This window comes from Oratosquilla oratoria, chromosome 30 (genome assembly GCF_046742065.1).
Source record: "Oratosquilla oratoria isolate Oo_2021 chromosome 30, ASM4674206v1, whole genome shotgun sequence".
Lineage (NCBI taxonomy): Eukaryota > Metazoa > Arthropoda > Malacostraca > Stomatopoda > Squillidae > Oratosquilla > Oratosquilla oratoria.
In genome coordinates this window covers 38,936,436-39,080,614 of record NC_134806.1, presented here as the reverse complement: position 1 = coordinate 39,080,614, position 144,179 = coordinate 38,936,436, and the positions used below count along the sequence as shown (strand labels likewise).

The 144,179-nt window shown below is 39.2% G+C and overlaps 2 protein-coding genes across 3 annotated transcripts; one reads left to right on the top strand and one right to left on the bottom strand.

Moving 5' to 3' along the window:
- Nucleotides 1–42,035: 42,035 nt before the first annotated feature.
- On the bottom strand, nucleotides 42,036–127,560 carry LOC143041087 (cation-dependent mannose-6-phosphate receptor-like). The gene is made up of 6 exons (XM_076212778.1): nucleotides 127,295–127,560; nucleotides 78,753–78,892; nucleotides 74,533–74,649; nucleotides 70,943–71,063; nucleotides 57,941–58,067; nucleotides 42,036–52,708 (listed from the first exon to the last, which is right to left on the bottom strand). Exons 1-6 carry the CDS (start codon nucleotides 127,426–127,428, stop codon nucleotides 52,559–52,561), a joined length of 789 nt encoding a protein of 262 aa, XP_076068893.1. The 5' UTR covers nucleotides 127,429–127,560; the 3' UTR covers nucleotides 42,036–52,558.
- Nucleotides 87,416–103,847, top strand: LOC143041084 (uncharacterized). Of its 2 annotated transcripts, none has more exons than XM_076212767.1 (3): nucleotides 87,416–88,133; nucleotides 96,160–96,413; nucleotides 101,258–103,847. In XM_076212767.1, the coding sequence occupies exons 2-3, from the start codon at nucleotides 96,161–96,163 to the stop codon at nucleotides 103,552–103,554; spliced, it is 2,550 nt and encodes an 849-aa protein (XP_076068882.1). In that variant the 5' UTR covers nucleotides 87,416–88,133; nucleotide 96,160; the 3' UTR covers nucleotides 103,555–103,847. The 2 variants fall into 2 exon arrangements, with proteins under 2 accessions (XP_076068882.1, XP_076068883.1); XM_076212768.1 differs by lacking the exon at nucleotides 87,416–88,133 and adding an exon at nucleotides 100,899–101,033 and having other exon boundaries at nucleotides 96,398–96,413.
- Nucleotides 127,561–144,179: the final 16,619 nt, after the last annotated feature.

The following is a 144,179-nucleotide window of genomic DNA, read 5'->3' as shown; positions in this document are numbered from 1 at the left end:
TTTACCGAGGCCAAAATGTTACTTTGGCGAACGGCAAACGATTTTATTCCTCTGAGTGGAGCCCCAAACAATGACTCCTTCAACTCATATCTTACCTCGAAACCTTCGAGGTTGCATATGATTGATCGAGTCATCCTCAGGGCTCCCCTCAGTTGAATAAAATCCTCGACTGCCCTCCTTTTCTATGACGGGCCTCCATGAAGGACATGTTCGGACTTCGGCGATGGAGCTCGTCTTCCTGATATCTTTTCGGCATCGTCTACCTCAAATGAGTCCTCAAGAGCTCTGTAAGTTCTCGTTGGAGCTATTCAGGGTTCGGAATCCACTAGATCTAACTCTTTGTTTATCTATTGCCTTTTCTCTCTTCTAATTCTTCTTCTAGCTTTTCTCGTCTTCCCCTGTAATATTCTTGTTAGTTCTCCATCAGTCGTATTTACCAACCATTTGGCTTTTGCTAGTTTTCTTTCTTCAACTATTTTTTCACATCCATTATCAAAGAACGTATTTTGTTTTGTCTTTCTTTAAATCCAATTATTTGCTCTGGTGCTCCTTTGACCACTTCTTCCATTTTTCTTCATTCATTTTCAACATTGGTCTTGTCCTCTTCTGTCTCCTCAATTGCAGAAAATCTATTTTGTATATTCACTTGGTATTCAGTTAACTTTTGTTCCGTCTTCAATTGTTCAATATCATAAAGCTTCTTTTTTTTCTACTCTAAGGTTCTTATTAATCTTTGACTTGATTCTAAGTTTGGATATGACAAGAAAGTGGTCACTATCACTCTGAGCTCCTCTGAAGGCCCTTACGTCCTGCAGAGCACTTCTAAATTTCTTATTTACTAAAATATGATCTATTTGGTTCTTTGTCCTTCCATCCGGTGATATTCATGTAGTTTTAGTGTATGTCTTTATGTTGGAAAATCGTGCCACCGATTACTAGATTATTTTGGTTTGCATACGATGCCAGCCTGATCCCATTTTCATTACTTTCCTGTTGTAAACTTTCTTTACCTATTGATGGTGCGAAAGCTTCTGTTTCCTTTCCTTTTTTCGCATTCATATCTCCAAGGTTGGTGGCAATATCATGTTTTGGTATTTCATCCGTTACTTCTTGTAGTTTTTCATAGAAGTCGTTCTTATCTTGTTCATCGCTATCATTTGTCGGTGCATATGTCACAACCACGCTCAAATCAAACCATCTATAATTGAATCTAACTTTAAGTAGTCTTTCATTGGTTGGCTGAAACTTTATTAAGGATTTCCTCGCTTTATCGCTCATACATATTCCCACTCTTTGGCTGTGCCTTTCATCTTCTCTTTCACAATATAAGATTTAGTATTTACCCATAGTACATTCTCCACTCTCTGTCCATCTTACTTCCTGCAAAGACAATATGTCCAGGTTGTACTTCTCCATTTCGTTAAGAACCGTCCTTGCATGGCCCTCTCTAAAGAGGCTTCTAATATCCCATGTTCCAAATCTTAAATTGTTTTTCCCGTCTGAGGTATTGGATGCACCCCGTCTGGGGTATTGGCTGCATGTTATTGTGGTAAAGTAGCATGCAGTTGTTGTTGTTGTTGTTGTCGTTCCCTAGACTGTCTGTCCGAGCAGTCCCGTCTCCCCAAGGAATGCCATAGCCGAAACTGGGTTTTCCCACAAATCCTTTATAGAGCGTATGTTGTGTTGTTTGCGTGCATGATTGTGTATAATGCAGTCTTCCATTATGTGTTGTATGGTATGGGGTGAAGTGTTACATCCTGGGCAGCTGTTCACAACGCGGTCATCCAGCCTCTTCTGGTAGCTTAGAAGTGCTGGGTGGTGACCGCACCGCAGTCTGGCCAAGTGGACTCTGTCCTTTCGTGGGAGAGAGGATTCAGAAGGGTGGATATCAGGGGGTCTGGCATGCAGCAGTGTGTTGTCTTTCAGTGTGTTAATGGAGCGGTGAGTGATATGATTATGAATATGTTTCCGGAGGCTGGTATTTGGTGGTTGTGGAGGAAGAGAAGAGAGTATCTGTGCGTGATAAAGGTCTTTGGGTGTTGTTTTAATGTTTCTTGGTGTGTGTGGGTGTTCTGCTATGTAGTGTAGCGGGTGTAATGTGTTTGTGGTGGCTGCGGCAAGTGTTTGTGTGCCTCTCATGTCGAGGTGGTCCTTGACTTTGAGGACTTTTGTTTCATGGTGTAAATGGTCTGTAGGTGTTGTATTTGTGCAGCCTGTAATTGTTTTTAGTGCTTTGTTTTGTATGATTTGAAGGGTGTTGTGGTGTGTCTCACTGAGATTAGGTGTCCATGCAGGACTCGCATAATTCAACACTGAGCGTATGCATTGTTTGTATATTGTTATATTAGTTTCTTTGTTTTGTCCAAATGTTGTTCCAGTGTTTGACCTAAGTGCGTTAAGTCTGGGTGTGCATTTGTTTTTTATGTTTGTGATGTGTTGTTTGAAAGACATGGATATATCGTATGTTACACCAAGAATTTTCGGTGTGTTTGTGTGTGGTATTAGAGTGTTGTTGATGTAGAGATGAGGTATGTATTTGTGTTCTTTTGTCCAGTTGGTGAGAAGTGTTGCATGCAGTTGATACTTTAGGGTCTATATGGGGTGCCCCTAGGGACCAGAGCCACACATCATTTTGCCTGTCATAGAGGAGGACTCTTCGGTGACCATGCAGAAACGGCATATTCCAAATGAAGACGATCTAACGATTTATGTTTAAGACATTGACAGATTGGAAAAAAGTACAACGGCGAGCCACAAAACTGATTCCAAATATCGAAAATAAATCATACGAAAATCGACTGAAACATATGAATCTGTTTTCCCTAATAAAGTGTAGACTCAGAGGTGACTTGATACAGGTATTTAAGGTTCTAAAGGGGATTGACATCAAAAGTGACAAAATTCTTACACTGAATGAGAATCCGACAAGAAATAATCGTCTGAAACTGTCAGGAAATAGATTTAATTTGGAAGTGGGTAGAAACAACTTCGCCAACCGTGTAGTTAATGAACGGAATAAAACTTCCTGTAGAGGCAGTGGAATGTCACCTCTGAGTCTACGCTTTTTTAGAGAAAGCATTCGTATATTTTAGTCGATTTTCGTATGATTTATTTTTTATATTTTGAATCAGTTTTGTGGCTCGCCGTTGTACTTTTTCCAATCTGTCAATGTCTTTAATGAGATTCGGTGACCATGCGGAAACAGCATGTTCCAAATGTAGACGAACTAACGATCCATATGGTTTGTTTATGAGAGATGAACTTTTGAAGTCAAAAGATCGCGCAATCAGTCCTAGAATATAATTTTCTCTCTCAGAGGTTGAAATACACTGCTTAGATGATTTGAGATCGTTACTGATAATTACCCCGAGATCCTTATCACTATCCACTTGTGTTAACGAATTTCCAAATAACTTGTAATCGTACTATTCTTTTTACCTATGTGCATAACATTGCATTTACTTGTGTTAATTTTCATTAGTCACTTTTCAGACCATTGCTGTAATTGATCTAAATCTTCTTGAATATCTAATTGATTGAAATGATTATTTGCCATTCCGCACAATTTTGATGTTGAAGGTTCTTCTCCCGTCTCTTCACTGACCCTCTTCCCCTTCGCAAGGAAACGTTCTAACAACGTCTGTTTCGTACTCATTTTTTGCTGATTTCTGGGTTACATTTCAGCCCTCAAGTACCGAGATGTGACCTGGAAAATAAAAGACACATAAGAAATCGTTAGACTCGCATAGGAAATAAAATGGACCGGTACTAATTGATCGACGGACCGGTACTAATTGATCGACGGACCGGTACTAATTGATCGACGGACCGGTACTAATTGATCGACGGACTGGTACTAATTGATCGACGGACCTGTACTAATTGATCGACGACAGGTACTAATTGATCGACGGACCTGTACTAATTGATCCACGGACTGGTATTAATTGATCCACTGACTAGTGGTGGGCAGCTACCGGTAAAGTTACCGGCAAAAATTCTGCTACCGTTAAAACTCCGTTAACCGATAACTCGATAAGCTATACCATAACACTCAGAGAGCGTTAAGCACGTCTCGGCTTGGTGGTACTGAGTGACGGTGCTGACGGTAGTGGTGGGCAGCTACCGGTAAAGTTACGGGTCTTATCGGTAACAACCTTGACGGTAGCTTACCGGCAAAAATTCTGCTACCGTTAAGGCTCCGTTAACCGATAACTCGATAAGCTATACCATAACACTCAGAGAGCGGTAAACACGTCTCGGGTTGGTGGTACTGAGTGACGGTACTGACGGGCCCAGTGTCCCGCTAATTTTCCGAATAATTTATTTTTATCTTGAAGGGAGGTCAACCACAAGGCTTCCGAGATACATGGTGTTATTGTGACGAAAAACATTACACCAAATGTAAAATACGAGCTTTCGATTGAATCATACATTATTGCAGACTCAACAACATTTAGTTAAACGTCACAAGGCTTAATGGCCCCTTTAAAAAAAAAAAAAAAAAATTATCTAGATGTTTCATACTTTTTTTCCACATCAATGGAAATCGATGACTTAATTTATTCGTGAAATATATCACTATAGGTCTGTGTGAACAGTAATGGCACGATATACTCCCTGATATTATATATCAGTCAACGATGGGGTCTTTGCTCATCGCTGATGGTCAAACGATTATCTAAAACACTAATTATTTTATTTTAGCGACTCTAACAGTAGTTGTTTGGGGCAAAATCACCTCACCATAAAAAAAAAAAAAAAAAAAAAAAAAATTGTTCTACACCAGTGGTTCTAACGTTTTTGCATTCGCGACCCCTTATCCAAGAGTTTGAAACCCACGCGATCCCCACCCCCACCATCAGCAGCTTGATTTGCACTTTATTTCTGTTAAGAAGAAAAAAAGAAATCATAAAAAAAGATAATTCAATAAATCCAAATTCGAAGAGATGCCAATTGCCAAGCTCGAGCCAACACCAATAACGGTAGGAAGCGAAACCATAGAATACTCAAAGGCTGGCAAGTTACTGAGACTACAACTGATCCAACGGGGCGTAACGACACACGTCAGCAACAGGTTAAAACAAACAAAAGTCATCGCAGCAAAACTAAGAAGATTGAAAGCAATGAGAAGAAAACCATAGGTGCACCTTTACAAAGCCTTAGTGAGGCCTGTGGCAAGTCCTTTCTTACTTATTATATTTATTTATTATATATGTATCTCCTTTATTGTATATGTAATACTTCTTTATTATACACGAGTACTTAGGTATTAGGGTCACTTGGGCACGAGTCACTCCAGGGTCACCAGTGTGGTTAAGTGCAAACATACTGTTTTTCTGTTGGGAGTTTATTACGCAGGTCTACACACAAGTATAGCAGGAAGTGATCTGCTTCCAAGCGGATGCTAGGGGCCCGGCCTTGGGCATCAGCACGCTCTCCCGACCCTCTTTTCTGATACATTGTTGCCAGGCGGAGAAAAGACCAGGCAAAACAATACAGACAACACATCTAGGTATATACATAAGAATATACAGAAACAAGAGAACAATTACATATAATGAGGAATATGCATGCAAAATGGTTAAGGGCAACGTTTTACTAAGTACCTTAATGTTATGGCACGTAAAATTGGCATAGCGCATACGCTTGTAAGGTACGCCTAATGACGTATATATAATCGGTTATATAATTGTGTATAGGGCACTTATATAATGTAATTGTTGAGGATGACAAACTTTCATCACTTGTATCAGTGTTCAGTTATAAAAGAAGTGTGTTCGTATTTTGTTTATGGAGTTTGTAATTATTTTGTTATGGTGCAGAAAATATTATGTACATTTTGGATGTGTAACTGTACGCATCATAGACTTCATTTTTTTTTAATACCCAATAATGCCGTGTGTGGCGCTGTTCATTCGGAGAGTGAGAAATATATAAACATCATCCAGCAGCCGGTTGTGTTCATCACCCCTCGATTGGATGCCTGTATTACCCCATCAGGATGACTTCAGCCGCAACAGTAATGACTACATAGGCTTACTTATACAAAACATTCACAATAAATATATGTTGATATTAAGTACTCATGTATAATAAAGAAGTATTACATATACAATAAAGGAGATACATATACAATAACTAAGTAAGAAAGGACTTGCCACAGGCCCATGATACAATATCCAGACGTACCCCTCAACACCATATCCAAAACCTAGCTTCAGAAATTACAAAGCCTTCAAAAGAAACTCCAGATTCGCCAGTGGGCAGATCCCACCACATCAAGAAACTGTAAAAATTCTAGCCCTTGGCAAGTTGAATCTGGGAGAAGCTCTGTGAAGACCCCATAACCCCCAGAGAATTTGGAAGCAAGCAAACTACAAGATAAAACACAACGTGTACCAGAAGCCCAAAACCCTCACTACCAAAATATACAACCTCAACAATTAGACAATTAGAATTCAGCGTAAAGGCGAACTTACTTAGCTCAACATATATGACTATACGAGGAGTGTCGTCCCCTTTTTATCAACGCAATGTGGTTCCTTAGTAAGTAATACTCGTATATATATTCAGAAATATGACCATCTTAGCAAACGACACGTCGTCATTGGTGCTGAAGGAGTCTCTTAAAGTTACTCCTTAAATTTTGCTTAAGCATATTTACTTTACAAAGGTAGAATATTTTTTAATTTAAAACATAATTTTATAGCATATAGTTATTATTTTAATTTTTTTATAATAATGATACTAATGTATACATTATGATACATAAAAGTGTTTATTTACATAGTATTTTTGAGTAATAATATTAAAAAATAAAATTTCTATTATATATTTAGCTCCAACATATTAGTGCGCGATGTTTGGAAATTGTTGCCTCAATTCCAATTATATTTTTATGTCGATATTCATCGACCTCATAAAGTCTTTTGTGAATTAAAGGAATCCTTAATACACGTGAATTGGTATGGTCTGCTTACATAACGACTCTTTCAACGATGATCGGTAATAGCTCATCATTGCTCATGAAACGATTAACTAGATCAGTGGTCCCTAAACCCCAGTCCTTGGATAAATTAGTACCGGTCCGTGGTAGTGCTGGGCAAATACCGCTAATTTCAATACCGGTGAATAGTGGTGGGCAGCTACCGGTAAAGTTACCGGTTTTATCGGTAACAACCTTAACGGTAGCTTACCGGCAAAAATTCTGCTACCGTTAAGGTTCCGTTAACCGATAAGCTATACCATAACACTCGGAGAGCGGTAAGCACGTCTCGGCTTGGTGGTACTGAGTGACGGTACTGACGGTAGTGGTGGGCAGCTACCGATAGTTACGGGTTTTATCGGTAACAACCTTAACGGTAGCTTACCAACAAAAATTCTGCTACCGTTAAGGCTCCATTAACCGATAAGCTATACCATAACACTCAGAGAGCGGTAAGCACGTCTCGGCTTGATGGTACTGAGTGACAATACTGACGGCCCACTGTACCGCTAATTTTACTGGTTAAACTTTTACCATTAAGCAAGTATGTACCGCTAAGGTCTCGGTAATTATTTTACCATTAAAACAGGGTTTTTTGGGGCATTTTTGTCAATTTCTCAATAGAATTAATGTTATTTCTGTGATCAGCATACGAAATTATATTAATTGTGAAAGTTTCATCGAAAAATTCCGCGTGTCGCCAAATGAAGACTAATATATCTATATATATATATATATATATATATATATATATATATATATATATATGCTAGTGATGAAAATGCCAATATGCTTCTGTTTCTAAATAAGAATATGAACTAATTTGTATGCAAAGATAATTCAGGAAATAAATAAAAAATATGCTAACAATGAAATATAATATATCCTTGAGTAACCTTGGTCTTTGGATCACGTGCTGGGCTAATTTGTATGAAATAAGTATTAAAACAAGGGAACATTAAAAGCAGTTTTTAGGAAAACATCTATTACAAATTAGTCAGTTTAGGTTAGTTTTTAAGAAAACATTTATTACAATTTAGTCAAAGCTTTATATGTGTATGTGTGTGTATTAACAAAACTCCCACTCCCACATGCACCCTCCAAACATAGACCCATGCATGCAGAGGCGGACAAGTTTATACACCACACCCACCCTCCTTTCACTCACTTGCGCGGTAGAGAGCATACTAAAGTAGCACCAATTAAAGTATGACTTTTTCCCTTTACAATGACATAACAATCAAAATAATATGTAAAATAGAACCAGACATATAGCTTATTAAAGGACAAAAACATTGATTTTTCAGGAGAGACAGTTAAACTGGGAGGCTGGATACTGTAGATAGGCGGCATGCTTCTACCTCTAACTTTGATAACGCACTTATATCTATAAAATTCAAAATCATGTGTTTACTGTTGAGAATCATAGCTTGCTTCCGATTGGTGGGAGGAGTTGCCAGATATCTCCATAAACACAATATCGTAAACAAAATAGAACTGGCTATCGAAAATTTTACTTTATTTCAATATACAGAATATGCAATGGGGTTGTGACTACACACCATAGTAGGATGAAATTTGTTTAAAGATTTAAGTCATAAAGGCGACTACTACCTCACGAGTCTTTTACCGGTAAAATACCGGTAATTCCGGTAACGGCATTGTTGTTTACCGGTAATTTCGGTACTGAGATTAGCGGTATTTGCCCAGCACTACCGGTGAACAACAATACCGGTACCGCAATTACCGGCATTTTACCGGTAAAAGATTCGTGAGGTGGTTGTGACGTCCCAAGTTCGAGTCGAGTTCGAAAAATCAATGTTTTTGTCCTTTAATGAGCTAGATCTCTGGTTCTATTTTACATATTATTTTTATTGTTATGTCATTGTAAAGGGAAAAAGTCATACTTTGATTGGTGCTACTATAGTATGCTATATACCGCGCGAGTGAGTGAATGGAGGGTGTCTGAGGGTGGGTGTGGTGTGTAAATTTTCATCCGCGTGTGTCTGCATGCATGGGTTCATGTTTGGAGGGTGCATGTGGGAGTGGGAGTTTTGTTAATACACACACACATACACATATAATGAGCTTTGACTAATTGTAATAAATATTTTCCTAAAAACTAACCTAACCTAACCAGACTAATTTGTAATAAATGTTTTCCTAAAAAATGTTTTATGCTCCCTTGTTTTAATACTTATTTCATACAAATTAGCCCAGAAAGTGATCCAAAGACCAAGGTGAATACTCAAGGATATATTAGATTTCATTGTCAGCATGTTCGTTATTTATTTCCTCAATTATTTTTTCATACAAATTAGTTCGTATTCTTATTTAGAAACGGAAGCATATTGGCATTTTCATCACTTAAGCATATATATATATATATATATATATATATATATATATGTATATATATACATATATGTACATATATATATACATATATATATATGGGTCTTTCACAATTAATAAAGTTTCGTATGCTGATCACATAAATAACAGTAATTCTATTGAGAAATTAACAAAAATTACGAAATAAAAAACAGTTTTAATGGTAAAAAATATCACCGAGACCTTAGCGGTACATACTTGCTTAATGGTAAAAGTTTAACCGTTAAAATTAGCGGGACACTGGGCCCGTCAGTACCGTCACTCAGTACCACCAAGCCAAGACGTGCTTACCGCTCTCTGAGTGTTATGGTATAGCTCATCGAGTTATCGGTTAACGGAGCTTTAACGGTAACAGAATTTTTGCCGGTAAGCTACCGTCAAGGTTGTTATCGATAAAACCTGTAACTTTACCGGCAGTTGCCCACCACTACCGTCACTCAGTACCACCAAGCCGAGACGTGCTTACCGCTCTCTGAGTGTTATGGTATAGCTTATCGAGTTATCGGTTAACGGAGTTTAACGGTAGCAGAATTTTTGCCGGTAAGCTACCGTTAAGGTTGTTACCGATAAAACCGGTAACTTTACCGGTAGCTGCCCACCACTAGTATTAAGTATGTATGATTAATAGTGATGCACAACGCTTGCTACTATTGTACCTCGATGCTTATTAAACGATTACCTGGTACACCAATTTTTTAGATATAGCGAGTCTGACAGTATTTGTTTGGGGCAAAATCACCCCACCATGAAAAAAAAAAAAAAAAACTCTAGACGGTTCTAACGTTTTATACACTCGCGACCCCTCATCCAAAAGCTTGAAACCCACGTGACCCCCCTACTATCAGCAGCTTGATTTGCACTTTATTTTTGTTAAGGAGAGAGAAAAGGCCTTTTGAAACAATAATTCAATAATCATGTAATTATTTATTGGCAAATAAATTGATCAAATTTCAACTCCCAAAAAGAGGATGATTAATCTTGAAACATTATCTATACAATTTTCCACACCTATCAAACCAAAAAACTCTTTCAATAATTCTGTAATTATTTAATGGCAAACTAAACCACAGTATTGGTCAAACCTTAACTCCTAAAAAGAGGATATTTATTCTTGCAATATTATCAACATACATGGTTCTAAACAACTACCAAACCCACCAAGTGTGTTCCTTGCCAGGTTCTCCTGTTCCTCTGTTAGCTCAGGGAAGTATCGCTCCAACTCCTTCTCTCGAGACTCTTGGAGACGCCGCAAAGTGTGCAGAGCGAGGGTGGTTGGTGTCACGTGGGAATCACCTGTCGCGTTAAATCCATATATCAAGTAGGACTTATGGTATTGTCTGTGAAAAGCTCTCTGTTTCTTACAAAGGATTGCAGAGGCGGATAATATATATATATATATATATATATATATATATATATATATATATATATATATATATATAAACGAAGTAAAATGAAAATTGTAATACTATAAATACATACACACATATATATACCAAGGCTTTTTCCCCCTTTCAAGGGAGGTAGCCAAAAAGAAAATTGCATAAAATCATTCCCACCTCTTCCACCAAGTATTTCCACTTGGATCGTAAGAGGCGAGAAAAAAGGGACGGGGATTGGGGCCAGGCATCCTTCTCCCTGTAGCCCCACAGAGGACATTCCTAAACAAAGTAAAGGCAATAATATAAATAATAATAGATCAAATAAATAAATGCATTGGTATAGTTAAATAATAAACAAACAGATAATCAGTGGATAATAATAAATTGACACATATATAATAATGAATGAAAGTCAAGCAAATAATAAACAAATAATCAAATAATCTAAAATAAATGGCAGTCATTACAGCATCTTGCTTACATGTATATCTAAACGAATCTTAAAGCTTCGAACTGAACTCCATTGCACTGCCTGTGCAGGAGGTCTATTCCATTCATTAACTACACGGTTGGTGAAGTTGTTTCTACCCACTTCCAAATTAAATCTATTTCCTGATAGTTTGAGACCATTATTTCTTGTCGGATTCTCATTCACTGTAAAAACTTAAGACACTTTTGATGTTATCAATCCCCTTTGGAATCTTAAATACCTGTATCAAGTCACCTCTGAGTCTACGCTTTTTTTAGGGAAAATAGATTCATATGTTTTAGTCGATTTTCGTATAATTTATTTTTGATATTTGGTATCAGTTTTGTGGCTCGCCGTTGTATTTTTTCCAATCTGTCAATGTCTTTAATGAGATTCGGTGACCATACGGAAACAGAATATTCCAAATGTGGACGAACTAATGATTTATATAGTTTGTTAATGAGAGATGAACTTCTGAAGTCAAAAGATCGCGCAATCAGTCCTAGAATCTTATTTGCTTTCTCAGAGGCTGAAATACACTGCTTAGATGATTTGAGATCGTTTCTGATAATTACCCAGAGATCATTCTCACTATCCACTTTTGTTAACATATGTTTCAAATAACTTGTAAACGTACTTACTGTTATTTTCATTAGCCACTTTTCAGACCATTGCTGTAATTGATCTAAATCTTCTTGAATATCTAATTGATTGAAGTGATCATTTGCCATTCCGCACAATTTTGATGTTGAAGGTTCTTCTCCCGTCTCTTCACTGACCCTCTTCCCCTTCGCAAGGAAACGTTCTAACGACGTCTGTTTCGTACTCATTTCTTGCTAATTTGTGGGTTACATTTCAGCCCTCAAGTACCGAGATGTGACCTGGAAAATAAAAGAACAATAAAAATCGTTACACTCAGATAGTAAATAAGATGGAAATAAATAAATGTTTCTCATGCGGCCCGGTACCAATTGATCCACGGACCGGTACTAACTGATCCACGGATCGAGGTTTGTACTTACATGGGTCATCCTGAACATACAGTACACACACGCACACACACATTTCTATATAAATATGTACACACACACACACACACACATATATATAAAAATATATATATATATATAATATATATATATATATATATATATATATATATATATATACTGTATAAAACGCCACATTCCGCCACAACACAAACCCGGAGGCTCCCTAGCGCACGTGACATTTCGTCCCTGCCCGTAATACCAGGTGACATCCCCCAGTGATTAGCAAGTATAGGAACTCTAGTATAAAACTTAGATCTTTACTAGAATCTTCGGATTAATTCTTATCCCTATAGCTACTGAAGAAGGGTCTTGAGCCCGAAATCGCGATCTAGCTAATATGACTACATACAGCCAAGTCATAAATTTCCTTCCTAAGGAAAACAAAGGTATATGGAAAATACCATTAAGAAAATTATTAATGCACAACTAGCCATCACTTTTAATGAAACATATATATATATATATATATATATATATACATATATATATATATATATATATGTACATATTTATGTATGTATATATGTATAAGAGATATCAACTACTCCATTGATTAGGACCATGCCCAAGAAATTGTTTCTTGTCGTTCCTCGTTAATAAGAAACATTATTGAATGTAGTCCTTATTATAAAAAAGATGATGAATGATCAATCTTAACTTAAGTGTGGACTGCAAATCATAAAAGCAGTTCTAGATTCTTGGACCGGGAAATCAACCTCATCAAAAGGCAACTTTTGAATTTGGCATACCCGTCCTGGTTCTTGGATCAAGCCCTCAGCAAGGCTAGAGCCAGCCACTTTAAAAATTCAGTTCCCACCACACAACCCTCTTTCAAAGATATTTTAAAAATTCCATATTGTAATTCCATCAGTTCTTCTTTTAAATTAATTCCCAACAAGCGTCTCACAGCTGCCTATCATTATCCTAACACGGTTCACAAACAAATTGTTAATGTTCATCAAAAGTTGAAGGGAAATGAGTCCCCAGGAGTGTATAGCCTTGCTTGTAAAGATTGTGATTTAATGTACCTTGGTCAAACCGGAAGGGATCTTAACACCAGGTTAATGGAGCACAAAAGATCCATTAGGTATGCCCAAGAAAATTCCGCGGTGTTCCAATACGTCAGTACCAAAAATCACAGTCTTGACTGGGACAAGGCCAAAATTTTGTTCAAGTCCAACTGTAGTTTTAGAAGAAAAATTGTTGAATCAGCCTTAATCGAAGAATTTCCGAACTTGAACATCTTCAAAGGTCAATGGTCCCCGGACATTATCTCACGGCTAGCTGTGAGCCGCTTGGATAAGAATTATCACCCTCCTGACCCTTCTTCCCGCCCTTTCTCATGACCTCACACCTCCACCCACACATCCCCTCACCTCTGACTCCGCCCTGCGTGAGGGGTCGTCCTGTTTTAACTCTGCGTGTTCCCCTTCTACTCATGTCTCATTGTACTTATGTCTCTGCAAATTCTTGTAATCTGCACTTTCCTGAAGAGGGCCAAAGCTATTAGCCGAAATATAGAAGTTACACATTCTTCTAAAGTTTCCTTATTATTCCGACTGTGGGTTCTTCGTGATTATTTTCTACATATGTGCCACAACATTTTGTCAGTGATATATATATATATATATATATATATATATATATATATATATGTATATATATATATATGTATGTATATATATATATATATGTATGTATATATGTACATATATGTACGTATATATATATATATATATATATATATATATATATACATACATACATATGGGAATGGTGCTAAGAGGAGGCTATATGAAGGAGTGATTGTGCCGACAGGACTGTACGGGGCAGAAGCATAGAACATAAGAGAGGGAGGGAGGAGTTTGAATGTGTTTGAAATGAAATGTCTGAGAAGTATGGTAGGGGTTACTAGGATAGATAGAGAAATGAGGAGGTGAGGAGGAGAACAGGGGTGGAAAGGGAGTTGGGAGATAGGGTTGATGAAAGAGTATTAGGATGGTTTGGACACAGAATGAATGAGTGAAGAAAGATTAGTAAAAGAGGTGTGGAAGGCAGAGATGGAAGGACTGAATATGAGGGGGCGTCCTAGGATGAGATGGATGGATGGGGTAAAAGGGGCATTACAAAAGAGAGGAATGCCTGTTGAGGAAGAACGGGAGAGGACAGAAGATAGGGGTGAATGGAGAAGGATTGTATATACTGTAGATGATGCTGTGATGCATGAGGGGGAGTGGGTGATGGATGGGGAGTGAAGAAGTATGTATGAGAAATTTGACGCAGCCCGGGAGGATTTCTCCCCGTCTTCACCTTTTCTGCATGAGGAGACGGAGAGGGAGGGTCACCGAATTAATTAAGCGGCCTTGCTGTGGATGTGCTGTGTCTTGCGACATTGCTTCGGTGATGATATCACTGGTTACCGGTACTTCCGGTATTGAAATTAACGGCATTAGAACAGTGTTACTTAATGCAGTTCATGTTTAATGTGTGCTCGATGATCATCGACTTAAAAATAACAATTAGAACTTTTATGAGATTAACTTATCAAATGTAGATGACATATATACATATATAAGATTTTATTTTTAAATACTATTACTATGAAACACTATATACATAAAGACTGTATGCATTATATTATATAGATATTTATGTTTAACAATAATGTATTTGTTAAAAATAAATTATTTTTAATAAAAAATATGCCTTTAATTTATGTAAATGTTTAAAAAAAAAATTGCATAGGCAATGATAAGGGGGTAACTTTAAGAGATTTGTGCAGCGACAAATGGAACGATTGTTGTTTGTCAACAATATAATAGCATGGCACCACGGAGGGAGAGGGGGGAAAGGGGAAGAACAGATAGAAACAACGGAAGGAAGAGAAAGATAGGCTGCCGGGCTTCCGGCACGCAGACGCCATTTTTAAATGACCCAAAGTGTTGCGTCATAGAAATATAATTAAAATAAGATTTCTTTATATACGTTTCGACAAACGGCATACCTCCCCACGCCTATTATAACTCTAACTTCCTTCCATTTCATTCTTTCCTTACATTAAACCCCCAAATCCCCCCTCCCTCCCTCCCTCTCCCCCATCTTATCTATCCTGCCCTCTAACTAAAGAATGTGGTCTTCCTAGCTAGGCGTATGTAGACATCAGAGAGGTTGTTACGCTGCGCTCCTGCAACATTTCTCTTATATTCGTCTTGCAAGATGACCTGCAAACGTAAGCTTGCAATAGTGAAGATATCCAACCACAAGAAGGGTAAAGGGAGAAAGAAAAGGCATCAGGACTCTTCAAAGCAAGGAGAAACGAGCAGCAGCGATGAAGGGGAGAGTGTGTTATTGCTGCCCGGCTTATCACCTCCCCCGCCACCATCGGCTTTAGAAAGGGGGATCAAATGCCTCGTCATTCTCCAGTAAGTCAACAATGTATACGCAATCATATATAAAAATTTCGTGCCAATCATATGAATACACATGGTAGGGCTAGGGAAAAAAATATTTTTTTAATAATCTCACAAAATCGGTAAAAACTCTGATCAACTTATGTTAGGCATCATTTTATACATCAACAGAAATAGAATTTTTTAGAATTAAATTTTTTAATTGGCAAAGAAAAAAAATGGGATTCAAAAAAATCCTTCGGGAAAAAAAATAGTTCCTATAAAAGCAGATAGACGAAGAAAGTTTCTATGATGAAAAATTCAAAGCAATTTAGTGAAAATTTTATTTTATGAGGTAAAAAAAAAAAAAATTGTAGCTGCTACCATTCACCAATTTAATGAAATTTAAGAAACAACATTCCTTTCCGCCAACGAACAATATATTAAAAATTCAAAACAATTGGGTGAACCCGAAGCGAGATATGAGCCCAATGAATTTTGGGGTGTGGCTCCCCTTAATGTTACCCACTTGACAATGCTCATGCAATTTTTTTTAAGAAGATAAAATATTTCCATTAATTAAAAGTATTATTGTTTATAATATGGTTAAATATTTAAATTTTCATTATTTTAATATATATATATATATATATATATATATATATACACACACACATACATATATATATATATATATACATATATATACACATATATATACACACATATATATATATACATATATATATATATATATATATATATATATATATATATACTGAGTTAAACACCACAGCATTGTCACAATTATTTATCTTCTTCCTAATACTTGCAATTCTCCTCACTATAGTTCTGACTTTGGGAAGGTGATCGAAAACCAACTGTCCAAGATTATCCGTTTTAATAACACAATTTGACGTTTCGACTTCAAGGAGTCCTTCTCAAAATAATTACATTCAACACAGCACAATTAAACAGGCACAGAACAACTACATTTTCACGGACTGAACAAGGCAACGTCTTTCCATATACATGGAAAGGTTTACAATAGTGTGTGGGCCGTTGATCTGACCCTAGCTGATTGTCTCAGAGGAGGGGGAGAGGGAGAGGGAGGGGAAGGGGAGAGGGAGGGGGAGGGGAAGGGGGGTCGGGGCAGTAGACAACGTGAGAGGGGTGGACATAATCCCACTATTGGTGGGATTAGTTCTCACATGTCTTGATGAGCTATTGAATAAGAGAATGGCCGTTACCATATTAGATTGTATATAAATGCTAGGAGCCCATTACCTGAAATACATAGCCTCTAGCATCCTTAATTCTCTAACATCATTACATTGTGTAACTACTCCAGTGTTGTTAACAATGGTTGCTCTATCAAGGAAAGATTGATGCTCGTGCTGAAAGTGATTTTTAATCGCTTCTTGCTGGAGATGGAGCGTTAGGCGACGGCTATAACTACAGGTCGTAAACCCAATGTATGCACATTCGTAGAGCGCGCAGTCTCCATAATTACAGTTGAATCTATGCACCACATTGGTTTTTGACAGAGTCCCAGACTTGCCAGACAAATCATTTTTCAGCACTAAGGAACAAGTGCGGGGGTTCTTATAAAAAATAAAAAAAATCACCATTCGTAATACATTGCTGTCTTTCACCGGTTCCACAAAAAGTAATTATATATATAGTTGTTCATAGCGATATTAATAAAAATGAAAATATTTTATATATTTGACCCATTTCCTATAAAATATTAGTTCAGTTTGTTCCAGATTATTTTACCACGTCGATGTAAATCGACGACATCAAATTTAGTGTATTACTTCAAGTGTCTGTGACCAATAATGGAATGATACGCTTGCTGCGATTATATCTCATCCAACGATGATCGGCCATTGCTCATCGATGCTCATCAAACGATTATCTAGAGCACTAATTCTTTGACTTTAGCGACTCTAACAGTAGTTGTTTGGGGCAAAATCACCCCCCCCCCCTAAAAAGAATTGCTCTAGAGCAGTGTTTCTAAAGTTTTTGCACTCGCGACCCCTTATCAAAAAGCTTGAAATCCATGCGACCTCCCAACTATCACCAGCTTGATTTGCACCTTATTTTTGTTAAGGAGAGAGGAAGAAAAGGTCCTTTAAAAATTATTCAATGTTTATGTAATTATCTATTGGCAAACAAAATTGATCAAATCTTAACTCACAAAAAGAGGATAGTTATTCTTGCAATATTATCTCCATAGTCTTCCCACAGCTATCAAACTTAAAAAATCATTCAATAACTAATTATCTACTGGCAAACTTGATCACAATATTGAATATCACAAAAAGAGGATATTTATTATCGACATACAACTACAGCTATCAAAGCCACAGAGTGGGATACCTGATGTTGCATTTGATCAGCAAGCCTTGAAATTGGTGGTCGAGCGTCTTTGCATAATTCTTTAAATAGCCCAGTGTTGTGTGTTATTGTCCTTACATCATTCGTAATTTTGATTACAAATCAAGCACTTTCTTTGCATAATTCTTTAAATTCCCCAGTGTTGTGTGTTATTGTCCTTACATCATTCGTAATTTTGATTACAGATCAAGCACTTCCTGCAGAGAGGCAGGAAGAGTCTTAATGGCGAGAGAATATCAATAGATCATGCAGTGGATGCCCTTGGCTCGAGGTGCCAACCTCTTCAATCTCGACAGGAATCCTGACCTTGATCCCAGCATAGCCAGTCCGTACAAACCCCATATACGTATTAAAGGCCTTTCTCATAGGGGAAAAAAAATCATCTCATCATCAACTTTTATGTTTAAATTTCATTACAGAACAAGAATTCATTTTCAATGTCACCTGAATGAATGCATCTCACGAAGACAAGCAATTGAGGACATGAACCACCAATTTACACGTCGAATGAAAGAGAAACAACGAAGAGCCTTTGATTTCGGTCAGAACCTACTCCTTCCCATCCATGGACATTTTGGAAATGTGCCTCTTTATATTATCATTTGATAGTGCTACTTGCTTCATCTTCTTAGCACTGGCTTCTCCGAGGATAAGATTTACTACTCTCAACATAAATGGTTTGATAAGTGTTTCTCAAATGAGGCCTCCACTACTTCTACGCTCTGCCGCTGAAATGACCCACCGGCATCGAGTCTTTGACTTTTGAGGCTCTGTTCATGCCGTTTAAAGAAATCTAAATCTTTGCATGTTCTGGATGTTTCATCTCGAGATGACGTTTGAAATTTGATTGACTCTGCACTCAGGACAGCATGGCACAAAACACACTGTGGTTTCTCGCTGCCGTCGTTGGCGAGTACTGTGGTGAAGCCAATGTTGAGGTAGCATTCTGAGTGTCTGCGCCGTTTAGCCATGAACATAATGGATCACACTAAGAATACAAAATACAGGATACCGATATAAGGATGCCTTCAAACAAAATCTCATATACCACCATAACATTCCTGCTAAACACAACTCACCTGTGCTGCACTAGTAACAGGTGAGACACACAACGCAATCAGCACAACTTGTCGCTGCCTTATCCCGCGCATTTCCTCTGGCCTCGCATCCCCGTCACGCGATTCTTCACCGGCCAATCGCACCGAGAAAAAAACTAACTTAATCGGTTTAAATCGTTTGATTTGGATATTTTTTCATCACACACACTAATTTTACAATAGTGATTCTACAAAAATGTGTCCAATATGATAGACAAGGTTCATAATTGTACGTCGCAAAGCAGAGTGCTTAACGAATGGAATAGGGACTTTACCGACGTACAATTATGACACTTAAGCACATAGTAATGAAAGAGACTGCAATAGACCATAAGGTACATGGCAGTTCCATGTCCATTGACACGTATAATTCTTATCCATAGATTGATCCAATTTTCCTTAACAGAGCCGATATTTTCTAGCTAATGAGTATGGTGGAAAGTGATCCAAGTGACTCAAATAATACATGGGACTGCTTCTGGGAGAAGCTCTTTGAAGACCCCACGACCTCCAGGAAATTTGGAAACAAGCGAACTACAAGATAAAACACAACGTACCAGAAGTCCCAAAGCTTACCCTCACTACCAAAATACCTCGGAACAACTAGAATTCAGCGTAAAAGCTAACTGACTTAGCTCAACATATATGACTAACAAAGGAGTGTCGTCCCCCTTTTTATCAACCCAATGTGCTTCCTTAGTAAGGAATACTCGTATATATACAAAAATATAACCGTCTTAGCAAACGACACTTGTTTTCGTTGTTGCTGCACAAATTTCTTAAAGTTACCCCCATAATTTTTCTTATGCATATTTCTTTTACAAAGATAAAATGTTTTATTTTTATCAAAAACATATTTTTATAGTTGATAGTTAATTGAAAAAACTATTTTAACATTAAATTTGCTGTATATATCCTAATAAAAAAGTGTTTATTTATATATATTTTTTAAGTAAAAGTAATAGATAAAAATAAACTGTTTATTCTATATATATATATAACCTCAATCAATTTAAATTAATGTTTACAATCAACTTAACTTGTTTCAAACGAGTTTTTCTCGTCGATATTTATTGACGACATAATCTACATTAAAAGCGAAGAGGTATAGGGATGCGTGGCAAGTAAATGAGGTACTTCCTGCGATTATGTCTTATTCAGCGATGATCGGTCGTTGCTCATCAAACTATTCACTAGAGCAGTGGTCCCCAACACCCGGGCCGTGCATCAATTAGAACCGGACCGTGGATCAATTAGTACCGGGCCGTGGATCAATTAGTACCGGGCCGCACAAGAAACGTTTAATTATTCCCATTTTATTTATCATCCCATTCTAACGATTTTTTTAATGTTCCTTGTATTTTCCAGGTCACATCTCGGCGCTTGAGGGCTGAAATCTAACCCACAAATGAGCAAAAAATGAGGACGAAGCAGACGTCGTTAGAACGCTTCCTTGCGAAGGGGAAGAGGGCCAGTGAAGAGACGGGAGAAGAACCTTCAACATCAAAATTGTGCGGAATGGCAAATGATCACTTCAATCAATTAGATATTCAAGAAGATTTAGATCAATTACAGCAATGGTCTGAAAAGTGGCTGATGAAATTTAACACAAGTAAATGCAAGGTTATGCACATAGGTAAAAATAACAATAAGTACGATTACAAGTTATTTAGAAATTCGTTAACGCAAGTGGAGAGCAAGGTCTAAGTAAACAGGTCTAATCGCTGGAGTAGTTCTGCGCAGCTTCTGACGTCATTTAGATGCGTCCATTTTCTCTTTGTGATACATTGAAGAAAACTGTGAAACGCCAAGGAAGACAGGAACTATAATATTTTATATATTATATATATATTATATATCATATATATTATATATTCATATATATAGACAGGAACTATAATATTTTATATATATTATATATATATATTTTATATAATATTTGTCAGAATATAAATAATTGAGTGGAGCGGTGCGAGCGAAGGCGACGTCATTTTCGAACGACGGACCAACTTCAACTGACAGCTATAGGACCCGCTAACCCCACTTTGAACAGCCAAGTGACGTTCACGGGCTCGCTGCGCCAACTCCCTCGAAATTCGGTCGGAAGTGGTTAGACCTTATATTCTTAGATCTTGGTGGAGAGTGATAAGGAGCTCGGGTAATTATCAGTAACGATCTCAAATCATCTAAGCAGTGTATTTCAGCCTCTGAGAAAGCAATTAAGATTCTAGGACTGCTTGCGCGATCTTTTGACTTCAAAAGTTCATCTCTCATTAACAAACTATATAGATCATTAGTTCGTCTACATTTGGAATATGCTGTTTCCGTATGGTCACCGAATCTCATTAAAGACATTAACAGATTGAGAAAAGTACAACGGCGAGCCACAAAACTGATTCCAAATATAGAAAATAAATCATACGAAAATTGATTAAAACATATGAATCGGTTTTCCCTAAGGAACCGTAGACTTAGAGGTGACCAAATTTTTACACTGAATGAGAATTCGACAAGAAATAATGGTCTCAAACTGTCAGGAAATAGATTTGATTTGGAAGTGGGCAGGAACAACTTCGCCATCCGTGTAGTTAATGAATGGAATAAACTCCCTGCAGAGGCAGTGCAATGCAGTTCAGTTCGAAGCTTAAGATTTGTTTAGATAAACATGTAAGCAAGATGCTGTAATGACTGCCATTTTTTTATATTATTTGATTATTTGTTTGTTATCATTTGTCTGTTTATTATTTGCTTGATTTCTCATTTATTATTATATATGTGTCAATTTATTATTATTTACTATTTACCTGTTTGTTTATTATTTAATTATACCTATACATTTATTTATTTTATTTATTATTATTTACATTATTACAATTTTTATTTTACTTTATTTTTTATCATTATATATATATATATATATATATATATATATATATATATATATATATATATATATATGTAGTTGGCATCCGATCCATTTCTGGACCAAAAGGTCTCCTGTCGCCATGCTCCGCCTTTGTCATACAGAGGAAGCTTTTAGCAGACAATACCATAAGTCCTACTTGATATATGGATTCATCGCCAGGTGATTCCCACGTGACACCAACCACCCTCGCTCTGCATAGTATGCGGCGTCTCCAAGAGTCTCGAGAGAAGGAGCTGGAGCGATACTTCCCTGAGCTAAAAGAGGAACAGGAGACCCTGGCAAGGAACCCGTTTTGTGCTGCACTTAATGCATCCAGCATACCAGAGGAGATCCAAGATGACTTTCTAGATCCAAGGAATGACTCTTCAGCTCGTAATCTCTTCAAAGGAGAGGTCGGTGACTCAGTTCTGGTGCGTTGTGTACCAGTCATGCTCCAAAACGAAGAACAGGAACTGATTGGATGTCGGGGATGATGACATGAGACTGCCAATAAATGATTACGGAATTATTGAAAGAGTTTTTAGGTTTGATAGCTGTGGAAAACTACATATGCCGATAATAAATATCCTCTTTTTGTGATATTCAATTCTGTGATTTAGTTTGCCAATAAATGATTACAGAATTATTGAAAGAGTTTTTAGGTTTGATAGCTGGGGAAAACTACATAGATAATATTCCAAGATTAATTATCCTCTTTTTTGAAGTTAAGATTTGATCAATTTAGTTTGCCAATAAATAATTACATAATTATTGAATAATTTGTAAAGGACCTTTTCTTTCTCTCTCCTTAACAAAATTAAGGTGCAAATCAATCTGGTGATAGTTGGGAGGTCGCGTGTGTTTCAAGCTTTTGGATAAGGGGTCGTGAGTGCAAAAACGTTACAACCACTGGTCTGGATATATATATATATATATATATATATATATATATATATATATATATATATATATATATATATATGTGTGTGTGTGTGTGTGTGTGTGTGTGTGTGTGTGTGTGTGTGTGTGTGTGTGTGTGTGTGTGTGTGTGTGTGTGTGTGTGTGTGTGTGTGTGTAAAATCAAATCAAATCAGCCATCCTGAGTCCACTGCTGAACAAAAGCCTCCTTCATAGCACTCCACGAATCATACGACCATGCCATCCTCTACCACATCACTCCTGCAAACTTTTCGATCTCGTCTCTCCACCTTCTGTCTGGTCTCTCTCTTCCACACTCCCTATCTCGCGGCGTCCACTCCGTCACACTTGCTCCATCGCTTATCAGTCGTTCGCACCAACTTACCTGTCCAATTCCCCTTCCTCTCTTTTACTGCTTCCATAATATCTTTGACTCCTGTCTACTCTCTCACCCAATTTGCTCTCTTTCGATCTCTCAGTGTTATTTCCATCACTGATCTCTACATTCTCCTCTGTGCTGTCCTTAGCTTTGTTTCCATCGCCCTCGTCAGCTTCCAAGTCTCACACCCGTAAATTATTGCTGGTAGAATGCAATGATTGTATATTTTACGTTTCAAACATAAAGGTAGAGAGCCTCTCAGGACTTTATTATACTTATCACTTTCCAAATAATTGTAATGCGTCTTTTTATTTCATCATCATGATCTTTCGTCACTCTCACCATCTGGCCTAAATAATTATACTCTTCAACTTCCTCAAGACTCTCACAATCAGTTACAATCTCTTTGCTTTGAACTTTCGTGTTCAACATTACTTTGGTAATTCATTTTTAAACCTACTTTGAGACTTTCCTTGTTTAGATCGCTCAGCATATCTTGCAAGTCTTCTGCTCTTTCTGAAATAAGAATGATGTTATCCGCAAATCTTAGGTGGTTCAAATATTTGCCATTAATCTTCAAAATTTCCTTTTCCCAACTCAACCTTCTGAAAATATCTTCTAAACAAGATGTAAATGGTTTGGGTGAAATTGTGTCGCCCTGTATTCTGTCGTTTTCTCGATTAGTTGGTTTATCGTCTGCAAATGGTCTAGAGTTGAATGTCCGTTTCTAAAGCCCGCCTGTTCTCTCGGTTGATTTCCATCTAAAACTTGACTTAGTCTATTTGTAAGGATCTTGGAGAATATATACGTTTGATAGCAAGCTAACCGGTCGATAGTTACTAAAGTCCTTCTGGTCTCCTTTTTTATGAAACAAAATCACTATAGCATTGCACCACGCATCAGGAATGCTTTGACGTAACCACTGGGTGTACAACTCAGCTAATTTAATATGAACTATTTCACCTGTGTCTTTCAACAGATCTATTGATATACTATCTTCCCCTGGTGCCTTTCCACGTTTTATAGTTTTTAGAACAAATTCTACTTCTTCCTTTGTAATCTCTGGCACACTAACGTCTACACATGAATTTACTGACTCAACTACGGTCTTCGACGAGTAAAGCTCTTGGTAAAATTCTTCTACTCTTTTTACCATTTTGTCTCTACATTTAATTGTTTCTCCATTTCTATCTTTCAAACATATCATTTGCTGTCTTCCTAAAGCATGTCTGCGCTCGGTCACTTTAATACTTTTACCTTTCCGAATAGTTTCCTCTATTTCATCCATGTTTCTCTTTCTTTTCTCTAATCTCTGCCTTTTGTTGATAAGCTTGTTTAGTTCTACTTTTTCTATTTCGTCTCTCCTGCTTTTAATCTGCATGGTCCTTCTTCTTTTAATTAGGTCATTTGTAGCTTTGGAGTATTTTTTTCTCTAATGTTTTCTTATACCTTCTACTTTTTCTGCTGATTGCTTAATGATATTCACTAAATTCAAATTGATATCTTCCACGCTGTCCTCGTTAGTTCTTAGAGCTTCGAATCTATTTTCAATTTTTACTGAAATTTCTTATTATTATCCTTAACCTTTGCAAGGCTTATTTTCTTTTTTTAAACTAGTTTATTTCTCTCGGCTCTGAAATTGAATTTAGCTGTGCAACCTACCATTCTGTGGTAACTACCTATGTCGAATTTATTTATTACCGTAACATTGCTAACGCTTTTGCTCTCATCTCCTAATATGAAATCCATTTCGTTCTTTGTTGTTCCATTTGGACTTCTCCACGTCCATTTACGACCTACACGCTTTTGAAAGAAATTGTTCATTATCCTCATATTGTAGTTCTCTGCAAAATTGACTAACATCTTGCCTCTGTGATTTCTTTCACCTACTCCAAACTTCCCAATGCACGTCTCATCTCCCTACTTTAGCATTAAAGTCTCCTATTGATAGTGTACTTACTTTTTTCTTGATCCATTACTTGACTTAAATCATCATAGAAGGACTCAATTTCCTCGTCTAAACTCTGTGAAGCTGGTGCATAAGCCTGAACTATTCTTAGAGTGTACCTTTTACTCAGTCTAATCACAATCCACGCTACAATTTCCAATAAACTACTGAATTTGACTACGTTACCAGCAACCTCTCGGTTGATCAAGAATCCTACTCCACTAGATCTTTCTTTGTCCTTACCTCTATAGTATAAAAGGTAGTGACCATATTGTAATTGTATCAGCTTTTCTTCCGTTCTTCGGACCTCGCTCAGTCCTACGATGTCCCACTTGATGTTGTCTAGTTCTTCCAATAAACTCTCCAGTTTGTGGTCTTCTGAAAGACTTCTTACGTTGTAAGTATAGATCTTCATTTTCTTCATGTTGTTTAATGTCCAAGACTTGGATCTGCTTGGACAGTGCTTACTCACATTCGGTGGCACACTGCCCGTAAGCACACGAGGCAATGCGGTTGGACCATTAGGAGACGATGATCCAACAGGAACGCCCGGTTTTGATTGTGCTATTCATGTTCATGTTGGCTGTGAAGGGGAGTTGGCAGTAATCTCACCTCCTTGCCAGTTGGTTTCTGGTGAGATATTTCTCTGGTGTCACCTTATTCATTATACTCGGTGAAGCCCTATATCTATTGGGTGCCCAATGGTCCACGCCCAATATATCTGAGGAATTTCCCTGTTTGCCATTAGGGACGTGTCAGCAGTGGGTCCTGCGACTGTGTGGTTGAACTGCTCTTTGTCTGATCTTTCCTACAAAACCTGTGTGTGTATATATATATATATTTATGATGGGGTGATTGTGCCCCACAGAACTCCTGTTTGTGTCACTAAAATAAAAGAATGCTCTAGACAATTTCTTGACGACCATCGATGATCGAGATATATTCGCAGGATGTATATGATTCTAAAGCTGATCAGGAGCCTGTAAGTATTGCTTTCTTGTACATTAAATTTCGTCGTTAATAACCGACGAGAATAACATGGATTAAACCAAATAACGAAATACAAATGTTAAAGGTCGTACACTAATATTTACATAAAGTTTTAATTTTAACTACTATTGCTATAAAGTATTATGTAAATAAATATTTTTTATACTATACTATACAAAAGTAATAATAAAATAATAATAAATATTAAAATATAAAAATATTTATTTTATAAACGATAATATATTTTATTAATATAAATATTTTATCTTCTTAAAAAAGTATTGACAAACTTAAGGGGGTAACTTTAAAAGATTTGTGCAGTGACAAATTGAACGAATGTCGTTTGCCAACACGGTCATATTTCTGTATACATACGAGTATTCCTTATTAAGGAAGCACATTGGGTTGAAAAAAAGGGGGGACAACACTGTTTGTATAGTCATATATGTTGTGCTAAGCTAGCTAGCATTTAAGTTGAATTCTATTTGTCTAATTGGTCTGAGTGTGTATATTTTGGTAGTGGGGGTAAAGTTTGGGCTTCGGGTAAGTTGTGTTTTGTGTTGTAGTTCGCTTGCTTACAAATTATCTTGGGTCCCAGATTCATCTCATCAAGCAGTAGAATCTGATGGGTTTTTTTTCTATTTATTTGTTTATTTATTTCATTATTAAGTTTCTTGATATGGTGGGATGTGCTCAGTGGCGAATCTTTGTAATTTCTGAAACTGGGTGTTGAGGGCTACGTCTGGATATTCTATCATAGGACTTACCAAGGCTTTGTATAGGTGCATTTTGGTTTTCTATGTCATTGCTTTCAATCTTCTTAGTTTTGCCGCGATGACTGGTGCTACTTAAGCATGTCATCTACATTTTGAAAATGATCTACAAAATGACACATCAGTTGAGTGAGTGATCCACATTTCCGAACAAGCTTATATTAAAACATAATGCTTAAATACCAAGGAATAAAAAAAAATGAATAATTGTTTAATTTATTTTCACTGTCTGGGAAAGTGATCTATATTTTCGGTCTGTAAACAGTTCGGACATCTTGCAAATATGCAACATATAAATTTTGACTATTGGAGCTCATTATTCCCCAACACAAAAATTCTAGATGCGATTGCAAAGTATGAATAGGTTCACCTCTTAATTTTTTTAGAATTCGAATTTTAGCTTTAAGCCACGATCTTTCAATAGATTGGGTATTAGTTCCATCTAGCTCTCATGTTTACTTGTCGCAGTGAGGGTGATATTGAATAATTTAAAAAGTAGTACATCTCTTAAAACCTGTCTGTAGATCACATACTTTAGCAGAAACCTGTCTGTAGATCACATATTTAAGCAGAAACCTGTCTGTAGATCACATACTTAAGTAACACCCGATGACTTTTGCTTGTTTTAACCTGTTGCTGACGTGTGTCCTTACGCCCCCGTTTGATCAGTTGTAGTCCTAGGAACTAAACTTGCCACTTTTTGAGTATTCAATCGTTTCGCTTCCTACTGTTATTGGTGTTGGCTCGAGCTTGGCAATTAGTATCACTTCGAATTTGGATCTATTGAATTATTTTTTTAGCGACTTTTTTTTTCTCCTTAACAAAAATAAAGTACATATCAAGTTGCTGGTGGTAGGCGTATACAGGGGTTCGCGCTGGTTTCAAGCTTTTGGATAAGGGGTCGCGAGTGCAAAAAACGTTAGAACCACTGGTCTAGAGCACTATTTTATTTATTTATTTGTGTATGTGTGTGTGTGTGTGTGTGTTGGGGGCGATTTTGCCCCAAGCAACTACTGTTAAAGTCGGTAAAAAAAATGGTGTTCTAGATAATTGTTTGACAAGCAGCGATGAGCAAAGACCGATCATCGTTGGTTGATATATAATATCAAGGAGCATATCGTACTTACTGGTCACACAGATATGTAGCGATATACGTCACGAATGAATTAAGTCATCGATCTTCATTGATGTGGAAAAATAGTATGGAACAACTAGATAATTTTTTTTTTTTTTTTAATCTTGGCGAGCAGTGTGAGACGTTTCACCAGGACATTCTCAACATGGAAAACCGTTATCAAGGGCAATGGAGCTCTTCAATAGTGGCTGATTACTGTTGAACACTTAAAAGGGATGTCCCAGATGCAAAATTCACATCAGTATTTGTTGTGCTGTGGTAGTGATCGGACGTGTCGAGGCGAGCTCCGTCGACCCGATAAGTGCAACGCGGTCTCAACTATTTTACTCGAGTTTTGGCCATTTCCTGTGCAATAGATATTCGTGTGTAGAAAAGGTCAGTGTTCGTATATATTAATGGACAATTATCGGGGATACCCAGTTGTTATATTCAAGTAATAACTGGTTGTCGAAAGACTTCGAGTGGACGTTGGAGACGGATGTGTGTGTGGGGGGGGGGGAGGGGGGTCTCGTGATACGGTGCCGTAACGGTGGCCGCGGCAGTTGGTGACAGTGAAACAGATTGTTACGTATGTAATGATGCGGTTCCGAAAGCGAAATGGATTGGTTGTTTAACTTGTAATGCATGGGCTCATAGAAAATGTGTTAATATGCATGGGTTGAAGGATGAACTTATTGGAAAAGTGAACTGGACTTGTGACCCCTGTATACAGGACCATAGATCGTTGAAATTAATGAGGCAAGATCTGAAGTCTATTAAGGAAGCAATGTATGAAGAATTCAAGGGAATGAGGGATTATATTGACTCTGAAATAGCAGTTGTGAAGGATAAGTTAAGCGAGGTTAGTGCAGTGGTAGGAGGAAATACTGACGGTATGTCTGGCAAATCGAATGATGTAGCGGTAAGCGGCGATACTTGGGTAGAGGTTGTAAAGAAGAAAAAGAAGAAAAACTTATTGGCTATAAAAGCTACTGATCAAAATGAGAAAGCAACAGAGAAAAAAGACGTTGTTTCACAAGCTCTGACTGGTGTTCAAGTGCATGATGCAAAATTCACGAGTGGTGGCAAAATAATTCTGAACTTTAGGGATGAACAATTAAGGAACGAGGTTGCCCAGAGGATGGGGAATGTGAAAGAGATAACCACAACAAATGTAAGGAAGTTGCACCCAAAGATCATGATTTGCAATGTTCACAAGGAGGAAAATGAGAATAACATAATATGGAATTTGATACACAGAAATGATTACTTACAGACTATTGACGGCATTGAGAATAAGATGAAGTTAGTTTTTTACAAAGAAGGCTGCTGGCGAAACACTGCACTATGTTCTGAAGTGTGAACCACAGGTTAGAGAGATGATTTATATAAACATCATGACAAGGTTAAGCTAGAATGGGGAGTATATTCTCTGCGTGACAGGTATTATACCCTGGTATGTTATCACTGTTATAGATATGGACACATGTCTTCATCTTGCAATGCTGAGAAGAATGGTGAGGCCCAAAACTGTCAAAAATGTGCAGATCATTCAAAGAAGGATTGTGCAATGGCTGAGAAAAAGTGCATTACTGATCATGGCTATTGATGGATATCGTTCAGAGATAAAATGTGGATTATTGAATATACAGTCAGTAGGAAATAAAACTTTTGATATTCGGAATCTAATTACTGATGAAAGCTGTGACATTCTAGCACTAACTGAAACTTGGCTAAATGAATACGATAACGCTAAAATTAAATAAATGACTCCGGTGACGCATACTTTCCTACATAATCCTAGAACAGAAAAACGGGGTGGAGGAGAAGGGATTTTTCTCTCTAATGTATTTAAAAAACTGAAGGTTTACTCCACAAATAACTTTGAAAGTTTTGAACACGTGCAAGTTGGTTGTGAAATGGATGGAGTTGAGTGTACTTTTATTATTGTTTATAGACCCCCAAGTGCGAGTAAAAGTTTATTCACGGATCAATTTAGTACACACTTAGAAACACTTGATATGGTTTGTGTAAATACATTTATTTGTGGTGACTTTAATCTATGCGCGAAGTAATATGGATTTTATTGAAGTGATGGATTCTTTTAATTTAATGAACATGGTTAATGACATAACATCAATTGGTGGCCACATATTAGATTTGGTAATTGTAGATAAAAATAATGACCTAGTTAATGGTCTCCATGTAGACGAAGTTTGTCATTTGTCGCCTGTTCATTATCTAGTGACGTTTTTCATACCCCATAGACAAAGTAAACAGCAATCAAAATTGATAAAGTGTAGATCAATGAAAATTTTTACGCCGGATCTATTTATAACTTCTGTTGTAAACACCCTAAATGTGGAGAAACTTGAGTCATGTAATCATATTCATAGAAAATATGAAGTGTGTGTGATGTGTCTCTCGATATTATTTAATGACATTGCTAAAGGAAAATATGAAGATATGTGCCCGTTAATAGAGAAAGAAATTGTTATTGTAGATAGTGCGCCATGGTTCAATTATGAAGTGGGACGTGTGAAGAAAGAGAAAAAGAAAAAAAAAGAGGCTTTGGAGGAGACAGAAAACTGAGGAAGCCAGGAGAGATTATCAAAAAGCGAGGAATTATGAAAATCGCCTTATAATAAAGAGAAAGAAGGAGTATTACAGAAAAAAGACGCTAGACGCGGGTACTAATACTAACAAGTTGTATGGAATATTAGATAATTTGACAGGAAATAAAAAGAAAAACAAGTTACCAGAAGGGTTTTCTGACAGAGAGCTAGCGAATAAATTCTTAGACTTTTTTGACAACAAGATTAGAAATATTGTGTCTGGTTTTGATATGGACATGAACCATGAAGTAATCCTTACTGCTCATGTACCGGGAATGAAATTACTGTCGTTTACTTCAGTAAACAGAACTACTGTTAGTTTAATAGTACAGAGAGTGAAACTTACGAATTGTGACAATGATCCTGTTCCAATAAGAGACATTATTCATAGTGAGAACTTTGATCAATTTCTGGATATTTATGTGGACATAGTGAATAAAAGTATTGAAAGTAATATATTCCCAATGTCTGAGAAGAGAGCGATCGTGAAGCCAATAATAAAGGAAATCTTGATGCACAGTGTTTCAATTATTTTAGACCAGTCTCTAATTTGACATTTTTATCTAAAGTGATGGAAAATGTTATTTTGAATCAACTGCTCGAGCATATTCAACGAGTGAATGTGTTACCTGATAACCAGTCTGTCTATAGGAGACTTTACTGAAACGACAATGTGCTCAGTGATCAACGATTTACTTGTGGTAATGGATGAGGGAAAGTGTGGTATTCTGATTTTATTAGATTTGAGTGCTGCGTTTGACACTTGTGCATAAATTGCTATTGAGAGACTGCAGATCGATTGGTGTAGATGGGGATGCATTGGAATACTTAAGGAGTTACCTGAGTGATAGGACATACTGTGTTCAAATAGGTAAATCTTACTCAGAGGATAAAACCTTAGAAAGAGGTGTCCCCCAGAGAAGTGTGCTGGGTCCTGTTTTGTTCTGCATATATACAATTGATCTCATATACTTGAGAAACATAGCGCGAGTTTCAAGTTGTTTGCAGACGACACTCAATTTTACATGACAGTGACAAATATTGATAATATTGAAGAAAAGTTGAGTGTAATTATGGTAGATATAAATAGATGGATGAAGTCCAAACAACTGAAACTAAATGAAAATAAGACTGATTGTGTAATTGTTGGAAAACAACAAAATATCATGAGACTGAACATTCCCCACTTGACAATTAATGATACTATATTGGAAGTAAAAGATGTTGTGAAGGACCTAGGAGTGATGGTGGATTGTAACTTGTGTCAGATAAATCAGATGGTGAGAGCAGCGGGCTATCACTTACGAAATATAGCCTTTGTAAGAAAGTATCTTGACGAGAATATTACCAAAATGCTCGTTCATAATTATGTAATCAGTAAACTCGACTATTGTAATTGTTTGTACTATGGCCTCCCTAACTATTTACTGAGAAAGCTGCAACTTGTCATGAATAGAGCCGCAAGGTTAATTAATGGGTTATCTTCACGTGAGAGAATAACACCAACTTTAATTGACCTGCATTGGTTACCAATTAAGGCAAGACTTGTGTATAAAATATGTGTGATGGCCTATCAGGCATTAAATTCTGGTAGATCCAAATATATACGTGATCTCCTTGAGGACTTTCATATAGACTCAGATATGTTGTTAAGACACAGTGTGATGCCACATAGATTACATGAGCCACGGTATAATTTGGAAATTGAATTTAGAGCCTTTGAAAATTGTGCTCCAAGACTCTATAACAAATTACCTTTGAACCTTAAGATGGCCGAAAATGTTGAAATATTCAAGAAAAGACTGAAGACATACTTGTTTACCGAGTGTTATGATCTGGATGATATGACTATGAACCAAGAATACAAGTGTTAGTTTGTATGAGGGCGGCTGTGATGAGCGCCATGTAAGCGGCGGAATACGGCCGAGAAACTCCAACTACGTAAGAACGTAAAAATCATACATTTCTACATTTTAAAGGTAAGTTTCATTGATATATTACCCTCATTTATTAGTTATATATTAATTATGATTCAATATGCTATTACAGAAAAACTAGACCCGATAGAAAAATCCGAAAACATGTTTGAATGCGAGAGGAAAATTCTATCAGTTTCACCTACCTTGTGGGACAGGTATTTTGATACATTTTGTTGACAAATGCTGACTACTCACACGTTTCTCTCAACACTGTCGAAAGACCAGCTACAAAAACTAAAGAGCTATCAAAACAAGTTTGCCAGTGATCAAATCCCACCTCGTCACGAAACAATCGAAGAATTCCACAAAAGAACCCAATACAGATCCTCTCAATATCAGACCCCACCGTATGGCGAATCCTACTTGGGAGAGATTACTCGAAGATCCCACTAACCTAGAGCGTCTGGACGAACGACAACAAAGAGCACAGCCAGCCCCATGCATGGCGGCCAAAGACTCTACCAAGAGCACAGACACTAACACCACAACCAGTACACATTGCATCAGACCAACCTAATAGCATCGTAAACTACGTTGGAACTAAACAAGAAAAAGAAAAGAGGCTAGCTAGCTTAACTACTCCCAACGAAAACACGAGGGGTGTCGTTCCTCTCTTTCTATCATTCGCTGTCCTTCCTTTCCAACTTTAAACACGACCATCAGGCATGGCCCTCTTCCTGATTTACTCTCTTACCTAGAAAGCTCTTTGAAGACCCCACCACCTTAGATAATATGAAAGCAAGCGAACTACAACACAAAACACAACCTACTCGAGACCCCACTACCAAAATATACAACCTCAGACAAATTAGACAATTAGAATTCAGCGTAAAGTCTAACTTAGATCAACACATATGACTATACAAGGAGTGTCATCTCCCCTTTTTCAAACCAATGTGCTTCCTTACTAAGGAATACTCGTATATGTACAGAAATATAACGGTATTGTCAAACGACATTGGTTTACTTTGTCGCTGCACAAATATCTTAAAGTTACCCCTTTATTACTGCTTATACAATTTTTTATTAAGAAAATAAAATATTTATATTTATTAAAGGCATTATTTTTTATTAAATATAATTACATATTTTTAAATTTATATTCATTTTTAGTATAAATACAAATAATGATAAAAAAAGAAATTATTTATATAGTTTGTTATAACAATAATATTTGAAAATAAAATTTCTTACATATATGCCTACGACCTAATATGGTTGTCCTAAACAAAAATTCGTTTAGTTTGTTCCAGATTATTTTTCTACGTCGATGAAAATCGACCACACAAATTTCAATATACAACTCCTCACGCGTTGAAGACTACCATCACTGAATGTAAGAGATGACTTCCTTACAGCGGCTAACGGTCAATGGTCATCGATGCTCAACAAACGTTTATCTACAGTACTACTTCTTTGATAATAGCGACACAAACAATAGTTTCATTGAGGCAAAATCACACCATAATAGAAATGTGCTCTGGACCAGTGGTTGTAACGTTTTAGCACTCGCGACCTCTTATCCACAAGGTTGAAATCCACGCGACCCCCTTACTATCAGCAGCTTGATTTGCATCTTGTTTTTGTTAAGGAGAAAGAAAAGGCCCTTTAAAAATCATTCAATAATCATGTAATCATTTATTAGTAAACTAAAGTGATTAAATCTTAACTCCCAAAACGAGGATAATTATTCTTTTACTATTATCTACATAGCTATCAAACCTACACAGCTATCAAACCTAAAAACCATTAAATAATTCTGTAATTATTTACTGGCAAACTAGATCACAGTACTGAATATCACAAAAAGAGAATATTTATTATCGACATACATAGTTTTAAACAGCTATCAAACCCACCGAGCGGGATACTTTATGTTGCATTTGATCAGCAAGCCTTAAAATTGGTGGTCGAGCGTTTGTTAGAGTCAGTCTCATGTCATCCCCGACAGCCTATCTGTTCCTACTCTTCGTTTTTATATTGACAAGAGTTGGAAACCCTGCTTCACACAGGCAGGCAGAAGCAAATGGGACCAGGACGCGTGAGGAGCATGATTGGTACATAGCGCACCAGAACTGAGTCACCGATTTCTCCTTGAAGAGATTACGAGTTGAGGAGTCGTTCCTTAGATCCAGAAAGTCATCTTGGATCTCATCTGGGATGCTGGATATATTAAGTGCAGTACAAAATGGGGCATTATGATACACGTCAGAACAGGTTTAAGCAAGCAAGAGCAAAAGTCATGGCGGCAAAACTAAGATCGAAAGTAATGACAGAGAAAACCAAGGGGCATCTATACAAAGCCTTAGTCAGGACCACGATAGATCAAGACGTATCCCTCAACACCCTATTCAAAACCCAGATTCAGAAATTACAAATTTTTCAAAACAAACTCTCTAGATTCGCCAGTTACCCCAACTAGTACCTCCGGAGCAACTTTCTATGCTTAGGCAGTTAAGAATTGTTATAAATGCGACCAAAGGGGGGGTTGGGAGGTAAGATTATTTATGAATTAAAATTATTTGTTTTTATTTATCTTAACCCAATCCAACCCATGCCCCCACTCGTATCCAGGTTCGGAAAAGAGGGATTCGTTTTAAACTTTTATTTACACAAACCAACAATAACAACGAAAACCGTTTAGTTATAGAAATTTTATAATTTAATTATCAAATGTATGACCAAAAAAATCAGAAGATAAACAGTACAAAATTCACGTGATGATTTATTTTAAATTATCTAACACTAAGAACACTTGTGTACAAACAACAAACAGGTAATTAAATGAGCACTTGTGGAAAAAGAAGCAAATAGGTAAATGAAAAGATCACACACGGGCAAGTGAAGGACAAAGCCAGAATGACACTCCTAAATTCACAAAACCAAAAAGGTGGACTAACAAACAGACCCCCCACCACCACCACCGTAATGAAATACACGTAAGTAATGGGTGGAGAAACAGAGTTGACAAAGCCTAATCGATACGTCGAACTCAAAACTATCTCCGCAAGGAATTACCACGGGAATAGAAGAATTAAAAGTAGGTCACCCACGAGAACAGAATTGACTCATCAATTCTAAAACCTAACCCCCAAAGGACTAACCACGGGGCTAGGAAAGAACTCTGGCGAAAAGCCAGATTCAAATTTTAATCTCAAAAAGGGGATCCTAAACTTCGCACCTAAATTTAGGATATATTTCCTAAGAAAAAAAAAAAACGTGTTAAAAACCTAGGTGCCTTACATACCTTAGGTGATGGGGGAACGTTTCCCTTAAGGAGACAACGGCCGTTCTGGACCCGTCGGAACAAGGAGATGAAAGAGCAAGCAAGTAGTAAGTAAAGGGCAGGATAGATAAGATGGGGGAGGGACGGGGAGGGGAATTTGGAGGGCTAGTGGAAGGAAAGAATGAAATGGAAGGAAGTAAGAGCCACTTGTTCGGTTATTCGAGAGAGCAAACAAACAAGAGGGTCCCTATCTTTTAAAGGATTGGCAAGTGACCTGATAGGACACCGAATGTCAAAAGGCCGAAAGGACAAATTGGGAGTGTTTTTCCTTATCCCACTTGGAAACGGCATATAAGCCTAACCCTCTTACAGCCTTACATACACAAAAATAATATGCACGTACTTAAAACCTTTATACCAACAAAAATGAGTAAAAAGGATTAAAAAAAAAAATACAAAGGTGGCAACTGACATGCGCGCACACACGTCCAGCCAGTCGGCAGGCGATTGATAATCGTTGCTATCATATGAGAAAGACACTCAATTAAAAATATCTTTTAAAATACAAGAAATTGTACGGCGTAGCGTACCATCATATGTTAGTTGGTTACACACAAGTTGATGGAATGTTGGCTACATTCAAGCCAAATCTTAAAACGTACACAGACAAAAGAAACATACCACAATAAAATAATGAAATCATACAACTTGGCAATATTACGCCCCCTAATGCTAACGGCCACGGCTACTTGACCTGACGCCCTTGATCTGACCATTGCTTGACCTACTGGGTGTGTCAAACTTGGTCCACAGCTGGGCGATAGAGAGGAGGGGTTGGGGGTGAAAACTGCGTGCTAGCCGACAATCTACAGCCACCGTACAAAGAAAGGCCTACACTAGGCAGCTCCGTATCCATCACCACCTGTCATCCCCTTCCATAAAATTGTCTAATCTGTCGAGATACGTGTCAGAATACGTACAGAACCATTGAAACACAAACTGTTAGCAAGCACTCTGATAAAGACAAAGATCTCTGCCCACCTACCAAACAAACCACGCACTCGCACCTTCCTTCCCCGACTATCCCAAAGCTTCCACTACGTTGCCTATACAAATGGAAGAGGATGTTCCCATGGAGATCGCCGGCTCTTGCAAACGATTATCAAGTCCAATATCCAGCTCAAGCAGAAATCGATCTTCAATTACTTGGAAATCCCATTCCAGTACAAATTTCAAACCTTTTCCTTGGCCTGAAACTGGACTCCAGGCTAAACTGGAAGGCCCATGTAAAGTATCGTTGATGCGTGCAACAAGAAACTTAATTTGCTACGGAAACTAACGGGCACAAATTGGGGAGCAGATAGGAAATCTTTGCTAATGGTTTCCGAGTCCCTAATTAGATCAGATTTATGGGTGTCAGATTTATGGTTCGGCAACAACAACCACGTTACATCCCCTGAACATCATCCAAAACAAAGGCCTACGCCTTGCACTTGGAGCATTACGCTGCACAAAGAATCGAGAGGCTGGAAGTTGAAGCCAATGTTCCCCCCCCCACCCTCCACTACAGGCGCGAACTCCTTACACTCCGCTACGCCGCCAAAGTGCTCCGTATCCCACGACATCCCTGCAAGCGGGCGGCGCGGCGTCCCATTACGAGCACTTTACCAACTCCAGCCTTAATCCCTTTTCCATCAGGATCCGATCCTTGTGCGAGCAGTATTCAGTGCCACTGTGGTCTATTGAAAAAATGAAGACATTCCACATATCACTATGGGAAAATGTCACCCTGAAGGTCAACATCAACGAAGATCTCCACAAGAAATCGTGCTCGGTAGAAGAACTCCGACATAAGACCCAACAAGTCATCAATAGGTACACTGGCCACAGGGCACTGTATACAGACGGTTCCAAGTGTAGCCGTAAGACAGGGACAGGGTTACATAGCTCCACAACCCGGATGATGTTCCGATTGCCAGACCATACGAGCATTTATATTGCTGAACTCTAGTGGTGGGCAGCTACCGGTGAAATTACCGGTTTTATCAGCAACAAACTTAATGATAGCTTACCGACAAAAATTCTGCTACCGGTAAAGCTTCGTTAACCGATAACTCGATAAGCTATACCATAACTAGTGGTGGGCAGCTACTAGTGCTGGGCAAATACCGCTAATTTCAATATCGAAATTATTGGTGAACAACAATATAGTTACCGACAGTTTACCGGTAAAAGACTCGTGAGGTAGTAGTGACGTCACAAGTTCGAGTCGAGTTCGAAAAATCAATGTTTTTGTCCTTTAATAAGCTATATCTCTGGTTCTATTTTACATATTGTTTTTATTGTTATGTCATTGTAAAGGGAAAAGGTCATACTTTAAGTTGTGCTACTATAGTCTGCTATCTACCGCGCGAGTGAGTGAATGGAGGGTGTCTGAGGGTGGGTGTGGTGTATACATTTTCGTTCGCGTCTGTTTGCATGCATGGGTTCATCCAACAACCTTAACGATAGCTTACCGGTAAACATTCTGCTACCGTTAAAGCTTCGTTAACCGATAACTCGATAAGCTATACCATAACATTCAGAGAGCGGTAAGCACGTCTCGGCTTGGTGGTACTGAGTGACGTTAGTGACGGGCCCAGTGACCCGGTAATTTTACCGGTTAAATTTTTACCATTAAGCAAGTATGTACCGCTAAGGTCTCGGTCATTTTTTACCATTAAACCGTTTTTTCGGCACTTTTTTAATTTCCCAATAGAATTAATGCTATTTCTGTGATGAGCATACGAAACTGTATTAATTGTGAAAGTTTCATTAAAAAAAAAAAAAAAATCCGCGTGTCGCCAAACGAAGACCCATATGGTTCTTCGTTTGGCGACACGCGGAATTTTTTTTATGAAACTTTCACAATTAATACAGTTTCGTATGCTGATCACAGAAATAACATTAATTCTATTGAGAAATTAAAAAGAGTGCCGAAAAAAACGGTTTTAATGATAAAAACTTACCGAGACCTTAGCGGTACATACTTGCTTAATGATAAAAGTTTAACCGGAAAAATTAGCGGGGCACTGGGCCTGTCACCACCGTCACTCAGTACCAAGCCGAGACGTGTTTACCGCTCTCTGAATGTTATGGTATAGCTTATCGAGTTATCGGTTAACGAAGCTTTAGCGGTAGCAGAATTTTTTCGGTAAGCTATCATTAAGTTTGTTGCCGATAAAACCGGTAATTTCACCGGTAGCTGCCCACCACTGGTTGTTGATGTAATATCCCTAATCATTTCCATTTCTTGTTCTTGGCATAACTTCCATAAGGTGTTGTGTTCTTGGCATCCAAAGAGAGACACATCTAAACTTGTCTACAGCTCTATACATATTATTCTAACTTCAAATATTCCTTCTAGGCTCTTTCCTGCTGCCTCATGACCTCTTGAAAGGTTACTCTATCTCTCCTATCCTCATTTGTTTTTGGCCTATGCTTTTTTTTTCTCAATGTTGTTTAGAAGATCTTTTTCTCTTATTTGTCAAAGTTTCATTTTCATTCCTCAATTTATCTATCTCTGTTTTATGAGCCAGGCTTGTTTCCTTTTCATGCTCAAGTTTTTGCTCCAGATTGTGCAATCTAGCCTCATGAAAGGAAATTCTCTGAATCTTTTCAAATCTGTTAGGATTGGAGGAGTTGGTGTGAAAATGAATTATAGAGTAAGGGGAAGTATATATGTGTGCAAATGAAGTGTTATGAGTTATCTGGGGATAAATGCAAAAAAAGGCTGTATGAATAGGTGGTTAGACCCATGACAGAGTAACACAAACTTAGAATTTAAAGGAGGCAGGAAGGAAAAGCCTAGAAAAGTTTGAGATCATTAAACAAATCCAAGATAGATAACTAAACTCAACACTCCAACAACCCCAGACATAAGCCCCACAGGGAGGGAGGAAAAAAAAAAAAAATAAAAAAAAATAAGGAGCATACTGGCATGATTGTGCTAAAGACACCATCCAGATCCACCATTAAAACAGTACAAACACAGAATAGGCTGGCTACAGATTCAAACTGCCCCAAATGCAGTTTTGACTTAGCCACCCCTCTTGTAATGCAGAGAGGGCCCTTTGGTGTGGGCCTATGTATGTTTGTATGTATGAATTTTCTCCCTGTTCTGTTAGATATATCTCCTCATTTATCTTACTTTTCTTTTCTACTTGAGAGGTCTCTTCTGAGAGGAAAAAAATGTACATTTCTTAGTTCAGCATCTAAAAAGGATAAACACACAAATTTATCCATCATTTTTATTACTTAATACCATTACAACTTCTTCCCTACAAGTTGTTTTGAATAATTGTTCATATAACCAAAATTTCATAAGCAACACTTTATGTAATATGCAGAGAAGAAATAAATTTCAACATTTGCCATTTTTGAAACTTCAGAAAAAATATACAACAGCAATCTATATCTTATATCACAACACCCAAGGCCACTAAATAAGAATCACAGAATATAAAATATCCAAAGATTTTCAAAATAAGGCACCATGACCAATCACAACCACTTAACATCTTTTACATTTGCACAGTTTCATAGGTATTACTAAGTTAAAATTGTCTGACAAATCCATACTCCAACCATATTTTTTGTCATCTGTCTTTCACATAAATGAAATATTTTCCTATATTTTCCTAACATAATCTATCTCAAACATTAAACAGTCACTCGTTTTTCATAAAATTCTTCAAGCACTAACACCCAGAAAAGGAGCATACAAATATAAAATTCATAACATATTTCTATTCATACCTATTCATAATTACACTAATTTTAAACACAAAATTAGAATACCATAGTCAAAAGAAATAGTACACAGTACATGTGTTGGAGAGCCTGAACAAGTATTCATAGTTAACTTTTGCCTAATTATATTTAATTTACAATGGCATAAGGCTACTTTCAGATAAAGTGCTGGTTACCAGCAATGAAATCCAAACGCAAAACACTGCTTTCGTTTCGTAAACATTGTTACATATACATGATTCTCCCAGTTTTATAATATGGCTATATGACATAAAACATTAAATCATAACACCATTCTATTTTGATGATGAATAATTCATTAACTGGAAACCCAGAGTACCAGTTTCCAGTGATGGTCCTCAGGCCAATCCCCTTCTTCAGGAGCAAATTCTATTGATAATAAATGGTGTAGCCAGAAGGGATTTCTTCTTGTCTGCTCTGTAAATGCTCTAGTGGATGTAATGAGGCAGTGGGAGTAAACCAGTTTTAGCTGTTGAGCCCTGTTGTGGTGCTGTGTCTTCCTGCATTACCTCTGACCCGAACAGAGGGCGGAGGACAGGGATTATCCTTCATCCACACGAAGCTAAGATAGAAGGTACAACAAATGTGTTTGGATGGGTGTAGGATGCGTGAAGGGTGTGGATATACTCGTATGCTTTGACTCAGCCACCCCTTTTATATGGGGGTGAGAGCTTTTTAATATAACAATAATAAGTGTTACTTTTCAGGTCATCCAGTCTAAAGTATATGTATTTTTTCTCTAAGTGAAATACTCCTGTGGTTAGGAATAAGAATGCCACCAATATGCTCCTATGTATTTTAAAGAAAGTGAATAAATTGGATGGAGGGAGGAAACTAGGAATCCTATTCTGTCACATAAACAGTTAGCTTATAAAAGAAGATCTGTGGAGAAGACTCCAACCAGATCCCAAGTAATTGGTTCTTGAATGTGTGTGGATATGGCATCAATCAATCATTCCACTGCCCCTGGTCACTCAGGGAAGATATATTGTGTTGTTGTGTAAGGATTCTTAGTGTAGGGTATTGTAGTTTGAAGTGTTCTGTATCCTCTGTGTGATGCTTGTATCTGGGGAAGTTTGAATCTGTAGCCAGACCTATTCTGTGTTTGAAATGTTTTAATACTGGATGTGCCCTAAATGCAGGTGAGCTAGTATTGTTCTTATCAGGTATGGATTTACTTATTATTATTATTATTATTATTATTATTATTTTTTTTTTTTTATTTTTTTTTTTTTGTTAAAGTCCTATGACAGGGTAGACAGGAAGGCACTGTGGGAGGTATTGCAGATATATAGATAGGAAGGAAGATATTAAGAGCAGTCAAGAGTTTTTACGAGAGTAGTAGAGCTTGTGTTAGAATCAGAAATGGAGAGAGTGAGTGGTTTGAGGTAAAGGTGGGACTTTACCAGGAATGTGTTGTCACCTTGGCTGTTCAATTTATACATGGATGGGGTGGTGTGAGAGGTAAATGCAAGGGTAATGGGTCGGAGATTGGAGATGGTTAAAGGAAATTCAGAAAAGTGGGAGGTAAGCCAGTTATTGTTTGCTGATGACACTGCACTTCTGGCAGGATCAGAGGAAGGATTGAGGAAGTTAGTGACAGTTTGGAAAGGTGTGTGCCAGAAGGAAGTTGAAGATAATTGTGGGTAAAAGTAAGGTGATGAGATGTATGAGGGGAGAAAGCAGCAGCAGACTGGAAGTGAGTATTATGGGAGAGACACTGGAGAAAGTGAATAGTTTTAGATACTTGGGTGCAAATGTGGCTGGAATGGGAGTGGAGGTGGAGGAAGAATGTAGATTGAGAGAAGCAAGTAAATGCCATGGGGGATTAAAAAGTATAATGAGAAAAAGCATTTGGGAACAGATACTAAGAGGAGATTGTATCTATCTAGTTGTACCTAGTTGTATCTTACAGGAAAGGGAGCTATGATTGAGGTGTCCCGTCTCTGTGTCTCGCAGTGTCAAAATTGTTCTTAAATTTGTGTATGGTTTTTGCACACACTATCATTTTGTCCAGCTTGTTCCATACATCCACCACTCTGTGGAGAAAGCTGTTCTTGTTCAGATCTCTTCTATAATTGTCCTTTTTGAGTTTCTTTCCATGTCCTCTTGTATTTCCCATATCCCATGTAAATCTTCTCTATTAAGGACTTCTGTACTTCCCATGATTCTATAGATAGGGCAGAAACATGGAACATAAGAGAGAAAGAGAGGAGTTTGAATGTGTTTGAGATGTGGTGCCTGAGAGGTATGATAGGGGTTACTAGCCCAGATAGAGTGAGAAACGAGGTGAGGAAAACAGAGGTGGAAAGGAAGTTGGGCGATAGGGTTGATGAAAGAGAATTGGGATGGTTTAGACACATAGAAAGAATGAGTGAAGAAAGATTATTAAAAGAGGTGTGGAAGGCAGAGGTAGGAGTGATCATGAGGAGACGACCTAGGATGAGATGGATGGATGAGGTAAAAGGGGCATTGGGAAAGAGGGAAATATCTGTTGAGGAAGGACAGGAGAAGACAGAAGATAGGGGTGAAGAATGGTTGTGTATGGATGCTGCTGCAATGCATGGAAGGGAGTGGGTGGGAGATGGGTGTATTTACCTAGTTGTATTTTACAGGATGAGAGCTATGTTTGTACTGACACATTTTCGTATCTCTCCACATCCAGTTTTTTCTTAAAATCGTGTATAGTTTTGGCACACTGTTTCTCCATTTAGTTTGTTCCAGACATCAATCACTCTATGTGGGGAGCTATTTTATTTTTCAGGTCTGTTCTGTAACTGTCCTTCTTTAGTTTCTTTTCATGTCCTTTTGTTTCTCTTCTGTCCCACTTTTATAAATCATCTCTATCGAGAATTTCCATCCTTTTCATAATTCTGTAAATGGTCAACAAATTACCTCTTTCTCTTCTCTGTTCCAGTGATGACAGATGTAATTTCTCCAATCTTTGTTTGTATGTCAGATTTGACAGTGTAGGTGGCATTTTTTTTTTTTTTTTTTGCTGCTCTTTGGATTCTTTCTAATTTTCTTATGTTCTTCTTTGCACTAAGAGCCCAAAGTGTTGCAGCATATTCTAGTTTAGGTCTTATCAGTGTAACGACTTTTTCTTACCATCTCAACTATGTAGTCAAAGGTCAATTTCACTGATCTCAATAAGTAATATGTCTCTCTGAATAATTTACTGACATGTTTATCAGGTGTCAAGTCACTTGAGATAATTACTCCTAGGTCCCTTTCTGAATCAACTTTTTTGACTTCTTTGTTTCCAATTTTATACTGTCTTGATACTCTGTTTTTACTTTTTCCAAATTCCATTATGCTACATTTTTAATGTTGAAGTTCATCTCACATCTTGCAACTCCATTCCCATATTTTGTCTAGGTCATCTTGCAGCGATCTGCAATCTTTTTCTGCTCTTACTCTCGAGTAATTTGGCATCGTCAGCAAAGAAGTTCATGTAACAATTTACTCCCTCATCCATATCATTTATATATATGGCAAACATTAAAGGAGCCAGTTCGAATTTTTGTCTCTAAATACCACTCTCATTTTTCTCCTAGTTAAGAAATCCTTCATCCATTCAAACAGTTTACCTTGTATTCCTCCTATTATTTCAATTTTTCTTATTAATTTTTTATGTGGCACTATGTCGAATACCTTCTGCAAATCCAAGAAGGCACAATTTGCCCAGCCATCTATTTCTTGTATTATCTATATCAATCTCGAGTAAAAGCAGATTAGGTTTGTGGTGCATGATCTGCCACTTTTAAAGCCAAATTGTTTGGGGTTTATTATTTTATTTTCTTCCAAGTGTTTGGTCCATTTGTTTCTGATGACCTTTTCGCATATTTTTGCTACTGTGCTTGTAAAGGTTACCAGTCTGAAGTTTGTAGGATCTTCCCTATTTCCTCCTTTACATATGGGTACTACTGTATGTTTGCATCTTTCCAATCTTGTGACACCTTTCCCTCTTGAGTGAAAAGTCAATTATCTTGTATAGTTTATGTCAGTTCATCTATACACTCTTTCAGCATCCAATTTGCGACTCCATCTGGTCCATGCGATTTCCTGACATCTTTGCAAGATTGTGAGCTCTCAAATGTAAAAACAGACCTGAAATGTCTGATCATAACTTCTGCCATCTCTGTATAGACCATGTCCCACTATGCTTGTTGATAGAGATCCTTTCAATTTTGTCTCCACTATTCCCATGATATCAGGTTTTTCTGTTTCTAGATAGTCATTTACTTTATTGATTCCAGAGATTATGCCATCGATATTTGTGTATGCCACTTTTTGTTTCATATTTTCCTTTCTTTTTTGGTTTAAGTTTCCATTTTTTTGATGTATCATTTTTTCAGTCTTTGTTCTCTTCTCATTTCTTGGCTTCAATTCTGAGAGCTTTATCTTTCTCTTTTTCCTCATCACTTATTTCCTTTTGTATCTATATATGTTTGAATTTCTCGCTGTTTGCCAGTTTAACCATTTTCGTGTGATGGAGTATCTATGAAAAAATAATTTGATGCAGCCCAAAGGGATTTCTTTCCATCTCCTTTTTTTTCTGCATGAGGGGAAGGAGAGGGGGGATCACCTATTTAATGAAGCGGCCTTGCTGTGGATGTGCTGTCTTGTGACGCTACTTCTGACCCAGGGCAGTGGGTGAGATACAGGGATGACCTGTCTTCCAGGAGGAGCCAAGATAAGAGGGAGTGGGATGAATGGGAGTAATATGTGGAGATGGAATGGGTGGGAGTGGTTTTTATTTTATTTTTTGGCTACCTCTCTTGTTAAGGGGAAAGAGCCTTTGGTGTACACACACACCCACACACACACACACACACACACACATATATATATATATATATATATATATATATATATATATATACTTTTTTTTTTTTGTGGGGTTCATGTTTAGAGGTTGTTATTAGAGTACTGAATTAGGTCTCTGTCTTGAAGGACTTTGTCTTAGTAATCTGAGTGTGTGTGTTTTTGTGTGGATGATTTGTGTAGTTTACATGGTTAGGCTGCTATGTTTGAATAGTTTGCTTCAAGTGTATTTAATTTATTTTATTTTATTTTACTTATCTACAATTTTCATTCTGTTGGTGGTGCTTGTGAACTGTAGTATGAAGGGCATGTGGTGTTTAGGGTTCTGGCATGAAATTGTATTCCTGTGAATGTGGAAAAAGTGAGAGCAACGAAAAGGAAATTGGTACTCTAGCATGCTTGTGTGAACAAAGATTGATATGTTAGCACTGACTGAAACTAAATTGAAAAGGAATGTCAAGTTTGAGTTTGGAAGTGCTGTACATAAGATAATGGGAGAGGAGGAAGGGCTAGGAGGGGAAGGGGTAGTTCTGTTGGCAAGTAATGGCAGTTATTATCACCAACAGTTGACCAGTGCTTCTATCCTTAGACAATATTATGCCACTTTATTATGCAATATCATGCCTCTTTTCTTAAGGTCTCATTTTCACTTCTTTTTTTTTTAACTCTGCCAGTTCTTTTTCTAGTGCACTTAACTCTTCTTTTATTTTCGTGTTTACTTTTTTTAAGTCACTTTCTTGTTTAGGTCTTTGTTCATCTTTCACAGATTGTCAATTTCCCACCTCAACGAATCGTTCATATTTCTCATACCCACTAAATCCTGAGAAATGACCTTCACCATTATCAAGTAGAAACCTTTTTGTGCCTCTTAGTGATCTAAAACCTATATTTCTATTTTGCTTCACCCTTGTGCCAGTAGATGGCTCTAGGTACATGTTTACATTGTAATGTGATGGCCTGCCTTGTGGTTCCTTGTGTCTAAATCCAAACTGTTTTGGATTTAGTATATTATTCTCTTCCAAATGTTTAATTCATTTATTTTTCATAACTTTTTCACATATATTTGCTATTGTGCTTGTTAGGGAGACCAGTTAGTTGGATTTTCCTAGTCCCCTCCTTTGTATACTGGTACAAGAGTTGCATTTTTCCAATCTTGTGGTACTTTTCCTTCTTTGAGTGAGAAATCAATTATCTTGTGTATTTTATGCATTAGTTCATCTATACATTCTTTTAATATCCAATTTGCAATCCCATCTGGATCGTGTGATTTTCTGACCTCAAGGTTTTTTATTTAGTCCCTTATTTCCTTCTATGTCACAGTTATTTCTTTCATTGGGGGGATCTTTCTGTCCTTCCTCCCAATTTTGTGTACTTTCAATTGTGAATACAGATTTAAAATGTTCATAATTTCAGCCATTTCTACATCATCTATATATTCATGCAGTTTCGCTATTTAATGTTTATCTTTTAGTTTGTCATTCACATACCTATTGAATAGTTTAGGTTGGCCCTTGCATCTTTCTATTATGTCCTTTTCATAGTTTCTCTTTTCTTCCCTGCATATTTTTTCATATTCATTTCTTAGTTTGATGTATATTTGCCACTTACCCGTTTATACCACACACTGTTTATAATGACACCTAAAGTATCTAGAAATACCTTCAAGCCACCAACAAAAATTGCACATGATTACATGGCAATTGAGCTCTCACCCGTGCATCATTATGATGCATGCTTGCTTTTAATGATTATGGAACTATACTGCTATATATTTCTCACCAAGTGTACAGCATTGCAAATGTGTGTTTCATAACTTGCACTATGATGATAATAGCTCCAATACCCACAGAAACATGGAAGAGAGGGCACTTCCATGACTGCAAAGCTTAAAAGATACCACACAATGTTGTATGCAGTTCCACTTAAGTCCAAAATCTTGTTCATGACATCCCTGATAGGCTTGAAAAGGTAAAGAGGCATCTTTTGCAATGGGAAATAAATGTCATATCTATTTTCATAAAGATATATAAAATAGATTAAGAATTATTCATTTTTCTTAAATCTGCAATAAGTACAACAATTTCATCACAAATTACATTAAATATACAAACAACATATGACAATACTTTTTTGCATATGTAAAATAATCTGTACATACAAATTTTTAATGATAGTTCCCTTAAATCTTTTGTCTTGGCTAATGCAACTTAAACTGAGGTGGCATCATTATTACATACATACATATACCAATGACTTTTCCCCCCTTACAAAGGAGGTAGCCAAAGTTAAAGTCATAAATCCACTCCCACTCATTTCATCCCCACATACTCCACTCCCATTCATCACCCCTCCCTACCTCTTTTCTTGGCTCCTGGATGACAGGTCATCCCTGCATCCCGCCCACTGCCCTGGGTCAGAAGTAATGCAGCAAGACACAGCACACCCACAGCAAGGCCACTTCATTTAACTAGCAACCCCCCGCCCTCTGCCCCCTCATGTTGAAAAAGAGAAGATGGGAAGAAATCCCTTCGGACTGCGTCAAAACATCATTAACCCCTTCCATACGGTGCCGCACACGTAGGCGTCATGGACTTAGATCTCGGTGGCAGCAGCCAATGCCAGCCGTACGACGTGTCGTAATAATACTCGCATCATAAAATATAGTCACCGCTTATATCGATCGTTCTCTCTTCACCCGTGAATTTTGATAACCATAGAAAATGCGATTACAAAAGAATTAGAAAGAATGTCATTATGGAGGGGCGACTACAATAAATATAATCAAGACGCCGATATGGCAGCCTCGCAAATACACTCGCTCCCCATGACGCCTACGTGTGCGGCACCGTATGGAAGGGGTTAACATGTACTCCCTCACCCCCCACCCACTCCCTTCCATGCATCACAGCATCATCTATGCACAACCATTCTCCACTCACCCCTATCTTCTGTTTTGTCTCTTCCTTCCTCATCAGACATTCCCCTCTTTCCCAATGCCCCTTTTACTCCATCTATCCATCTCATCCTTAGCCACTCCCTCATATTCACTCCATCTCTGACTTCCACACCTCTTTTACTAATCTTTCTTCACTCATTCTTTCCACGTGTTCTTACCAACCCAATACAGGTAAACGTCGACTTACGATGGCATTAGGTTTCGATAGAGCCATCGTAAGACGATCTCATCGTAAGTCGATCCCCACTCTGTTCCGTGGTCACTGTACCTAGCCTACCTGTATATTAACCACCAGAGATACTGAATATAGCCTATTAAACATGTACAGTAGTTTATTTAATTATTTTTATCCTTTTTACCATATTCAAACACTATAATATGTATTTTCAGTACGGACTTAAATCTCGCGGGCAGCAGCCAATGCCAGCCGTACGACGTGACGTAATAATACTCGCATCATAAAATATAGTCACCGCTTATATCGATCGTTCTCTCTCTCACCCGCGAATTTTGAAAACCACAGAGAATGAATCATTTGAGAGAATGTAAAAACACAGGGGCGACTACAATAAATATAATCAAGACGCCGATATGGCAGCGTCGCGAATCCACTTGCTCCTCATGACACCTACGTGTGCGGCACCGTATGGAAGGGGTTAAATTATCATATCGTCGTCGTCGTCGTCGTCATCGTAAAGTCGAACAATCGTAAGTCGCGGCCATCGTAAGTCGACGTTTACCTGTACTCTTTCATCAACCCCATCTCCCAAATCAGTTTCCACCCCACACTCTCCTCTCATTTCTCACTCTATCCAGCCTAGTAATCCCTACCATACTTCTCAGGCATTTCATCTCAAACACATTTAAACTCTTCCTCTTTTGTTCCATGTTTCTGCCCCATACAGTGCTGTCAGCACAGTTACCTCTTCATACAATCTCCTCTTAGTATCCACTCCCAAATGTCTATTTCTCATTACACTTTTTAATCCCCGAAGGCATTTAATTGCTTCTTTCAATCTACATTCTAATTCCACCTCCACTCCTCCCTTTCCTGCCACACTTGCACCCAAGTATCTAAAGTTATCCACTTCCTCCAGTCTCTCTCCTTTAATACTCATTTCCAATTTGCTGCCATCCCTTGTTCATCTCATCACCTTACTTTTATCCTCATTTATCTTCAACTTCCTTCTTTTGCACACCTTCCCAAACTCCATTACTAACTTTCTTAGTCCCTCCTTTGATCCTGTTACAAGTGCAGTATTGTTAGTGAGCAACAACTCTCTTATCTCCCACTTTTCTCTATTTCCTTTAATCATCTCCAATCCCCAGACCATTACCCTTGTGTTTACCTCTTACACCACCCCATCCATGTATAAATTGAACAGCCAAGATGACATAACACATCCCTGGCAAAGTCCCACCTTTACCTCAAACCACTCTCTCTCTCCATTTCTAATTCTAACATAGGCTCTACTACTCTCATAAAAAATCTTAACTTCTCTTAACAGCTCTCCTACTGTCCCATATATATGCAATACCTCCCACAGTGCCTTCCTGTCTACCCTGTCATGAACTTCTTCCAAATCTATAAAGATCCAAAAAACATCCTTACCTTTTCCTAAAGCTTTCTCACATATCTACCTTACCACAAAAATCTGATCTACGCAACTCCTACCTGTCCTAAACCCACACTATTCCTCGCCAATTACTCCCTCTCCTAATCCTCTCAATCAAAACCCTCCCATAAGACTTCCCAATTACATTTAACAAACTGATCCCTCTGAAACTACTACACACACACTAGTCTCCTTTTCCCTTGTAAATAGGAACTATACAGGCACTCCTCCAGTCCTCCGGCACTCTACCCTCTTTTAGGCAAACATTAAAAAACCTCATCAGCCATTCCACCATCACTGTACCTCCTTTTTTTAGACACTCCTCATGACACCCATTTAATCTAGGTTCCTTATCTGCTCTCATCATTTTAACAACTGCCTTCACTTAATCTTTCCTTATTTCTCCTCCATTTTCCTCATTCACCACTGTCATTTTCTTAGTGCTTCCCACTGTAACTATCTTTCCCTCATATCCTCCTTCACATTTAACAACTTCCCAAAATACTCTGCCCATCTTCTTCTTACTGGCTTCTCTTCCATTATTATCGCTCCATCTATGCCTTTTACCTCTTTTCTACTTGATCTGCCTCCCCTTCCTCTCTTAATTTCCTTCCAAAACATCTTTTCATGCCTTTCAAAATCTTATGTTATACTCTTACCTCATTTCACATCTGTTCTCCTCTTTGCCTCCTTTATCTTATGCTTTACTTCTCTTCTCTTTTCTTTGTACCTCTTATATGATTTTCTTGTCCTATTTTGTTACCAATCTGTGAATGCTTGTTTCTTCTCTTTTACAACCACCTTTGCTTCATCATGCCACCACTCACTACCCTTCCTTTTATTTCCTCCCATCCTCTTTGTTTGCTATCAACTCTCTAGACACATTACCATCATCTCTCCACTACAATTTTTTCCTGGAACTTCCCAACCACTCCATCTATTGGTTCATCTCCTACCCTAGCACTGAGTTCTCCCAATACCACTACACTGACATTTCTCCTTAAACCCTCTATGTACTCATTTATATCTATTCAAAAAGCCTTCCTTTCCTCTACACTCTTCTCATTACCAGGCCCATATGCACTTACAAAGACCCAGATCTCCCGTCTCAGTTTCACCTTCATCCATATTAACCTTGAAGAAACCTCCTTCCACTCCACCACACACTTACCTATCTCTTCACTTACAAGTATAGCCATCTCTTCTCTTCCTCGTCTTCTCTTCACTCCTGACATCCTCCTAACGACACTCCCAAACTCAAACTCTCCCCTCCCTTTCAACTTAGTTTCACTCAATGCCAACATATCCATCTTTCTTCTCACAAACATACTGCCTTTCTCTTCCCTTTTACTCTCATCTGGACCACACCCTTGCGCATTAAAAGACCTTAGGGTTCTAGTAGGAAAACTCCTCCTAGACCCTCTTATGCCTTTGCTTTTTTAGGAACATCCCCTTTGGGGCTAAAGGGAGTAGGATGCCTAGTTCTATCCCCATTCTATTTTTGTCACCTTTTATGACTCAAGTGGGAACATTTGGTGGCAGTATTCTTTTTGCCCTACCACAGGGTTTGGCAAAAATAGAAATGAATTTTCAGAGAAGTGGCACAGGACAGTATTAAGAATCAGGGGGAGGGGACAGCACAATGGAGGAACAGTTGTATTATAATAAAATAGCATCATTTCTCTATGAATAGAGATTTCCTTTATCACAGACAAAATGATGTATGGCTCTTGTCCATAGGGGTGCCCCATATAGACCCTAAAGTATCAGCTGCATGCTACTGAGCAACTTTAAACCCCACAATAACATGCAGCCAATACCCCAGATGGGGGGATCATTATTAGACAGGGAATCATTATTCCATCATTATTGCTAACAGAAAAATAATTCCCAACTCAACTTAATAATAAAAAGGTTAAAGCAGATCATAATTTCAAGAATGGGTTAAGAAAACAGCCACCTTGGGATACCAATATGCAAATGTTTCCATATTAATGTAGCTTATATTCAATCCATCTGTTGCCCCTGGTTTCTCTTGCAGAAGACCCATGGCCTTCGGCTTATATGTGCAGCTTATTTGAACACCGGGAGCAAAGGAGGTTTATGAATTAGAAAATTATGAACATCTACCTAAACTATAAAGTTCATTGTGCACTATTAAATCAAAATTAGGTATGTAGCTGAAGGCACAGCAAAATCTTTCTTGGCTCACAAATTGCTCTACAGGCAATGAAGAGCAAAGTATTCTCGTCACTTCTTAATAGGGAGCAATATATATGTTCTGCAAATTACATCTGGGAGGTGAGACCTAACTCAACATTTCTTCTTATGGACTAAGCAATGTAGAATCTCTATCAGCTGTATCCTGTAGATCTTGAGCAAGTTCTTCCTCAATTGGTGTGTAACCATCATATGATGAACCTGAAGTCCTTCTGCCACACCAGCGGTCACAACGAAGCAACATGTCACAGCCATCCTGTATAACACATTAATAGTTAAAGTAAATTAACTAGTAAATTTGGGAGTTATAAACACATTATATAAACACTCTCTTGTTAATATATATTTAATGCCATGAACATCCTTCTCTTTTTCTTTTAGGAATTTCCCCTGTGGGGCTACAAGGAGAAGGATGCCTAGTCCCAATCCCCGTCCGTTTCTTCTCGTCTCTTACGATCCAAGTGGGAAAACTATTCTTTTCCCCCACCACAGGGAATTCCCCCGTCATAGAAAAAGAATACTCAGAGAAATGGTACAGGACAGCAACAAGGGGTTGGAGGACAGCATAACGGAGGGACAGTCGTAGTATAAAAGTGTCATCATTTCTCTATGAACAGAGTTTTCCTCTATCATAGACAAAATGATGTGTGGCTCTGGTCCATAGGGGCGCCCCATATAGACCCTAAAGTATCAACTGCATGCTACTTTGCCACAATAACAAACAGCCAATACCCCAGACACATGGAAAGAATGAGTGAAGAAAGACTAGTAAAAGAGGTGTGGAAGACAGATGTGGAGGGAGTGAACATGAGGGGACGTCCTAGGATGAGGTGGATGGATGGGGTGAAGGGGGCTTTGGGGAAGAGGGGAATGTCTGTTGAGGAAGGACGGGAGAGGACAGAAGACAGGGGTGAATGGAGAATGGTTGTATATGGATGATGTTGTGATTGCATGAGGTGGAATGGGCAGGGGGATGGGGGGTGAGGTAGTATGTGTGAGCAAAATTTGACGCAGCCCGAAGGGATTTCTCCCTGTCCTCTCATTTTATGCAATGGGGGAACGGAGAGGGGGGGTCGCCGATTTAATGAAACGGCCTTGCTATGGATGTGCTGTGTCTTGCGACACTGCTTCTGACCCAGGGCAGTGGACAGGGTGCAGGGATGACCCGTCATTCGGGAGGTACTAAGATAAGAGGGAGGGTGGAGGGGTGTGGAGTGTATTCAGGGATGGAATGGGTGGGAGTGATTTTATGCCTTTTTCTTTTTGGCTACCCCCCTTGTAAGGGGGAAGAAGCCTTGGTATATGTATGTATGTATGTATGAACATCCCTTTAACCCCTTCCATACGATGATGGCTACATAGGCATCATGACATGTGAGTGGGTATATGAGGATGCCAGCATTGGCATCTTGATTATATTTATTTTGTAGATGTAGCTGAGTGGCCCCCATATTCTGTGAACTGGCTAGATCACATTTTCTGTGGTTATTAATATTCAGAGTGAAAGAGAACAAGTAATACAGCTGTAACTTTATATATTCTATAATGTGAGTATTGTAATGCATCATCTAATCATTGTACATCAGGCAGCTGATGGTGCCTGCAAGAATTTGATTCATATTGAAGATGTTAACATGATGCTAGGACAATGACCTTTACAGAGGAGCTAAGATGAGAGGGAGGAAAGGGTGGTGGGTGGGAGTGAAATGGGTGGGAGTGGGTAAATGACTTCTGACTTGTAAAGGGGGGAAAATTCCTTGGTATACAGATAGGAATGCTGTTAAGGGGGTACGCGACACCTGGAGGTCATTTTCTAAAATATTTAGAGTAAAGAGCTGAAACTTCTCAGGTAAATAGGTATCCATATTGCCTACATTTTAGGTGAAGCAGAATGATGTATGTACACATGTACACATGTACGTATACCAGTAGCGACATTTAAAAGTGCACAGCACCATAATACGTGGACCAATTTGTTTTATATTTTGGCTATGATTAGTCAGTAGGCACACCTAGGGCCGGTCATTGAGTAATTGAACAATTTCATTTATACTTTTGCATACAGGCATTTCAATTTTAATGTCTGGCAAAAATCGTGAAAAATACAATTTTTTTTGCTCGTTTCCATTATTACTCCGAACTCTTTCATCCTATTCAAAATATTCGAATGATCGGCCCTAGCAGTTACTAAAATTAATATTCCTAGTAAGTTTCATCTAAATCTGATGTATATTAAATTTTTTATGATTAAAAAAAGTAGAAAAATATCGAACGGAGATATGGCAACTTGAAATATGAATATATCTGTAACTTGCTTATAGTTTCACCAATTTGATTGATTTTTTCATGGCTTAATTCTTATTATATAATAAGTAAGTACAGTAGGGATTGAGGAGGCTGGTGGCAGAGTTTGGGAGAGTGTGTGATAGAAGAAAGCTAAAGATAAATGTGGGTAAAAGTAAGGTGATGAGATGTACAAGGGGTGAAAGTGGCAGTAGACTGGAAGTGAACATTAAGGGAGAGCGACTGGAGGAAGTGGATAGTTTTAGATACTTGTGTGCAAGTGTAGCAGGAAAAGGTGGAGTGAAGGTGGAGGTAGAATGTAGATTGAGAGAAGCGAGTAAATGCCTTGGTGGATTAAAGAGTGTAATGAGGAATAGACATTTGGGAATGGATGCGAAGAAGAGACTGTATGAAGGAGTGATTGTGCCAACAGCACTGTATGGGGCAGAAACGTGGAACATAAGAGAAGAAGAGAGAAGGAGTTTGAATGTGTTTGAGATGAGGTGTCTGAGAAGTATGGTGGGGGTTACTAGGCTGGATAGAGTGAGAAATGAGGAGGAGAACAGGGGTGAAAAAGGATTTGGGAGATAGGGTTGATGAAAGAATATTAGGATGGTTTGGACACATGGAAAGAATGAGTGAAGAAAGACTAGTAAAAGAGGTATGGAAGGCAGATGTGGAAGGAGTGAACATGAGGGGACGTCCTAGGATGAGGTGGATGGATGGGGTGAAGGGGGCTTTGGGGAAGAGGGGAATGTCTGTTGAGGAAGGAAGGGAGAGGACGGAAGACAGAGGTGAGTGGAGAATGGTTGTATATGGATGATGTTGTGATTGCATAAGGAGGAATGGGCGGGGGGTGGGGTAGTATGCGTGAGTAAATTTTGACGCAGCCCGAAGGGATTTCTCCCCGTCCTCTCCTTATATGCAAGGGGGGACGGAGAGGGGGGGTCGCCGATTAAATGAAGCGGCCTTGCTGTGGATGTGCTGTGTCTTGCGACACTGCTTCTGACCCAGGGCGGTGGGCAGGGTGCAGGGATGACCCGTCATCCAGGAGGTGCTCAGATGAGAGGGAGGGTGGGAGGGGTGTGGAATGTATTTAGGGATGAAATGGGTGGGAGTGTTTTTATGCCTTTCCCTTTTTGGCTACCTCCCTTGGAAGGGGGAAAAAGCCTTGGTATATGTATGTATGTATGTATGTATAAGTATGTCACAGTAGTGACGACGCACAGACGACAACATCATATAATTTGCTTTTTTGCACCTTTGGCGGTTTCTTCATATGAAACCTCTCTGCTGGGGGTCTTCAGGGTATCTAAATCATTGGAAAGAGGTTTATTTTCCAGTAGTGGGCACCTTCTCTTTCCTCATCAGATTCCCCTCGCCAATCTATGTTGGTAGGGCACCCCCTCCAGCATCATATGATGTCCCTTCTTCTTTCTTCTTCCTGTATAGCCTTGATCTTTTTCCTCTTGCTTTCTTCTTTGGATTTAATCTTCCTCTTTGAATTGTTTAGTCTAATGTTGTCCTTTACCTCTGTCACCGTCACAGAGGTGCAGGTGAGGGCGGTGGTGGAGTGAGAGGTGGTGAGATCTTTAGTCGTCTTTGACTGCTTGCCATCTTTAACTGCTGTTTTTTGTCATTGTGATGTTCTTTTGTTCTTTTTGCTACCCATGATGACTGTACTAAAGAGTAATATGTACTAGCTAAAGTAATAGATTGCAATGAGAGCTCATGAGACATGCGTACTTCCCTTTTCAGAGCTAGCCGGGAACTAACGCTTAGTTTCGCACAAAGTTGGTGAAATATTCTCCCTCCACCTTCCTCCCTTCCCCTCCACAATCGTATTGGCCGTTGATACACTGGGCGAGTGTAAATTCAATCAAATTTCAACGTTATTCGCTGCGCCTGAAGGTCCTAAGTGGCACGCCTCCCTCTAGTGTGGGTTGCGCCTTTAAATCTGTCCCTTTAAACCTCACCCAGGACCTTTAAATTGCGCGCGGCTGGAAAATTATTTGTCGGGATTTATTTCTAAGTGGTATACGAACATTTTGAACACAGTTTTGAAAAATGCCATATCTTGACCAAATTCACCCCCCCAGGTGTCGCGTACCCCCTTAAGGGCAGTTGAGTTTTTACAAGAGTAGTAAAGCATGTGTTAGAATGGAAAATGGAGAGATTAAGTGGTCTGAGGTAAAGGTGGGACTGCATCTGGGGGATGTGTCATGTCACCATGGCTGTTCTATGTATACATGGATGGAGGGGTGCATGAGGTAAAGGCAAGGGTAATGGGTAGGGTACTGGGGATGGTTACAGAAAATGGAAAGAAGTGGGAAGTGAGCCAGTTGTTGTTTGCCGATGACACTGCACTTGTGGCAGGATCAGATTTACCTAGTTGTATTATACAGGAAGAGAGCTATGCTTGTAGTGAACTGTCTTTGTATCTTTCAGCATCTAGTTTGTTCTTAAATTTTTGTATAGTTTTTGCACACACTGTTGCCTCATCCAATATGTTCCAGATATCCATAATTCTGTGTGGGAAACTAGTCTTTTTCAGATCTCTTCTATAACTATCCTTTTTGAGTTTCTATTCATGTCCTCATTTTTCTCTTATCCCACTTTAATAAATCTCTGTCAAGGGCTTCCATCCCTTTCATAATTCTGTAAATGGTCAGTAGATCTCCTCTTTCTCTTCTTTGTTCCAGGGTTGGTATTTTGAATTTGTACCACATCCACGCACATTAAAAAGACCCACATCCACGCACATTAAAAGACCCAAACCTTAGGATATTGGTTGGAAAACTCCTAGACCCTCTTATGCCTTTACTCTTTTTAGGAATGTCCCCTTTGGGGCTACAGGTAGTACGACCCCTAATCCCATCCCCCGTCCCGTTGTTTTGTCGCCTCTTATGACTCGAGTGGAAAGACTTGGTGGTCCTTGTCATCCATTTCACCATTGCCACTTCAGTCATCAGTTTTAAAATACATTTTAGTTACAAATTAACTTACATTCTAGTTCAAGGTTTTCCCTTCCTACCACTCTTCACTATTTCATATTAAATACACTAAATAAATTTCTAACTGATCATTAACAAGATTTCATGTTACTCTCCCTCCAAAACTATGTGAATACTGGAACAAAGTTGTATGCATATGTACATGTAGTGTGTGTACAGTATTAATACACTGCCATTAAATTTCTACTTACAGCCAATTTGTTGCCCACTCTGCACCAGAAGAATCTATTTGGTATCTGCTCAACACCTTTAGCTCCAATAACCAGACGTCTGTACAGGAATCCAAAAATGAAGTAACAGCCAAATGCGATGAACAACCTGAAAAGTTGTAGATATATCATTAGTTTCCAGGCTGTGCTAATATCCAACTTAAAATGTTATTCTAGTATTTTGTAACATGTAAATCAAGTCGATATGATTTTGAACTTACAGTTAGAATATGTATCTATAAACCTGTGGGAAGTATTGCAGATATATGGGATAGGAGGAAAGCTTTTAAGAGCAGTCAGGAGTTTTTATGAGAGTAGTAAATTTTGTGTTAGAATTAGAAATGAGGAGAGTGAGTGGTTTGAGGTAAAGGTAGGACTTGGTCAGGGATGTATTATGTTGTCTTGGCTATTCAATTAATACATGGATGGGGTGGTGTGAGAGGTAAATGCAAGGGTAGTGGCTCAGGGATTGGAGATGGTTAAAGAAAATGAAGAAAAGTGGGAGATTGAGGAAGTGACAAAGTTTGGGAAGGTGTGTGAAATATGGATATTGAAGATAAATGTGGATAAAAGTAAGGTGATGAGATATACAAGGGGAGAAAGTGGCTGTTGACAGTTTAAGTCTGCATTTCATGTCTGATTGCAGTTCAAAAACTCGAGGTGGATATACTGCAGTGGTCCCACCATACACACAGCATAACTTGTCTTCCATGAAACTCGACCTTTGAGATAGGCTGCAAAGATTTATCCTTGTCAACCCACTGTCTTTTGCCTTGAACATTGTTATGAAAAACCCACTTCTCACCACTTGTAATAATATGCTTGAGAAATGAGCCATTTCTCTGTCTTGAAAGAAGACCTGTCACAATGAATATGTGATCTTCTTAGTTCTTCTCACTACAAGTAAAAAAGAACCCTAACACCAACTTGCTTACTTTTCCTATTTTTTCCAATTGGTAGCAGATTATGGATTAGTGTGTGTTGAGGTCTAGCCTTAAATCTCAAGTACTTTTGTGGGATTTGCATTCTACTAGTTAAAGCATCTTCATCAAAATCTGGTGATTGTCCAGGTCTGTGTTCATCTGTCAATGATTTATTCCCAGAACAAATTTGTAAAAATCAATTTTGGACTTGGGAACTGGTAATGATACCTTGACTATAAACACTTCGACTTTTTTCTTGCTGTTTCTGATGTAAGGGCAGGGATTTATCATTTAGGAAGCTGAGTGGGTGAGGGCATCATTACTTGCGAAGGTCGAGGGGAAGGCAGTTCGAGTCCTGCCACCAGCGAAGTTGAACCAGGGGCATGGTTCATTAAATTCCACGCTACAAAGTCCTCTGTAAGGGACACCGTCCTAGCCTTCTGATAGGAGTTTGTGATATTAAACCATATCATCATCATTCTTTTTATTTCATTTATTTTTTTTGCAAGCACCCATTCTGAGTTGAAGGTTCCATCACAACAGGAACATAATGGGAAAGGGGGAGTTACATAAACAAATACACAGATTCAACCAAGCATGGCAATCAGAAGAATCCTTTGTAATAGGCTATACGAACTAATAAGAAATCATTTGTGAAAGGGATTATGGCCGAGAGTGCTCTCTCCCAACGATAAAGGAAAATTAAGTGGTTAGGTTAGTATAAATGTTAGGTTAGATTATCACATAGGAAGTGATACTTAAGCAAACATAATACCCAAAGGTTTTATTCACACCATTGGGATGTCAAATAATTACCCCCCATTACCTTATGTTTCATAACTGGTTCATAAATGATAATCCAGGATAAGGATTTTGATTCATTTTTAATAGTTTAAAATTAGCATTTAACTGGATAAGAATACAAAAAGAAAGGAGATGAACATTCTTGTATGGAGTGCAAGCATTATATTTCTACCCCCACATCTGCGTTTGCTATGAAAGTAAATACATATTATATGTATAATGTTTATTTTATATTGAGTATAAATTAAGGAGGTAAATGTACATAAGAATCACAATATTATCGTTTCATAGATCAGTAAACCAACTTGTTGTAAACATGAATTCTTTTTAAATTTCCCTTAACCTGGATTTCATAAATACAACACAAAAACGGCCTAAAGGGGAAGAATGGCATAAAACCATGTGTTGGTCACGAACTACCACATGTTCTAATATATATATATATTTAGCTTTGTGATTGGGAGGAGGTGAACAGGGGTGGAAAGGAAGTTGGGAGATAGGATGGATGAAAGAGTATTGGGATGGTTTGGACACATGGAAAGAATGAGTGAAGAAAGATTAGTAAAAGAGGTGTAGAAGGCAGATGTGGAAAGAGTGAACATGAAGGGGCAACCTAAGATGAGATGGATGGATGGATGGGGTAAAAGGGGCTTTGGGAAAGAGGGGAATGTGGATGAAAGAGTATTAGGATGGTTTGGACACATGGAAAGAATGTGTTAAGAAAGACAAGTAAAAGAGGTGTAGAAGGCAAATGTGGAAGGAGTGGGCATGAAGGGGCAACCTAAGATGAGATGGATGGATGGGGTAAAAGGGGCTTTGGGAAAGAGGGGAATGTCTGTTGAGCAAGGAATAAAACCATGTGTTGGTCATGAACTATCACATGTTCTAATATATATACATACATATATATATATATATATATATATATATATATATATATATATATATATATAAATATACATATATATATATATACATAAATATATATATATATATATATATATATATATATATATATATAGCTTTGTGATTGGTAGGAGGAGAACAGGGGTGGAAAGGGAGTTGGGAGATAGAGTGGATGAAAGAGTATTGGGATGGTTTGGACACATGGAAAGAATGAGTGAAGAAAGACTAGTAAAAAAGGTGTAGAAAAGGAGATAGGGAGAACTCCCTTTGGACTGCATCAATTTATTTCTCACACATACTCCCTCATCCCTCATGCATCACAGCATCATCCGTACACAACATTCCCCTCTTTCTCAATGCCCTTTTTACCCCATCTCATCCTAGGTCACCCACTCATGTTCACTCCTTCCACCTCTGCCTTCCACACCTCTTTTACTAATCTTTCTTCATTCATTCTTTCCATGTGTCCAAACCATCCCAATACTCTCTCATCAGCCCTATCTCCCAACTCCCTTTCCACCCCTGTTCTACTCCTCAACTCCTCACTTCTCACTCTATCTAGCCTAATAACACTTATCATACTTCTCAGGCATTTCATCTCAAACACATTCAAAATCCTCTCTTCCTCTCTTATGTTCCATGTTTCTGCCTCATGCAGTGCTGTTGGCACAACCACTCCTTCATAGGAATAAAGCTAACAGATCATTAGGTTTCATTGCTAGGACGGTTACAAATAGAAGTGCAGAAGTAATTATCAAACTAGCAATAGTTAGACCCATCCTTGACTATGCGGTACAGTTTTGGTCTCTCTTCTATAGAATGGACATCAATTCACTAGAATCAGTACAGAGGACAATGACCAAAATGATACATGGGCTCAGAAATTTACCTAACGAAGAGAGGCTTAGGCACCTTGACTTACACTCTCTGAAAAGACGCAGAGTGCGGGGTTATCTAATAGAGATGTTCAAGTGGATCAAAGGCAAAGCAAGGGTAAAGCAAATAAGGTCATCATATTAAAATAACATGGCAGGACTCACAGTAATGGATTTAAACTGGACAAATTTAGATTTAAGAAGGAAATAGGCAAGAATTGGTTTACTGATAGGGTGGTCAATGAATGGAATAGACTTAGTAACCATGTAGTGAGCACTGAAACTATCAGTTGTTTTAAGAAACAGTTAGACAACTTTATGGATGGGGATGACAGGTGGTGATGGATATGGAGCTGCCTTGTGCAGGCCTTATGGTCTCTTGCAGTCTCCTTCATTCTTATGTTTTTATGTACAATCTCCTCTTAGCATCCATTCCCAAATGTCTATTTCTCATTATATTTTTTAATCCCCTTCTCTCAATCTACATTCTACCTCCACCCCAACTCCTCCCTTTCCTGCCACATTTGCACCCAAGTATCTAAAACTCCACTTCCTCCAGTCTCTCTCCCTCAATACTCACTTCCAGTCTGCTGCCACTCTCTCCCCTTGTACATCTCATCACCTTACTTTTACCCACATTTATCTTCAACTTCCTTCTTTCACACACCTTCCCAAACTCTGTCACTAACTTCCTCAATAAGCACTTACAAAAACCCACATCTCCTTTCCCAGTTTCACCTTCATCCACATTAACCTTGAAGAAACCTCCTTCCACTCCACTCCCTTGTCCTCTCTTCACTCCTGAGAACCTCCCAACTACACTCCCAAACTCACATTCGCCCCTCCCTCTCAACTTAGTTTCACTCATAGCCAACACATCCATCTTTCTTCTTACAAACATACTGCCTATCTCTTCCCTTTTACTACAAACTTAATATGCTTTTACTCAAGATTTATAGAAATAATACAAGAAAGAGATGAATGGGCAGATTGTGCTTTCTTGGACTTACAAAAGGCAAACAAAGTACCACACAAAAATCTACTAGGAAAAATTGAATAGGTGGAATACAAGGAAAGTTATTGAAATGGATGAAAGATTTCTTGAATGGAAGAAAAATGAGGGTGGTACTTAGAGACAAAAACGCAAATTGGGAAGATATGATAAGTGGAGTCCCACAAGGTTCTGTATTGGCTTCGATAATGTTTGCTATTTATATAAACGATATGGATGAAGATGTGGAATGTTATATGAACTTTTTTGCAGATGATGCGAGACTATTAAAGAGAGTAAATACAGAGGAAGACTGCAAATCTTCTCAAGAAGACCTGGACAAAGTCTGGAATTGGATTCAGAAGAATGAAGTGAACTTAAATATAAGAAATGTAGTATAATGGAATTTGGAAAAAGCAAAAATAGAATATTGTATCAAAACAAAATTGATATAAAGGAAGTTAAAAAAGTAAACTTGGAAAGGGACCTAGGAGTAACTATCTCAAATGACATGACACCATATCAATGAAAGTGGCCTTTGACTACATGGATGAAGAAATGGTAAAGAAAATACTAGTTACACTGATAAGACCAAAATTGAAATATGCAGCGTCACTATGGACACCTAGTTAAAAAAAAAATAGTAATAATAGAAAGAAAGATGGCACCAACACTTTGCAATTTGACATACGAACAAAGATTGGATAAACTAAATCTACCAACCCTGAAACAAAGAAGAGAAAGACGTGATTTGCTGACAATCTACTGAATTATGAAAAGGATGGAAATTCTTGATAGGGAAGACCTACTAAAATGGGACAGAAGAAACACGAGAAGAAACTTAAGGACAATTACAGAAGAGATCTGAAAAAGAATAGCTTCCCACACAGAGTGATAGATATCTGGAACAAATTGAACAAGGAAATAGTGAGTGCTAAAACTATACATGACTTTAAGAAAAAACTGGATGCGGAAAGATATAATAGTGGGTCACTACGAGCATAGCTCTCCTCCCGCAAAATACAACTAGGTAAATACAGAGCAGATGTGAAATGGGGTAAGAGTATGACAGAAAATTTTGAAGGTAATAATAAGATGTTTTGGAAAGAAATTAAGAGAGGAAGAGGAGGCGAATCAAGAAGAGAAGAAAAGGTATAAGGTGCAGATGGAGAGATGATAATGGAAGAGAAGGCAGTAAGGGGAAGATGGGCTGTTCTTTGCGGACGAGACTGTGCTTGTGGCAGGATCGGAGGAGGGATTGAGGAAGTTGGTGGCAGAGTTTGGGAGAGTATGTGATAGAAGAAATCTAAAGTTGCTAAATGTGAAGGAGGATAGGGAGGGAAAGATAGCTGCAGTGGGAAATGCTAAGAAAATGACCGTGATGAGTGAGGAGAATGGAGGAGAAATAAGGAAGGATGAGGTGAAGACAGTTGTTAAGATGATGAAAGCAGGTAAGGCACCTGGTCTGGATGGATGCCATGCAGAATGTCTGAAAAAGGGAGGTACAGTGATGGTGGACTGGCTGGTGAGGTTATTTAATGTTTGCTGGAGAGAGGGTAGAGTGCCGGAGGACTGGAGGAGTGCCTGTATAATTCCACTTTACAAGGGAAAAGGGGACAAGTGTGAATGTAGTAGTTTCAGAGGGATTAGCTTGTTAAGTGTAGTTGGGAAGGCTTATGGGAGGATCTTGATTGAGAGGATTAGGAGAGGAACAGAAGGAGTAATTGGTGAGGAACAGTGTGGATTTAGGATAGGTAGAGGTTGTGTAGATCAGATCTTTGTGGTAAGACAGATATGTGAGAAAGCTATAGGAAAGGGGAAGGATGTTTTTTTGGGCTTTTATGGATCTGGACAAGGCTTATGATAGGGTAGACAGAAAGGCACTGTGGGAGGTTATGCAGATATACGGGATAGGAGGAAAGCTTCTGGGAGCTGTCAAGAGTTTTTATGAGAGAGAAATGGAGAGAGTGAGTGGTTCGAGGTAAAGGTGGGACTTCGTCAAGGATGCGTTATGTCGCCCTGGCTGTTCAACTTATACATGGATGGGGTGGTGCGAGAGATAAATGCAAGGGTAGTGGGTCAGGGATTGGAGATGGTGAAAGAAAATGGAGAAAAGTGGGAGGTGAGCCAGCTGTTGTTTGCGGACGACACTGTGCTTGTGGCAGGATTGGAGGAGGGATTGAGGAAGTTGGTGGCAGAGTTTGGGAGAGTGTGTGATAGAAGAAATCTAAAGATAAATGTGGGTAAAAGTAAGGTGATGAGATGTACAAGGGGTGAAAGTGGCAGTAGACTGGAAGTGAGCATTAAGGGAGAGCGACTGGAGGAAGTGGATAGTTTTAGATACTTGGGTGCAAATGTGGCAGGAAAAGGTGGAGTGAAGGAGGTAGAATGTAGATTGAGAGAAGCGAGTAAATGCCTTGGTGGATTAAAGAGTGTAATGAGGAATAGACATTTGGGAATGGATGCTAAGAGGAGACTGTATGAAGGAGTGATTGTGCCAACAGCACTGTATGGGGCAGAAACATGGAACATAAGAGAGGAAGAGAAAAGGAGTTTGAATGTGTTTGAGATGAGGTGTCTGAGAAGTATGATGGGGGTTACTAGGCTAGATAGAGTGAGAAATGAGGAGGTGAGGAGGAGAACAGGGGTGGAAAAGGAGCTGGGAGATAGGGTTGATGAAAGAATATTAGGATGGTTTGGACACATGGAAAGAATGAGTGAAGAAAGACTAGTAAAAGAGGTATGGAAGGCAGATGTGGAGGGAGTGACCATGAGGGGACGTCCTAGGATGAGGTGGATGGATGTGCGAGTAAAATTTGACGCAGCCCAAAGGGATTTCTCCCTGTCCTCTCCTTTTATGCAATGGGGGGATGGAGAGGGGGGGTCGCCGATTTAATGAAGCGGCCTTGCTGTGGATGTGCTGTGTCTTGCGACACTGCTTCTGACCCAGGGCAGTGGACAAGGTGCAGGGATGACCCGTCATCCAGGAGGTGCTCAGATAAGAGGGAGGGTGGAGGGGTGTGGAGTGTATTCAGGGATGAAATGGCTGGAAATGATTTTATGCCTTTCCCTTTTTGGCTACCTCCCTTGTAAGGGGGAAAAAGCCTTGGTGTATGTGTGTATGTATGTATGTATGTAAATACATACACACACACACACACACACACACACACACACACACACCAACGAACGGACGGCTTAGAGGACGTCCTGAAGAAAAGTGAAGTTTCGTGGATCCCAAAGCAAAGGAAGTGCCTATTGTATTTACAGGGTGGGGGGGAAATTGCTCGTGGGGTAGTGGGAAAGTAGGGAAAGAGGAGAAGGGGAGGGATTGCTGGGGAAATGGAAGGAAATGAGGAAGGAGAAGACTTGGCCCAGGCAGACAGGCGAAAGGTAAACAAACGGCCCCCCGACCAGCTGAGTGACGACGAAATGTCTAATAAAAATGTAAAGATTAGAAGTATAGATAAGAGCAATACAGTAGAAAGTGATGAGAATATTTTCCAGGGATTTAAAGAGGGTGGGGGGGACACAAACCCCCCCCCCCCGACTGACAAGACTAGAAGAGAAGGTCGATAAAATGATCAAGGACTTGGAGTGTAGGTTCGGTCATGTTAACAACATTGTACAAAGGGTTGAAAAATTGGAAGAACTAGAGAAGGCGAACAAAAACTTAACTAAGGAGATAGAAGACCTAAAAAGACAGTTAAAAGAAGTAAAAAAGGAGAATGAAGAGTTAAAGATGAATAATAAAGAAAACAGAGAGGGATGGAAGGCAATTCAAGAAAACAGTAAAGTTGCATTTACTGACATAATTAAACAGCAAATGAGAGAACAAACTGAAGACTCAGTTATTAAAGTGATGAGACAGAAGGAGAATATAGTAAGAGACTTAGCTGATAAAAAGAAATGTATAATTATATTAGGAATGGAAGAGAAACATAACCCAGATAGAACCTCAAGAACCAATGAGGAAAATGAAAAAGTAAGCAGTTTACTAAAATTAGTTCAGGAAGATGAACCAGAAATTATGAAGGAAATTGAGGAAAAATTCAGGCTCGGAAAGTATAGTACAGATAAGACCAGACCAATTAAGATTAAATTCAGGTCACAAACGACGGCAGAGAATATCTTATCCAAAACAGGGAAACTAGCAACAAGTGAACAATATAAAAAGGTATGGATAAAAAGGGAAATGAATAAAGAGGAAAGAGAGGAAGAAAAGCAGAAAAGACTTGAAGCTAAGAAAAAAAACGAGAACAGAACGGAGTCAGAAAAAGAGAGATTCTATTGGAGAGTAGTGAATATGAAACTAAGGCAGTTCGACATACAAGCGAAAAACAAAAGGGAAACAGAGAACACAATGGAAGTGGCAGAAAACTAAAAGTGTCTTACACAAATATAGATGGATTAATAACAGGATTGAATGAGCTGAATGATTATTTGAAAGAAAAAGAACCGGACATAATGGGAATTGTAGAAACAAAATTAAAAGGCCCACTACCACCCAACAGTGTAGGACATGATGCATATAATTATTGGATTAGAAACAGAGAGAAAAAGCAAGGGGGTGGAGTTATGTTCCTGACTAAGAAGGATATAAACGTGAGGGGTGTCATATATGGAAAGAATACAGTAGAGATGATTATGATAGAAGTGGAAGACAGAGATAAGAAGAGCAGAAAGTTTGTGATAAATTATGTGCCTCCGAAAACAGCCTCATGGGAGGAGAGTGAACATAAAAGTATGTTAGAGGACACAAAGATAACATTAAATAAAATAATGGAAGATGGAGGAAGAATAGTTATGATGGGCGACTTTAATTGCAAAGAAATCTGCTGGGAAGAAATGACAGTAAAGGGTGGAGACGGCTCATGGGGAAACGCTCTACTTGAGATGATTACTGACCATACAATGACACAATGGATACAGGAGAACACTAGGTATAGAAATGAAGAACCATCGAGACTAGACTTAATAATTACATCTGAACCTAGAATAGTGGACAAGATTGAATATAAAACACCAATAAGTAAAAGTGACCACATATTGATTGAACTGGAACTTAATGAGGAGAAATATATGAAAAGAAATGAACAATATAGAAAAGAAAGAATGATGTATGAAAAAAACTTTGATAAAATAAGAGAATTCTTTCAACAAGAAAACTGGGCAGAAATATACAAAGAAGAAACAACAGTGGAAGAGAAATGGAATATTTTGACAAAAATTTACAAAAAAGGAGTGGAAAAGTATGTCCCAAGACAAAAACAAGAAAAAGAATATGTAAAATGCTGGTACAACAAAAGTTGTAGGGAGTTAAAAGACAAAAGAGACAAAGCCTGGACCAGATGGAAAAAAGACAGAAGACCTGAAAAATGGAAAATATATACCGGTTATAGAAATGAATATGTACAAACGTGCAGAGAGGAAGAGAAAATATGAAAAAGATGTCATAGAAAAGTGTAAAGATCAACCAAAACTATTCTACAGATTTGTAAACAATAAACTGAAAAACAAACAAGACTTGGAGAAATTAAGACAAGGAGGAGTTGAATACACTGAGGAAATGGAAATGGCGGAAATTATGAACAAACATTTTAAATCAGTGTTTACAAGGGAGAACATACAACCTGAAGAGATTGAATGGAAAGAGAAAGTCCCCCCTATGGAAGAAATAGAAGTAACAAAGAATGAAATATTGACACACTTGAGTAATCTTGATGTCAGAAAATCGCATGGACCAGATGAAATAGCAAACTGGATTCTGAAAGAATGCAGGAATGAACTGGCAGACAAAATACATAGCATACTAAACAGTTCCTTGAAAGAAGGAAAAGTTCCAGAAGATTGGAAAAAAGCAAATATAGTACCTATATATAAAGGGGGAAATAAAGAAGAACCTACCAACTATAGACCAGTCTCTCTAACAAGTACAATAGCAAAAATTTGTGAAAGAATTATCAAAAGTAGATGGGTAAAATATTTAGAAAAAAACAAAGTGTTAAATCCAAGGCAATTTGGATTCAGACAAGGACGATCATGCGTCACCAATTTAATATGTTTCTATTCAAGGCTAATAGATATAATACAAGAAAGAGATGGATGGGCGGACTGTGCATTTCTAGACCTAAAGAAAGCTTTTGACAAAGTACCACATAAGAAGTTGCTTAAGAAATTAGAAACTGAAGGAGGAATACAGGGCAAACTGCTAAATTGGATGGAAGACTTTTTGCAAGAAAGAAAAATGAGAGTAGTGATAAGAGACCAGCACTCAAAATGGGATAAAGTAATAAGCGGTGTTCCGCAGGGAACAGTACTGGCCCCAATAATGTTTGCTATATATATTAATGATATGGATGAAGGAATTGAAAGCTATATGAGCTTCTTTGCAGATGATGCAAAACTACTAAAAAGAGTGAAAACAGAAGAAGATTGTGAATCACTACAGATATATCAATATAAAGTACAGGAATGGAGTAGGAAGTGGGAGATGGAGTTCAATACAAAAAAGTGTAGTATAATGGAATTTGTAAAAAGCAAAAACAGAATAACAGGATCATATAATTTGGGAGAAGAAGGAATAAAAAAAGTAGAAAATGAGAAGGACCTGGGAGTCATTGTTATGAATAATATGTCACCTGAGAAACATATAAATAAGATTTTTGGAGAAACTTGTAATTTAATAAGAACAATCAAAGTTGCATTCACATACCTGGATGAAGAAATGGTGAAGAAAATCCTAATCACCCTGATAAGACCAAGATTGGAATATGCAGCAATGATATGGTCACCAAGTACAAAAAAATGTATAAAAAAACTTGAAAGAATACAAAGAGCAATTACAAAATTGGCACCAACACTCTCAAAACTATCATATGAAGAGAGACTAGAAAAACTTGAACTACAGACACTAGAGCAAAGAAGAGAGAGAGGAGATTTGATAGCTATTTACAGAATCATGAAAGGCATGGAAATTACTGATAGAGAGAATCTGATAAAATGGGATGACAGAAATACAAGAGGACACGGAAAGAAAATAAAAAAAGACAGCTATTGAAGAGATTTGAAAAAGAACAGCTTTCCTCACAGAGTAATAGACAGTTGGAACAAGTTAGATGAGAAAGTGGTGTGTGCAAAAACAATACATGAATTTAAAAATAGTTTAGATAAAATGAGATATGAAGACGGGACCCCACGAGCATAGCTCCCCTTCCCGTAAAATACAACTAGGTAAATACACACCCTGGAACAAAGAAGAGAATGAGGGGACCTACTAACTGTCTACAGAATTATGAAAGGAAAAGAATGCCTTGATAGAGAGGACTTAATAAAGAGGGACAGAGGAAAAACAAGAGGACATGCAATGAAACTAATAAAGGACAACTACAGAAGAGACCTGAAATAGAACAGCTTCCCACACAGTGACAGATATATGGAACAAATTGGATGAAAAAATAGTGTGTGCAAACACAATACATACATACATACATATACCAAGGCTTTTTCCCCCTTCCAAGGGAGGTAGCCAAAAAGGGAAAGGCATAAAAACACTCCCACCCATTTCATCCCCAAATACACTCCACACCCCTCCCACCCTTCCTCTCATCTGAGCACCTCCTGGATGACGGGTCATCCCTGCACCCCGCCCACCGCCCTGGGTCAGAAGCAGTGTCGCAAGACACAGTACATCCACAGCAAGGCCGCTTCATTTAATTGGCGACCCCCCCTCTCCGTCCCCCTTTGCATATAAGGAGAGGACGGGGAGAAATCCCTTCGGGCTGCGTCAAAATTTACTCACACATACTTGCCAGATACAAAAACAGGTCACCATGAGCATAGCTCCCCTTCTCGTAAAATACAACTAGGTAAATACACACACACACACACACTCACACACACACATATATATATATAATATATGGGTGGGAGTGGATTTTATCTGTTTTTTGGCTACCTCCATTGTTAGGGGGAAAGAGCCTTTGGTATATATATGTATTTAAGGTCACATGTAGCAGGGATTGGAAGAGTAGGGGTGAAGGTAAATTATGGAATGAGGGAAGCAAGTAAATGTCATAGGGGAATTAAAAGTGCCAAGAGGAAAGGGTATCGGGGATGGGTGTAAATGGAAGATTGCATGAAGGTACGATTTACCTATGACAATGTATGGGACTGACTTGGAATTTAAGGGAGGCTGAAATGGAGAAATTTAAATGTGTTTGAGATGCAGCATTTGAGAAATATAGTGGGCGTTAAGTGGATGGAGAGTGAGAAATGAGGTGAGGAGAGCAGGGGTTGAAAGGGAGCTGGCAGATAGGGCTGATGAATTAATATTGGGATGGTTTAGGCACATGGAAAGAATATGTATTGTATACCAACCAAATTTTTATAAATATAATACTTTTCATTGCTTAATGAGAATATAAAATCATAACTTAGTCCTAAAATGTACAGGGATCCATCAACAAAATAAAGTAACACTCACAGGAGGAAGAATATCGCAGAACCACTCAGACCAGCCTCTGGATCACACAGGTCGGGATGACTCACTTCCACCATGTAGGAACATCCACCTTTATGCTTCCCCTCTCTAATAAACTGAGCCTCTGGCTGTCAAGGTTAAAACAAATTATTTTGTTTTCTCAAAACCAAAGGATTATTTGTAATAATTAAACAACCATTTATATTCTACATTAGAATTTTGAGGGTACTGAAAATAAAACAAATTAAATTTTAATTTCAAGTCCTTGTATAGTCTGAATTTATGAATCTGTATGAGGGTGCATGTTATTGTGCAACATAATTTGCACAACATCATGCTGCCAATACTTTAGGGACTATATGGGGTGCCTCTATGGACCACAGCCATATATAATTTTGTCTATGTTATAGGAAATCTCTACTCATAGAGAAATTATGCTACTTTATTATACTGCAACTGTCCCTCCATTATGCTGTCCTATCCCCTTTTAGTACTGTCCTGTATTATTTCTTTGAGTATATATTTCCTAGATGACGGGTCATCTGTGCAGGGATGACCCGTCATCTAGGAGGTGCTAAGATGGGAGGGAGGGTGGAGTGTTTTCAGGGATGGAATGAGTGGGAATGATTTTATGCCTTTTCCTTTTTGGCTACCTCCCTAGTAAGGGGGAAAAAGCCTTGGTATATGTATGTATGTATGTATGTATATATTTCCATTTTTTACTTTATCATCTGTGGTAGGGGGAAGAAAGAATACTACCACCGAGTCTTCCCACTTGGGTAATAAAGGCAGCTAAAACAGGACAGAGTGATGGGACTAGGCATCCTGCTCTCTGTAACCCTGAAGGGTACATTCTTGCAAGAAGCCAATACATAAGAGGGTCTGGGAGTTTTGCAAACAGAATCCTGAAGTTTGGGTCTTTTAATGTGCATGGGTGTGGTACTGATGCACATTATGTTTGTAAGAAGGAAGATTGAAGTGTTTACATTGAGTGAAACTAAATTGAAAGGGAAGGGTGATTTTGAGTTTGAGAGTGTAGTAGGGAGGGTGTTGGTTGTGAGAAGACAAGGGAGCAAAGGGGTGGCTCTACTAAGAGTGGAAGGAGGTTTCTTCAAGGTTAATAAGGATGAAGGTGAAACTGGGAAGGGAGATGTGGGTCTTTGTAAGCACATATAGACTGAGTAGTGAGGAAGAGTGTAATGGAAAGGGATTTAAATGAGTGCTTAGAATGTCAATATAGTGGTACTGGGATATATCAATGCTTGGGTAGGGGATAAACCGATAGATGGAGTGGTTAGAAGTGTACAGTGCCAGGTAAAATTCATAGTGAAGAGTTATTTGTGGAGATGTGTTTAGAAAGAGTTGATGATAGCTAACACAGTACTTATGGAAAAAAGTTATGCATAAGTACATATGAGAGAGGGTGGTGGATGGAAGGATGGTTGATAAGACATTAATGGACTATGTAGTGGTAACCAGGAAAAGAGTAGGGAGTATGAACACTTCTAGATGTCCATGTTCTTCAGGGAAAGAGTGAGGGAATAACAGGTAATTTTTTGGTGGAAGGTATGTTGAGAGTGGAGGATAGGTGGAGATGGAGGAAGTGCAGAAAGTAGGGAGGTGCTTGGAGTATACTGTTGAAATTAGGAGAATGAGCAGGAGTATAAGGAGAAAATGAGAGAAGTGTGGGAGGTGGTGAAAGATTGAGAAGAGGTAGGAGTGGAGGAGGAATAGGGGTGTTTCAAGGAGGGAGTGACAAACTGTGCAAAGATGGTATATGGAGCAAGGAGGATGGGAGGGAATAGAAGGAAGGGCAGTGAGTGATGGAATGATGAAGCAAACAAAATTGTAGAAGAGAAGAAGCGAGCATTCTGAGACTGGTTGCAAAGCAGGACAAGTGAAACATACGAGAGATATAAAGAAAAAATAAGATAAGCAAAACATAAGATAAAAGAGGCAAAAAGGAGAGATGTAAAATGGGGAGGAGTATGACAAAATTTTTGAAAGCAATAGTAAGATGTTTGGGAAGGAAATCAAGAAAGGAAGGGGAGGCAAGTCATGTAGAGAAGAAAAGGTAAAAAGTACAGATGGATAGATGTTAACAGAAGCAGAGGTGGTAAGGGAAAGGTGGGCAGAGTATTTTAGAGCTGTTGAATATGGAGGAGGATAAGGAGGAATTGGTAGTAGCAGAGGGAGATTCTAAGAAAATGGTGATGGGGAGTAAATGGAGGAGAAATAAGAAAAGATGAGGTACAAGTAGCTCTGAAAATTATGAGAACAGGTAAGGAACCTGGGTTAGATGGGCGTCATGCAGTGTCTGAGGGAGGGAGGTATGGTAATAGTGGATTGGCTAGCAAGGTTGTTTAATGTATGTCTAAGGAAGGGTAAAGTGCCAGAAGAATGGAGAAATACCTGTATAGTTCTGGTTTACAAGGGAAAAGGGGACACGTGTGAGTAGTTGTTTCAGAGGGATCAGTTTATTGAATGTAGTTGGGAAGGCTTATGGGAGAGTTTTGAGAGTATTAGGAGAAGAATAGGATGAGGAACAGAGTGTGTTTAGGAAAAGGTAGAGGTTGTGTGGATCAGATTTCTGTGGTAAGGCAGATATGTGAGAAAGCTTTAGGAAAAGGTAAGGATGTTTTTTGGGCATTTATGGATTTGGAAAAGGCTTATGACAGGGTAGACTGGAAGGCACTGTGGGAGGTTTTACAGATAGGATTGGAAGAAAGCTGTTAAGGGCAGTCAGGAGTTTTTATGGGAGTGGTAGAGCCTCTGAGGTAAAAGTAAGACTGCAACAAGGATAAGTCATGTTACCATGACTGTTCAATGTGTACATGGATGGGGTGGTACAGGATTAAATGCAAGGGTAATGGGCAGGTACTGGAGATGGTTAAAGAAAATGGAGTAATATGGGAGATATGCCAGTTGTTGTTTGCTGATGACACTGTGTTTGTAGCAGGATCAGAGGAGGGATTAAGGAAGTTAGTGATGGAGTTTAGGAAGGTGTGCAAAAGGAGGAAGTTGAAGATAAATGTGGGTAAAAGGTGATGAAATGTACAAGTGGAGAGGATGGCAGGAAATTAGAAGTATTTAAGGATGTGCTGTGTCTTGCAACACTGGTTCTGATCCAGGGCAGTGGACAAGATGCAGGGATGACCCGTCATCCAGGATGTGCCAAGATAAGAGGGAGGGTAGAGGGCAGAAGGGAGTGGAGTGTACTGGGGATGGAATGGGTGGGAATAGTTTTTATGCCTTTGTTTTTTTGGCTACCTCCCTTGTCAGGTTGAAAAAAGCCTTTGGTATATGTATGTATGTATGTATATGTATAAGTGTATGTATTGCTCCTTGGGGGATTCCTTCATGGTCTTTTAGTCCTTCTCTCTCTATAAACTTCCAGGGGAATATACTTTTGAAGCACAATCCTTCCCAAATTCTCAAATGCACCTTTTTGGAAATTTGTATAGAACCTAATTTTGATTAACTCTAAGATATGATATATACCATTTTAATTTGACAAAGAAAAAGCATAATATAAATGAACTGAACAATGTATATAGCAGTTAGTGTCTGATAAATCTTGGGAGATTGCTGACTTGCCTTACTCTTCAATGCGTCACATACAAACATGAAGTGGATCAATCTCTTCTGGCTTTTGCAGTTCCCCTCCTTATATGGGTCTCCACCATAATGTGTTGTCATAAACCATTTATCTGCAAAAACATAAAATATTACAACATTACTCAAAATGAGGGATATTTGTACACCAAGGTTCCACTGTATTACTATAAACTGGTAACATGCAAACAGTCCCACGCTACCATTACACAGAAAGAGTTCAATATTCCTTTCTAGAGAGATTTATGGGAGAGCCTGAGGTCAGCTGTCAGCTACTGTAGGCCTGTAGGTTTCCAATCAGTGAAACTTGAGGTAACAGTTATCATTATTCCATAGGAAAGATTTGCATATCAATCAATCAATCCATTACTCCAGTAGGTCTTTCTTGCAGGAGACTTATGACTGCTAGGTAATTGGCAACACTCACCAAATTGGCTCACTCAAGGAAGAAATGTGGTCTTATCTGGCGAGAGTTAAGAAACTCAACTTTTGAAATAGTTCCAGAAAAAAATTAACACTGGATCAGCAGAAGTGGCACACACTAAAAACTTAATAATTTTAAACAAATTATGAAAAAATGAGTTTCATTATAATGATCCCCGTCTGGGGTATTGGCTGCATGTTATTGTGAGGTTAAAAGCTGCTAAGTAGCATGCAGCTGATAATTTAGGGTCTATATGGGGTGTCCCTATGGACAAGAGCCACACATCATTTTGTGTGTGGTTGAGGAAATCTCTAGAGAAATGATGATACTTTATTATACTGCAATTGTCCCTCTTTTATTTTGTCCCCCCCAGTCTTGTTAATGTCTTGTATCATTTCTCTGAGTATTCATTTTCTCATTTCGTCGAATCCTGTGGTGGGGGAAAAGAATACTGCCACCAAACCTTCCCACTTGAGTCGTATGAGGTGACAATAATGGGATGGGATAGGATTAGGCATCCTTTCTCCCTGTAGCCCTGAAGGGGACATTCCTAAAAAAAAAAGTAAAGGCATAAGAGGGTCTGGGAGTAGTTTTCCAACAAGTACCCTAAGGTTTAGGTCTTTTAATGTGCGTGGATGTGGTACAGATGAGTGTAAAGGGGAAGAGATAGGCAGTATATTTGTGAGAAAGATGGGTGTGTTGGCACTGAGTGAAACTACCTGTAAGTTGAAACGGAGGGGCGAGTTTGAGTTTGGGAGTGTAGTTGGGAAGATGTCAGGAGTGAAGAGAGGAAGACGGAGAGAAGGTTGTGGCTAAACTAGTAAGTGATGAGATAAGTGTGTAGTGGAGTGGAAGGAGGTTTCTTCATTGTTAATGTGAAGGTGAAACTGGGAAGGGAGATGTGAGTGTTTGTGGGTGCATATGGGCCTGGTAGTGAGAAGAGTGTTGAGGAAAGGGAGGCTTTTTGGATAGATTTAAATGAGTGCATAGAGGGATTAGGGAGAAATGTCAATGTAGTGGTATTGGGAGACTTAATGCTAGGGTAGGAAATGAATCAATAGACAGAGTGATTCGGAAGTGTGGAGTTCCAGGAAAAAATCATAGTGGAGACTTGATGGTGGAGATGTGTCTAGAGAATTGATGATAGCAAATACAGTGTTTAAGAAGAAAGTCAAGCATAAGTACACATGGGAGAGGGTGGTGAATGGGAGGGTGGTAGAGTGTTAATGGACTATATAGTGGTAAATGGGAGTATAGTAGGAAGAATTAAGGTTGTACATGTTCTAAGGGGAGAGAGTGGGGGAATATCTGATCATTTTTAGGAAGGTATGTTGAGAGTGGAGGATAAATGGAGAAAGAGGAAAAAGGCAGAAGGTAGGGAGGTGCTTAAAGTGAACTGCTTAAATGAGAAAGAAAAGGAAGAGTACAATAAGAAGCTGAGATAGGAGTGGGAGGGAGTGGAGGAATGGGTATGGTTCAAAGAGGGATTCATAAGGTGTGAAAAGATGGTGTGTAGAACAAGGAGGGCAGGAGGAAATAGAAAGAAGGGTAGTGAGTGGTGGGATGATGAAGCAAAGAAGATTGTAGAAGAGAAGAAGTAAGCTTTCATAGATTGGTTACAAAATAGGACAAGATAATCATACAAGGGGTACAAAGAAAAGAGAAGTAAAGCATAAGATAAAGGAGGCAAAGAGGAGAGCAGATGTGAAATGGGGTAAGAGTATGACAAAAATTTTAAATAAAAAGATGTTTTGGAAAGAAATTAAGAAAGGAAGAGGAGGTGAATCAAGTAGAGAAGAAAAGGTAAAAGGTGCAGATGGAGAGATGATAATGGAAGAGAAGGTAGTAAGAGGAAGATGGGCAGAGTATTTTAGGGAACTGCTAACTGTGAAGGTGGATAGGGAGGGAAAGGTAGTTGCAGTGGGAAAATGGAGGAGAAATAAGGAAAGATGAGGTGAAGGCAGTTGTTAAGATGATGAGAGCAGGTAAGGCACCTGGGTTGGATGGGTGTCATGCAGAATGTCTAAAAATAGAAGATACAGTGATGGTGGACTAACTGGTGAGGTTATTTAATGTTTGTTTAAGAGAGGATAGAGTGCCGGAGGACTGGAGGAATGCTTGTATAGTTCCACTTTACAAGGGAACAGGGAACAAGTGCAAGTGTAGTAGTTTCAGAGGATCAGCTTGTTGAGTGTAGTTGGGAAGGCTTGTGGGAGGGTCTTGATTGAGAAGATTAGGTGAGGAACAGAGGGAGTAACTGGTGAGGAACAGTGTGGGTTTAGGACAGGTAGGAGTTGCGTGGATTAGATTTTTGTGGTAAGACAGATATATGAGAAAGCTTTAGGGAAAGGTAAAGATGCTTTTTGGGCTTTTATAGATTTGGAAAAGACTTACAACAGGGTAGACAGGAAGGCACTGTGGGAGGTATTGCAGATACATGAGATAGGAGGAAAGCTTTTAAGAGCAGTCAAGAGTTTTACAAGAGTAGAAGAGCTTGTGTTAGAATCAGAAATGAAGAGAGTGAATGGTTTGAGGTAAAGGTGGGACTTTGTCAGGGATGTGATGTCACCTTGGCTGTTCAATTTATACATGGATTGGGTGGTATGAAAGGTAAATGCAAGGGTAGTGATTTGGGGTTGGAGACTTTTAAAGAAAATGGAGAAAAGTGGGAGATAACCCAGTTGTTGTTTGCCGACAACACTGTGCTTGTAGCAGGATCAGAGGAGGGATTAAGAAAGTTAGTGACAGAGTTTGGGAAGGTGTGCAAAAGAAGGAAGTTGAAGATAAATGTGGGTAAACGTAAGGTGTTGAGATGTACAAAGGGAGGAAGTGGTAGCAGATTGCAAGTGAGTATTAAGGGAGAGCACCTAGAGGAAGTGGATAGTTTTAGTTACTTGGGTGTGAATGTGGCAGGAAAGGGAGGAGTGGAGGTAGAATGTACATTGAGAGAAGAGAGTAAATGCCTTGGGAGATTAAAAAGTGTAATGAGAAATAGACATTTGGGAATGCATGCTAAGAGGAGATTATATGAAGGTGTGATTGAGCTGACAGTAATGTATGGGGCAGAAACATGGAACATAAGAGAGGAGTTTGAATGTGTTTGAGATGAAATGCCTTAGAAGTATGATAGGGGTTACTAGGCTGGATAGAGTGAGAAACGAGGTGAGGAGGAGAATGGGGGTGGTATGGGAGTTGGGAGATAGGGTTGATGAAAGTGTTGGGATGGTTTGAACACATGGAAAGAATAAGTGAAGAAAGATTAGTAAATGAGGTGTGGAAGGCAGATGTGGAGGGAGTGAACCTGAGGGGGCAACCTAGGATGAGATGGATGGATGGGGTAAAAGTGGCATTGGTAAAGAGGGGAATATCTGTTGAGGAAGGACGGAAGAGGACAGAAGATAGGGGTGAATAGAGAATGGTTGTGTATGAATGATGCTGTGATGCATAAGGCGGAGTGGGTGGGGGATGGTGGGTGATAGAGTATGTGCTGTGTCTTGCAATACTGCTTCTGACCCAGGGCAGTGGGCAAGATGCAGGGATGACCCATCATCCAGGAGGAGCCAAGATAAGAGGGAGGGAAGGGGGTGGATGGGAGTGGAATATGTGGGGGTGGTATGGGTGGGAGTGGTTTTTATGCCTTTGTTTTTTGGCTACTTCCCTCTTAAGGGGGAAAAAGCCTTTGAATTATATATAATGATAAAATATAATAGTTAACCTTTCAAAGTACATTTCAGTATACACAAAAATATAAACAACATTATATCTTTTACTTACGCCCAGCACTGATGGAAGTTTCATTGGAAAGCCCCAGAGAAACTTTGCCGTTACTGCTGAACTGTACTGCTGTAACATTTTTGTTATCTCCACACACAACCAATTCATATTTGAGGCCTTTCGGGTCCACTACCGTCAAACTGGAATGATACAGGCATTTAGGATGATTATTAGCATATATGAGTGGACATTGTGTTAAGGATGATGTCAATCTACTTCAGTGTTTCCCAACCTTTTTTGGCTGCGACCCTAAATCCACTCTTAGCCTGGAGTCGCGACCCTAATTGTAATAATAAATTCAACCATTTCATGTTATATTTCTACGTACTTGCATAATGTTTATAAACTTTCGTTTTTATAGTTCAGTTTATATTTACTAGCACAATGAATTTAAATACATTTGAAACTTGAATGAAAAAAAAAGTTAAAAAAGACCCTCTGGCGACCCTCAAAAACACCTTCGCGACCCTAGTTTGGGTCGCGACCCTGGGGTTGGGAACCACTGATCTACTTTATAGAGGTAAAAATTGAAAAATTATGAAAAATAAATAAAACTTTTTTTTTCAAGCCTTGGCAACAACGTCCTGATGATTTAAACTGATACAGGAATTTTTACAGTGAATAATTCAAATTTCAATATAAATTTTGAATACTGGCTACCCTGGCATCAGATCACATGACTATATACATCTATCTTTTGCTGTTTTGACTACAGCTTTTTTACTTTGCTCTTTTGGGTAAGGACAATTAGATAAGACAAATTTGATAAGGAAATTACAGGAAGAAGGGTAGGCATATCAAATAGAGATGAGGATAAAAAGTGCAGATGGGGAGGTGATAATGGAAGAGACGTAAGAGGAAGATAACCAGAATATTTTAGGGAGTAGCTAAATGTGTAGAAGGATATGGAGGGAAAGGTTGTTACAGTATGAAGTGCTAAGAAAATGACAGTAATGAATGAAGAAAATGGAGGATAAGAAAAAAGAGGAGGTGAAAGCAGTTATTAAAATAAGAAGAGGTAAGGTACCTGGCTTAGATGGATGTCATATGGAGTGTCTAAATAAGGGAGGTACAGTGATGGTGGACTGGTTGGTGAGGTTGTTTAAAGCTTTCTAAAAGAAGGTGGAGTACTGGAGGACTGGAGGAGTGCCTGTATAGTTCTGCTTTACAAGGGGAAATGGGATAAGTGCGAGTGTAGTAGTTTCAGAGGGATCAGTTTGTTGAGTGTAGTTGGGAAGGCTTATGGGAGAATTTTGATTGAAGATTAGATGAACAGAAGGAGTAATTAGTGAGGAACAGTGTGGGTTTAGGACAGGTAAGGGGTTGCATGGATCAGATTTTTGTAGTAAGGCAGTGTGAGAAAGCTTTAGGAAAAGGAAAGGATGCTTTTTGGGCCTTTATGGATTTGGAAAAGGCTTATGACAGGGTAGACAGGAAGGCACTGTGGGAGATATTCCAGATATATGGGATAGAAGAGCTGTTTTGAGTAGTTAAGAGTTTTTACAATAGTGGAGTCTGTGATAAAATTAAAAATGGAGAGAGCAACTGGAAAGGTGGGACTTTGTCAGGGATGTGTCATGTCACCATGGCTGTTCAATTTATACATGGATGGGATGGTGCAAGAGGTAAATGCAAGGGTAAGGGGAAGGAAATTGGAAATGATTAAAGAAAATGGAGAAAAATGAGAGATAAGCCAGTTGTTTGCTTGTAGCAGGATCCGAGGAGGGATTAAGGAAGTTAGTGACGGAGTTTGGGAAGGTGTGTGAAAGAAGGAAGTTGAAGATAAATGTGAGTAAAAGTAAGGTGATGTAATGTACAAGGGAAAAGGATGGCAGCAAATTGGAGGTGAGTATTAAGGATGAGAAGTTGTTAGTGGATAGATTTAGAGACTTGGGGGTGAATGTGGTGGGAAAGGGCGGGTGGAGGTTAGGGTGCCAATAAAAATCAAAAGTTGGAATTTTTGTCATACTTTATTGGGATTCTGCATTATACAGTACTGAGAAACTACCGCATGCAAATTTTCAGCATGGTCGGGTGATATTTAGGGGTGGCGTATGACGATTTTGTAATTCCACCTTCAGCTTTGTGAGGGAAGTCATCTTTTCGAGTGCTTTATGGCAATATTCTGCCCTTTTTTGGCAAAATCTTCCTTCCTCCAGTAGCCCACTGGTCCCCCTGCACTGCGCACATGCAGTATTAGCCCCTTGGTGTGTGTGTGTGTGGGGGGGGGCATCATAGAAGACCACCCCAATCATTGTCACCATGCTGGCCGGGGGAGAGTCTCCTCGGAGGAGGTGCTGGGCCGACGGTGGTCTTCAATGACATGGAGAAGGAACTGGCACTGTTCCTTTTTTTCCTCTCTTTGCACTTTTACATACTCATTTCTACAGTTTATATTTGCCATTTTCCAGGTTTTTAATCTTTTCTAATCTGTCTCTTCTATCTTTTGCTTAACTGCATCTTTTGTTGAACCTGCATTTAATGTACACTCTCTCTTCTTTCTGTCTTGGTATGTGCCTATTCATTCCTTCATTACAATTATCCACCAAAATATCCCATTTCTCTTCCACTTTTGTCTCTTCCATGTAAAAATTTTCCCAATTTGCATTCTGAATTTCTTTAATTTTCCAAAATTCGTTTTATTGTACATCAATCTTCCTTTCCTATGCTTTTCATTTCTCTCCATGTATATTTCTTCCTTTAGTTCAGTCTCAATAAGTATATGGTCACTCTTTCCAAGTGGTGTCTTGTATTCAATTTTATCCATAATTTCAGGTTCTGTTGTAAATATTAAACCGTCTCAACAGCTCCTCATTGTTTCCGTATCTGGTGTTTTCACTGACCCACTGTGTCATTGAATATTCCATGGTCATGTCCAGTAATACATTACCCCACAAGTCTTCTTCTTTCACTGTCATGTCCTCCCAACAATTTTCTCTGCAGTTAAAGTCCCCCATAATTACCAGGTTACCTCCCTTGTAAGGGGAAAAAGCCTTTGGTATATGTATGTACCTCTGCCCATTAGTATCTCGTTTAATGATTGCCTTGTATCATCTAGCATTTTCATATGCTCATTTCCTTTCCAAGCAATCATTTTTGGGGTCATACAAGTCACCAAAAACTTTTTACTTTTCATGTCCTTGTCTTCAACTTTTATCATGATCAGTTCTACATTGCTTTGGCCCTCTGTAATTTTTGTCACATTCAAGTTTTTCTTGGCCAAGAACATGATTCCTCCTCCCTGTTACTTGTCTCTGTTTTTAATCCAGTAATTGTATAGCCCTTGTCCAACATTAATTGGTGGTATTGAACCCCTTAATTTAGTTTCCACAATTCCCATTATGTCTGGTTTTTCTTCTAACAGGTAATCATTAAGTTCATTCAGTCCTGAAATTAATCTGTCGATGTTAGTATAGGCCACTTTTAATTTTTTTCTTTCTCCATCTTTTTTTGTTTTTGCTTCGCCCATTCTGATGTACCATTTTCTCAGTTATGTCGATTACCCTCCAATAAAATTCCTTGCTTTTGGTCTCTATTCTCTTCGCATTTTTTCCCTTGGCTTCATCTCTTAGTGTCTTCTCTTTTTCTAATTCCTCAATACTCATTTCTCTTTTTATCCATATCTTATTGTATTGTTCACTCTTTGCCAACTTACATACTTTTTCAAATATGTCTTCTACTAACATTTGTGATCTTATTTATATCTTTAGGGGTAGATTTCTTTCCTTAGAATAATGTCCTATTCTATACACATCATCTATGTGTACATTTCCCCATAGGTCGTCTCCACCTTTCACTGTCATCTCTTCCCAGCAGATTTCTTGACAATTAAAGTCACCTATTACAACTTTTCTTCCTCCATCTTCCATTATCTTAATTAGTGTTATCCTTGTGTCTTCTAACATATTCTTGTATTCTATCTCTTCCCACGAAGCCGTTTTAAGAGGCACATAATTTACCACAAACTTCCTGCTCTTCTTGTCCCTGTCCTCTATTTCCATCATAATCATTTCCACTCTATTCTTTCCATATGTAACATTCCTCACGTTTATATACTTCTTAGTCAGGAACACAACTCCACCACCTTGTTCTACTTCTCTGTTTTTAATCCAATAATTATATACACCATGTCCTACACTGTTGGGTGGTAATGGACCTTTCAATTTTGTCTCCACAATTCCCATTATGTCAGGTTCTTTTTCCTTCAGGTAATCATTCAGTTCATTCAAGCCTGTTACTAACCCATCTATATTTGTGAAGGACACTTTTAATTTTCTGTTACCTCCATCCTGTTTTCTGTTTCCTTTCCGTTTTTCTCTGCTATGAACCATTTCCTCACTTTTATATCCACTACTCTCCAATAGAACTTCTCTTTGTCTCTGTTCTGTTCTCGTTTTTAATCCTTAGCTTTCTTTTTGTGTTTTCTTCCTCTCTTTATTCATCTCTTTTTATCCATACCTGTTCACTTTCTGCTAGTTTCCCTGTTTTTTATAAGACATTATCTGTTGTCGTTTGTGACCTGAATTTAACCTTAATTGGTCTTGTCTATACTGTATTTCCCTAGTCTACATATTTCTTCAATTTCTTTCCCTATTTCCTGTTCACCTTGAATTTAACCTTTATTGGTCTGGTCTTGTCTATACTGTATTTCCCTAGTCCATTTCTTAAATTTCTTTCCCTATTTCCTGTTCACTTTCTTGAAATATTTTTAGTACCTTGTTCACTCTATTTCATCTCTTACTCTTGTAATCCTATTTGGGTTATGTTTGTCTTCCATTCCTAATATAATTACACATTTCTTTTTATCTAAGTCTCTTACTATATTCTCCTTCTCTCTCATCGCTTTAATAACTGTGTCCTTAGTGTGTTCCCTCATCTGTTGTTCCACTATATTTCTCTAAATTCAGTTTTGCTATTCTCCTGAACCTTTTTCCAACCACTTACCTCTTTAGCTATGGACTTTTTATTCTCTATTATTCATCTTTAATTACTCATGCTTACCATTTACTTCTTTTAACTGTCTTTTTAATTCTTCTATTTATTTAGGTTTTGGTTCTCCTTCTTTAGTTCTTCCAATTCATCAACTCTTTGTGTAATCAGTGCAAGTTAACTACACCTAACTTCCCAGGAATCGTTCATTTTTGTTAGTTTTTTCTCTAGACTAGCTAATCGGGGGAGGTTGTCACCGAATCTCATTAAAGACATTGACAGACTGGAAAAAGTACAACGGCGAGCCACAAAACTGATTCCAAATATCAAAAATAAAATCATACGAAAATCGACTTAAGCACATGAATCTGTTTTCCCTAAAAAAAGCGTAGACTCAGGAGGTGACTTGATACAGGTCTTTAAGATTTTAAAGGGAATTGACAACATCACAAGTGACCAAATTTTTCACATTGAATGAGAATCAGACAAGAAACAATGGTCTCAAACTGTCCGGAAATAGATTCAATTTGGAAGTAGGTAGAAACAACTTTGCCAACCGTGTAGTTAATGAATGGAATAAACTTCCTGCACAGGTAGTGCAATGTAGTTCAGTTCGAAGCTTTAAGAATCATTTAGATAAATACCTAAGTAAGATGCTGTAATTATTATAATTTATGTTATATTATTTGTTTTTGTTTTGTTATAATTTGACTGTCTGATTTTCATTTATTATTAGTTATATGTCAATTTATTATCATTTACTATTTACCTGTTTGTTTGTTATTCAACTATACCAATGCATTTATTTATGTATTTTAATTGTTATTTACATTGTTATAGTTTTAATTTATTATTAATATGATTTTATTTTATTTTTTATTTATTTTTTTTTTTTGCATCCGACCTAGATATGGATCAAAAGGTCTCCTGTCGGCATGCTTTGCCTTTGTAATCCTTTGTAATCCTCCCTCATTAAATCCACAGAAATAATTATCTCCACTTTCTGTTGCACTGCTCTTATCTATATTTCTAATTTCTATGCCTTTACTGGTTTCCTCGACTTCACCTGTGTCGTCTGCACATCTCTTGTTTACATTCCTTCTGACGTCCGGAGCCCGTTCGGCCCCTTCATCATTTTCTTCCATGTTCCTCAATAATCCCTCCCCTTCTCCTTTTTATTCACCTGCCCACTACACCACGAGCTTTCCCCTTCCCTACTAATACAACACAGGTACTCCCTCGTCGTTGAAATTCACGAAAATTGCTTTTCTTTCCGGAGTTTCAATGTTCGCCGTTAATTCGACGATCGCGTGTGTGTGTGTGAGTGAGAGAGAAGAGAAGAGAAGAGAGGGAGAGAAAAAGAGGGAAGAGAGAAAGACGAGGAGAAAAACAGACGAAAGATAGAGAGAGAGAGAGAGAGAGAGAGAGAGAGAGAGAGAGAGAGAGAGAGAGAGAGAAAGGGTGGAAAGGGAGGGAGATGAAAAAGAATAGCGAAAGAGGTGATAGAAAAGTGAATGAGAAAAAAGTTTTGAGAGGTGAGGAAGAAAAAAGAAGAAGAGAGTGATGGAAAAAAAGAGTAAAGAAAAAGAAGAGAGAAAAAATATGGAGAAAAAGAGGTGAGAGATGGAAAGAGGAGAAAGAGAAAGAAGACAGTGAATGAGGAGAGAGAGAAAAGGGAGAGAGAGAGGGGGAAGGGTGGAAGGGAGAGAAAGGGAGGGAGAGAGAAAGAAGAGAGAGACAGAGCGAGAGAGAGGAGGAATAGAGAGGGAGAGAAAAAAGAGAAAAGCAAGAGATGAGAAAGATGTGAGAGGTGAGAAAAATAAAGAGGAAAGTGATGGAGAAAGAAAAGAAAAAGAGGAGAAAAAGAAGAGATGGAGAAAAAGAGGTGAGATGGAGAGAAAAAGAAGGGATGTAGAGAAAGAGGAGAAAGATGGAGAGAACGAGATGGAAAGAACGAGAAAGATGGATAGAAAAAGGAGAAAGTAAGAAAGAGGAAAGAGAAAGAAGGGAGAGGAAGAGGAGAAAGAGGAAGAGAGAGAGAGGAGGATGGGAGGGAGGGAGAGAGGGGAGGGAGAGAGGGGGGGGCGAGAGAGGCAGAGAAAAAGAGACAGAAAGATGGGAAGAGAGTAAGATGGAGAGAGAGGATAGGAGAGAGAGAGAGAGAGAGAGAGAGAGAGAGGGAGTGAGAGAGGTGAGACTAGAGCTGAGATGAGAGGAGGGAGAGTGAGAGGAGAAGCGAGGTGTGAGGTGAGGAGAGATGGAGAGCGAGGAGAGACCGACATGAAAGAGAAGAGGTGAAGAGAAGTGAGATAAGAGGAGAAAGATGGAGAGAGAGAGAACGCGAATGTGTGTGTGTGTGTGTGTGTGTGTATTCACCTCACCTCGGATCTCGGGACTCTTTTCTTTTCGAGACAGCCAGACACCACCTACGGCAGTGAGCTCAGAGGTGTGTGTGTGTGTGTGTGTGAGAGAATGTGAGAAGAAGCGAGAGATACAGGGGAAGAACTTGGACAACAAGAATATGACGTCGCTACATTCCCGCAGCACCTTAGAATCGTGATAGCGACAACAATTAACGAATCATCTCACATCATATCTGCTGATGCTCTACCTAGTGTTCACCAGGGAGCCATCGAGGATAAATCCATACTATTTATACACCAATGATTGTGTGTGTGTGTGTGTGTGTGTGTGTGTGTGTTTACCTAGTTGTATTTTACGGGAAGGGGAGCTATGCTCATGGTGTCCCGTCTTCATATCTCGTTTTATCTAGACTGTCTTTAAATTCGTGTATAGTTTTTGCACACACCACATTTTCATCTAACTTGTTCCAAGCGTCTATTACCCTGTGGGGAAAGCTGTTCTTTTTCAGGTCCCTTCTATAATTGTGTGTGTGCGCGCGCGTGTGTGTGTGCACACGCGCGTGTGTATGTGTGTGTGTGCTGCATAAATGTTCAGTAAACTACTGAATTAGACTACTCATAACTGACTACATTCCCTCACACCCCCTTACAAGCCACCTCTTTTCCCTGTTCATGAACACTCCCACCACCAAGTATGAAATATTTCCCGAAAATGGCTACTGATAAGTGTTCCCGTTAATCAGTAGAGATAAGAAGATAAGATAGCCATGGTACAGCGAGCCGAGGTGGAAACTGTTAAACTTTGTTGTTGTATTAGCCCCAGAAGCTCCTGTACGCCTCTTCCTCGACTACCCTCTCCCTCCTCTCCTCCTGTCCCCCCTCTATCTCCCTGCCCTGCCACATAGTACCCACAAAGTAGTTAGGTGGCAGGAGGGTGCCTGATCGTCCGTCTGTCCACCGGGCGACACCACACATCGACCGAATTAAGCGAAGCCCTCTCCCTCGATTAAGATCGGTTTGCCCATCACGTCCGAGAGATGACGTGCTGCTGCTGCTGCTGCTGCTGTTGCTCAACGTAAAAAATAACGCCTGCATCGAATACAGGAAAAAGTGCGTGAGTGATGCGCGACGCAGTGATTAATTGCGAGAACATGTGTGTCGTGCAGGTACGACGGTTATTTACAAGTTTGACGGGATTCCCCCCAAAGCAACGCCATCTCACCCATCATCGCACTCTCCGTTTAAATGATGTTGAGCGATGGAGCGGGTAAAAGAAAAAAAAGGTTGACTACTAAGTCACGTCGGTTTGCTGAAGGCCGTGTCGAAATGTTAGCGCCTACTTTGAACAACCCAGCCTACCTAGTAACAAAGTAGTTAGGTGGCAGGAGGGTGCCTGATCGTCCGTCTGTCCACCGGGCGACACCACACATCGACCGAATTAAGCGAAGCCCTCTCCCTCGATTAAGATCGGTTTGCCCATCACGTCCGAGAGATGACGTGCTGCTGCTGCTGCTGCTGCTGTTGCTCAACGTAAAAAATAACGCCTGCATCGAATACAGGAACTGAGCAGTGAGTGCGTGAGTGATGCGCGACGCAGTGATTAATTGCGAGAACATGTGTGTCGTGCAGGTACGACGGTTATTTACAAGTTTGACGGATTCCCGCTGCTGAGCCAAAACACCGCTGCATCTCCATTCATTATCATCAACACTTACCAGACCTGCACGGCTTTCCCAGTCTGGTTGTTTTTCCGACGGGGGCTGATTCCACGGTGCTAAGATTAAAGTCATCATGATTTAAGTTTGATGTTGAGCGAGAGCGGTGTGACACTAAAAGAAAAAAAAGTGTTGACTACTAAGTCACGTCGGTTTGCTGAAGGCACGTGTCGAAATGTTATCGCCTACTTTGAACAACCCAGCCTACCTTTGTAACAGGGAAACGAGAGAAACATCGAAGACCGTACTGTGCGTAATTCCCAACCTATAACCACCACATAGCTGTGATATAGTACACCTTATCTGAACCTTACATAAGGCCGATACCACTAATCTATCGACCAGCCTGGAGACGCCCAGTGCGACCAAGACAGGTATGATGACCCATTCATACTTGGGCCTCGTATCTTTATTTCACTTATAAATAAATAAACAAATATTGTCAATGCAGAAATGAGTTTGGGCTGTTAGATATGCTAGATTTAAGAGTGATTTTGATAATAAAAGTCTTCATTAATACTAGGATTACACGTGAATGAACGATCGAATAAATACACAAACAAAACTCTTGAGGCACACCCTGTAGCGGCAGAGGAGAGGTAGGGTGGTGATATGAACACAAAACAGTTCGAGTTGTAATTACTGTGTACCTCGCCACCCTGCTATCTATGTCTTCCGTACAACCATACCCCACAGACCCAGGCCACACATCAACACATTCCCATGACCGAGTTCTGCACGTCCTCCTACTCCTCCATTGAAGGCAGGAGACGCAGATGGTCCAGAAGGTTGTGCCCATGTTGTACTGAATGCAATCACGTATATTACCCATTTTAACATTAAGGCCTAGTGCTCATGTGTCCCGTCCCCACATCCGTTTGGTACCACAAATACTAATTTAACAAATGTGGAGAGCCACATTTATCATATGCCTTCTAGAAGTGTCTTCATTATTTTTTTCATAGCACTGTTATTTCGTTCCACACTGATATTATTTGGCTATTTTCCAGGCATTTCAACGTTCTAAACACAACCATCATACCATATGCCTTTCTTTTCTCGTGTTGGCAAGAAGTGGATCTCTCTTCGTACGATTTGTCAACCTGCAGTGCCCTTTGTACTCTCTCAATCGCCCTCCCTCCACTTTTTTCATTGTGACCACACGTCTGCGTGTTCCAACCCAAGACAGATAAGATTTTCAACATGTTCTTAAAATGAAATATTTATCGCTATGATGAAATGCTACTTTCAGGTTCGTTAACGTATGGATTTTTCTACCGAGATAAGAATATTTGTCCATCAAAAAATTCGACCAACACCTGAACAATAAAAATTGGCATACTCGCTATGTATATGGGTGTGATTTACGTCTCTTATTCTCTAATTTTCCTGCACACCTAGAGCCAAGGTTCGCTGGCTAAGTGGGTTTGGGCGTCGATACTTTTGGCGAATATCGAGAGGCTGGCGGTTCGAATCCTACCACCGGCGTGGATCCCATGACCTCTTAAATCCCTCTCACCTTTAATCAGGAAATCTCTTCTATAAATGTAATATGTTATAGTGACCTAAACATTGTAACCACGTCAACTCTTTCTCTTCGATCTTTCAAAGTTGGTAGACCCAGTGACTTTAGTCTTTCCTTGTATGGTTTACCTGCTAGGCTGGGGGCAAGTTTGGTTGCTGCCCTTTGTATCTGTAATAATAATGTGTTTGCACTGTACATGTGTGTGTGCGCGCGTCTGTATCTGTATGTACATGTGTATGTGATACACCATGGTCTTGGATCACGTGTTGGACTCGTGATCGACAGCTATTACTCTCCCGGGTGAGAGGTCATGTATGGCCTATCTATGGGTAATGCTGTGACCTTGTATACACACACACACACACACACACAACCTCGTGGCGCAGTGGTTAGAGTTCTCACCTGCCACTACGGCGGTCCGGGTTCGAATCCCGCCCAGGGCTGAAGTAATTTCTGTATCGCTATGCTGCGGGTTGTTACTCCAACTCTCGTGGGCGGGGAGTTAGGGGTGTGTGTGCGTGTAAGGTCACAGTATTACCCATAGATCGGTCATACGGTCATGAGATCTCTCAGCTCTCATCCGGGAGGTCAATAACTGTCGATCACGACCCCAACACGTGATCGAAGACCATGGTGAATCACACACACACGCACACCCAACACCCCGCCCACGAGAGTTACAGTAACGTTTCACAGCGCGGCGATACTGAAATAATTTCAGCCCTGGGCGGGATTCAAACTCGAACCGCTGGGGTCGCGGTTGCGAACGCTATCACTGCGCTGTCGAGCCGTGTACATGTGTAGTCTCTCTATGACACGGCCAGCCTTGTCAGGGACTTTTTTTTCATAAGGTTATATTTACACACACATACCATTTATACACTCCTTTCCTGTAGTGTATACATTACTACAATTAACTAATTTAAGTATACACACACGCAAGGTTCGACGGTATAGTGGAAGCGTTTGCAAACGCGACTATTGAGGTCAGAGTTCGAATCCCTAGGGCTGAAATTTTTCAGTTTCGCTGTGTTGCGAGCCGTTACTCCAACTCATGCGCGCGGGTGTGTATTAACCCAGTTGTATTATATGGGAAGGGGAGCAATGCTCGTGGTGACTCGTTTTTGTATCTTGGAAGATCAAGTTTATTAAATTCTTGTATTGTGTTTGCACACTATTTTTTCATCCAATTTGTTCCATATATCTATCACTCTGTGTGGGAAGCTGTTATTTTTCAGATCTCTTCTGTAGTTATCCATTTTGAGTTTCATTGCATGACCTCGTTTTTCCTCTGTCCCACTTTATTAAGTCCTCTTTATCAAGGCTTTCTTTTCCTTTCATAATTCTGTAGATGGTTAGTAGGTCCCCTCGTTCTCTTCTTTGTTCCAGGGTTGGCAATTCCAGTTTGGCCAGTCTTGTTCATATGTCATTTACATATATAGCAAACATTATTGGAGCTAGTACTGATCCCTGTGGGATGCCACTACTCATTTCTTCCCATTTTGAATATTTGTCACTGAGCACCACTCTCATTTTTCTTCCATGTAGGAAGTCCTCCATCCAATTCAATAGTTGCCCATCCATACCTATTGTTTCCAGTTTATATAGTAATTTTCTGTGTGGTACTTTATCAAATGCCTTTTGCAGGTCCAGGAATGCACAGTCTGCCCAGCCATCCCTTTCTTGCAATATATCTATCAATCTTGAATAGAAACAAATTAAATTAGTGGTACATGATCTTCCTTGTCTGAATCCAAATTGCCTCGGGTTGAGTATATTATTCTCCTCCAGATATTTTGTCCATCTATGTGTGTGTGTGTGTGTGTGTATTTACGTAATTGTAGTATAAAGGAAAGGAGCAACGACAGCTGGCTCCTGTCTCCTATTCTCTAACCTTTTTATCATACCTAACCTCAAATTCATCTGCAGTTCCAACCCTATACTTTTTATTCCCAGTTATCATATTTAGATCTGAACTCACGTATTTATGCATTTATATGGAAAACTATATTTCTTCGTATCATTTAGACATGTAGTCTATCTTAATTTGCTCCCATGACCTTTAAAAGCCCTCCTGTCTTTAATCAGATCTCTTCTGTGTGTGGGTGGGTGTGTATTTACCTAACTGAAGTATACAGGAAAGGAGCAATGCTCATTTGGTCCCATCTCCTATTCTCCAATTTTCCAACACACCTAGACTCAGATGCATGTACAGTTCCAACTTAATCTATATTCTTGATTTCCAATTATCATATTTAGATTTGAACTTGTGTATTGCTTGAGCATGGGCTATATCACCCTCTAAGCCAGGTGTTTCACATATGCATCTATATGGAAAACTGTATTTCTCCACATCCTTTCGACATGTGCTCTTCCTTGATTTACTCTTATGACCTCTTAAAGCCATCCCATCATTAATCAGATCTCTTCTGCCAATGCAATCTATCCCCATTAGTGACCTGAACACATCATATCACCTCTTTCTCTTTGCTCTTTCAAAGTTGGCAGACTCAGTATAGTCTTTCCTCATGTGGTTTACCTGCTAGGCTGGTGATCAGTTAGGTTGCTGCCTTTGTATTCTCTTGATCTTGTTTATATCCTTCATTCTGTGTGGGGACCATACTACTGATGCATATTCCAGTCTAGGACATCTGTGTTTCAATGAGTTTTTTTCATCATCCCTTCATCCATACCTCTTTAATCTTCTGCAGTAGTCCGTATGTCTCTCCTACAATCCTGCTGATATTTCTGTCAGGTTGTCTTTTATCAAGACTCCCAAGTCTTTTTCCACTTTTGCTTTTGTAATGGGTTTACTTCCCAAGGAATAGTTTAAAGGATGGCCTTTTGCTGCTATTGCCCACTTCCAGTACTTTGCATTTTGTGGCTATGAACTCCATTTCCCATTCTTGGTTCCATGCAAAAATAGTATCTAGATTTTTTCGCAACAGCATACTATCTTCCCCGTTTCTCACTCTTCTCACGATTTTTGCATCATCTGTACGTCAGTCGTCAGCCTGTCAACACATATACAAGTGGCACTCCTGGGGACTACATTAAAAATAAGACCTCTCATCAGTACTACAATAACAGGATACCTAGGTTGTGTTGAATGGGAACGGGGAGTGCTTGTGGGTTGCCAAGGTGGATAATACAGTGAGAATAGTATTGAAAGAAAACAGAAGGAAATGAAAACAGGCCAGATGAGACCTCTGGTAGTGGAGCAGCGAAACGAAAGATAAACATGAACAGCTTTCACAACTGAGTGGTGAATGTATGGAACAAACTGGACAAAATGATAGTGTGTGCAAAAACCGTATACAAAAATCAGAACAATTTGGACACTGCGAGAAGCGAGAACAAGGTGTGAGCATGGCTGATTTAGCATGGACATACAATCAGACTACATCAACAATTTGCACTATCCTCAAGAACAAGATTAAGGAGATAGATGCTTCAAAGGGAGTGACAAAAATATCTATGCAATTGCCATGTATTCTTGATGTTGAAAGGTTGCTTCTCATATGGATCAATGAGAAGCAAGTGCAAGGTGACACTACTGAGAGCATCATTTGTGAGAAGGTGAAAGTAATTTTCGTTGACCTCGTTAAGAAAATGCAAGAAGCAGCAACAGACAAAGAAGCAGTCAAGGCAAGCCATGGGTGGTTCAAGAAATTTAAAAGAAGAACCAGCATCCACAGCTTTGTGAAATATGGACAACCAGTGACCTCTGACACAAAGGCAGCAGAGACCTCCATCAGTGACTTTAGGAAGTTTGTGGATTCTGAGGGTAATTACAATGAAACAGGTATTTTCTGGAAAAAGATGCCAAAGTGAACCTATATAACAGCAGAAAAGAAGGCATTGCCTGGCCACAAGCCAATGAAAGACTGTCTCACACTGCTGTTTTGTGCCAATGCAAGTGGCAATTTGAAAGTGAAACTGCTGCTCATTTACTATTCAGAAAATCCATGAGCCTTCAAGAAGCCAGAAGAACAGGCTAAATGTGATGTAGAGGTCCAACAAGCAAGGCTTAAGGTACACACAACAACACTTTGGACACCCAGTACCAATAATAATATAATTTTTTTTTTAAAAGAATACAAAGAGCAACAACAAAACTGGCACCAACTCTTTCCAAAATGACATACGAACAAAGACTGTCCATATAAGAATTATCAACTCTGGAACAAAGAAGGGAAAGAGGAGACCTACTATCTATAGAATTATGAAAGGAATGGAAATCTTAGATAAGAATGATTTATTGAAATGGGACAATGGAAACACAAGAGGACACGAAAAGAAACTCAAAAAAGATAAATACAGAAGAGATCTGAAAAAAAAAAAGCTTCCCACAAGATAGATACAGTAACGTGCACAGACATTGCAAGGGGCAGGTGCTTAGGGCTGGAAATTGGGCACTTCACTCATTTGTATTATTCATATTTGGCAACTATCCGGTAGGGTGCAACACCATTTTCCACATTATAATTTCTGAATGGTAAGAAAATGGAAAAAAAATGTGAGAAATCATTTTTCATTCATTTTTATATATTTTTGTGAAGGGCACTTTTGGGGCACAGGGCAAAGGGGCAGGTGCTCGGGCACCCCCAGCACTCCCCCTCTGCACAGGCCTGGATAGATACTTGGAACAAATTTGACAAAGAAACAGTGTGTGCAAACACTATTCAAGATTTTAAGAAAAAACTTGATGCTAAAAGATACAAAGACGGGTCACCACGAGCATAGCTCCCTTCCCATATAATACAACTAAGTAAATACACAACCTTTTTATTGATTGGATCAATGAGGTGAAAAAATATTTGAGATGAATCTGCCACTTCATGTCTTGTTATAGACAATGCACCTGCCCATCCTCCAGGTCTAGAAGATGACCTCCTTGATGAATTTCAATTCATCAAGATCCAGTTCCTGCCTCCCAACACCACTCCATGCCAGCTCATGGACCAGCAGATCATCTCAAACTTTAAGAACCTCTACACTAAAATGCTCTTTGAGTATTGTTTTGAGGTGACTGAGGGGACCAATCTCACTCTCAGAGTTTTGGAAAGACCACTTCTACATGGGAGGGGGTCACCAAGAGAACTCTTATATCAGCTTGGAAGAAGCTTTGGCCAGACAGCATTATAGAACATGACTTTGAGAAGTTTGAGTCGGTGCCTGTTGGGTGCCTATAGTTGATGAGATTGTGTCTTTCTTTGGCCAAGAACATGGGGCTGGAGGTGAATAACAACGACATCGACAAGCTTGTGGAAGAGCATAGAGAGGAGGTGACCAACAAAGAGTTTATGAAGCTGCATTCCGTCAGCAAGAAGTTGTGGAGGAGATTTTGTCAAGGGAGGAGATAACAGCCTCTGCAGAGCAACAACCTTCCAGTGCAATAAAGGAGATGCTTAAAGCATGGGAAACTGTTTCATTGTACATTTAGAAGTATCACCTTAAAAAGACGGTGGTTAAGTATGCTACAAATTTATGTAATAATGCTACTGTGTCATATTTTTGCCAAATTTTGAAGTGTAGACAAAAACAAATGTCTCTAGACAGCTTTCTAGTGAAAAAGGATTTTTTTTTTTTTTTTTTTTTGTAAATTGCAACAGTATTTATATTTATTTTACTTTACTATTTATTCTTTCCCAAGTTTAAAAATTATTACAAATTATTTTTGGGTATTTTTTCTTGAGTATGGGATGCATTATTGTATTTTACATTGATTCCTATGGGAAAATTGTTTCACTTAATGAGTACCTCGCATTACAAGTAAGATTCAGGAATGAATTATGCTCATTAAGCAAGGTTCCACTGTATTTCATTTCTTGTTTGGTGAAAATCCTTGGTGCCAATGTCATATGGAATACATCCTGTATGGACAGTAGAGCTGCCAGAGACAATGAGGGGGAGGGGTTGGTTGAAGGTAGTACAGACGCTTCTCTACTTACGTTCATTCGTTTTACGTTTTTTTTCTTTTCGATTTTATGTTTGAACCGACTGTAAAAAAAAAATTGTAAAAATTTTTTCTTTCAGTGAATTTTTGAGTTTAGCGCGCTCTCCATAGTACGATACGTTCAAACGATACTTACGCATGACGCTGCGTCCATTGTTTACATGGCACAAACAACAGACTGAACATGCCTTGCCTCCTCCTCCTCCTCCCCCCCTCCTCCTTCTCCTCCACCATCTCACTTTATGTTGCTTGAATTTAATTTATTTGAAATTAATGTTATTATTTTACAATGTTATGTTTATAATTAATGATTTAGGGGTGTTTTATAAGATACAGTAATAGAATTTATGGATGTATAGTACAGTATGAACAGTCATACATTACTGGAACGTACAGTAACAACTTACGTTCATTTTCACGTAACGTTTGGCCGTTCGGAAAGTAACTTAAACTTAAGTTGAGGAGCGTCTGTATTGGCAGTGCTGCTGAAATTTCTAAAGATTTACTTAAAAAGATTTGACCTATTGTTTGAATTCACGAAATCATTATCATTTTTTGTGATTTAATGGTGTCTGATATTCTTCAGATTTTTACAAATTATCATTGAGAATTTCAAATCGGAGGGTTTAATGGTCCCTTGACCCAGCAGTAAACATTCATCGACCTCCTGGTTACTCATTAACCCCCGAGGGTTGATATCGACCACTTCAAGAACCCCTGGTCTAAATCCTTCACCAGTAAGATAAAAATTATATTCTAGCTAAGGACCATCAATCATTATTATTATTATTTCTTTTTTTTTTCATATATGTTCATGGAATTCCAATAGCCTTCCATCCCCTTTCCCCTTTCTGTGGGGTAATAATGCAAAAATGAGTGGTAAATAACTTCCATCCCTTTGAATTTAATCACCTAGGATGGAACACAATGATCTTGTGGAGGAGATGCGTCTGGCGGAGTATCTGCCCCTCAATGAGCGAATCAAGATGATAAAGAAACGTCGCAAACAGCAACTTGCCAACTACTCCAAGTGGATCAAGCAGGAAAGCCTTCAGTCCAACACTAGCACACACAGGAACCATCCCAAGATTTCCTTCTCCCATGACGTGACACTCATTGACCTCGCTTCCAGAAATGACATTGAAGAAATGAGGGCACTGCTAAAAACTGGTATGTTGTTGAATAATTTGTTCAGTCTGAAATCAAGAAATGCCTTCTCATGAATTTTAAAAATATTTTTTGTTGAACTCACGACACTGGCTGTTTGTTAGCAATAGAAAGATCTACATACAAATAATTGCAAACACTGCCTACAATGAAAATCCATGTGAACAAGTTGTATAGACACGGTAAAGGAAACATGGACTGGAGGTGAAGCTTTATTCCTGACGTCGTTAGACGAAACGTCAGGAATAAAGCTTCACCTCCAGTCCATGTTTCCTTTACCCTGTCTATACAACTGCCTACAATAAAATAAAATTCATTCAAGTGAGGTGCTGAGGGTGGTGAAATGCACACACCAACTGACATTTACCACTATGAAAAAATTTGCAACTTTCTTGACACTGATTAAGTCCATGGCAGTTAGTTTTTGTCTAGCAATTACTATAATTCAACCTCTTCACAAGTAAACATCTGACAGACACCCAAGTCCTGCACCTGCCCCTAAACTGGCATACCTTCTCCACCTCCACATGGAGGTGCAGCCCTGAGAGGTCAGCACCTGGTCTCCAAACCAGGACCCAAAAAATAACCATATTCACCTTCCTACACAACTCCCAACTATCTCCCCTTCCCATATTTCCATTTTTTCACATAAGGAGGTCAGTTAGTACTCTGGCACATGCATTCCCGTTTCTATAAGTCAATGTCATGTAAACAAACCCAGGACCTTACACTTGCTCCACATACACTGATCCTATAAACTATGGTACTCGCTCACATCAATTACATGCAACATAAAGGTACCACTATTGGATCCACCTACATATGCAACACTTTTTAACACAAACCATTACACAGAGAATTGGAATTGCAATCAACACACAACAATGCATACACCCAAAATCACATTAATACAAAAACACGCCTTAGTATACTACAGATAAAAATAATTGGAATCACAAATAAACACTCAAGAGATTTTTCAATTATTACTCAAAGACAACATACATCTCGTACTAATCCAAGAAACAAAACTAACACCACAAATTATACTATCCTAATTCACTGATTACACCAATAAGAGAAGACAACACAAAACACAAAAGTGGACCCAGAACTCTAATACAATAGCATACCATTCTCCAACAAAACAAGAGGGGCCACAGACACAACAGGATTTTTTTTTATACAAAATAAGATATAAACACTAAGGATATAGATCAAGTTGGAACTGTACATGAATGAGGGTAGGTATGATAAATTGAAGTAGCATTAAAAGTGCCCATGATTACTATGTTTCCATCCTCTTTTAATAACTCATTTAGCACATTCATTGTGTCTTCCAGTAATTTAGAATGTTCACTATCCGACCAAGCCTTTGTTTTTGGTGGTACATACACTACAACAAATTTTCTGCCTTTCATCCTTTGTTTACAATTTTGATCATAATTAGTTCTACATTGCCTTGGCCTTCATTTATCTCTGTCACATTTAGACCCTTTTTGGTCAATATCATGACATCTCCTCCCTGCTTTTCTGTTCTATTTTTCACCCAGTGGTTGTATAGACCTTGTCCCACTATGCTTGTTGATAGAGGTCCTTTCAGTTTTGTCTCCACATTCCTATGATGTCAGGTTTTAACATTTCTAGATAGTCATTTAGTTAATTAATTCCAAAGATCATGCCGTAGATATTTGTGTAAGCCACCTTTAGTTTCATATTATCCTTCCTTTTTTGGTTTAACTTTCCATTTTTTTTTTTTTTTTTAATGTACAATTTTTTCAGTCTAAAGTCCAGCCCTCTCAAAACAAAAAAACTCGTTTTTTTGTCTCTGTTCTTTTCTCATTTCTGTCATTGGCTTCAATTCTGAGAGCTTTGTCTTTCTTTTTCCTCATCACTCATTTCCTTTTGTATCCATATGTGTTTGAATTTCTTGCTGTTTGCCAATTTAACTGCTTTTGATAATATCTCCTCTGCTATAATTTGAGTTCTTGGTATTATTTTCAGTGGTCTATGTTGTTTTTCTTTTGAATATTTGCCTATTCTGTGGATTTCATTGATTTTTATTATAGAGATTTTGTCCATCCTGTATTTCTTTCAAAATTTCCTTAGCTATTTTCTTCTCCTTTTCTCTCTGGCATCTATACATATCATGTTTTTCCTGGATGCCATGGACCACAATGCACTTACCTTTGTTAACTGTATCCCTCCCCCAATTTCACTTTTCTTTAATCACTTTTATGACTTTTTTTTTTTTTTTTCTCCATCTGTTCTTGCACTATTTCACTAATTTTTTTTTCTTGTTTCCATTGATTTTTTTTTCAGAGAGGTCTATTTCTTTGATTGACTCTTCCACCTTTCCAGTCAATTAATTTTTATTTTTGTCCTTATTTTTCATTCTCTTGTTTTGCTTCCTTTTGCTTCAGTGTCTGGAATGTGTTTTTGTGAGGATGTATTGTATGGAACAGGTGGTAGGTTGTATATGTTTGAGGAGCATGTTGGTGGTATTTTTTTATGTTCTGCAGATGGTGCTAAATGATGATGTAATACAGGTGTGTGGTGTATAGGGGAACACACAGCTGTAATCCTATAATCTTCATGCGATATTCTATGAGAAGGATTTTAGTTTTTGTGTCCAGATGTCCAACTGGGGTGGTTTTGTGCCTACTGCTTGGGGGCAGGCAAACGTTGTTCCTGTTTTTAAGAAGGGAGATAAACTGTCTATATGCAACTACAGGCCAATCAGTTTGAAATCAGTTATAGATAAAATGCTTGAATCAATAATAGTAAATAGACGGAAGAGAATTTATCAAGACATAATTCAATTTTTGATACACAGCCAAGGATAAGTCATATGTGACTACTCTTCTATCCTTTTACACTAAAGTATATGAGGCGTCAGATAACAATGATAATTATGATGTGATTTACCTTGACTTTAGCAAAGCGTTCGACAAGGTGCCACACCAGAGACTACTAAATAAAATCAAAGCCCATGGCATAGGAGGAAAAGTGTTAGAATGGATTAGAGCTTGAATCAGTAACAGAAAACAGCGGGTAACCATATATGGAGTAAAATCCAGGTGGGGCAATGTTACTAGTGGGGTTCCCTAGGGCTTGGTTTTGGGTCCCTTGTTCATTTTGTACATAAATGACTTAGAGGATGGGATAAATTGTGATGTTAGTAAGTTCGCGGATGACACTAAAATAGGATGCCTAATTAGGTCAGGAGACAATGCAGAGATTCTGCAGGATGATCTTAACAAATTGTTCACATGGTCAGTGAAATGGCAAATGACCTTCAATATATCTAAATGTAGTGTATTAAACATAGGGCTACACAACCCCGAAAATAAATACAGCTTAGATAACATGTTTTTAGAGAAAACTGAGTGCGAGAGACTTAAAACCAGGAAACCAGGAAACCAGGAAACAATGCATTAGTGCCAGGAATAAAGCTAACAGAGCATTAGGTTTCATTGCTAAGACGGTAATGAATAGAAGTGCAGAGGTAATTATCAAACTCATCTAGCAATAATTAGACCCATCCTTGACTATGAGGTACAGTTTTGGTCTCCGTCCTATAGAATGGACATAAATTCACTAGAATCAGTTCAGAGAAGAATGACCAAAATGATACATGGACTCAGGAATTTGCCTTACGAGAAGAGGCTTAGGCATTTTAACTTTCATTCTCTGGAAAGACACAGTGTGGGGTGATGTAATAGAGGTGTTCAAGTGGATCAAACGCTTTAACAAGGGTGATACAAACAAGGTCATGTTAAAACAACAGGGCAGGACTCACAGTAATGGATTTAAACTGGACAAATTTAGATTTAAGAAGGAAATATGCAAGAATTGGTTTAATAATAGGGTGGTCAACGAATGGAATACTTAGTAATCATGTAGTGAGCGCTGAAACTATCAGTTGTTTTGAGAAACAGTTAGACAACTTTATGGATGGGGATGACAGGTGGTTATGACTATGGAGCTGCCTTGTGTAAGCCTTATGGTCTCTTGCAGTCTCCTTCATTCTTATGTTCTTATGTAAGATGGGGAGCAATCTGTTCAGGCTGTGTCAAAATATCATCCATACACAACCACTCTCAACTCTCACCAATCTCCAGCCTTCTCCCTTCCCTGCTTAGGAGACATTCCAATCTTGCCCAAACACCCTTGCTCAAACCATCCATCTCATTCTTGGTTGTCTCCTCAATTTCACTCCACCCATCTCTGCTTTCCACACTTTATGGTGATCTTTCTTCACTCATGTGCCCAAACCATCCAAGTTATCTTTCATCTGCCCTATCTGCCAGCTCCTTTTTCTAGTCCCACTCTCCTCATTTCTCCCTCTATTCTAATAATAATAATTATTGATGCCTTAAATTTCACTGAATGGAAGCCTGTAGCCCCATGGTTATTGGCAATAGTACTCAGGCACTCCCATTGATCAATCTGGGAAAAAACTTCTTTGTTGGCTTATATCAGTAGGAGGAGGAGGGGAGCAGTTGCCAGTTGTCAGCTCTACTTAGATGAAATGGTGGGCGAAATATCACACAAGTTCATATTGATCTTGAGCCCAGTCCAGAGAGCAAGTGTCCCTCAGGATTAGACCAACAAATACAGGTGACAATGTTGATAAGTTTTGAAGACAGGTGGCAGGGAGATGATTCACTTTAACATCTTTTTTGAAGGACAACCACTTGCAATTATTTATCACTCGATTCCATCTTAAAACTAATTTATTTTAAAGCTAACCATTCAAGTTTTTCCAGGGACTGGTGATATGATACTGTCCTACATAACTGAATACAGTAGCTCCATAGTGGTTTTCATTTTTTTCCCCCCAGGTGTTAACCCAGATGCTAGCAACCATGACAGACTGACAGCCCTGCATCAATGCTGCATTGATGGCTCTGAAGCGCTAGTGGCCCTATTGCTGAGTGCAGGAGCCAATGTCAATGCCCAAGATCAGGATCAGTGGACACCTTTACATGCTGCTGCAACCTGTGGTCATTTTAAGATTGTTATGGTGCTTGTTCAAGCTGGGGCAGATCTTACAGCTCTGAATAGTGATGGTGATCTTCCGTATGATATCACTGAAGATGAAGTCACCTTGAAGTATCTTGAAAATGAGATGCTGAAGCAGGGCATAACTGATGACATCATTGACAAAAAGAGAATTTCAGAAGAAGTGCAGATGCTGCAAGACATAGAAACCATGTTACAAACAGGTCAGAGTTTAGACTGGCAGGGCAAAGTAGGTGAGACAATGCTTCATGTTGCTGTGGCCAATGCTTACAACAGTGTAGTTCAAATGCTCTTAGAAAACAACGCATCTGTAAACCTTGAAGACGAGGACAAATGGCAGCCCATTCATGTTGCAGCACACTGGAACAATCTAGAAGCCCTTGAACTACTTGTTGAACATGATGCTAACCTTCGGGCACTCACTAAGTTTGGAGAAACACCTCTGGACCTTACTGATGACCCAAGTATAAAAGCACATATACTCCAGATGATTGATGACAGACCAGAACTATATGCCATGAAAACCCATTCTTTGTGTGACAATGATAAAGACAAACCCCTTCATACTCAAAACCTTGTGAAAGGAGATGGCATAACAGATAAAGATGATGTTGAAAGTAAGTTAAATGCATCAAGAAACAGTAAAAATTATACCAATTTAAACTCAATTCCAGCTAATCTATTAGTTAACACGGGTACATTAGAATTAACCTCTGACAGAAGGAGCTCCATGCGTGATGCTAAGAATAAGGCACCCCTTATTCGAGGCAACAGCATTAAGGATCGCCCTAAACCACAATCACCTTGCCCAAATGGCTTTAGCTTACATGAACCAACTAGTCTTGAAAGTTTTAATCCCAGTTCTATAATAAATCAACATAAAGAAGATGAAAGTATTTCTACACATGTGTCTAATCTGTCACAATCAACAAATCTGTCAGACAATGATCAAACACTAATACATGTTCTTCATCCAGATGCCCAAAAATTCACCAATGTTAATAATAACAATAATAATATTAATAATAATAATGATGATAACAACAACAACAGTAATAATGATAATAATAATACTGATACTCAGTCCACTGATGCTGTCACAGGTATTCAATCAGAAGCACTTAAAGCATCAGATTTACCTAATCCATTAATAAATTGCCAAACTCAATGGACAAACCCCCTTGCAAATAAAAATGTAACAACAAAGCCGTTATCACAAAAATTGCAGTTAACCAACTCCGATGTAATAGGCAAATCAGAGATCAATTCTTTGTCAAGTGCTGAATCACAGTTAACCAAGGAACCTGCAAACATTCAGCAACCAACCAATTCCCCAGAACATACACCATCACTAACAAATCCACTTGCTAAAAACAACACAGAATCAACAAAACTAATGCAAAACACCCAGTCACAACCAACAGATTCTTCTGTAAGTGATCAATCACAATCAAACGAACCACTCTTAATTCAACAGAATGAAATTAGCAATCTCAATCCAAGCAACCAAATACAACCTCCCAAGTCTCCTAATAGTCAAAATCATCCCACAAAGCCTATTCCAAATGAACGGCAGCATACTGATCCTCTTCTAAACCCATCTCAAGTGTTGGACAACAAACCACCCAAGTCTAGTAAATCCTATAACAATCAAACAGTTGATGAAGAGTCCGAGAGGAATGACTTGATTCTCAAAAAACAATCAAATGGTTACCCTGCTAAGAAGCTGCGACCCTCCCCAAAGAGTCATCGAGCCCCTGATCCTCCAAAGGGTACCCTGTTAGACCTCAAAAGACAGAGACAACTTGCTAGGACTTTTGAAGACCTACCCAGACAGGCTTTCTCTTCTTTCAATCCTGGGGTGCCAAGTGCCACACAAATGCCACTATCACCTCAAGAATACTCAACTTCTCGTCCTCGAAGCTCAAGTGCAGGCATGAATGATAGAACAGAGAAAAGAGATAATATGGCCCACTGGTGCACCTCAAGTAATGCTAGTACATTTAATTCCCCGCCAAGCCCAACAGCAATCCGGTACTCATTCAAGAGTGACCCAGCTGACTATATCCTTGGACCTAGTATTATCAAAAGACAGAAAAAGTGCATAATCATGTAATAGTTACTGTATTTTTTCCAAGATATAAATACTGAAACTAAGAAAAATTCATTATAAAATATGTATGCAATATTCCTAGATATCTATAACTTGTATATACTGTAATCTTGTACATCTGTAATCTTCATCTTTCATTGTTACACATGATTTGTAGTATTTTAGTTTTCTTTTTCTGATTCAAGTGAATCACTCACTATATTACCAGCTCTGCTTGATACTACAATGGAATCCGATAACATAATTTGTAATTTAAGGAAATACAAGTACAACTAAGCTAATGTAAGTTAATATGATTTACATTTATTTATTATCATACATATCCATATATTCCAAATGGTTGTCCAAGGAGAAATCAAGGATATTTCAATGAAAAAACATCTGTACTGCAATAACTATATAAAATAAAAAACATATGAATAATTATAAAATCAATAAAAACTTGAAAAACCAGGTATAATGTTTAGAACAAATTTAAACCTGGTAATGGCAACAACACTTCATTCTTATGAAGATGCAACTGTGATAAAAAGTTTACAAAAGACAAGAGTGATGTCCATCTTTTAATCTTAACCTAAGCAGTACTTGTACAGAAAACACAACTGAAATTATCACAATTGAAAGATAAAGAAAAGAAGTTATGGCATCACAAATATTTATGTACCATCTATCAAATCAGGCCTCTGAGGCATCTTTCAACTCCAACATCTCAACTAACATACCACATACTGGCAGGTGACATGAATGCACACCAAAATTGGCCAAATTCACAAACAGCACACCAAAGAACAAACTCATACTGCCCAGGATGTAACATTTCACCCCATACCATACAACACATAATGGAAGACTGCATTACACACAATCATGCACGCAAACAACACAACATACGCTCTATAAAGGATTTGTGGGAAAACCCAGTTTCGGCTATGGCATTCCTTGGGGAGACGGGACTGCTCGGACAGACAGTCTAAGGAACGACAACAACAACAACAACAAACTCATACACTCAACCTTCAAAAATAGATCCTTATTTAATGGATTTCAGAGGCAATGGACAAAATTCAATGACTTGAAATAAATTTCCAAGTTCTCCAACTAAACAATCATGGCATATCAAGAATCATTTTGCACAATCCTTGGTAAGGATAATATTAAATTACAGTAAATATGCCAAATTTATTATTCATCTGACGAATGCTCCCCCACTAACATTTGTCCATTAAACTGATAGGTGTACTAAAACAATACCCCAACCTAACATGTTAAATTTTAGTGACCACCCCACCACAAACAACACGAGAAGCTGTACATGACCTCCCCCTTCGGCCTCTTCCCAATAAAGATTACCATAGAACTGGGAAAAATATACATGCAAGAAAACATTCATGTATCTATATACCACCTCTTCCTCCTTACAAGGGAAGTAGCCAGCCAAGGCATGAACCCACTCCCATCCACTACCCATTGTTTCCCTTTTGTCTTAGCTCCTCATGGATGGGTCATCCTGTTCTCCTGTCTACTGCCAGGATCACAAGCAATGCAGCAAAACAGCACATCCACAACAGGACCACTTCATTTGCATGCTGACCCTCCTTTGGAAAATAGAGAAGACATGGAAAAATCCCTTAGGGCTGCATCAATATATCATCCATACACAACCATTCTCCACTCACACCTATCCCCTGCCTTCTCTCTTCCCTGCTTAACAGCCATTCCCCTCTTACTAAAAGCACCATGGAGTAGTGGTCTAGGAGGGGAACTGACTTTGTCGATTCAAGCTTTCAGCTTTAGCTTCCAGGCCTCACACCTTATCCATCAATCTTATTTTTGTTTGTTCCCTCAAGTTCATTCTATCCACCTTTCTTCTCCACACTCTCTTGCTAATCTTTCTTCACTCACTCTTTCCATGTGCCCAAACCATCCCAATAATTTCTCATCAGCCCTATAAGTCAGCTCCCTTTCTACCCTTGCTTTCCTCCTCACCACATGATTCCTCACCCTAACCAACCTTGTAACCCTCACCATACTTCATCTAAAACACATTTAAACTTCTTTTGCCTCTCTTTGAATTCCAAGTCTCTGCCCCATTATGAAAACATTCAAACTAAAAAAATATATATAATGGCATAAAAACATACATACATTTACTAAAGGCTATTTTCCCCACTACATGGGAGGTAGCCAAAAAGAAAAAGGCATAGAAACCATTCCCACCCATTCCATCCCCTACATACTCCACTCTCCTCCACCCTCTTCCCTCATTCACATACCTCTAGAGGGAGTACTTGGTGAGGAACAGTGTGGTTTTAGGACAGGTAGGGGTTGTGTAGATCAGATTTTTGTGGTAAGACAGATATATGAGAAAGCTATAGGAAAAGGTAAGGATGTTTTTTGGGCTTTTATGGATTTGGAAAAGGCTTATAACAGGAAGGCACTGTGGGAGGTATTGCAGATATATGGGATAGGAGGAAAGCTGTTAAGAGCAGTCATGAGTTTTTAAGAGAGTAGTAGAGCTTGTGTCAGGATTAGAAATGGAGAGAATGAATGGTCTGAAGTAAAGGTGGGACTATGTCAGGGATGTGTTATGTCACCCTGGCTGTTCAATCTATACACGGATGGGGTGGTGCGAGAGGTGGGTCAGGGGTTGGAGATGGTTAAAGAGAATGGAGAAAAGTGGGAAATAAGCCAGTTGTTGTTTGCTGAGGACACTGCGCTTGTGGCAGGATTAGAGGAGGGATTGAGGAAGTTAATGACAGAGTTTGAGAAGGTGTGTGAAAGAAGGAAGCTGAAGATAAATGTGGGCAAAAGTAAGGTGATGAGATGTTCAAGGGGGGAGAGTGGCAGTAGGTTGGAAGTGAGTATTAAGGGAGAGAGACTGGAGGAAGAGGATAGTTTTAGATACTTGAGTGTGCATGTAGCAGGAAAAGGAGGAGTGGGGGTGGAGGTAGAATGTTGATTGAGAGAAGCGAGTAAATGTCTTGGAGGATTAAAAAATGTAATGAGAAAGAGACATTTGGGAATGGATGCTAAGAGGAGGTTATATGAAGGAGTGATTGTGCCAACAGCACTGTACAGGGCAGAAACATGGAACATAAGAGAGGAAGAGAGAGGCAGTTTGAATGTGTTTGAGATGAAATATTTGAGAAGTATGATAGAGGTTACTAGGCTGGTTAGAGTGAGAAATGAGGAGGTGAGGAGGAGAACAGAGGTGGAAAGGGAGTTGGGAGATAGGGTTGTTGAAAGAGTATTAGGATGGTTTGGACACATGGAAAGAATGAGTGAAGAAAGATTAGTAAAAGAGGTGTGGAAGGCAGAGGTGGAAGGAGTGAATATGAGGGGGTGTCCTAGGATGAGATGGATGGATGGGGTAAGAGGTGCACTACGAAAGAGAGGAATGTCTGTTGAGGAAGGATGGGAGAGGACAGAAGATAGGGGTGAATGGAGAAGAGTCATGTATAGATGATGCTGTGATGCATGAGGGGCTGTGGGATCAGGGGTGAAGGAGTATGAGAAATAATTTGATGCAGCCCAAAGGAATGGCATAAATATACAGAGGAAATAGAAAGAACTTGAGCCCTTTCCCAATTACTGTACAAGTTTCCAAACACTGACAGAGAAGTAGAAGAGGTGCTGTAGTGACCATTCAGACAGCCTACAAGAGATGATATATTCCAACAGACTACAGGAAAATACAACTCCAACTATACACCAATGAACCACAGTCTTGAACAGACCTCTAGAACAAGCTCTGGAGTGCATTGCTTTTTTGATAAGTTGGAGGAAACAAATAGTCTGGTATTGGGACAGGGGAGCTTTGCTTATCAAGTGACCGAAATGATACATTAGAGTAAATTCACTTAGTGATAACAATTTAAAATGGAGGATGGTAAAGATAGACAAAAATATGGTGAACCAACATAAAGAAGACAAGATGTGAGCAGGGTTGAATTGTCATTAGGTGTCATCCCAAAAAAAGAGCTGCAACATGGAAATGCCAGAGGAATCAAAGGTATGAAGATATAATTGGATTTCCAGGGTTTGCAAGAGAAGGTAGAGCACTAGGTAAATGTATAGTTTTGGAAAGGGAAACAAGGTATAAAAATATTCTAATAAATCAAGAGATTACAGAACTAATAAATGAAATTATAGATCTGAAAGCAGGATACAGGGCAATAGAGAAGTAAATGAGTTAAAAAGACAAAATGCTGAAACAAACAGGGAGCTTAATGATCTAAAAAAAGGAATTAAACATAGTCAAAAATGAGAATGAAAAGATGAAAAATGAAGATACTAACATAAGTGAGGCTTTGAAAAAAGAAGCAAAAGAAATACAAGTGGTGACTGAGAAAGTTGCATAAACCATTAGAGAGCCAGATCTCCAAGAAATAAAAAATCAATGGAAAGTGGATCAGGAAAAAAAAAAAATAAAATAAAATAAAGAACTTGTATAAGTGGAAGAAAATGCAAAGGAAACAGTCATTACAGTAATTAAACAGAAAGAAAATTGGGTCAGGGACACAGCTGATAAAAAAAAAATGTATAGTAGTATATGGTATTAAAGAAAAACACAATGTAGCTAGATACTTAATAGAAAAAGAGGAGAAAGAAATAGCAAAAGAAATTCCAAGATACAAGAGTGGCAAGAAATGGAAAAAGAAATAGAGGAAATGCATATAAAAATTAAACTAAGGTCTCAAATGACAGCAAAATTGGGAAAATGTTAAAATTACAAAAATATATGGGTAAAAAAAAAAAAAAAAAAAAAAAAAAAAAGGAAATGAGCAAAGAGGAAAAAATAGGGAAAAGATACTAAAACAATTAAGCCAATGAAAAAAATGTGAGAAGAATAGAGACCAAAAAGGATTTTTTTCCCCCGGTGAGTACAGGTGGTCGTCGACTTCCGACTACAATTGGTTCTAACCAACCAGTAGTAACTCGATTTGGTTGTATGGCAGACATGTGTTAAATTTCCATTGGAATAATAGATTCTTAAATCATAATTTACCCACATTTTCTTATTTATATATATATATATATATATATATATATATATATATATATATATATATACAGTATATATAAACATATATATATATATATATATATATATATATATATATATATATATATATATCATCATATTTAAGTCATATTTAGTACTCTGAACACATGTCTCTACAACACATTTCTCTAAACATCATACCATTTCATATTGTTAAGTTAGGCTTAAATCAAACACAGAATATTAAAGTTACTACAATTGGTTTAATATTGAAAACATATAAAAATAATACAGTAATACTGAAAAATACAATTATTTACAGATGTTGAAAAAATAGAAAACATTTGTGGAAATACAAAAAGACAATTTAAAACAAAGACACAAACAAAACTTAGTCGCTGCTCGGATAGCTGGTGCTGGGCTGTGGATCATCCGGGTCAGCTGTTGGTGTGGTGGGAGGAGGGGTAACGGTCGGTGTTGTAGAGGGGTGGTGTAACAGTCAGTAAGGTGGCAGCAGGGGCAATGGTAGGAGTGACTGGTAGAGTTGTGCATTTCATGAACATAGCTTCATTTGGATTGATTGCTTTTTTTTCAGTGAAGTGCCATGACATCACACGTGGGCATGCAAGTCCATTGTTCAGCAAATTTAATCAAAACTGCTAAACCTTTCACTGCATCTGTCCATGAAATTTGGGCTCTGGGTCATCTTCCTCTTCACTATCTGCCTCGCACAGGAGTTGGAACTGATTTGTACTGATTTTAGGTATATGTAGATTTTCATATATATTAATGCTTGGAAAAATATGCCAGATACTTGAAGTTGCAGATTAATAGAATGGCAAATACAAGGGCTTTTACTGTATACATATATATATTATGCAGATGAGTGCTGACATTCGTAAAGTTTAACAGTCATGTTAGATAGATCGCAAGTCAACGACTATCTGTACTGGACTTGAAGCAGAGGGGGAAGGAAAGAATTGAAAGTATCATATACCAACATAGATGGCATGATTTCAGATTAACCTCTTCACTCCAGGGCACATCGCACGTCTGGCAGCATTAGCTGCCCGACGTGCGATGTTGCGTCATAATAATCGCATTATAAAAAATAAAGTCAGTGCTCAATCATTTGTTCTCTTTCACCCGTGTATTTTGATAACCATAGAAAATTGATGAAGCCAGTTTAGAGAGAATGGAAATTACGTAGGTACGACTACCATAAATATAATCAAGATGGCGACTTCGGCATCATCGAGTACCCGCTTGCTCCTCATGCCGCCTACGTAGGCGTCACCGTATAGAAGTGGTTATATGAATTTCATGATTATCTGGAAGAAAAATTGGATATGATGGGAATTGTGGAGACAAAATTAAATGGTCCACTACCACCAAATACTGTTGGACAAGCTTTATATAATCACTGAATTAAAAAAAAAAGAGAAGAAAGGCTTAAATGTGACAAAGATAACAGAAGGAAATAATAATGCGGAATCAATTATGAGAAAAGTTGAAAATAGTGACATGAAAAGTATAAAATTTATAGTGACTTATGTGCCCCCAAAAACAAAATTTTGAAGACACAAAGCATTCATTAAATGAAATACTGAAAGTTGGAAACTTAGTAATTATGAGTGACTTTAACTCTAAAGGAATATGTTGGGAGATGACAGTGGAAGGTGGAGAGGGCAACTGGGGAAATATAGTACTGGACATGACCATTGAATACACAATGACTCCATGGGTAAAAGAGAACACCAGATATAGAAATAATGAAGAACTGTTGAGACTAAATATTTATGTCAGAGCCTGAAACTCTGGATAAAATGGAATACAAGACATCAATTGGGAAGAGAGACCATTTACTAATTGAGTTTGAACTAAAAGAGAAAATTTATTTGGGAAGAAATGAGAAACACAGAAAAGGAATGAGGTGTGTGCAAAAATGATACACAAATTTAAATAGTCTAGATAAAACGAGATATGAAGACGGAACACCACGAGCATAGCTCCCCTTCCCATACAATACAACTAGATAAATACACAAATACAAAAGATGGGAAAATGAATAAACAAAAATGAAGGACTCAATCAGCCAGTCTAACTCCACTGCTGAATAAAGGCCTCTCTTACATCATTCCAAGATTTGCATGAGTTTGCCAACCTCTGCCATGCCACTCCTGCAAACTTCTCTCTCTCTTCTGTCTGGTCTTTGTCTTCCTGTCTTCCAACATTATTCCTATGCACTCTTCAGCTTTGTCTCCACTGCCTTTGTCAGTTTCCACATCTCACATCCATATATTGTGGTATGCCTTTTTTGTTTATCTTATTCACATGATCTTTAGTCACTTTTAGAATTTTGTCTAAATCATTATATTCTTCAACTTCAAGACTCACCCACATATACTTATATATGCAGTACCTGTAGTTGAAAATGACAGCATTTTTGTAGTTGTTTAACTTTTTTCTCAGCTTGCTTTTTCTACCGATGTTTTCGGTGTTTTTCGTGCTGTTGTTTAATGCGTGCAATCACTATGCCACCCTAGAACCACTCCAAAACGCCGAAAACACAGCTAATTAACGTTCGTTAATGAGGTCTCACTATACACTCATCCCTCATTTTAACAGATAAAAAGGGGGAACATTAGTCCGATAATGCTCACTGTATGCAGTTACCGACACTAAGTTTGTTGTAGTTAATATCAACAATTACATTACAAAAGAAAGGAATAATACAATACTGTACTTTTAATCAAGTACACCATCTAATCTGACAGTGTAAAAGACCTGTACACTGTAAATACACACTATAATAAAGTTAATAATTTTTAGTTTAGTTAGCATGCTTGAAAAAATATCAAATTTAATTGCTTACCATTCTGAAATTGTTCTATTATAGCTTTTAGAAGAATTCTGAGATTTCCATAATGAGCACTGATATCTCTACTTGTGGTGTGTTCCACAAAGTGTAGCAGTGTCCACAGAGCTACGCACCTTGAATAATTTTGGGTCAAAATTTTGTGCTACTGTTAAATTCATTCTTTTTTGCTTTTCTACTCTTCCTCCAGAGATGGTTATGGATTTTTTTTTGTGGAAAATTACTTAAACACACTGACACATAAAAAAGGGGGATAACCATGGAGGAATAAGCAACACATATTGTTTAAACAATGTAAAATAAAGTGATGGCCCTATCAACTATAGTTTGTGCACTACAAGGAGTCCATTCAGGGTGTGGCATACTTCGTGATTTACTACTAGCCATTCTGCCAAACCAACCTTAGTTAATGTCTCTCTTATTTCCTATCTATGGGTTATTTGATTCCATATCCATGTATGTGTATATAAATATATAAATATATATATGTATATATATAAATACACAGTCGTACCTCGGTACTCGACCGCCTCTATACTCGACCAAATCGGTGCTCGACCAAAAAATTCGAGTAGAAAATGCATCGGACCTCGAACAGATTTTCGGTACTCGACTAGCTCGAACAGCGGGTAAGCGTCAGTTCGACTCAGACCGCCAGCGGAGTAAGACGTACGCAGTTTGTTCGAGTATTTCTTCCCAGATTTAAACTTTTTCGTGTTGCTCTAGCCCTTAACCCCTTCCATACGGTGCCGCACACGTAGGCGTCATGGGGAGCGAGTGTATTCGCGAGGCTGCCATATCGGCGTCTTGATTATATTTATTGTAGTCGCCCCTCCATAATGACATTCTTTCTAATTCTTTTGTAATCGCATTTTCTATGGTTATCAAAATTCACGGGTGAAGAGAGAACGATCGATATAAGCGGTGACTATATTTTATGATGCGAGTATCATTACGACACGTCGTACGGCTGGCATTGGCTGCTGCCACCGAGATCTAAGTCCATGACGCCTACGTGTGCGGCACCGTATGGAAGGGGTTAATAATGGGTCCAAAGAAAGACAGTGATAAGGGGAAAATTGGTTTCGGTGTTTGAACAAATCGGTGCTCCACCACCACCTCAGAACGGATTATGGTCGAGTACCGAGGTACGACTGTATATATATATATATATGTATGTATCTATATATATATGTATGTATGTATATATATATATATATATGCAAAATAACCACAAGAGAAAGGAAACTTGTAGACAGTAAGTACTTTCGTATATTACATCTTCAGACAGTAGTTACTGTCTACAAGTTTCCTTTCTCCTATGGTTATTTTGCATTTTTGTATCACAGTGATGTGATATATACCTAGTGAGAAATGTAGTGAGAAATGTTCACATGTTGAAACATGGCTGAACTTTCTTGACCATACTTGATAAACCTCTTGTGGTCATTTAATCTTGTCCTCAGGTCTCTCCCCGTCTGGCCTATGTATGAAAAGTTACAATCTTCCATGTAAAGATTGTAACAAGTGTTGCAACAACTTCTGCAACACGTGGGACTTACTAGACCACATGTCTAATGGATGTGAAGAAATAGTTTTCCATATAGATGCATAAATACTTGGAATAGATTAGGAAGTGATATAGCCTAAGCTCAAACAATACACGAGTTCAAATCTAAATATGATAATTTGAAATCAAGGCTATAAATTAATTTGGTACTGTATATAAATTTGAGGCTAGGTATGATTAAATATTAGAGAATAAGAGACATGACCCAAAAAGTGTTGCTCTTTTCCTATCTACTACAATTTGGTAAATACAATTACATAAATACAGATTGAGTCAACTACAACAGATTTTGTCCATTGCTTCCAGGATCTGTTAAATGGAGGTCCATTAAAACAAGGGAAGTGTGTGTACATTATATCTATATAAAACAAATAAATAAAAGTAACATTAGACCACAAAACAAGCACTCCAAGCCCAACCATTAAACATCCTTCTCCATATACCCTTTCAGACATTAGCCCTGCTGAAAAATGTAGAGAAGCAAGACACTAGCACACTTGTGTTCAGGTGACCATCCACAAGCCATATAATACCTATGCAGAACAAGCCTGGCCACAGAAACAAATTGGCCCCAGATGCAACTATCACACAGAAGACACTGAACACCTATCTCACACTGTCCAATTCTAATTATACCCAGACACCAACACAATTTCTTCCTTGAGTGACTTATGAGCCATTCTGGTTGCTGTTGCCTATGACCTGAGAGCCATAGGTCTCCTGCATAAAGATTTAAGCCTATTGACTCATGACTGCCTGCCTTTTTATATGTATATTTTGAATATTTTGTGAATTGTATATCAAAACTAGCAATAAAATGTTTAAATAGCATATCAATTTCATTTAAATATGATAAAAAGGAGTGTTACCATGATATATGATGGCACAGTACAATAATAAAAGAAACTGCATTTCAACTGACAAATTCAGAAGTCAGACTTCAGAGCTGTCATATTAATTAATATCTGCTCCCTTGAGCTTCACAGCCTAAAAACCTGAAATATCACAATATTCAGCAATGGTGCTATGGGCCTCCCATACCAGTACATCTCTTTGGGAGGAAACTTGTAGACTACTGTCTCGCTGAACACGTGTAGGTTTGCTTCTTTGTCACCCACATAGAACAAGAACAAGAGAAAGAAAAGGAAGAGGAGGAGATGAGAGAGAGAGAGAGAGAGAGAGAGAGAGAGAGAGAGAGAGAGAGAGAGAGTGAGAGAGAGTGTGTGTGTGTGTCAATAAATCCATTGCCCCAGTTCTACCTTGCACAAGACCAACAGCTCCCCGAAAAACTGGCAATGGTCACATGTTCATCTTATAAGTAACTCAGTAAGAACTTTTGTTGTCTGGGGGTAAATGTAGGGCAGTGTTGGTTGCATGAGGGATAATTGGTATCTAGTGCCAGGCAGATTCTGTATTGATAGTTCTGTTCGAATGTAGCATGGTGACCTGAACATATACTTGTCAGAACTGGAAAGGGGCAACAGTGGCAAAAGGCCATATCTAAATTATTTCTTAGGAAGTAAACCCATTACAAAAACAAGAAAGGAGAAAGACTTGGGAGTGTTGATAAAAGACAATTTGTTACCTGAGAAACATATCAGCAGGATTGTGGGAGAGACATATGGACTACTTCAGAAGATTAAAGGGGCATTCTCTGTCACATCAACAAGTCCCTAACACTCTCATCTCTCCAATTTTGCTGAAAATTGGTTTATAGGCAGTTTTAGGGCCCTAAACATTTTTCTGAAATTTTAAGGTCAATCTGAATAACTGTTGTCATATCAGGCCACTACCCATTGGTCAATAATAAAAAATCAATACTTAATGTGACTGTTTGGGTCCCTACATATTTTGGTGGCAGCGATGGGACTATTACCCAAACAGCTAATCTGAAGCCCACTTATAGTTGTGTAAATGGAAAGGTAGAAGGTGTCATTAGTAGGTCATAGCCAGGTGCCACATGTATTTTGCATACCGAATGTTGAGGTTAGAACATATATACCAAACCTTTTATGAGAAACCCTCATTAAGGGGTGTACTGTCATGGCAACATAACTTGTGTTTCCTACAGTTAGGAAGTAATGATATCAGAGATGGAATAGATCCTGGGCAACTAGTAAATAACATTATATACATTATTCAGGAAATGACCCAATCAGTGTGGAGGATTATAAAGAGGGGGAGCAGTGAATAAGAAACTTAAAAAGTAAAATGATTACAACATATACATTTCAACATTGGTAGTTTCATCGAGACACTAATGGAAGACCGTGCATTGGACAAACACAGGTAAGGGGATGGTCAGGGATCGGAATTTTTGTAGATAAGGGAATTCAATAGAATAGAAGGGGGAGCTGGGTGTCAGGTAAAACAGGAGGGAGAAAGGGAGTATGATATGAATGCACAGAGAGTAGTGGGAAAAATTGGAGAAACACTAACAGCCTTAAAGGAGCTATTACATGCATACACACCAAACCCACAACACGGACCTGTAGCTACGACAATGGATGATTGACACAGGGGACTCGCAAAACTATGGATATTCCCTTATTAACACTGGAACAATTACAGGGAATAGAAGCCACAGCTAGGTTACAACTGTTCGTAGAGCTGGTAGAACAATGCAGTGACGAAGACCAAGTGAAAGGACTGTAAAGAGCAGGGTCAGGCCAGAATTAGCTTTCCTTATAAATAATAACAAATAAAAAAGAGCTATACATTCCTGGGAATTACTTCAGTTGCTTTTGCAGTCAGAATTTAACTTCAAAATAAATCTGGCTAGAGCATGGTAAGAATTGGAAAATATGAGGTATGACTGGTTGGAGTCACCACAAAAAATTTTCACAGAAATTTAAATGTCAGCATGTGGTAATTGAAACTCGATTATGAGAGGCTTCCGAACCGCGACCGAACCATCAAAAGAAAATTGTGGAATGGGATGCCCGCTGAGTCAAAGGAGAGGATAGAAGGGTTCCTCAAAGATGGGTATCCACTCAATAAGTTTATAGACAGGATGGAGAACAAAAGGCAGATTCTGTTAGTGCAAAGTAATTCCTTGGGAAGTATGTTCCATACAAGGGAGCAAAAGGGCGCTAATGCATGAGATGAGGAGACAAGGGCAGACCAAAGTTGCAAGGATTACGAGATAAACAAACTTAAGGATAAGATTAATAAACTGGAAGTACAGTTAGAATGGGAAAGAGGAAAGAATTCACTTAAATACTATCAATTTTGCAACATTAATACTCACTGGTTAAGAGACTGTTGGTAGAAACCACCATCTGGTCACTGTTTTGACTGTGGAAGATCAGATTGTAGGAAAGGAGACCCAAGGTGCCCATCAAGAGAGTGCTTACCATAAGAACTTGAGGAAATTATTCTAATTGATAGGAAGTCATCGCCAGTTATCACCACAGAAATAGTGGGACAACTATTGAGAACACTGATAGACACAGGTAGTAGTCATACACTAATCTCAGAGGAAACATCAAAGAAAGTTAAGGGGGAAATAGACCACTGTAGAAACCCACCGAGGTTACAGGGAGTCGCAGGAAATCCACTTAGGATACTGGGAACGGTAAGAACAAACATTAACATAGGGAACATAAGGGAGGTTAGTCAGTGGATCCCCATCGTGCCCAATTCTTATCTAACGGCTGATGTATTGTTAGGTTGTGTCGTACTGAATCAGGTGCATTTTCATTGGAATGCCAAAAGGAAGACATTATGCTGGGGCAAGGTGTTTTACCCATTCAAAAGGATCACTTGCTAATAGAAAGCCCAGTAATCCTCAGTGGCACCCCCAAATAACTATAAGCAGATTAGTTTAATTAACCCCATAGTGTTGGACCCATACCAAAGTAAATTTGTTGCAGTCCCAGTGAAGGTGAATCCAGGTATCAATCTCATAATTTACCCCTTGGGCCAGTTATAGTCAAACAGCCATCCATACTTAACTGAAGTGAACAAGAAGGGGTCAATTTATGTAAACCTGGTGAACAACTTGAAAATGCTAAGAAAATATAAAAAAGGAACTATAATGGGTTCATATGAAGTAATTTAGGAAGAAGCTCCAATTAAGGTAAATGTCACAAGAGAAATTCACAATGATTTGCTACCACAGTACAGCCAGGGTAAATTTGAAATGTTTAGGATTGAAGAGTTAAAGAGGAATATTAGGTAACAAAATTGGGAACATCTTACAAGTCAGGAAAAGGAAGAATTGAACAAGTTAATATTACAGCACGAACAGCTATTTATATTGGAAGCCAACGAGTTAGGGACTATTGCAGGCCCACCAGCTCACATACACGTTAAGAACCCTCAACCGAGTAGGGTGCCAATATGTTGTTACTCAGATCAGGCAAAAACCCTGACTTCAGAGATGCTAACTGACATGGAACAAAAGGGAGTTTTTGAGAAGTAAACCACCACATGGCTATCTCCAATATTGTTAGTAAGCAAACCAGATGGTGGTAAGAGGATGTGTCTAGATTATAGGCACATAAACGAACACCTCGCAACAGATATACTGTATACCCTTTACCTATGATAGACGAATTAGTGGAACAGGCCAGTGGCCATGAGTATTATGTGACACTGGACATGAAAGATGCATATTTTCAGATCATACTAGATCCAGAGAGCAGAGATAGAGATCTCACCACCTTCAGTGATGGTGTGTCCTTGTATAGATTCAAGAGGTTATCATTTGGGCTAAATCATACACCTGCCATCTTTTTGAGGTGAATGACAGACATTTTAACCTCATTACTGAGGAAGGGACAGGTTAGGAACTACTTAGACGACCTTATCCTATAGGCCCCCTCCTTTGCAGAATTGTTAGAGCAATTATGAGAACTATTTTCAGTATTAGAATGGAGTGAAACTGAACTTAAATGTCTCTTTGGACTGAAGAAAGTCATGTTCTTAGGACACATTGTACTGGTAGAAGGTAGCAAACTGTTACCCAAGAATATAAGAGCAGACCTTAAAATGAAAGCCACAAAGAACGTAAAAGAGGTAAGGAGATTCTTGGGAACGTGCAGATTCTATAGGAAGTACATGCCAGCATTTGCTAAGATAGCAACACCTCTTACTAATCTGATGAAGGCAAACTCTATCAGTAGAGCGAGAGTTGCCAAAAAGCCTTTGACCAACTAAAGAGAGATTAATGAGTGCATTATCCAAGGCAAGGAACAACCAACTGTTCATACTGACCACCGATGCAAGCAACACCCTTGTAGGCGTGGTGCTTAGCCAGGTACAGGCGAATGGGGAAACCACTTTGGTGGGGTACTTCTTGAGAAAGTTGAATCCATGTAATCAAGATATGCGGTCACAGACAAGGAAGCTCTTGCTATTGTGTTGGCCTGTAAGGACTTTCATCATCACCTATGGGGGAATAGGGTCATGATTGTCACACATCATCAAATGTTGACAAGCATTTTTAAGAAAAAAAAAAAAAAAAAAATCACCTCATATGAACATATGAACAGGTGGATATTGGAGATGAGATAGTACCAATGTGTAATTCAATACGTAAAAAAAAAGGAGAATGTAGTAGCTGGTCAACTGTTGAGACCTGTTAGGGTAATTACAAGGACCTCAGAATGCAGTTGGTTAGGGTACAACAGAGAGACATTCAAGAATATACAGAGGGAAATTTTTGTATGGCTGGAGTTAGCTGAACGCTTAGAAGGGGGCAGGTTACCAAATGGGGGGATAAAGAAAAACATACTTGATCAGTTCACAATAATTGAGGAAGTAGATACATGTGTTTCTAACCTCTATGCACAAAACAACACCAATACATAATACACTCCCTCTCCCAATTCTTTGCCGACTATGGGACCCCATTGCAGATACAACCAGACAGCAGGCAAGAGTTCTCCAACACTGCCTTCCAGGAACTCTGTGAGAGCCAACAAGTGGAAATCCTATACAGCACCCTCTACCACCCTCAGGCGAATGGCATCGCAGAAAGGATGCACCGAAGTTTGAACATCCTTTCAGCGCTGTGCCAAGGACACCCAACCCATTGGCCAGAATTACTGAGAGTATGCCAGCAGAAATTGAATGAAGTCACCCATGACTCTACCGGTCAAACCCCACACTTCGCTTTCTTTGGAAGGCATCCACCCAGATTGGCAGGGCATAGACTCCTCAATATAGAGGGAGCAGAAGATGAAGCTGAGTTGGCACACCAAGTCATACTCGAAACCCACAAGAGGAAAACCAAAAAATAAAGGATCCCAGCTAATTGAAGAAGAGGTAATCAGAAGGTGGACATTGGACCCCTAGTGTGGATCCAAAAGGAGATCACCTTACCAGGCACCTGCAGTAAGCTGAACCCAAAGTGGGAAGGCCCATATCGGGTAATGGAGAGACTTGCAGGGAACAATGTTTATGTCCTTGAGAATACTTTCACAGAGAAAGAAATGAGAAGGGCTGCAGCCCAAGTAAAGAAATATATTGGAGAGGAGGAGTGGCTGTTAGAACCTGTAGAAAGGGAGTTCCAACCAGACCTCGAATTAGAAGTACTCCTGCCTAGGGTGCAACATGCTCCATGGCGTCTCATTGAAGAGTGCTACGTATGACCTCAGTGACCAGTGGCATAGCTTGTTCCTTCCATTATGTCACTGACATAGACAAGAAACATCATTGGTGCAAGCATTGAATTTTGTGCAACTCTGTTCATTACTGTTTTCCATTTTATCCTTTACTACTATTCTCATGTATCTTTCCTTCAAAAAATCTCTCATATATTCTGGTAGTTTGCCTCTCAGTCTTCCAACATGCTCCAATTTCCACACAAGTCCAAACTGAAGTACTTTATTAAATGCCTTCTTTAGGACAAGGTACACACAGTCCACCCACCCCTCTTTTGCAGTGCATCAATCACTCTTGAGTAAAAGCTTAAAAGGTTCAACACACACGACCTTCCAGGTCTGAAGCCATACTGACAGTCTGTCAGGATGTTCATCTTTTGAAGATATTTGGTCCATTGATCTTTCAGTCCTTTCACATTAATTTCACTACTGTGCTGGTCAATGATACCAGCCTATAATTCTATGGTGTCTCTATTTCCACCTTTGTGAATTGGCACCACATTTCCCTTTTTCCAATCAAGCAGCACAATGCCTTCTTTCAATGAACATGTAATAGGACTGTGAATCTTATCTGACAGTTGTTCCCTACATTCTTTAAGTATCTAGTTTGAAATCCTGGGAGGTCCTGAAGCTTTTGTCACAGCCAATGATCCCAGAAGATTGAGCATTTCCCTCACTTCTACATTCATATATTCTACATACATACATATACCAAGGCTTTTTCCCCCTTCCAAGGGAGGTAGCCAAAAAGGGAAAGGCATAAAAACACTCCCACCCATTTCATCCCTAAAAACACTCCACACCCCTCCCACCCTTCCTCTCATCTGAGCACCTCCTGGATGACGGGTCATCCCTGCACCCTGCCCACCGCCCTGGGTCAGAAGCAGTGTCGCAAGACACAGTACATCCACAGCGAGGCCGCTTCATTTAATCGGCGACCCCCCCTCTCCGTCCCCCTTTGCATATAAGGCGAGGACGGGGAGAAATCCCTTCGGGCTGCGTCAAAATTTACTCACACATACTACCCCACCCCCCACTTCCCCGCCCATTCCTCCTCATGCAGTCACAACATCATCCATATACAACCATTCTCCACTCACCTCTGTCTTCCGTCCTCTCCCTTCCTTCCTCAACAGACATTCCCCTCTTCCCCAAAGCCCCCTTCACCCCATCCATCCACCTCATCCTAGGACGTCCCCTCATGTTCACTCCCTCCACATCTGCCTTCCATACCTCTTTTACTAGTCTTTCTTCACTCATTCTTTCCATGTGTCCAAACCATCCTAATATTCTTTCATCAACCCTATCTCCCAAATCCTTTTTCACCCCTGTTCTCCTCCTCACCTCCTCATTTCTCACTCTATCTAGCCTAGTAACCCCCACCATACTTCTCAGACACCTCATCTCAAACACATTCAAACTCCTTCTCTCTTCTTCTCTTATGTTCCACGTTTCTGCCCCATACAGTGCTGTTGGCACAATCACTCCTTCATACAGTCTCCTCTTCGCATCCATTCCCAAATGTCTATTCCTCATTACACTCTATAAACCACCAAGGCATTTACTTGCTTCTCTCAATCTACATTCTACCTCCACCTTTTCCTGCTACACTTGCACCCAAGTATCTAAAACTATCCACTTCCTCCAGTCGCTCTCCCTTAATGTTCACTTCCAGTCTACTGCCACTTTCACCCCTTGTACATCTCATCACCTTACTTTTACCCACATTTATCTTTAGCTTTTTTCTATCACATACTCTCCCAAACTCTGCCACCAGCTTCCTCAATCCCTCCTCTGACCCTGCCACAAGCGCAGTGTCGTCCGCAAACAACAGCTGGCTCACCTCCCACTTTTCTCCATTTTCTTTAACCATCTCCAATCCCAGACTCACTACCCTAGCATTCACCTCTCGCACCACCCCATCCATGTATAAGTTGAACAGCCAGGGCGACATAACGCATCCTTGACGAAGTCCCACCTTTACTTCAAACCACTCACTCTCTCCATTTCTAATCCTAACACATGCTCTACTACTCTCATAAAAACTCTTGACAGCTCCCAAAAGCTTTCCTCCTATCCCATAAATCTGCATAACCTCCCACAGTGCCTTTCTGTCTACCCTATCATAAGCCTTTTCCAGATCCATAAAAGCCCAAAAAACATCCTTCCCCTTTCCTATAGCTTTCTCACATATCTGTCTTACCACAAAGATCTGATCTACACAACCTCTACCCGTCCTAAATCCACACTGTTCCTCACCAATTACTCCCTCTGTTCCTCTCCTAATCCTCTCAATTAAGATCCTCCCATAAGCCTTCCCTACTACACTCAACAGGCTAATCCCTCTGAAATTACTACATTCACACTTGTCCCCTTTTCCCTTGTAAAGAGGAACTATACAGGCACTACTCCAGTCCTCCGGTACTCTACCCTCTCTCCAGCAAACATTAAATAACCTCACCAACCAGTCCACCATCACTGCACCTCCCTTTTTCAGAAATTCTGCATGACATCCATCCAGACCAGGTGCCTTACCTGCTTTCATCATCTTTACAGCTGCCTTCACCTCATCCTTCCTTATTTCTCCTCACTCATCACTCTCATTTTCTTCGCATTTCCCACTGCAGCTATCTTTCCTTCCCTATCCTCCTTCACATTCAGCAACTCCCTAAAATATTCTGCCCATCTTCCCCTCACTGCCATCTCTTCCATTATCAACTCTCCATCTGTACCTTTTACCTTTTCTTCCCTACTTGATTCGCCTCCTCTTCCTCTCTTAATTTCTTTCCAAAACATCTTTTTATTACTTTCAAAATTGTCTGTCATACTCCTACCCCATTTCACATCTGCTCTCCTCTTTGCCTCCTTTACCTTTTGCTTTACTTCTCTTTTCTTTTCTTTGTACATCTCATATGACTCCCCTGTCCTCTTTTGTAACCAATCTGTGAATGCTCGCTTCTTCTCTTCTACAGCCTTCTTTGTTTCCTCATCCCACCATTCACTACCCTTTCTTCTATTTCCCCCTGTCCTTCTTGTTCCACACACCATCCTTGCACACTTTAAGACTCCCTCCTTGAACCATCCCCATTCCTCCTCCACACCCATCTCTGCTCTATCCTTTACTCCCTCCCACTCCTCCTTCAGCTTCTTTTCGTACTCCTTCTCCTTTTCCTTTTCATTCAAGGAGTTCACTCTAAGAACCTCCCTACCTTTTGTCCCTTTCCTCCTTCTCCATCTATCCTCCACTCTCAGCTTACCTTCCACCAAAAAATGATCTGATATTCCCCCACCCTCTCCCCTTAGCACATGTACATCCTTAACTCTTCCTATCATAATCCTATTTACCACTACATAATCCATTAGCGCTCTATCTACCACCCTTCCCTCCACCACCCTCTCCCATGTGTACTTATGCTTGACTTTCTTCCGAAACACTGTATTTGCTATCATCAACTCTCTTTCTAGACACATTTCCACCATCAACTCTCCACTACGATTCTTTCCTGGAACTCCACACTTCCCAACCACTCCATCGATTGGACCATTTCCCACCCTAGCATTAAGGTCTCCCAGTACTATTACATTGACATTTCTTCCTAAACCCTCTATGCACTCATTTAAATCTATCCAAAAGGCCTCCCTTTCTTCCATGTTCTTCTCACTGCCCGGCCCATATGCACTTACAAAGACCCACATCTCCTTTCCCAGTTTCACCTTCATCCACATTATCCTTGAGGAAACCTCCTTCCACTCCACTACCCCTTTACCTATCTCCTCACTTACTAGAATAGCCACCCCTTCCCTCCCTCGCCCTCTCTTCACTCCTGATAACCTCCCACTTACACTCACCCTTCCCTTTCAACTTAGTTTCACTCAAAGCCAACACATCCAACTTTCTTCTCACAAACATACTACCTATCTCTTCCCTTTTACTCTCATCTGTACCACATCCACGCACATTAAAAGACCCAAACCTTAGGGTGCTGGCCCGAGGCCCTCCAGCACCCCTTATGCCTTTCCTTTGATTTTTAGGAATTTGCCCCTTGGGGCTACAGGGAGAAGGATGCCTAGTCCCTCTCCCCGTCCCTTTCTTCTCGCCTCTTACGATCCAAGTGGGAAAACTTGGTGGCAGTATTCTTTTCCCCCACCACAGGGAATTCCCCCAATCAGAAAGAGAATACTCAGAGAAATGGTACAGGACAGCAACAAGGGGTTGGGGGACAGCATAACGGAGGGACAGTCGTAGTATAAAAGTGTCATCATTTCTCTATGAACAGAATTTCTTCTATCATAGACAAAATGATGTGTGGCTCTGGTCCGTAGGGGCGCCCCATATAGACCCTAAAGTATCGACTGCATGCTACTTTGCCACAATAACAAGCAACCACTTTCCTCCAAAAAAGTGCTCTCTTTTGTGAAGACTGATTGGAAACTTTCATTCATTATTTCTGCCTGAGCTGAGGCTTCTTCAAAGACCTCACCACCCACTATTAAATTGGTGATTTCTTCCCTGTTTCAATTTACCATTTATAAACCTGTAAATATAGTTAGATACAGCACACTGCCTCGTGTGCTTACGGGCAGTGTGCCACCGAATGTGAGTAAACACTGTCCAAGCAGATCCAAGTCTTGGACATTAAACAACATTAATAAAATGAAGATCTATACTTACAATGTAAGAAGTCTCTCAGAAGATCACAGGCTGGAGAATTTAATGGAAGAACTAGACAACAACAAGTGGTACATCATAGGATTGAGCGAAGTCCAAAGAACGGAAGAAAAGCTTATACAATTACAAGATGGTCACCACCTGTTCTACTATAGAGGTAAGTACAAAGAAAGATCTAGTGGAGTAGGATTCTTGATAAACCGAGAGGTTGCTGGTAACGTAGTCAAATTCAGTAGTTTGTCAGACAGGGTAGCTTGGATTGTGATAAGGTTGTGTAAAAGGTACACTCTAAAAATAATTCAGGTTTATGCACCAACTTCACAGAGTTCAGACGACGAAATTGAGTCATTCTATGATGATTTAAGTCAGGTAATGGATCAAGAAAAAAGTAAGTACACGTTGGTAGTAGGCAACTTTAATGCTAAAGTGGGGAAGAAGATGGGAGATGAGGCATGCATTGGTAAGTTTGGAGTAGGTGAAAGAAATCAGAGGTGAGATGCTAGTCAATTTTGCAGAGAACTACAACATGAGGATAATGAACACTTTCTTCCAAAAGTGTGTAGGTCGTAAATGCACCTGGAGAAGTCCAAATGGAACAACAAAGAACAAAATAGACTTCATATTAGGAGATGAGAGCAAGAGCGTTGGCAATGTTACGGTGATAAATAAAGTCAACACAGGTAGTGACCATAGAATGGTAGGTTGCATAGCTGAATTTAATTTCAGAGCCGAGAGAAATAAACTAGTTTTAAAAAAGAAAATAAGACTTGCAAAGGTTAAGGATAATAATAAGAAATTTCAGTTAGAAATTAAAAATAGATTCGAAGCTCTAAGAACTAACAAGGACAGAGTGGAAGATATTAATTTGAATTTAGTGAATATCATTAAGGTATCAGCAGAGAAAGTAGGAAGTACAAAAAAATTAGAGACAACAAATACTCCAAAGCTACAAATGACCTAATTAACCTCTTCAGTACGGGCCAAAATCTCGCGGGCAGCATTAGCTGCCAGACGTACAATATGTCGCAATAATACTCACATCATAAAATATAGTCACCGCTTATATCGATCGTTCTCTCTTTCACCCTTGAATTTTGATAACCATAGAAAATGTGATGAAGACAGTTTAGAGAGTATGTCATTACGCAGGGGCAACTACAATAAATATAATCAAGACGCCGATATGGCAGCCTCGCGTATCCACTTGCTCCTCATGCCGCCTACGTATGCGGCACCATATGGAAGGGGTTAAAAGAAGAAGGACCATGCAGGATAAAAGCAGGAGAGACAAAATAGAAAGAGTAGAATTAAACAAGCTTATCAACAAAAGGCAGAGATTAGAGAAAAGAAAGAGAAACATGGATGAAATAAAGGAAACTATTCGGAAAGGTAAAAAGAGTGAAAGATATTGTGGAGGCAGTAAAAGAGAGGAAGTGGAATTGAGAAGGTAAGTTAGTGCGAACGACTGATGAGCAATAGAGCTAGTGTATAACTGAGTGGATGCCGCAAGATAGGAAGCGTGGAAGAGGGAGACCAGACAGAGGGTGGAGAGATGAGATTGAGAAGTTTGTAGGAGTGACGTGGCAGAGGATGGCACGGTCATGTGACTCATGGATGCTATGAAGAAGGTCTTTGTTCAGCAGTGGACTCAGGATGGCTGATTTGATTGATTGATTGAAATACTAAATGCAGGTTAGGTTAAATAGGCTAAGTTAAGGAAATTCTTCATACTTTAATTTCTTCAACCTCCACATCTACCAAAACAAACATGGCATCCCAGTCTAAGTGGCTACATCTGTTTATGTATAGCTTTTAGCAACTTTGTTCTGTTTAACTGTTACTGATTTCTGCCATGAATAATGTATACTAAGTTGTAGTATAATTTACAAAATTATTTTTCTATTGCTGTATTGCATGTGTGCACTTCTAAATAATTACAAAAAATTCCCTTACCTATGTTTACTTTTATATAAAAAAAAATAGTTTTTATTATTGCAGTTATTAGATCTAGTATATTTTTGTGCTAGTTTTTTTATTACCTTCAGTATTATTCATGTATTCATTATTATTACTATATATATATATTTTGTGCCATTATATTTTTTCTCTACATTATGAACTTTATTAATCCTTATTTATATGTACTATAACTATTAAGATTAACATTTTCTGTTCACAGCTATATTACTATTTGTTTAAATGAATCTGGATTACTTATTTTAAATGTATGACACATTGGCATTGCCAATGCCTATCTTACTTGATGCCAATCTATTTTTTAAGATTAAGAGGGCCACAAAACATGTCACATAAGTTTCATATGCTTGTGTTATCCTTGCAATTTTAAACACTATCTTTACATCTATGTATCTTATTGCCAATAAATCCAATTCAATCCAAGTTCCAACTACAACTGACAAGACTGGATCGCAGAGGGGAAGGGCATGCCTAATCACAGTGGAATTCCAGTCCAGCTGAGCAGTCGTTCACTCACAGAATACACATAGGTATAACATTAAATGTGTCTGCACTGCTCTTTACCCTAGTCACCTAGTGATATGGTAAAGGGAGATAGTAATGAGGTGATGAGTTGAGAAAAGCATGGGATTGTGTATGACATGGGTGGGTTTTGAATGAGCTCACTTGTAAGAAGGAAATGACTTTTGGTATATAGTTATACACAAGAAGTCATCAAAATATCTCTACTGGAGAAGTGCTGTAATTGGACTTGAAATAATAAACTGTGAGGACAATGGAAATAATTGTCAAATGTTTGTTGTGTCATCCTCACAATTTTAGAATTAGTATCTTAATATATGTGTACAGTATTCGATTGCAAAATAAAATCTAAATTAGTAAGACTGACAAAATAGGAAATAGGAAAAAGACCCCCAGAAAAGGATACTTCACCATTCTATCTTGAATGGTGGTTTAACTGCACTGCAACACTCAGACATTTCATGTAACATTATCTTATGGTTATATAACGCAATGCACATAGTTATTATACCTGGTTCCAGTAATCAAGTCAAGTTTATTCAAAAAAGTTTGCTCATTTGGTTGTGATTCGGATTCCAAAACACATTTGCCATATATTTCTGGCACACACAGTATAAAAGTGATGGCAAATTTCAACCATGCCATGTTGGTAGCTGAAAATATATCTTTGAGAAAAAAAAATCTGTTCTTCTAAAGTGCAAAGGATTCCAAGGCACACAGTTTCCGCGTTTTCCACAAAACTAACGTCACAATTGCACAATAGTTTAAGATTAAGACAGGAAAGCTCGCCATACTGTGTTGTAAACAAAGACGAATGTTGTCATCTGGTTCTTAGATGGCGCTAGTATCACGTTGGTACTTTACCATGCTGAATTAAGATATTAATTGCACTTAAACATGAAGTATATAAGGCGTCAGATAACAATGATAGTTACGATGTTATTTGCCTTGACTTTAGCAAAGCGTTCCACAAGGTGCCCCACCAGAGACTACTAAATAAAATAAAAACCCATAGCATAGAAGGAAAAGTGGACTTTCCCTAGAGCTTGGATCAGTGACAGAAAACAGCGGGTTACCATAAATGGTGTAAAATCCAGATGGGAGAGTGTTTTTAGTGGGGTTCCCCAGGGTTCGGTTTTGGGTCCCTTATTGTTCATTTTGTACATAAACGACTTGGACACTGGGATTAATAGTGATGTTAGTAAGTTTGCGGACGACACTAAAATAGGACGCCAAATTATGTCAGGAGACGACGATGAGATTCTGCAGGACGATCTTAACAAATTAGGTGAAATGGCAAGTGAACTTCAATATCTCAAAGTGCAGCGTGTTAAAAGCAGGGCTACATATCCCCGAAAATAAATATAGCTTAGATAACACGTTTTTAGAGAAAACTGACTGCGAGAAAGACTTGGGAGTGTAGTGGTGGTGCTCCACCCGCCAACACCGACCGCGTCTGAGACACCCGTCCCCCATGCAGACTGAACAGGGACTGATGTCCCCAACATGAGCGGAAGCGCGCGCACTCACCAGGGCTCGCAATTGGCCCATAGCCAAAGGGAAGCAGGCCAATTAGAAGACTAATCATTAACTGGGGCCTGGCTGTGAGCAGCTACCAGGATTTAAAAGACGGCCTCTTGCCAACAGAGGGCAGAATCGCTCGAGAATCAACACAGCGCTCCTAGAGGTCAGACGTCTCTGCACTCCAGCTCTCTCGACAAACGCCCAGGAATCTTCGCCGGCCGGTGGTGGTGAGGAGATATATCTCCTTGCTGCTGCCGGTCTGGCACAGGCCGACCTCTTCGTTGACGTCGGCAGGCGGGTTTACACCAAGACAAATACACACATTTCCCAAGTCACGTAATTCTCTGTTTTCAGAGTAGTGCTTGGAAGAAAAGAGGCACACGCACAACTTGCTCGTTGGCTTAGCAGAGGCCCAAACCGTCTCTCATTCAGAACCCTCAATCTGATTGTGGGCTGGTCGACGGAGAGATTTGGGACACCTCTCTGTCTAACCGGCCCCCAAACTAACGCTGGCCTCTTCGCTGACGCTGGTGAGCGAGTTTACACTTCTGACATTTTACACACAATTCCCAATCGCGTAATTATCTGTTTTCAGAGTTGTGATTGGAAGGAAAAAGATTATACAACACCCGCCCGCCTGCCCTCCCTCGCACCGCCACTGAACCAATTCTACTCACCTTCAAACCCAACCTGGGGAAAAGCAGGCTACTCAGGCCCCACCTGTGGCTTATCAGGAACGCGCTCTACACGCTCGCCGGTGGTGGCGAGGAGATATATCTCCTTTGCTGCTGCCGGCCGACCTCTTCGTTGACGTCGGCAGACGGGTTTACACCGCCCCCCCGCCCCCCCCCCCCTCGCACCGCCACTGGATCAACTCTACAGGATTTCAAACCCAACCTGGGGAAAAGCAGGCTACTCAGGCCCCACCTGTGGCTTATTAGGAACGCGCTCTACATGCGGGAAGTGTCTACTCACTCCCCGTAAGATACACTCACACACCTCTCACGAACATAGCCACGCCACACTCACAAACATCTACACTTACTTTTTCTTCGACTAAAATTCGCTTCCTTTCTAACTTTCTCTTATACTACATCTTCTCATTTCAGTTTACCTCCCACTAAAGATTTTTCCGTTTTTCCACCTTTCTCTACTACTACGCCTCCTACCATTTTCAAACTTTTGTTGGTGACCCTGATCCTACTCCCGGCGTCGGCGCCGCCGTCCAAGCTCCCAGTCCATTTCTCCCGAGCCACGACCACAAACTGCCCCAAATCGCTCGCTAATTCGCCCGGTGACAATAGCCCTCTTTGATACGCTACTATCTTTTCATTTTCTTACAGACATTCTTCCCCTCTCACAGAAACCGATCCCGCGCAAGCGGGTGGTCTTTCCTAGGAATTCAGAATTCAGAATCGCTCCTAGAGGTCGGACGTCTCTGCACTCCAGCTCTCTCAACAACCGCCCAGGAATCTTCGCCGGCCGGTGGTGGTGAGGATATATATCTCCTTGCTGCTGCCGGTCTGGCACAGGCCGACCTCTTCGTTGACGTCGGCAGGCGGGTTTACACCAAGACAAATACACACATTTCCCAAGTCACGTAATTCTCTGTTTTCAGAGTAGTGCTTGGAAGAAAAGAGGCACACGCACAACTTGCTCGTTGGCTTAGCAGAGGCCCAAACCGTCTCTCATTCAGAACCCTCAATCTGATTGTGGGCTGGTCGACGGAGAGATTTGGGACACCTCTCTGTCTAACCGGCCCCCAAACTAACGCTGGCCTCTTCGCTGACGCTGGTGAGCGAGTTTACACTTCTGACATTTTACACACAATTCCCAATCGCGTAATTATCTGTTTTCAGAGTTGTGATTGGAAGGAAAAAGATTATACAACACCCGCCCGCCTGCCCCCCCCCCTCGCACCGCCACTGAATCAATTCTACTGACCTTCAAACCCAACCTGGGGAAAAGCAGGCTACTCAGGCCCCACCTGTGGCTTAACAGGAACGCGCTCTACACGCTCGCAGGTGGTGGCGAGGAGATATATCTCCTTTTCTGTTGCCGGCCGACCTCTTCGTTGACGTCGGCAGACGGGTTTACACCGCCCCCCCTCCCTCGAACCGCCACTGGATCAACTCTAAAGGATCTCAAACCCAACCTGGGGAAAGGAGGCTACTCAGGCCCTACCTGTGGCTTATCAGGAACGCGTTCTACACACGGGAAGTGAACTCTACTCACTTACCGTAAGATACACGCACACACCTCTCACGAACATAGCCACGCCACACGCACAAACATCTACACTTACTTTTTCTTCGACTAAAATTCGCTTCCTTTCTAACTTTCTCTTCTACTACATCTTCTCGTTTCAGTTTACCATCCACTAAATATTTTTCCGTTTTTCCACCTTTCTCTATTACTACGCCTCCTACCATTTACTAAACTTTTGTTGGTGATCCTGATCCTACTCCCGGCGTCGGCGCCGCCGTCCAAGCTCCCAGTCCATTTCTCCCGAGCCACGACCACAAACTGCCCCAAATCGCTCGCTAATTCGCCCGGTGGCAATAGCCCTCTTTTATACGCTACTATCTTTTCATTTTCTTACAGACATTCTTCCCCTCTCACAGAAACCGATCCCGCGCAAGCGGGTGGTCTTTCCTAGGAATTCAGAATTCAGAATCGCTCCTAGAGGTCGGACGTCTCTGCACTCCAGCTCTCTCAACAACCGCCCAGGAATCTTCGCCGGCCGGTGGTGGTGAGGATATATATCTCCTTGCTGCTGCCGGTCTGGCACAGGCCGACCTCTTCGTTGACGTCGGCAGGCGGGTTTACACCAAGACAAATACACACATTTCCCAAGTCACGTAATTCTCTGTTTTCAGAGTAGTGCTTGGAAGAAAAGAGGCACACGCACAACTTGCTCGTTGGCTTAGCAGAGGACCCAAACTGTCTCTCATTCAGAACCCTCAATCTGATCGCGGGCTGGTTGACGGAGAGATTTGGGACACCTCTCTGTCTAACCGGCCCCCAAACTAACGCTGGCCTCTTCGCTGACGCTGGTGAGCGAGTTTACACTTCTGACATTTACACACAATTCCCAATCGCGTAATTCTCTGCTTTCAGAGCTGTGATTAGAAGGAAAGAGATCATACAACACCCGCCCGCCTGCCCCCCTCCCCTCGCACCGCCACTGAATCAATTCTACTGACCTTCAAACCCAACCTGGGGAAAAGCATGCTACTCAGGCCCCACCTGTGGCTTATCAGGAACGCGCTCTACACGCTCGCCGGTGGTGGCGAGGAGATATATCTCCTTTGCTGCTGCCGGCCGACCTCTTCGTTGACGTCGGCAGACGGGTTTACACCGCCCGCCTGCCCCCCCCCCCTCGCACCGCCACTGGATCAACTCTACAGGACCTCAAACCCAACCTGGGAGAAAAGCAGGCTACTCAGGCCCCACCTGTGGCTTATTAGGAATGCGCTCTACACACGGAAAGTGAACTCTACTCACTTCCCGTAAGATACACACACACACCTCTCACGAACATAGCCACGCCACACTCACAAACATCTACACTTACTTTTTCTTCAACTAAAATTCGCTTCCTTTCTAACTTTCTCTTATACTACATCTTCTCATTTCAGTTTACCTCCCACTAAAGATTTTTCCGTTTTTCCACCTTTCTCTACTACTACGCTTCCTACCACTTTCTAAACTTTTGTTGGTAATCCTAATCCTAATCCCGGCGTCGGCGCCCCCATCCAAGCTCCCAGTCCATTTCTCCCGAGCCACGACCACAAACTGCCCCAAATCGCTCGCTAATTCGCCCGGTGGCAATAGCCCTCTTTTATACGCTACTATCTTTTCATTTTCTTACAGACATTCTTCCCCTCTCACAAAAACCGATCCCGCGCAAGCGGGTGGTCTTTCCTAGGAATTCAGAATTCAGAACAGCTTCAAAACTGCAACACTGACCACCAAACGTCGATTGTACCTAGCCCTCGTCAGACCGATTCTGTCCCAATCCCCGGGACTAAGCCAGACGACCATCAGAAGGTTCAGAATGCCGCTGTCGAGTTCATCACGGGTTCGCGATGGAGCGACTTCAGAACTGCTGAGCCTCTACACCGAATTTCCAACATGCGTCCACTCAACCAACACAAACACAAACTTCACACAAGACACCTAGAAAAACTGCACGACAGACACAAACACCTGATACAATACATTACACCTAGACCACACCGTACAGACTATCTGTCAGCTGCGCCCGTCCCACGTGCGGTGTACACGATAAGACGTGTATAACCGTACTTATCAATAATAATAATAATAATTATGATAATAATAATAATAATATTGCATGTAGCCCATTAATTGACAGACTATAAGCATACATGTTGGATGCATCAACCCTCTATGTGTAGAATACACACAAATCCATACTGCAAACAAAACCAACACAAGTACATGCACAAACAACTACATAAACTTCCTCTTCTACTGAAATTATTTTCATTTCCAACTTTCTTTCCTATTACATCTTCTCATTTCAGTTTACCTACCACTAAAATTATTTCCAATTTCTCTATCTTTCCCTAAGACTAAGCCTCCTACTCATTTTCTAACTTTGTTGAATGAGAATAAGAGGAATAGACATTCCATGTAACCTCGCGGTTACACATCAATCGCAGTTTCCAACCCCAAGTCTCCTGCCCATACCTCCAAAGCCACAACGCCGCGTAATAAATATCCCTAATCGCCCGGTGGCAAAAGCCCTCTTTTATACACTACTATCTTTTCATTTTCTTACAGACCTTCTTCCCCTCCCACAAAAACCGATCCCGCGCAAGCGGATGGTCTTACCTAGCAAATCGCAAATCGCAGAACAGCTTTTCAAGGCCTCTCATACCATCCCAAACCCTAGTAACCCGTCTCCGCCCCCCTTTCATACTGGAGTACTTTGGTAAGGTGTTTGAGCACGTCCACTACCGCCGCTTGACCGGGTACCTAGAGACGGAGAATGTGCTGAGGGACTGCCAGTTTGGTTTTCGGCCAGGGCGTTGTGCAGAGGACGCTATTTCCATGATCACTCAATGGGTTCAAAGACCACCAGACGGTCGCCCTGGTAAGGCAATTTTGGTTTGTAAGGATGTGGAGAAGGCATTCGATATTGTCTAACATGAAGGCCTTAAGTATAAAATGTACCACAATTTCGACTTTCCCTGCCGTTCACAAAGTTGCTCTGCAACTACCTGGACGACAGGACAATAAGAATAAAGTGGTAGGGCCGTCTATTCCGACCTTTTGTGCCGAAGGCTGGAGTACCGCAAGGGTCAGTCCTTGCCCCCACTAAGTACACTATATACGAATGACCTGCCAGAGCCGGCTTACCCACGCAACCGAGCTCTTACTCTTTCGTATGCGAACGGCACTAATCACATTAGCAGACACAAAACGCTGCAAGGATAGTTACACGTAATGCAGAATATACTAGACAGGGCAAACGCGTGGGAGCAACAGTGGCGCATTAAGACCAGCACGTCAAAATACAAAGCTGTATACTTCTGCTGCAAACCAACCAACAGAACAATCACGAACATTCCTCTTATGATAAACAGCACAAACGCCCCAATGAAAAATCATGCCTGTGTGCTGGGTAGCACACTGGATAGTGGCCTTACCTGAACCAAACACTTCCGCAGACAGGGAGCGAGGGCTAAGGCTGTACTGGGAAGACTAAAACGCTTCAAAATTGCAACACTGTCCACCAAACGTCTATTATACCTAGCCCTAGTCAGACCGATTATGTGCCAGTCCCCGGGATTGAGCCAGCTGACATGTCCCACTAACAACTACGACCATCAGAATGTTCAGCATGACGCTGTCAAGTTCATCACGGGTTCGCGATGGAGCGACTTCAGAACCGTTGAGTCCCTACACCAAGTTTCCAACATCTGTCCACTCAACCAACACAAACACAGACTTCACATGAGACACCTAGAAAGACTGCACGCCAAACACAAACACCTAATACGACACATCACACCTAGACCACATCGTACAGACTATTTGTCAGCTGCCTCTCCCACGTGCGGTGTACACGAGAAGTCGTGTATAGCCGCACATATCAATAACGTATCTATTCACCAGCTTTGACTGATTGTGACTGCTTCCATCACAGTCGTCTGCGTATTGGAAGTTCAAAATATTTATTCCTTCCTTTGTTTCTCTTGTTTCGCTGTCTTAAGGGGTTCCAGTAGAACTTGAGTCCGAGGAAAATACTTATTCCTCTGTCTCTTAATCTTACTTCACTGTCTCAATGGATTTCCGACTTAATTTATTCAGTCTATCATTACAGACACTCGAACGTGTTAGAATTACGCAAATCTTTGATTGTTCAGGATTGTATTTTATATACTTTTTATACAACAGTTCTTCGTATGATAATAAAATTATTTGTAGATGAAATACTACTGATGTATTGATAACGAAGGGTATATTTCCATTGTTCTGATATGATATGGACCAGCATTACAAAATGAAGTGATACGGTAACAGGAAGGCCTTGAATAACCTCCAAGTTTTTGTCACGAGCAATCTATGGGCTAGGCCCAAGCAGCTAGGGTAAGCGCGACAGAAAGAAAAAAGAAAAAGAAGACAAAAAAATGAGTGGCCTTGTACAGTTCACACGGGTAGGTTAATCAAAATATTCTAAATTAATTATAATTCACATTAGGAAAATAAACACAAACAATATACATGGACATAGAATAAAAAAAAAAAAGTAGCAACGCACAAAGCATCAACATTTATATAAATGTATATATATATATATATATATATGTATATATACATATACATATGTATATGTATATCTATATATATATATATATATACATATATATATATATATATATATATATATATATATATATATATAAAGGACATAAAAACAATTTATATTTATTTAAGTGGCTGTAAATCATAATAGGTGGCAATATTAAATGCAGTTCAAAATTACATTTCTCTTACCTAAATGAAAATACAAAAACAAGAATGAGAAGACATTTATATTTTACCTTGATAAAAGGATTCTGACATTTAAAACTATATTTGGTCTGCTTTTTGCTGCCTTTAGAATTTTTTTTTCTTTGATGTTTTTAGCGAATTCCAAGCAACTATCTTTTATATTAGAATGTATGAGAAGTTCACTCTAATTAAACAGAGCATCGGTTCCTAATTTTACTCGCCATTATGATGACATAACTAAAAACTCTCTCATGATAAGATGATGTGCCAGGAATTGATAGTACAAAGGAAACTATTTTGAAAACATTGATGCATTTAAAGTCCATAGATTTCAAAATAAAATACCACTTTTTCTTGTTATTTTTGAGCTTATGAAAAGTTCAGAACTTTTGATAGTTTCTTTAAATTGATATTACTTAATCAAACAGTTCACCCATCTTTAATTTAAGCTTTCCTTCTAGCTTCAAATGTTCTACTACTACTACAATTTTCTGAAAATTTGGAAATGAATGGCCTAAGAAACTTAGATTTGATAATTTGCTGAATGTTGAATTTTCATCGAAATTTATTCTGTTTTTCAAATATGTGATGGCAGAAGTAAGAAAAGATTTAGTCTTCAAATATCGAGCCTCATCAGTACCTAAATTTTTCAATTGTTGTTGAACTTGATAGCCAAAAAATTCTTCCGCATATCGAGATCTTAACTTGTTTCTTAAATCTGCCATGATATTGAAAATATCTACTGCTGTAGTTTCAGTCTTTTCAATTTCTTTAATTGATAAATTGAATACCTCTATTACATGTTGCGAGGTGAGGAGGAGAACAGGGGTGGAAAGGGAACTGGGGGATAGGGTTGATGAAAGAGTATTAGGATGGTTTGGACACATGGAAAGAATGGGTGTAGAAAGATTAGTAATAGAAATGTGGAAGGCAGTGAATATGAGGGGGCGTCCTAGAATGAGATGGATGGATGGGGTGAAAGGGACATTACAAAAGAGAGGAATGTCTGAGGAGGAGGGACGGGAGAGGACAGAAGATGGGGTGAATGGAGAGGGGTTGTGTATAGATGATGCAGTGATGCATGAGGGGGGGGGAGTGGGTGGGGGTGGGGGAGTATGTATGAGAAAAAAAAAATTGACGCAGCCCGAAGAGATTTCTCTCCGTCTTCTCCTTTACTGCATGGGGGGACGGAGAGGGGGGGGGGTCGCCGAATTTATGAAGCGGCCTTGCTGTGGATGTGCAGGGGTGACCCGTCATCCGGGAGGTGCCAAGAAAAGAGGGAGGGTGGAGGGGAGTGGAATATATAGGAAATGAAATGGGTGGGAGTGATTTCTATGCCTTTTTCTTTTTGGCTACCCCCAGTGTAGGGGGGAAAAGCCTTTGGTATATGTATGTATGTAAATGTTGCGAAAATATCAGATATATCTAAATTATTTGGGATATTTTACGGAATCATCATCAATGGAAAGAAGTTTATATAATTGTTTAGAGCAATCAGTTGGTCTACTTAAGAAATAGGAACTCAAGGCTTCCCAAGAAAGTAAAATTCTTTCAATACATGGCTGAAGTGATAACCATCTAGTAGGTACATGCCGAAGAATTTCTCTATATTCTGTCTCTACAAATAAATGAAAGTTTTTAAGAGTTTCAGTTCTTTTTGCCGATAGTGAAAAATGCCCATATATCTTTAGGATAATATTTTCTACATCTACATTCAAGTTTTGCAAAGCACATTTTACTGAATTGTGTAAAATGTGATAAATAGATAAATAAATAAATAAATAAATTTATTTGGCAAATAATATACATGAAGTGCAGATAGTAACAAGAACACATTGTTCGAAATAATTGCAATTGCCGAGGATAACACATTGCAATTAGATTTAATAACACTATCATTTAATGTGAGAATGTTAGTATATAAAGAATGGTTTATTCTAAAATTGCAATTTGCATTATCTGCACTAAAACATGAAACTCTTTCCCAGTCAAGTTGCAAATTGTCCATAGTATTTCTCAAACATCTAAACATTCCTTCTGCCCTTTCATCAGCATTCTCAAAAGAGTCATTAATGTAATTCACTGCACCATATTCCACATTGAAATAATGAACACATACAAGAAACATTTTCCTGTTTTTGTGGTTAGAAGCATAAATTTGAAGGCAAAAATATAGCAGAGAATCATGTTGTTTCAAATATTTCAATGCTACTTCTAATGCTTTTTTACCTAACACATTTGTAACTATGGCCTCCGATTTGGTCCACCCACAAGATATCTTTCCAGCTACTTTGGAATCCTGGTAAAGTTTTTAATTCAATTTCAAGCTACAATCAAGGGAGTTGTAGGAATGATTGTGTTTAACTACATGATATATTTGAGATACTTCTGAAGCAATTACATCATCATCTTTTTTGTATTGGTTTTTACGAAAAAATTATCAATTAAATATTTGGAAACTGAAGCATTGCAATTACTTTTATGACTATCAGAAGTTTGATGTTGTTTGATAGCTACAGCACCCACATAGCCGATTTTAAAGGTACTATTACAAATAATGCACTTTGCCTCTTGTGGATTATTAGTTACTTCCAACCATTCATACTCCTTTCCCCAATCTTTGTTCTATGAGCTGCACTATCTCTTCTTTTTCATTGAGGGTTCCATCACTACAATATATTAATCAGTCCCGCCTTACTAAAGTATTAAAACCCTATGAAAGAAGACCTAGAGTCGATGCATGCACTTCAAGCAGGTCAAGAAAAGGTCAATGATCAATCATATCCGCACAATGCACAGACACCGTTAGAAGATATTTCAAATAATATGTGAATATAACTTAGGCTATGGTAGTTCTATCTAGCTTGTGAAAAAGCAAATTATGCTAACACATAAAGCCCAGAATATCTTATAACTTCAAACTCCTGAAATTAACATACTTAAAGAAGTATTCTATAGCCTAGTTCTTGGCCATTTAAAGGGGGTGCTACGGTGCAAGAGAATTAGCATCCAGCTGAACGTGCAACAAGTACTGGATCTCACAGTTTCACGATGATGTCACTAGATGTATTGAATTTGAAAATAATATTTACTAATTATAATTTTTCACCATGATAATATTAAACAAAAAGATACTATATGGCCCAACAAACATGTATCTAAAAGGTGCATAACTTGAAATGTGAACTGAAATCGAAATGCTAGCACTTGAAAAGTTGGGCTTAATTAGTACAATCTTGTACCAACGTAAAAATTATCATGTCTTGAAAACACACTTCCAATTAATATTTTTATCTGATAGTAACCTGAAATATTGGCAATACTATTACAAGTTCTCTCACATAGATTTCACTGTTCTTCTAATATTTATAACAAATTACGGCTCAATTTTGTGATGGGCCTTATATAATACGCCATATTTGTTTTGATTCTTCAGTTGACAGGCGGAGGTATTGCCTTTCCAAACGTCCAACGGCACCTCTTTTCTTTCTCTGTTTTTTTTCTTTTTTTTTTTTTTCTTGGAGGTGATTCTCATATTTAGTAACATAATTTACGATTCTCTGGTTTTCCCATAATGAGTGTTTTTTTTTTTTTTTTTTTTTTTTTTTCGTAATAGAGAATGGAGTTCTACATAAAACATAGCTAATTTTACACCCTGGTCAGCGGTCTGTCGCTCTGTGCTTCTGGTATCGTGCAGATTGCCGAGTTGACAGAGTCTGCACTCTTACAAGAAATGAACGCTTTTGTAATTACATCTTGAGAGCAAGAAATTGAACTACCAGTCAAAACAATAAAAAAAAAAAAAAAAAAAGAGGACAAATAGTGTAATTTCAAATCTCAATAAAGGACAAGGACAAATAGAGCTGAATAAAGTACTGTCCTTTGAAATAAAGGACGGTTGGCAACCCTAGGAGAGACCAATGCGCAATAACCTTTGGTAGTAGGAGAAGACACTTCTGGTTGCTGGGGAACACGTACATGATAGGTTGATGTGCAGTACTGGAGAAATAACAGTGTGTAAAACCGTACTTGGCTGAGTCCAGTAGTATTTTGGAAATGTCCGAAATAATTCGGAATAGCGAAAACTGTGCGTGGAGATTGCCAATTCAATGGTTCGGTACTTGAATGCAATCATTGAGGTCCAAATGACTTGTTTAGTTGAATTGTCGCAATTCTCTCTGCTCATGTTAATCTCTCTTGGTTCTTCTTTTCTTGTCTTTCAGATTTCTCTTCTATCTCGTTCGGTCCGCCTTAATCCTTATATAACCTAAGCCAGGGAACTCCTACGTGTCCTGTACACCAATACGTTCGGTAGTTCAAGCAGCAACCGGGCTCGACTACTCTTCCCGCCTGAGCTGAATACGTTTCGGTTTCCTTACGTTGAGGTAAAGTCAATTTTAGTATATGGGAACAGGAGGTCACGTACACACCATATACAAAATTATGTTATTGATTAAATGCATAATAAATAATTATATATCTACATTGCATACATCACATCTTTACATACATTATCATAAACTGTGTTAAATTATATTTACGTAAGGCGTGACAGAGGTCTAACCATAAAATTTTATTCGCGCCAGGGCGTGACAGTTTTATTTATGGGGTGAAGATTTATTTCACAATATGCTGATTTTTATTTTTAATCCTCAGACTGTAATAAATTAGATATTTCACAATTTCCTTTTTTCACAAGAAAATTAAATTCAATAAAACTTGAAAACTAGACAAAATTGCCTTGTTTGAAAGAAATACAATGTGAATATAAACGATCGAATATATCAGAAATATATATGCAATAGACACGTTGGGAGATCAGAAGGAAAAGGGGAGTGTTCAGAAAGTTAATTTAAACCAAATTTGTTGCATGCTTCCTTCAAACTAAATGTGCATAATACAACATCGAAAATGTCCCAATTTCTTCGTTATAGTGACATTTCCTTAGACGAATAAAGTTAACTGGCTTTAACTGGATGAATCTTTTACATTATGTCACGGAACTTAAATGTCTACATGTGTACTGAGGAGTATGTTAGAAAACTAATCCATTCCCGACAAGATGAATGTGAGTAGCCTACGCTGCAACCTAAGAGGCCAAGTAAGAAGGTTTTCAAAGTGGTGAATATTTACTTAGTCATTTTTTTTTTTATAGAATAATGCAAAAATAAATCCTAAGTATTACGCAATGTAATAAAAAGGCCTATCAAAATATCGGTAGCAGACGAACTTTTCCTTCGCCGATCTTCTGCTGTTCTCGTAATCCTCTATCGGCTGTGACGTCAATCTTGCTGTTTACATTCTGATGCATGCCATGTGCGTGCACTATGAAATGCCCTGATGCGCTGTCAACTTGATCAGTGATCTGTCATATTTCGTGTGTTAGCAAGCTTTTATAAATTATTTAGTTGGACAATTGTTTATTGTATCGCTGCAAATTGCAACAGTGATTCGACGAAACTTTCTGCTGCGGATGGAATTTATTTTATTTATTTATTTATTTTTTTCTCGAAAGATCCTGTTCGAAAAAAGACTGGATTATTCGGTGCAGACGGCACGAGTCATGAAAACCTGGATTGAAAGTGAAACTCTGTTCGAAACCTTTCGAGAGAAAAAAAAAATATACACTCGGGACCCTGGCCTTGCTGAGTCACTATGAATTAACATGAAACCCAATCTAAAAGAAGATGCAACATCGACAACTTTTGTCACTGACGAGACCCCAGGTTCGGCAAGCAAACGCCGTCGAAGGAGCACTTCTGTTGAAAATAGACAACGCCGGGAGGTAGGTGTATCAGTCTGTATCATGTGTATAGGTAAGCCTGTGTTATCTACGATGTCACTGATAATCGTTAACAAGCAAGGTTAGGCTTGACTAACGATTTTTTTTACTAGGCTTAAGCAGATTATGGGTACAGTCATGACATAGGCTAACTAGGCCTGTAGGCCTATGAATATGATTACGCCACTCCACCAGGGTGCCAGGCATGACCATGATAACAGAGGTTTCCATAATAGGCCTATGATCAAATCTTGTCAATTGGAGTCAACTAAATTAAAGTCCGTTTTTTTTTTCTTTGTGAGAATCAAACAAGTGGAACTCCGCCCACCACGCCACCATCCCAGCAGGAGTTAAACCTAATTATCCTTGATCAGGAGGGAGGAATTTGTACTGCTATAGTCCTAATGGTTTTTTCAGCTACTACAAAGTACCTATGGTAAATATTTACCTTCTGCAAGTACCACTACCATCGAAATTGAGATGGAATGTGAAAGTAATCATGGTGACAGTGCTAGGCATGTGATTGATGGCTTCTCTTCCCCCCCACAGCAACCACCATCTATGGCAGATAATCTTGTAGATGTGTCTGTATCTTTTGCTAGCCTTCCTCTCCCCCTCAGTCAAATGATTTTTCTACTCTCCTCGCTACATAGGCCTGTTTTATTGTACTTTATCACATGTTTAAAAATGTAATTCATGAATCCTTGAAAACTTTGCCTGTAAACATGAAGCATGGCATAGACCAGATAATTCATCCATGCACAGACTTTCTTGAAAGTTTGGGTTTTACTCATTTCAACCTATGAAATCCACCTCTGTTGCAACTTAAGCGTTTGTACCAAGTCCGGAGATTTGTAGCAGGGTCACGCCTTCAAGAAATCGTTTTCTGTAGAAATACGCGCACCATAATCAATTTTTGTATTGATAGTTGTCACCCCGCTGGAACTTGTATTATGGAAATATAACATTGTTGATAATTTTTTGTTCCAAATATGTGTATGTCAGTCTATAAATGTTAGTAGTAGTATTCTGTATGATTAGAATAGTATTACATAAACCAAACCATTCGCGGTGCTCCTAAATGTTCATTATATCCTTCTTGCATAAAGAATTATGTCCCACTGCCAAGACAACAGCCTTATTCACCTATACTCGCATTTCATTTTGAATAAACAAATCTCGAGAGAATTGAAGTTTATTTAATCCTATCCATTCTCTCACAGGTGAGTTCCGTAACCATTATGTAGTAACATAACACTACAAACGGTGACCTCGGAGAGTTGCCGTTCTCGCAGCTGGTCGCCACTACAGTTTTACAAACCTGTACAGGTTTCTATAAGGCCAGGATAAATAGAGGGACACAAATGAACAGAGCCATGACCAAAGATATCGGTGTCCAAGTGAGTGGTTCCCTAGTTTGATTGAAGGAGGTGGCGTCAACACAGACTGAACCTATGACAGATGCCTCTGCGTCCCTACCCGAGGCAGTTGCCTTATCTGAGCCAAAATGGGACAAACCTATGAGTCTTGAGTATAGTAGTACTGAGGAGGATCCAGTGGTGGACGACATGGTGGATAACATGATGGACGTCGATCCTGATTGGGAATCAAACATACCAGATAATGGGCACATGGCTTTGATGAACCTGACATGTAGGTTTTGACTATCACTGACTTTTTTAAACAAATCAAAACAAGGATAGTTAGCAAAACTCAAGGATAGTTGGTAAAATAGATTGATTCCTCCTCGCATGAACATATAAACTATTTATGCACTGTGGGCGTGGTCATCTTGGTGGTCGTGTGAATGTTTTTCCAACAAAATAAAGTCAAAATCAGCCCTAATGGGCATGCTGGGGCCTGGTAGATAGGGCCAGGCCCGTCAACGTCTGCTAGATATTACGCCTACCATTTCATGCCTTCAGACCTTCATCCGCACGCCTGATGACAAACTAACGAAATCATGTGTCTGGTGTGGTGTGTAGTTGGTAGTGTGTATTTATGCGAAACGTGCATGCAGTAATGCATTCCGACGAACTCACCAGACCGTATTTCCCGTACGTTCTGGGCGTTCATCCTCTGAGGAATCCTCGTTCTCGACATGTTCTTCGTCAGTTGAGTTTTGTTTGGATATCCGAATTGGTTCGTACATGTATCCATGTACTGTAACCACATTGAAACACGAAAGAGCATCCAAATCTGATCAATCTTCTTCATTCGATATGAAGTCACTTTCGTATTGCGTGCCGGCCATATTGAAGAATGTAAACAGCAACTTTTACGTCATCAGTATGCTAGCTGTGGAAAGTGTAACTGCGACATGCTATTTTGATCAAATCAAGACTATAAAATGCTAGAAATGTGGTTAGTAGTGTGCATTTATGTAAAGCGTGCATGCAGTAATGCATTCCGACGAACTCACCAGTCCTTATTTCCCGCACGTTCTGGGCGTTCATCCTCTGAGGATTCCTCGCTCTCGACATGTTCTTCGTCAGTTGAGTTTTGTTTGGATATCCGAATTGGTTCGTACATGTATCCTTGTACTGTAACCACATTGGAACACGAAAGAGCATCCAAATCTGATGAATCTTCTTCATTCGATGTGAAGTCACTTTCGTATTGCGTGCCGGCCATGTTGAAGAATGTAAACAGCAACTTTTACGTCATCAGTATGCCCTAGCGGTGGAAAATGTAACTGCGACACTGAAAGGTTCGTCTGCTATCAGGCAATTTGAAGATCATACTATTTGGATAAAATCAAGACTATAAAATGCTAGAATTGTGTATTTTAGTGTTCTAATTTCCAAGTTATATTTTCATACATGAAATAACAAAAAACAAATAAATAAAAAATAAAGAAATCCAAAACCTTCTCAGTTGACCTTAACCCATCACTTTTGTCCGAAGTGCTTGGACTGCTGGGGCAAGTAACAGTCATTGCTGGGATTCGGAGAATAGTATGTGACTCGAACTTGGAAAATGCGAGCCCTACATGCCTCCGATTGAGCTACCAGCACAATATTTCCGTTCAGATCTTCGAATAAGCCTTAATATTGAAAAA

Excerpts from the sequence above, each read along its gene's own strand:
- LOC143041084 (XM_076212767.1), top strand. The coding sequence starts at position 96,161 with ATGGAACACAATGATCTTGTGGAGGAGATGCGTCTGGCGGAGTATCTG. Across the intron at positions 96,414-101,257 it reads GAGGGCACTGCTAAAAACTG|GTGTTAACCCAGATGCTAGC; the intron begins GTATGTTGTTGA and ends TTTTCCCCCCAG.
- LOC143041087 (XM_076212778.1), bottom strand. The coding sequence starts at position 127,428 with ATGGCATGGTTGAAATTTGCCATCACTTTTATACTGTGTGTGCCAGAA. Across the intron at positions 58,068-70,942 it reads TCTGCGATATTCTTCCTCCT|GTTGTTCATCGCATTTGGCT; the intron begins GTGAGTGTTACT and ends ACAACTTTTCAG. Across the intron at positions 52,709-57,940 it reads GAGTGGGCAACAAATTGGCT|GATGGCTGTGACATGTTGCT; the intron begins GTAAGTAGAAAT and ends TGTGTTATACAG.